Here is a 144,179-nt window from a genome sequence, read left to right as displayed (position 1 = left end):
TTGTTTTCTTTATTGTTGGTAGGTTCGGTAATAAACGGTTGTCCGAGCCTACGTGGAATACAGGGAGCTAGGTAAGGGAGACATGTCAGCAGATAAGGGCTGTTGTTCGAAGCAGACATCACGTGACCATACCGGTGACCATCCCCAGGTAAAGAGGGAAGATGCAATTAAGGACACCCATGAGCCACGAGCCTGGAAGCTGACTGGCTGAGGTCTCACTTTAGGATTTTACTCTCTTTTTTTTATTTCGGTCAATTTAGGATTTTACTTTAACTATTATTTTTTTTATGAAAGTGGATTTTACTTTAATTGTTAACTAATATTTATCTCTATAAAAAAGAATTTTTTTTTTCATTACGCGGATGTAGATCTGTCCACAAGTCATGCCTGATCAAGTCTTGACAAACGTTTAGGCATGTTTAATAGACTTGGACTCAATCCGACTCAAAAAATGGTTTAAAATTTTATTCAAATTAGGCCTGGATAAAAATACTAAAATCTAGGCTCGGCTTGTGAGTATTATTTTTTTATAATAATTTTTAAAAAATATATAATTTATCAACAACACTAAAAATATTAAAATATTTTTTTAATAAATTAAAAATAAATTAAAAATTTGTTATACTTAAATAACATTAATATAGGTACAACTTAACAAGCAACTACCTTTAAAATAGTAGCAAATTTAACAATAAAATAAGAGTTATACAATATCCAAACAATAACAACAAATTAATAACAACATAATAGTGAAATGACAACAAAACAGTGAGAAAATAGCAAGAAAACAATAGATTTTTTTTTTACAAATTCGGCCCAGGCTTGGATAGACCCATGCCAAAAAAGCCTTACGCGAGGCTTGACTCGTTTTCTAAATGAGCATTATTTTTTCCCAAGTCCATTTTTTAAACTTATATTTTTACCCGAACCGCCTAATCCATTAACAATTCTACTTTGATCAATATTCAACCGCAAATAAATCATTTTCGTTAAAAAAATCACTTTTTATCTTTCGAAGTCATCATTTCTTTGATTAATTCTTTTCTCCTCACTTCAATTATGAGAAATTCTAATGAAATTCTTGTTGAAGGGATCAATTCTTTCAAGAGAAATCTTTGAAGTACTATTTTTGTGGACACCGCTTCTTGGTGGGTTATCTATTGTTGGGTGATTGTACATCCACGTACGGTTGAGGTGCCACTTCGCATTTACTGTACATGGCTCTCCACAGAGTGGAGGACAAAATCCTCTTTCGGAAAATAACATATTCTATTGTTGAAGGACTGGATCAACATTCTTGAGAGCAACACTTCAAAAACTTGTATGAGAGAAACCAATCCCTCAACAAATCTTGATTTCTTTTATCAATGATTTATTTATTGAATTTTAGATGAATGTTGTTAAACACTTAAAAGAAATCTAAATCCCCAAATAATCTATATTTTTAACTTAAAACCTCAATAATCATTCACAATAGAATGAGTAGGCTCAAAAATATTATTATATTTTCTTTCATTCAATTGTAATCCAAAAAAAGGAGCTGTGAACTTGTGATACTTCCATTTTTATTGAATAAAAATAATAAACAAAATACAAGTACAGCTTCAGTGTCATGGATGTTAGAAGTAGTGAATATTGCCATTGAAGGAAGATGTAAAAATAGGATGTTAGATTGCAAAAGTTTCAATAAATAAAATACCAAATAGGTCAATTCTTTGACTGGTAGATTTAAATAATAAAAAATAACTGTTATTAGAGACAAAGATAGCTGAAAGGTTTGAACAAGGCAAATAGAAACGTGGACAGCAAGATAAGTGAAAAAAATGTTTTAATCTGACCCGTACATTGAATCTTGATCCAAGGGCGGAAGAACGAGTGCACCTCTTTAGTTTTGGTTAAATTTTGATATTAGTCCTTATATTTTATGTGAGTTATGGATTTAGTCCCTGTACTTTAATTTGGCTAATTTAGGTTCCTATACTTTTTGAATTGATCAATTTTAGTCGTTGTGCTTTTTGAATTGTAGAATTTTAGTCTAACCGAAATAGTAGCAATTAAATTTGTTTAGTTAAAATCTTGTTATTAGTCGTATACAATGTGTAAAGTTGTAGATTTAGTCTATATTCTCCAATTGAAGCTGTTAGAGTTATGTGACTTAAATTATTGTCAAATAAACTAAGAGATTGCTTGCAAGTCAAGTTAAACAAAAATATATTTTCTTTCTAGAAGATTTAGTATTTATTAGCATAATTTATTTGATCTATGAATTTAGCCTATAAATATGCTCTTTTACAACTTTAGAAAAACACTCATCAAAGATTTGAACTCACAACACTTTTGGAGAATTTTGTGTTTGTGTTTTGAGGGTTCTTTGTTTTCAGGTTTCGGGGTTTAGTTTTTATCTTAATCTTTTGTACTCTTCATTCTTTTTCCGTTATAATAAAATTATCTTTGCCCGTGATTTTTTATCCTCTTTGAAGGGGTTTTTTCACGTTAAATTTGTGTGTTCAATTTCTTGATTTCTTTTACTATTTTTACTTGTTTGTTGCTTAATCGTGTCAATCCCCAACAGAGGCATTTTTAGTCATATACTTTTCAAATTTTGAAATTTTAATCTTTAGTGCAATTGACAATCGTTAAATCCATTAAGTAGCTTTTTTGAGTAATATGTGAAAGTAGCAAACTAATATAACATTACATATACGATAATAAATTTGCAATATCTGATTTTGGAAATAATAAAATTTAACTTAATGAATTTACTACCTATCATTTGGTCAGGACTAGAATTTTAAAATGTGAAAAGTTTAAAGATTTAAAATGACCAAATTAAAGTATAAGAACTAAACACATAACTTACATATAATACATGAACTAATGACCTAATTTAACTTTTAGTTTTATATTAGTATAAGTGAATCCCAACCTTATTCTTTAAAGATTTTACGTTTAAAATTAGATTTTGTTTAAAATAATGTTTCAAAAAATAAGGGAAAATGTGAAATAATTTTTTTATAATTTAAAATTTAAGGGTTATAAAACAGTCTAATCATAAAATTTGACTTTATTTATAATAATGTGAACTATTTAAAAATTAAGGTTAAAACATGAAATAACTTTTTTCATAATTTAAAATTACATTCATTAGTGAAATTATATTTTGTAATTGAGTTTAATTAAATTAATAAAAATATTTTGTAATTTAAATTTATTACTAAACTTTTTGATTTATCAAATAACATATTACTTAAAATTTTAATCTAAAAGAATATGTAGAAATAATAATTAATTGATATAGTGGTACTAGGAAATTTTAATTTCATAAGTGAGTTAAAATGGTGACATATATCTATAAGTTGTATTTAAAATAATTATTCAAACATAAATAAATGAAACATGTGCAAATTTTTAGGTCCCTTGTAGAGATATAAATATTGCATGGCTCAAATAAATATTGTCTTTATATGATTTTCAATGAAATTAGGTAATAAAGAGATTGAAATGTATCTGATAAAATTGTTTAAATGAAACGGGTTCTTTCGAAAATGGACTTAGGGAAGGTAGAACAGAAATTAAAATGGTAAACATTTTTTATAAGGTCAAAACAAGATGAGTGAAGAGAGGTGTAAACTTATTTATTTATTCAATTTTGATTATAAGATTTTTTAACTAAAACATCAATCTACGTTTAATAATTTTGAATCAATTGAAGGGGTAAACCTATTTATTTTTGGTTTTAAGAGCAATGGTTAACTCACTTATTTCAAACTGTTTCTCATTATTAATAAAGGGTAACGAAGATAAAATAAGAGCTTGTTTTATAGCAATAGTAATTCATCGTTATTGTTTTAAGATCAATCTATTTACTTGCCTAGATAATAATTTTTCTTATTCTCTAATAAATCGATTAATTAAACTCATGTTTCTATAATTAATTTGATCCCTTAATGGGATCGAATGGCAAACATCTACAAAAAGATTGCTTAGATTTAAAAAAAAAAGAAATTACTTGAATTTATTCATAATTTCTTTATTTCTTATTTTTTTTTAAAAAAAAGTAATGATTGAATAAAATTTTGTTAGAAATTTCTAATTTAGTTCACTCACGTATTAATATAATTGTACATATGTTGCAATCAATTATAAGTGGTTTATTTTATCTTATAAAGTATTCAATTAAATTATATAAACAAATTTAGCTACATTTTGTAATCATTGCAAAACATTGAGAAGTAAAAAAGAAAGAAAAAATTTAACATTCTTGGTCCCCAAGGCACATGGCAAATGACACCGACATTTTCTTGGTCCCAAAGGAATAACACTCGAAATTGGGGGATGCAATAAATTCGAGATCCAAACATTAATATGAAAGTTCAATCTGTAATTTCCTAATAAAGTCCCTTGTCTCAACTGCAATTTGTACTTTTGTTTTCTGTCTGGTTTGGGGTTCTAACTGGATCGCCCATAGAACGGATCACAGCTGCAAAAACACAAATTCTTTCTTGAAACAAGAAACCCCATTGTAAGATTCAGATACATATATATAAACAAAGTATAAGGTGAATTTGGTTCCTAACAGTGTAAATGCCTCTTGGAACAGATACAACTTTGCTGACAATTTATCTGATTAATGCATTCAAAGTTTGATGTTTCCAACAATAATTCAACAATCACAAGGGTGAATTTTTTTTGACAGATTAGAATTGGGGAAATTACATTAATAGTCATCCAATTATTATCAAATTTCTTTTTTGTCATAGTCACTCAATTATTCGATTTTTTATAAAATTAGCATAATAGTAACTTTAACCCTTGATATTTATACATGTGCCAATTTAATTTTGATTCTAAAAAAATTAACTCTCAACATATACATATGATGTAATTTGATTTTTTTTGTCCACTTTAGCTTTTCTTTGTTATATTGAGGGTTAATGTAACACCCCTCGCCGGAACAGGGTTCGAGGTGTTACCCGACTTAAACTCGGTCAATCACACAAAAACCGTGTCAAAAAATTTCAATCAATTTAAATCTTTTCTTTTCACATGCAATCTGTCCCATATATGGGCTTACGAGGCCCAAAACATCACTAGCCAACATAGGCCAATTCACATGGCCAAAAAACTTTATCAATACAAGCCACCACCTTTGGCTAACTTATAGTATCACATATTCAACATTAAAACCCTATACATGCCATAGACTCGAAATACTAGGATTTACTTACACCAATAGCGTGAGCTCGACAGTGTGATAATATCTCCGGCGAACTCCAACCCGAGCAAATAACTGGAGCCAACAATCTACAAAACAGAGGAATGTAACAACGGAGTAAGCTTTCATAAGCTTAGTAAGTTTTAAGCAATGCAAACAAATAAACGCAATTATACTTCGATTATTCAATTTCTCAAAAGGCCATATTCTAGGTATATTGCCATCTGGCCGAATACACACAAACACATAATGCACGTTCAGCATTCTTATCATACTTAATCTGAATTCATATAACATAATTAACTCAAATACTTTCACATACTTTCACACCCTGACCCGATGTATCATGATCATAGATATAGTTATAACATTTATTCACGTATGTATCACATTACACACTAATGATTCACTTCAAATCAAACTCACACATGAGTACATAATGTGTACCTGGCCCACTTAACGTATTGAATGTATTCATTTGTCAATCTAACACGAGGTACCTTAGTCTTAGACTTTTCTCAAATCACCAGCATTTCGCCTGCTAGGATCGAGGCCCGATTATCATTTCATTGGCATTATAGCCTGCTAGGCTCGAAAGCCCGAATAGTATCTCACCGGCATTATAGCCTGCTAGGCCCAAAGGCCCGAATAGTGTCTCACTGGCATAATAGCCTGCTAGGCTCAAAGGCCCGAATATAATACCAGCACTAGGCCTGCGGGATTTAACCCGGATATAATACCAGCACGAAGCCTGCGGGAATTAACCCGGATATATTACCAGCACGAAGCCTGCGGGATTTAACCCGGATATAATTCCAGCATATAGCCTGCGGTCTTTAAGCCGGATACAAATATCATGCATATTTAATCATATATTAACACATTTCAACACTTTTCTTTCATCTCATTTTCACACTTAGCATTTGATAGCTTTTGCATAACATTTTACTCACATTCATTTCAAACTTATCAATCGATTATAAAAGCACATTGCATATTTACCAACATGTTATACTTACCATTAGGCCATATAAGCATGATATAATACACTATCATTTCATCTTAAACATTCGGCTAAATCCCTATCTTACAAAGAACACCGAATTCACATAACATTTCATTTCATCAGCATTATAGCCTGCTAGGCTCAAAGGCTCGAATAATATTTCACCGGCATCATAGCCTACTAAGCTCAAAGCCCGATATCATCTCACCGGCATTATAGCCTGCTAGGCTCGAAGCCCGAATATCACATTTCGATAAACAATTCACCTGTTCTTTCCCACTTTCATAACTTATACTTCAATCATGTATAACTGAAACACATATCTATGAACAAAGATTTTTATCCTTTCAACCACATAGGGTTTAATTTCCACATTGGAACACATATCTTAGTACATCATTTAATAGTATCAAATTCGACTAGATATGCTAGTCACATACGGCTCATAACTTTAATTTAATATTCATTCAACACAAAGAACATATGTATATTTTCACTAAAGCATCATCTCAATACAATACATCTTGCTCACTAATTTTCACACAACCATTCACATTAGCAATTATAAGATGGTTTCGCACATAGCCCATCCTTATCGATAATTTACGATGATTTTATCCTTACTCATATATATGACATAGGCATTTTCACCTATGCTTCTCAATTCACATTCATATTTCAATTCCAATCGATTTAACATGCATAAGTACATATCGCATACCTGACCAACTTAATGTATTGAACGAAATCGATTGTCGATTTAACACAAGGTCTCATAGTTGAACATAAACATAAATGTGATAGCCCGAAATAGGGCCTAATCGGAATAGTAGTTTCGTAACCACAAATCCGAAGTGAAATAGTTTAATTTTATAAATTTTTATTAGTTACTGATTGATTGAAATATTGTGTGAAAATATGGATAGGAAATTTTAATGCTTTAGTGCTTAATTGAATTTTTAGGACTAAATTGAGAAAAATGCAAAGTGTGTCTAATTAGTGATTAAATGACTTAATTGAATTATTGCATGAAATTGGAAGTGTTTATGTGGCAATTAGACCATAAATTAGTGTTATGGACACAAAAGGGTATTTCTAGAAAAATATCTAAGTAATGGGTCAAGGGCATTTTTGTCCAAATTGGGTAAAAGACAAAATAAAGAGAAAATAAGTGTCCATCTTCTTCAAAAAAATCAGAAGCTTGCTGCCGAAAGTTTCAGGTTACCATAGTTAAGGGTTTTGATTTTCCTAAGCTCAATTGTAAGTGATTTCTTGCCCCGTTTTTAATTATTTCCGTATTTTTATGCTTATTGAAGCTTGAATTTCATGTTTCTACCATTTAATTTAAATGAAATTAAAGTTTAAAAATTGACCCATTCATGATATAATTGTAAATTGATTAGTGATGTTAGATAATGAATGTTTGAAGTGTTAATTACAAGTTTTACTAGATGAATTTCAATGAAAAATGTTGAAAAAGGGCTAAATTGTGAAAGATGGTAAAGTGTGCATAAAGTTGTGATTTTGTGAAATTGAGGCCCGTTATGAGCATGAAATATGATTTAGTGAAGTTTGAAATTTAAGAATTTAGAGAATTTTATTTTTACGAGCTTAGGGACAAAAGTGGAATTTTTGAAAAGTTATGGGGAAAAATGTAAATGTGTCAAAATGTTGTGTATGAATTGTATTTGAATGGAATATTGATAAAATGTATTAAATTGTGTTAATATAGATCAAGAAAGAAGAAATAGTGCAAGTGATCGGGGAAAAGAGAAAGTTATCGACTAAATTACAAAAATAGTCGTTTTGCATCCGAGGTAAGTTATATGTAAATAATAGTTATATTTGTATAAATTGTGAATTATATTTGATATGTGAATTAATATTGAATGTGGAAGGAAAGTTGTTCATGAATTATTCAAGTGATAAAGTGTTGAAAATAAAGTGTTAAGTGTAAATTCCCGGTTGAACTTAGGAATAGAATTGGATACAAGTGACATGTCACTAGAGACCAGTGTTACAGTGTTACAGTGAGTCCCGGGTGCTGGGTGATCTAGCATGTGTTGCAGACACCTGACAGCTTGTGTGAGCAGACCCGTGGACATTTCCAGTGTTATTGATCAGTGGTAGCTTCGGCTACATTTCAGTGGTAGCTTTGGCTACATCCAGTGGTAGCTTCGGCTACATATCAGTGGTAGCTTCGGCTACATATCAGTGTGGCACTTATGTGCTAAATCTCTACGTATCCGTGTATATTCCAAGTGTTCAACGGGATTAATAATGAATTAAAGTGAATATGAAATGTTAAGTGTGAAAATGTATATGCAAGTGAATTGGTAAGATTGTGTATGTGTAAGTGATTGAAATTGCTAAGAAATGTTTTGATTAGTTATATGTTAAAAGTGTTAATTATTAATTGAATAATTATTGTTTACATGTAACTTACTAAGCTATTTATAGCTTACACATCTCTTTCTTTCCTTTGTTTTATAGTGATTTGAACTTGATCGAATAGTGGACCGTCGGAGCTCGTATCACACTATCATAACCATCTCGGTATTATGTGCTTTTCAAAATGTTTAAACTATGGCATGTATAGAGTCTTAATCATTTTGAGCATGTCCAAATGATATGGCTAATGTTAGCTATTGAAGTAGTTATTAATGAATATGTTTTGGAGTTATGTATGTTTAAATGGTAACTAATTCAAAGAAGCAGTTTCTTTGACAGCAGCAGTGACGTGAATGTGAAAAATCACCATAAATAGTAGAAATGGAATTAGAGGGTGAATGATATATAGAATTAAAGCTTATCAAGTCTATTTTTACATGAAAGAAACGGTGTAGGCAAAGGAATTTTATATTTTGAGATATTTAAATTTTAGTGAGACAGGGTTAGAATGGTTTTTGAAGTCCCCTGTTCTAACTTTAGAAAATCATTATAAATTGTACAGAAATAATTATAGGTCATAATTTATATTTTTAGATTCCTTAGTGAGTCTATTTTCAAAATAAATTAATGGTAACCTTATATGAATTCTGTACAATTAGATATTTGATTTTTAGCGTCGAGAGGTCAGATCTGTCGAGCTGTGAAACAGGGGATACTTTAATGAATAAACTGTACTAATGTGCTAAGTCAAAAATTCTGAAAATTTTATGGTAAGAAGCAATATGAGTCTAGTTTCACGGAAAATTTACGGATTTAAATTTTGAGTTTCGTAACTCAAGTTATAATTAAATTAGTGACAGTTGCGCAGGTAGACAGTGTTGTTATGAACAGTGAATTTAATTTTAAAAGCAAATTTTTATGCTCCGAATCGGTAAGTTAAATTGGATGACATCTCGTACTCGATTCCGGAGACGGTCTCGGGTAAGGGGTGTTACAATGAAACCATTTCTTATATGTTCGATTCACATCAATCATCAAATTCATTTAATTCACATGTACTTAATTAGGTTGTTCGTACCTGAATAGTTTACTTTACGGAACGAATCCACATATCGTATTAGCCCATAGTCTTATAGCACCACACTTTTAATAGTTTACCGGCAATTTGCCTGCTAGGTAATAACCTGATTTCATCGCCGGCCATAAGCCTGCTAGACCTTTAAGTCCGATGTCATTTCACCGGCATTACGCCTGCTAGGTTTGAAACCCGAATATATATTATAATGCATAACTTATATCATCGATCACTAACAGTTACCTCATCGAAGTTCACATTTAATCACTTTAGTACCAAGCCACATTCGGCTACCACAAAGGACTAATAAAAATAATTTTATACACATCATGGTTTCCTTTAGATATTTAAAAATCACAAATCGTGATATCTCTACCAGCACATTTACGACATAGTTTATTCATTGTAACACTCGTTTAGTGCATCAAATTTCCAAATCCAATTCAACTCTTATAGCCTTAAATCATTACATATTCAGCACATTAACTAAATAAAATTTACATTCTCTCTGCCATATTAATTTAGCTCTTAGGCATATAAGAAGGAATCAAGCTTAAACACTTAAGAACTTACCTTGAACGTTGCCGAACGATTACAACGGCTATTCGATTACTTTCTTTTTTCCCTTATCCGAATTTGCCCCTCTATGCTCTTGAGCTTAAATTCAAAGATTTTAAACTAGTCATTATTCGACTATTCCAGCATCACTTTCAAAATATAATATATATTCGAATTTCACACCTACTGATCATAGTAAGCTTATAAGAAATCAATAAGCAACTCATTAACAAATTTTTGTCAATGTTTACCACATAATCATAATTTCACTGCAAGCTGTCTTCCTGAGCAACAGTCACTAAATCATTTATAACTGGAGCTACAAAACTCCAAATCAAGTACTGTTAATTTTTCCTGAAAATAGACTCATATATATTTTATCCATAAAATTTTCATAATTTTTGGTTTGGCCAATCAATACCAGATTTTTCTTAAAGTTTACCCTGTTTCACTATTTGACTAATCTGACCACTCCTCACTACGAATCAATTTTCTCATTGTACAGAATTCAAAATATGTTCTCATTTATTTCATTTGAAACTATACTCATTAAGGAGTCTAATAATATAAATTTAATCTTATGATCATTTTTGTACAATTTATAATGATTTTATAAAAACAGAACAGAGGATCTAGAAGTCATTCTGACCCTGTCCCACATCACTTCAAATATCTCACTATCGACAATTCTTTTGCTTACACGGTTTCTTTTATAAGAAACTAGACTCATTAATATTTAATTACATAATTTATTCAGCTTCTAACTCATCTCCCACAATTTATGGTGATTTTCCAAAATCATGTTACTACTGCTGTCCCAAGCAGATTTATTACCAATTCACTCTTTCACACATAACTTGCATGCATGTTATTCAAACATGCATATCACAAATCAATCATCACATACCTATGATTTCACTTAAGCATAATCTCCATTTCATCATTTTAAAGCACAAACATTACTCAATGTTATCCAAGTTCACATTCGGCCATAATACACACAACATGTTAGCCGATTTTCCCCCTTAGCATCTAAGGCACATGCATGCTCATTTGTTTGGCTCAACTTCACCTATCTTCCATTATTCATCAAAAGAACATGAAACAACAACCATTTCCTTCATTTCCATTCATGACCGAATGCTCACAACACAACCAAAAACAAAAAATATGCTTCATGAGTTAAGGTAGAATCAAGAAGAACTCATGAAAATCAAGATAGAAGTAAACTACCATGAACTTACCTTGGATTTTCTTCCCCTAGTGACCGAATTTTTCAAGAGCTTTTTCCCCTCTTGCTCTCCTATTTTCGGCTATGAAGAACAAGGATGAACAAAAAACCTTGTCTTTTACTTCCTTTTGTTATTTTATTACTAACATTTTATGACACAAAATAACATATATTATTTGTGCCATACTTATGCCATAATTTCAATAAAAAAATTGCACAAATGCTTATCATGCCCATCATGGCTGGCCACTATGTTTTAAGGTGGGAAATTTGACATGCAAATCCACCTATTTCATACTATAAGTTATTTGGCCACTACAAATTAGCCTATAGCATTTTCAAAAATTTTCACATGAGTCCTATTTCATAATTTCACTCACAAATGGCAAAATCAAAGCATGAAATTTTGACACATGTACTTTCACATGAAATAAACATAGAATATAACATCTAATTATTTTTGTGTGTAACGGCCTAATTTTCAGTGGTGTCGGAAATGGTGATTTGAGATCACTAAATTCGATAAATAAGATTGAACAAGATAGTAATTTAATATTTATGAGTCAAGTAAGAATTTAGAAGAATTTGTGAAATGGTGAAATTAGTGAATTAAAAGAATTTATTAGGTCAAACGGGTCAAAAACGAGGTATCGAGACCTCAAAATTGAAAATCGAGCTATAAATATTTTTATAAATATTTATGGAGTGTCATTGAGTTAGTATTAAAGTTTCGTTAGAAAATTTTAACGTTTGGATGGCTAATTAATTAAAAAGGACTAAATTGAAAATAGTGCAAAATTTGTTAAATTGTGAGTAAATAGCTTAAGTATTTAAAAAGATGGATTTAAAGAGCAATTAGACCCAAAGGTTAATGGCTGGATGGTTTGGGTATGAAATAAGCAAGAAAACAATGTGAACAAGGGGCAAAATTGGAAATAACATAAAAGTTAATAGTTAAATAATGATGTAATTGAAAAATCTAGACATTTCTTCATATTTTCTCAGCCAAAACGCCATAGAAGGTCTGGATAAAGCTGGTTTTTCATATTTTTACATCATGTGAGTTTAATTCTTTCTTTTTCTTGATAATTTTTATGTTTTTATGACTTTTACAATTAGGTCCACTTATAGAATTCATTAGTTTTTGATTTTATGGGTGAAATTGAAAGTTACCCTGGATGGATAAGGGAATTTTATGATGAATTATTATGAAAATTAAGTTCTAATTTCATATTAAGGTGGTTTTATTAAGTGATTTTGATAGGAAATGATATTTAGGACCTAATTGTGAAAAAGTTGTGAATTGAAGGTTGCTGTTGAAATTCAGAATATAAAAGGTTTTGAAATAGTTTATAATGATAAAATAAAGTGTTAATTGAGAAAGATTAGTTCAATTGATGGGTGAATTGAGCAGGGACTAAATTGTTAAAACTGTAATTTTGGGGTAAAAGTGCAATTTCAAAATTTGAACAGCATAAATTGTGAAGTGAAATAGAAATCAAATAAATGCTAATGAGTAGAAATATTTTATATTATAGATCAAGAATCCAAAGAAGAACGAGGAAAAGAAAAAGTTGCGGAATAGTCCCGAAATTTCAATATCTTCTACAAATTAGCCAGGTAAGTTCATATGGTTGAATTTAGATGTTTATTTGTGAATGATTGAAGTATATAATGTGTTATTATATACGAATTTGTTGTGGGATTGTGTAGATTTTGTTAATGAAAGAATAAATGTGGAAATGCAAATTAGGAAAACGCAAGATTGAGTACGTTCGTATCGTGATGTGTGATGAATTGACGGATAAGACCATGGTTGTTCCATGGCAAAGTGTGAAATGTAGGTATGGTATCATCCATACTGAGTTGTGAAATGTAGGTATGGTATTATCCATACTGAGCTGTGAAATGTAGGTATGGTATTATCAAATCCATACTGAGTTAAGAAATGTAGGTATGGCATTTCCCATACCGAGTTGAAAAATGTAGATATGGTATTTCAATGAGGAAAACCATACTGAGTTGTGAATCATGGCATTGAGCAACGACGTACTCAATTTCGTAAGCCGTTTCCTAATTTGATTATAAGAAATAAAAGAGAAGTGATCCAAATGAAAGAGATTGAGTAGTTGTTACTGTTGAGCTCAACTATGTGAATTATTATAACAATGGTTGTGAATCGCAGGAAACTTTAGTAAATGTTTTGGTATTGTTTGGAAATATTATGTTTTGTAAGCATTACTTTTAAACCTATGAACTTACTAAGCTTCAATAAGCTTACTTGTGCGTGTTTAATATTTTTATGTAGATTGACTTGAAGTGAAGTGGGTAGATCGGATCAACACAACAAAGCACACTATCCAGATCAATTCCGGTAGCTTTTGTTTTATGTTTGAAGATTTATATGGCATGTATAGAGTTTAAATGAAATGAAGTAAAGATGTTATAAACTAGTTAACAACATTTTGTACTAAAACAGTTTTTGGTTAATAGCGGTAGTTTGAGTTTGAAAATTTACTATAAATCATGAAAATCTAATTAGAGGTTGAATAAAATATGAAATTAAATCTTATTGAATCTAGTTTCACATAGAAGAAACGGTGTAAGCAAAAGGCTTTCATATCAGGAGATATTTCAATTTTTGTGAGACAAGGTCAGAGTGATTTTGAACTCCCCTGTTCTGATTTGTAAAAAAATTAATTAGGAGTCATACTATATATTTATATATTCCTTATTGAGTCTATTTTTAAGAGAAACAAATGGATTGGTTATTTGAATTCTGTACATGGAGAAATTTGGTTTGTAGTGCACAGGGGTCAGAGCAGCCGAACCCTGAAACAGGGGAGACTTCAACTAATAAACTGTACTAATTGGCCCAACTAAAAATTCTAGAAAAAAATTAGTAAGTAGATATATGAGCCTAGATTCGGGGAAAATTTATGGATTTGGATTTCGAGTTTTGTAACTCGAGATATGATTTTTTTTGCGTCTGTAATGCAGTTGGACAGCTTGTCTGGAAAGTATGATATAAACTGTTTGAATTTGTTTAAGTGCTCAAATAAGTTTAGTAATACCTCGTGCTCGACTCCGGCGACGGTCTCGGGTAAAGGGGGCGTTACATTGTGACTCGGTTTTGTGATTCTGAAACCACTTTCCGACTAGGGCCAAATTAGGGTTGTCACAGTTAATTTTAAAAGAATGAGAAAAGATAAAAATTATTATCTTAAAATTTTGGGTGTTTCTATTTTTGGTATATTTTTTATCAAGCTTAGCTAATTTTTTTTTTCGATTTTTAGGTGAAAATGTCACAAAGAAAAACAGAACAATAAAAAGACTAAATTACACAATATATAAATGTTAAGGGTTGAATTTTTAGAATCAATACTAGATAGACAAAATGTGTAAATGTTTAGTGTTAAAGTTGCTATTATGTCAGTTTTAAAAGCTAACGCATCATCTTCATGTTAGCTATTGGATGTGCACTTTAAAAATTTTTTTGAATAGTTGGGTGATCATTTTGTAACTTTTCATAATTGAGTGACCAAAAAAAAACTCATCAACAATTGAGTGACTATCAATATAATTTACCCTTTAAAATTTGCCTTGGGATTGGGTATGCCCTATGCACTTTTAGTGTGTCTTAAAGTTTATATGATCCGGATCACGTCACTTGTTAAATAAATAAATACAGTGACAAAATAAGAGGATCTGTGGGGGCGAGAGGCCGACGGTCGTATAGAACTATACTTCTACTATTGGACTTTGATTAAAACAAGGTTTTTCAACCCTTAAATAGATGTAGTCGAAACTCCTCTTGTATCATTCGATTTTCAATATTAGTGAATTTTCTCCTCATTTGTCCATAATTTTTCGCGAAAAAAATTTTCACCTAAAATCTACGTGTTTTTAATTTTCTTTCCTTATTGCTTGTGATCATTCTAATGCAATTATCGACTCTAACTATAGCAGTGTGGTATACCATTTAATGAAGCTTTTCTAAAAGCCACCATTTCTCAAACTTTTCATAGTTCAATATATATACTATTGTTCAAAATTGAAGTTTCAATGATTTTGTCGTGGCCAAAATAGGAAACCTACTCTTAATATTATTTTTCTTTAAGATTAATCTTTAAAAATGTTTGCTAACAATAGTAACATAATGAAGATTTAGCCCCATGAGGGGAAAAAAGGGTAAATTCATAAAGGAAAATAAATGTGGTACAACAACAAAGAAGCTAAGAAGCATTTAGTGAAGTTAGTGAGATTTGCAGGCAATAATATTCAAAAATCAATGTCCCCAATATCTTTAAACTCTCATCAACTTGCAGACAATGGTGAAAATGAAAACCAAACACAACTGTCCGACTCCCCCAGCATCAATGTTGGTCCTAAAGACAGGCTTTAATTATAAATGGGGATGTGTGCAAGGAATGCACCCAACCCAACAACCCAAAGTGCAGGTGCATCAATCATCATCATGTGGCCATTCCATTTCTCAGGCAAGCAACCAGCTCTTGCTGTTTGCTTTTGCACGTTTACATAACTATTGTTCTAAATGTCGTCTCTTTCATCTAGCTACCTATATGCCCTTTTCCATTGCATCTCATTTTTAACCCCCTTTTCACCCCCTTTTATTAATGGCTATACATCATTTCCTTCCCTCTTTTTTTTTTTTTTTTTACATAACAACCTCCTCTCATTCTCTTTCTTGTTTTATAAGAAATAGATTAGAAAATGTTAGAAGTTATTTGAAATTTTATGAAGATATTTCATGATTGCAGTAAGTTGTGTAAAAAAAATAGTATTTATTAGGTCAAATTATAGTTTTGGTTCTTCTACAATTCTCAAATTTTGGATTTAGTCCCTCTTGTTAAATTTGACAAAATTTGGTCATGTTACTTTTATAATATCATGTTATTTGCTTAACTATTATGAGTAAAATGTTTACGTAAATTTTTTTTAAAACATCCCTCTAACACAAAAAACTATGTCAACAAGATGAATTGAAGTAGTTGTTTTTTTTTTAATGAAAGGATTAACGGTATTAATTATTTTGAATTAATTATTAATGACATTATATAGATATAGAGGAATTGAATTGTATAAAATTAAAACATAGAGATTAAATTTTAAATTTAAGCATAGTACAGGGACCAAATCTATCATCTGACCTATTAATTATGTTGCAATCGTCTTTGATTGAATAAAGTATAGATTGGTTATTGTATTGAATAACAAAACTGAAAATGCAATCCATATCTCAATTACCTTTGGTTCCATTTGAAAAAGATTCTTAACTTCGATTACACAAACAAACTTGATTGATGGCTGGTTGAGTAGCAGATAAGTGCTTGATTGATTGATAACCAAGTCTTTAATTAATTCATAAAATGGATATTTATAATTTATGGGTCAATCAAATACTCAATCATTTAATAAAGAAAAAAAATCTACTTATATACAATACGATTTTCTTCCCTATATATTGACAAAAACAGTATATAATCCTTTCCTATCTAGCCCAAGGCAATAAATATCCCAAAAACACTTTGGGGCCTACAACGAATTAAATTCTGTCTTGAATCTCAGCATTCATACATGTACCTCTCACCTTATCATTTTCTATAAACATGAATCTCCCTACGGTTTCCTCTAATGTACATAATATGCAAAATCGAACTTGGAAAAGGGGTTGATAATTAGGAAAACCTGGTTTAATCCAGCAATATATATCACATAATTCTGCAGGTAAAAGGCAAACTTAACTCTTTAATAGTGATATCCCATGACAAGGAGAACATGGAATTCTAGTGTAATAACGGACCATCCTGGGCTAGTTGTTTCTGAGTTATGAACTTCAACAACTTGTATTGCCTTTGGGATCTTTAGGTTTCTTTCACAAACTTATCATACCATCTTCCAATCACCTAACGATAGTATAAGAACATACCAAATTACCATCATCATTGACTGCTGCGTCTGCATTCACCTCCCATCGGTTGTCTGAAGAATAAACTGCTTCAGATAGTTTCTTTTATTAGTTTAATCTGTAGGCAATCATTTTAAGAAATATTGTAATAGTGAGGATGATATAATGAACAATGTTCTGTTTAGGGTTAAATAGATATATTAAACCATGTTCATTGGATCCCAATCATTGTGCCAGCCAGACAATATGGAAGGCACGTGTAGGATAAAACACGGAACCAAATCCCACATCGGAAAGGAAAGATAATGTTTAGTGGTATTTAAAATAGAACTAACGGCCATAAGAGTACGACCTTACTTGAACAGGATCTATTTTATAGGCTCGTACCTTTGTATCTTTAAGTTAAAAGGAGACGGTTTTCTTATCTGGTTGATGATGTGTGATCTTAGCGTGATTGCTAGTCTGGTGGAGCCCTTGCAGGTTCACCTCGACCACAGAAGGTCGTTCTCAGTTAGCCTTGTGCCGCTGGAAAGGTCACGCAGTTGTCTGACAGACTTCCTTTTGCTTTTACATTTGAATTTGCCAGTCTTATTACGAGATTGTTAGTTCCTTTGCAGTGTTGTTTGAAGCGGGGTATTTTAGAAGGCAAGCCCTGCAGAGGGAGTTACTGAGAGTTGAATGGCTGGAGCCTTACCAAATATGAGTTTAGAATTTGCAATGCTCTGCCATTCTTAGATGAACACACATTTAATTATATTGAATGGATTCCAATCCTTGCGGCGGCCAGAGATTATGAAAGACACGTGTAGATTATTTTTGTCAGAAGCTGAACATATATCCCCCATTGAAAAAGAAATGTCAAAGCCGGATGGTATTTAAAATAGAACCAAGGCTTGAAAGGTTATGACCTTACTTGAACAGGATCTGTTCTATGGGCTCGTATCTTATGTATCCATAAGTTCAAAGGAGACAGGATTTCAAATCTGGTTGACGAATCGAGACTCTGTGATCAGAGCGTGATTAATGGTGAGGTGATTCCTTGTTGGTCTACCTTAACCGCAGAGGATCGTCATCAGCTGGCCTTGTCTAGCTGGGGATGGTCACACAGTTGTCTGACAGATCCGTCTTATTTTTTCTTTCTTTTTTTGCATGCTTATTACAAAATTTGATATATATAGTTGTCAGTTCCCACTACTGCTTCTGGGATTGAAGATGGCAATCACTAGAATGCTTTGAAAGTTGCAAAAAATATATATAAGTTGATAATTAGCTGGAGCCATAAGTGCCGTAGTGAAACTGATTGCAGAGAGGAAAACGGAATTCGTTTGTCAATACAAACCTGGGATTAATCTTAGCTGTTACATAGTTCTTCAGGCAAAGGCAAAACTGAAGGCATTAATGAAGCGATCCCATGACAAGAACATGGCATTCTAAGCGTTCTAAGAACTTGCGAGAGTAATAAACTTCAACAACTTCTACTGCCTCTGGGATCTCTGGTCTGGACCACCGTTCTTCAGAACTTACGAAACCACCTTCCAATCACCTAATACATAGTGTACAAAAGCAGCAAATTACCACCACCATTGACTGCTGCATCTGCATTCACTTCCCATTAGTTTAATCACATGGATACATAATGATTTAAAAGAACGAATTCAAGTTAGGCTATAAACTGTGAAGAAAGCATTACAGAGGTTAATGATCCATGGGTAATCAAAATTATTATAATAGCTGGGTGATACGGTAAACAAATATTCTATTCAGGCCTTAATAGATATATTTAATTGTGTTTATAACTCTAAAAAAAAATGTCGAATGGATCCCAATCATTGCGGCGACCACAGATTATGGAATCAGAAGCTGATCAGTATCCCTCATCCAAAAGAAAAGATAACGTCAAGTGGTATTTAAAATAGAATGAAGGCTTGAATGGGCACAACCTTACGTGAACAGGATCTTTTCTATAGGCTCGTACCTCTTTGTCCTTAAGCTCGAAGAAGACAGGTTTCCAAGTCTCGTTGATGAACCACGACTGTGTGATCTGAGCGTGATTATTGGTCTTGTGGTTTCCACACTGGTTTCACTTCGACCGCAAAGGATCGTTCCAAGCTTGCCTTGTGCGGCTGGAAAGGTCACACAGTTGTCTGACAGATTTCACCTTTATTTTTTTATGCTTTTTCCATTTGAATATGCAGTCTTGTTCGACAGAGATTGTTAGTTCCTTTGCAGAGTTGTTTGAAGCAAAATTAAAATTACAGTTTGTAAACATTAATTATTATAAATAAATAAATAAAGAATATTTATCATGATGGAAACACAAGATGACTAATATACGCAATTTAAATCAGTGAATGAGTCACAAATACTGCAAATGCAAACCAAAAACTCAATTACGCTTCCCCTGTTTTCCTACTCCTAAAATGTAGGAAAAAGAAAAAGCCCGAAGCATTATCTTAATTGAAGAGTGGCAGATAAAGTGTTTGATTGATTGTCAACTAAGTTTTAGATTAATACATAAAACAGAAATTATCACCAAACCAACACAGCAAATTACCATCATCATCGACTGTATTCACTTCCCATCAGTTGAGTGAAGACCTACACATTGCTAACAACTACATCCTCTGCTGCAGAGTCCTTGAAATTTATTTCTATTTGCTCCGAGTAAATTATTTTATTAGCTTAGTCGATAAACAAGCATTTTCTAAAGAGAAAACTATGAAGAAAGCATGAAACAGGCTAATGAGCCATGAATAGACTCCAGGAACTCAAGTTAATGTAATAGCTGGGATGATATTTATGTAAACTATATTGTATTTAGGGCTGAATAGATATATCCAACTTTGTTGAATGGATGGCGGCGAGAAATTAAGGAAAAGACAAAACAAGGATTGGTTTTGTCAGAAGCTGATCACTATCCCACATAGGAAAGGAAAGACAAAGTCCAGTGGTATTTAAAATAGAATCAAGGCGCCATCGTATACGACCTTACTTGAACAGGATCTGTTCTATAGGCCCGTAACTCTGTGTCCTTAAGTTCAAAAGAGACAGGATTTCAAGTCTGGTTGATGAATCACGACTGTGTGATCTAAGCGTGATTACTGGTCTGGGGTATGCCCTCGCTGGCTTCACTTCTACCGCAGGGGATCGTTCTTAGCTTGCCTTGAGCGGCTGGGAAGGTTACGCAGTTGTCTGACAGGCTCCACTTTTTTTTTAAAATGTTAAGTAAAAGCATTAATCATCCTCGGTCATGCTTTACACACAAATCTATAGTTATTAGCTTTTTTTTTTTTGAATCCTAAGCCTAAAAACCCCAACGAGTCGAACACTAAGCATAACAATTATATCAAATGATCAATTAAATTTTTATTTAACTTTATAGAATTTAGAAATGCTCATTTTTTAATTTTTATGTTCAATCAAAAAATTAAAGAATTTGTCATTTTTTGTTCTATCACAGAATAGAACATAAAGACAAGTAGAGTCTTATTCTTCGTCAATAAATATCCAAATTTTGATTCCTAATACCTCATAGATAGTTCGAACTCTATAAGAACAATACTTAATTTTCGCTCCAATGGTTTGTAGAGGAGCCCTACCTTCTCGGATCCATTCAACACGTGCGATTTCTTTTCCGTCGATACGCCCTGCAATTTGTATTTGAATTCCTTTTGTATCTGCTTGCTCAGTTGATTCAATAGCCTTTTTCATTGCCTTTCGAAATGAAACTCGATTCTTTAATTGTCTGGCTATAAATTCGGCAAGAATATTAGGGTGCCCATAAGGATTTCCAATTCTTGTAATAGCAATGTTGAGTTTTCGGTTCATACAATTAAGTTCTTTTTGCACATTCATCTGTAGTTCTTCGTGTTTTCGTTGCTTATCTTCAATTAATAATTTAGGAAATCTCATATAGATTATCACCTGAATTAGATTTAGTCTTTTTTGAATCTCTATACGTGCAATTCCCTCGACACCAGAAGATAGTCTCATATTTTTTTGTACATAATTCTTGATATAGTCTCTTATTTTTTTATCTTCTTGTAGACCCTTGAAATACTTTTTCGGTTGTGCAAACCAAAGAGAATGATGACTTTGGGTTGTACCAAGTCTGAAACCAAGTGGATTTATTTTTTGTCCCATAATCCTCCACTACTTATATATTAGGATATGTCATATTTGTGTTCTTATTTATCCCTTTTTTAGCCATCCTAGCCATCCGGTGTTTTTTGGTTTTGGGCGCAACATATATCTGTCAAGTGGTTCAAATTCAAGATCTTTCAATGCAATAATTATATGACAAGTGGGTCTTTTTATCAGATAACTCCGTCCTCGAGCTCGAGGTTTTAGTCTTTTCAGAGTAGTTCCCTCATTTACTGCGACTTGACTAATGATTGAACTCGCTTCATTGAAACCCCTATTGTGACGAGCATTATTCAACTAATTTAAGATTGTTATTACAATTTAAAACCACAATGCCTCTTAAGAAATGTGTGTCTGCAACATCAATTGTTGATTCTCCGTTCCATCAAATACCCTTCTATTTATTTGTTTTTATAATTATTGTTTGCTTTATTCTTTAAATTTGATTAAATGAGAATTAATTAAATTTACAACTTCGCATTACTTCCCCTAAATTCCTCTCATTTAAAATTATATTAGATCAATGAATTTTATTATGTTTTGTTAAACATAAATTGCTCTTAATTTAAAATTTTTATATCATTATTTTAATATATTCACTTAAAAGTTACATTTTAAAGATGGAGCAATTTTGCCAAATGAATCTTATATTGGGATTGGGAGTGTTTAGAGATGCTGATGCTAATTGGCTCTGGGGAATCTCAAGGTTGCTGGGTAAGAAAGCAATTTTAAAGATTGAATCGAGAGCTATTTTGGAGGGGCTTCGTTTAGCATGGGAGAAGGGGATTCGTCATTTAGAAGTTGAATGTGATAATACTCTTTTGATAGAGACTATTGTAAAGGGAGGTGCAGCTAATAGTCAGATAATGAAATTACTCGAGATTCATCAAATGGTGTGTTGAGGGCGAAAGGTTTGTTTTCGCCACGTTCCAAGAACTTACAATGCTGTCGCTGATCATATGATAAATGTTATGGCAACAAAACTCATTGAAATCCAAGCTTTTAAGGTCTCACCCCATTCTGTGCAAGACTTACTTCAAGCGGATTATTTTAGATTTACAAGGGCGAATGAGCCTATTCATTAGTTTCACTTCATGCTGTTTTATTTTACCGGAAAAAAAGTTAAATTTTTATCATTATGATTTTTTTTCGAATTACGGCCTCCTCGATATGTCTTAGATGTGGTGGTGAGCCTGAAACATCGATGCATATCATCACAAGGTGTGGCCCTATTAAAAAAGGTATGGGTTTTAGGACTTGTTTAGTAGTGCTGAAAAAAGTATTTTTTGTTCCAAAAGTACTTTTGGAAGAAAACCGAGCTAAACAAGTCGCTTTTTGTTGAAATTTTTGGTTTTTCAAAAGTTAAAAAATATTTCTGGAAAGGAGAAGATAAAATTTTCAGCTTTTCCGGTTCTAAAAGCACATTTGGTGTTTAATTACTTTTTCACCACTCTAATAACATAATACTTTCTATTTTTTTTCTTAGTGCTTAATTACAAATGTGTTAAAATTATTAATTAAAAATAAAAATATTTTTTAAAATAATTTAAATGTGTTAATATCTAATTACAAATATTTAATGGTTATATTTAAATATTTAAAATATAGTTTATATATTCTAGTTAAATTTTATAAAAAAATAATATTTATTGCTTAAAAATATTTAAAATTTATATTTCATATATTAAAATATTAACAAAAAGTTATAATAATTTTTTTTATATTCTTACTAAAATATAATAATATTAATTAATTTAAACATTGTTTAAATGCATATTTATTACTTGATAATAACATGTCTAAAATAGACATTTAATTTTTTAAAATTATTTTTTAATAGTAATACTAAACACTCAAATCTTAAATTAAATATTTTTAAAAATACTTTTTCAGAACACTTTTTAAACAAAAATATTACTAAACTAGCCCTTAAATAATATTGCTTGGCATGCTCGAAACAAGCAGGTCATGGAAGGCAAGCAACAACCAACTTAAGATATCAGTGTCAATGTCACGTTCTTAAGCAAATATGGAATCTAGGCTTTGTTGGCCACAATCTGCTGTGTATATTCTCTTTTTACGACACCTGGCAATATATACACATGCCAGGTTTTACAGCACTTGGTGATATATACACGATGACCCCTGACATGTTTGCATAATTTACTTTACATATTAAATTGCAGAAGAAATTTCGAAATTCCATACACTTAATCATAGTATAATATTTTACCCATAATTTTCATCCCTTAAATTTAATCACTGAATAATATATTTTTATTATAAGTGATAACCAAAATTAGCTGTAATATTAGTTTTCTAATCTTTTAATACAAATAAATTAAAATAAATATTGGTTTTTAGGTCAAGGATGCCATTTCAAATATGCTTCCTCTTTGGCGAATTAATTTTGTCTTATTTCTTAAAATCATGGATTCGGTTGTTTGATCAAGCTAAAAGGTTTATCCGAAAAATAAATTTTGGTAAAATTTATGGCTCACTTTCTATGCAGCCCAGGCTTTGGGCAAGTTTTTGACCCGATTCTAGCCTAGTTCGACCCGAAGATATTATGTTGTAAAAAATAATTATATTAAATCACTAACTTAATAACAGTTAAATTTATTACCCAAAACATAAAAATAAACTTACCAAATTAAATAACCTAACTCAAAATATAAAAATATAAAAATTATATTTAATATAAAAAAATATTTATTATATTTATTACTGTTTTAGAGTTTTTTAATGCATTTTATTTTTGTAATTTTTAATGTATTTAGTATATTTTATTTTTAAAAAAAAATTATCTTTAAATAAAAAGTAATTTAAAAAAAATAAAATACGATGAGATCGAGTTGGGCCAACATTTATCTTTTCTAAATTAAATTGAATTTAAACAAAAAAATAAATTTATTTTTCGAGCCAAACTCAAACTTAAAAAATTAACCTAAATACTTTCGCCCCTTATTTTTGTTATGTCTTTGCTGCAGCTTATCGCGTTCTATTTCTCTAATTAATGTATTTTACTTACATATTTTTAATTATTTCTTAATTATAATGTTTTCAATAAAATAGAATACAACAAGGTGAAAGTTTAATTAAAATACCAGTGAAGGAAATGATAGTTCATATCTACCATCTATCTTTTTTTGAGATTCGTTTTATATTTTTTATGGCTGTTTGCAAAATCAATTAATGTTTTATACTTTCCCAATTGCCAATGAATTCTATATATATATATATATATTTTCATATCAATGAACAGTATTATTAATGGTCACATCAATGTTGTAATGATCAAAGATGAAAGACGTTGATCAAATGACTTAATTGATGTAATTTAAGAGTTTGAAGACTTAATTAGGGGTGTGTGTTTTTTTTTTGAAAAAAATTAATTATCTTTTATTAAAATTTAGGTGCTTATATACACTTTTTAGCCCCCAAAAAACAAAAAGGACATGAAGACATTCTTTCCTTTATTCTTTTAGGTTTCATTTTTTTTTTTTGTAGAAAAGGGATTGTTAGTGTTAGTTACTACGGGAAGCTATGAGAGTTGAGGGAACATGAAAAAATAAATAAGGAGAGTTGAAAGAGCTGAAAGAGAGATTTTTTTTTCAAAGTCTACTATTAAGAAAATTAGTTTTTCAATTGTGTAAGAATAAACTCATTATTAATTGAATAATGATTTTTAATCTAGTGGTGGCTAATATTAAGTTTTGGTGTGTTTTTTTTTTATCTTCTATAATTTTTTTTTATTTTTTGACAAATATCAGACTGGATAAATAATCAAAAACAAAATGTACATAAACAAAATAGAAACCGAAACAAAAAACAGACTAAAAAAGAGCCCCAACCGACAAACAAAAATAAGGCCCAAAAACTAAAATCCTAATCCAGTCCAACACCAGCTAACATCCACACCATTTAATCCTCATCCAAAACCTTATTAGGCGATTCTAGCTTCCAAAAACAGTAGTTACCAGTATCTTTACTTTCTGTCTGTTGTCCGTTCCTTTTCTAGCCCCCCTTCCAGGCAAAAACTCCTTTAATCTGGTTCCCTCTGCCGTTTCCTCTCCAACGCTCGTCGGACGAACTCAGGCAACCCTTCCTCAAGGTAAAATTCCTTCCCCTTCTTTAAATCTTCAGTAGCTATGGTATGAGCACTGTTGTTCGCTGATTTAGAAGTACGTTTAAAAGATCTTCCAAAAATGGCCTTTATATTGTTGGACATCTCTGATTATGGCTTCGATAGTTTATTTATCAAGAGAGTCTAACTTGCATTTGTTTATTATTGTCTTTGAATCCCCTTCAGTCACCACTGAATCGACCCCCAGTTGCAACCCCAACATTACTGCCTGCAGGCACGGGCCTCCACTGCAAACAAGGTAGGAACCCCTTAATGTAAAACCATCTTCAAGGCCAGAATCTCGCCCGAAACGTTTCTGGTCACGACACCTTTTCCAGATCTGATTTGAATCAGATTGAAAGCTGCATCGAAGTTAACCTTCACCTCTGCGTCGAATGGGGGACTCCACATCGCAAAAACATTAGATCTGGAATGTGATTTCTCCTCTATCGTATCAAGTTCATACAAACAGCTTGTAGTCCAATCTGCAATATCTTTACTAGAAAGCTTTTTCCCTTCATACACTGATTGATTCCTGTTAAACCAAATACCCCAAAGACCACAATAGAACACCTTGTACTGCTCGTTAGCACTACTTATGAAAATGCAGGTAATCCAATCCTAGAAACGCTGAACTAAGTCTTGTAAAATCCAAGATAGATTTAAATTCACTCATATCTCTGTTGATGTAGGGCTTACCCGCAAGATATGTTCGATTGACTCCATTGCTCCAAGACATTTGGGACACAAGTAATTTGCAGCTACCCTTTTGTAGTTTAGATTGAGTAAACATAGGAAGGAAATTCCACAAAGCTCTCCAAACTATAATTTTAATTTTTGAAGGGAGCTGTAGATTCCATAGTTTTTTATAGAATTCTTTAAGGCCCTGTTGTGTATAATTTTCATTAGCGGGTAGTATACCCTATTGTAATAGTTTGTAGGCACTCCTTATAGAGAATTCAGCTGATGGCTCACCCCTCTAAACCTGCATATCATCAAAAGCATCCTTAGCCAATGGGATCATCAGTATTCTCTTCGCGACATCCTTTGGAAAGGTAATAAAAGTTATATCCTTTCTCTATTCCCTTGATTGTGGATCAGTTAAATCCGAAACAAAGTTGACCTCAAAATTACTGATGTTGTTTAATAAACTCAAACTGACAGACCCTGGTAGCCAAAGGTCTTCCCTTATCGAAATCTTCTCACCAAAACCAACCCTCAAACGTAGTCCTTTCTGTAAAAGCCCCTTCGCTACCACACGCTTTTCCAAGCATATGAAGTAAATTTCCTAACCTTGTATTAAGAAAATCAAAACTCAGAAAATATTTTTCTTTTAAAACTCAAACTAATAACAAATTCGGATAATAAATAATACACCAACCTTGTTTTGCCAATAAAGCAACATTAAATTTGGGAAGACTCTTAAATCCCAAAACCCTATTTTCCTTAAGTTCGCATAATTGATCCCACCCACACCGATGAATACCATTTTTACCGTACCTTTTTTGCCACCAAAACTTGGCCATGATGCTCTCTAGTTTACCATATAAAAACTTAGGGAGCAAGAAACAAGCCATTGAGTATGTGGGAATGGCCTGTAAAACAACTTTGATAAAAACTTTCTTTCCCCATTGAGATAAGTATCTCACACTCCAATTTTCAATCATTTGCCGAAACCTATCTTTAAGAATCTGAAAAGAGAGCTTCTTATTTCTCCCAACCATATTAGGTAGGCCCGAATATTATTCTGGATCATTTGAGTATCTCACTCTTAAAATACCAGAAATTGTTCTTCTATCTCTTTTTGAAGTATTTGAACTATAGAAAACAATAAATTTATTGTAGTTGACACACTGACCAGAACAACTTTCATACTCCTTTAGAATCGTTCTTAAAGTTTCTACCCCATTAACATTTGCTTCTTCGAAGAGAATGCAATCACAACTAAATAGCAAGTGTGAAATCTGAGGGCCATTTCGACTTGCCTTTACCCCTATCAGCAAACTTTTTTTCACTACTAACCTTATCAGAGCTTAAAGCCCTTCATTGCAAATAAAAAAGAGAAACGGACTCAACGAACCCCCTTAACGAAGTCTCCTAGTGGGTCAAAAGATCTCCATCACTTTTTCGTTTACTATAACTGAATAAGAAGTAGACATGACACATCTCATTATAATCTAAACGCACCCCAAATCGAACCTCATGCTTAATATCATCTCTCGAAGAAAACCTTACTCAACTCTATTGTATGCTTTACTCCTGTCAAGTTTTATTACCATAAACCCTTTCTTCCCCACTCTCTTATGATGGAAAGTATGCAAAATTTCATAGGCTAACAACAGTTATCAGAAATCAATCTTCCCGAAACAAAAGCACTTTGATCACTATCAATACACCTATCCAAAACATCATTGAAATGATTGATTACCATTTTAGCTGCCACTTTATAAAGGACATTGCATAAGCTAATTAACCTGAAATTCCCTAAATTTATTGGGTGGGGAATTTTTGGAATTAACACAATATTTGTAACATTTAATGATCCGAAATTTATACATTCGTTAAGGACATCCAAGCAAAATCTCATGACATCAACCTCAACAATATGCTAGAATTTTTGAAAGAATAATGTTGAAAACTCATATTCTCTAGACGCCTTGGTTGGTCTATCTCTTTTAAGGCTGTCTAGACCTCCTACTCCGTATACTTTTCCATTATCTTCAAATTGTCCTCGACTGAGACGCATTTTTCAATTTCGAAAAAGATATGATCCAAATTGCCAACACCTCCCAAAAAGAATAACTCTTGGAAATAACAACGAGCAATTCCCTCTATTTCTTTCTTATCACTAGTTTCCCTCCCATCCTCATACTTTAAACTTCTAATAGAATTCCTACGTCTACGTTGGGATGCATAATTACGGAAGAAGGCCGTGTTTTTATCCCCTACCTTTAACCAATTCACACGAGCTCTCTACTCCCAATACCTTTCATCCTCTTCGATTTCCAAATTCAATTGAACCTTTGTATCAATAAATTCTGCGAGGTTTTCATCATCTCTCTCTTGACATCAACTTCTCCAGTTTCCTTGTCAACTCCCTCTTAATGCCCCCATTTTTTCGTCTAGTTAAACTAGCCCACGTAGACAAACCATTTTTTAAGGCTTCTAATTTGTTTAACAAATCACCTGTGAAGGACAACCATAACCTCTTGACGTCGTCCTCAAATGCATCATCCATTACCCACCATACCTCAAAATAAAATCTCATTCTATCAACTTTGTCCTTTTCTTATTCGGCATGAAAAAGTAATGGGCAATGATCATAATACAAATGTGGAAGATGTTGAATCGTCGCACTGGAGAACATATTCATCTAACTCTTGTTCGCCACTCCCCTATCTAAGCGCTCCCTAATGTTTGTTTTCGGTAAACTTCCCCTTTCCCATGTAAATCATGTCCCATAATATCCAACATTCATTAACTGAAAATTATTCAAAACTCTTCTAAAAGCTTCCATTCTTCTTTCATTTTGTGGCATCCCCTATTATTTTTCATAGCCATACATAATCTCATTTAAGTTGCCACAAACTAACCAAGGTAAAACCTGAACATGGCCCAGATTATGCAACAAGCTTCATGAGTCATCTCAATTACACTAGTATGGAGTCCCATAAAATCCCGTAAACCACCACTATTTTCTCACATCATCATCCCATACTTCAATATCGATGTGATTTCTCGAAAAACCTAAGGCTAATAGAAACATTTCGCTTCCATGCCAAACAAAGACCACCTTTTATACCATCTACTAGTGTCACGGACTGCAGTTCAAAGCCCGTGACAAGCGCACCAAATGCATCCAATGGAGGTCTGTTGCTCAGATGGGGATCATTTGGCCTACGAGAACTGGCCCGATTCAAAGAGCTGTTGGACAGGCCTGTCACATTGAAGCCTGATGGGCCCAATAATGAAGATAGGACTAAGTAGTCTTAGAAGTTCTAATTGTACACAGCTTCTAATTCTGTAAAGTTAGAGTCCTAATTGAATACAACTTTTAATTGTAGCCATCGATTTTGGGGGAGCTCAACTATAAATAGAGAGCCTCTCCTCATTTGTACTCACTCCTGAATTGTTTCATTATTCTTTGTGAATAAGAATTGAGAGCATTTACTCAAACTTTTCTCTCAATCGTTCTTGCTTTTGTTCATCTTTCAAAGATCATTCTTAATTCGTTCTTCCGCTGTTCTTCATGGAAACTTTAAGAGAATTCTGTTGAATCCTTTATTGTTGCGAGTTGAGCTGACTTAGGCGTTTTTACGGTTGAATCCATTATTGGTGGAAGTTAGGCTGACTTAGGCGTTTTTAAGCCAAGAAACTGCCTAAGGCCGCACGGATGTGTGGGAAAACTCCAAGTCCGTGACACTAGTACGTCAATACCATTTTAAAAATCGCATTTTCTCCTTATATTTTCCATTCGAACACTACTTAGCTTAGTCTCCATAAAGAAGACCACTTAGGGATTATACATCTTTTGCGTATGCTGAAGCCTTTTAATTACTCATGGGCTCCCCAAACTACGGGCATTCCAACTTATAATTTTCATTGCGATCGATCAGCTTGCCCATTGGTAATTGTTGATAAAAAATAATTAATTCTCAACACTCTCCTACCCCAAATTGTCAACGAACCTGACTCCTTCCTAACTTCAGGAGTATCACTGTCCCTTATGGGTTTCTTCTTGCTATCAACCCCATCTATTGCATAATCTTTCAAATCATGTTCCATATTCGACTAACTCTATATTTTTTATGAATCCTTCTGTAGACGATGTCCTAGTGATAAATCCCTTTCTAAATTGATACCCAAGATGGAATCAATACGATTCTCCTCATGGACCCTTTCCTTACCATCCCAACTCCAATCTCCAGATTCAAAACGGCCAAAATTGTTTCCCTTATTAATGTTGCTACCCTCCTCCCTTAGTCACACACTACTTATCACACGAGTTCTCTTGGATTGAGCTTTCAGCGATAGATCTCATCCCAACTCTACAATTTTTACTCCTAATGCCATTTTTTCTTGGTAGAGCGAGTCACTATGTCCTAATCCTCTACGGTAGAAACAAAGAATGTCAAATGTTCATACTTAAAGGAAACATAATAACATGTCCTGGATGAAAACATAACTTATTTCTTCCTTTTGAAAGAATGTCTGATATCTAATTGGACTCTTATACCTAAATAACTCCTCAAACTAGTACCATCAAACGAGGAAAGGCTTACGGTGGATACCTAGGCACCCAGAGACGAGGAAGGGTGTAGTAAGCGACGAAATACTTTGGGGAGTTAAAAATACCAGAGGTTATCTGTATTCCTCGAAAACCCCACCTACATCGCCATTCAAGATTTCTTGGCCCACTATTGACCAAACCACCTAAGGTGCCGAACCTTTCCGTCGATGTGAGCTCTTGGGGAAGATCAGCCTGTTATGATGAAAACATAACTTATTTCTTCCTTTTGAAAGGATGTCTGATATCTAATTGGACTCTTATACCTAAATAACTTCTCAAACCCTTCCCCAAACTAGTACCATCATACTCCAGATATGTTCCAAGGAAATCACCCAATTGCCTTGCCAATGCCTTATTAAAAAAATTGGAGAAACCTCATGGACTTGTATCCAAAAATTCACAAAGACTAATGGAACCTTCAGTGGATTCTCTTCCTTTACCAACCGGTGTATTATTAAAAGATGGTTATTAAAAGTCCAATAAGTCCCATTTACCACCCTTTTTAAATCCATCTTATGAAAGAACCTAAACAGAAATCTCTTCTCACCCAGATCTGAAACCTGTACCCCTCTAACAAGATGCCATAAATTCGCCATCATGCTTCTCGTAGCGAGGAAGTGAATAACACTTGCTGTTAGAAAATAACCCACTAGTCAAAACTCATCTTCCTCTATTTCAGAACCAGGGTTTGTTTATGCCTGCAGAATCTCTTTCTCCCCGTCATCTAGTGATAGATCAACCAACTCCCTTTCCATAACCAAACACCCTCAGCAAAGTAATCAGAAAAATAAAACAAAAGTAGAAAAATCCCCCCACAAAACCAGCGCCACCACATGAACTAAAGAAAGAAAAACAACCGAGAACCTAAAATAAAACCAATAACGTGTAAGAAACAACAAACAGATGCGTGCAAGGAGAGCAAACATCTTTTTCCTTAATTTTAAATTATTTAGTGATATACTTTTTTTTTTAAATTTTTAATAAGCAAAGAAAAAATAAAAAGAGTAGGGGCCAAATTGACAAAAGTTGTAAAGGTTGTTAATAGAGTTAAAAGAAAAAGTTAAAGGAGGGACTAAAAATGAGCAAATCAAAAAGTAGAAAGACTAAATTTGCATATCTCGATAGGTATAAAAATTATCCTTAAAATTTAACCAGATAAAATTGAGATAATTTTAACGCAAATAAAATAAGGCTCTGTAAAATATTTAATTATTAAAATTAATTGGAAATCTAATTTAATTCACGGGCTTGTATTTTGATCAAATTTAAGAGACGACAAACCGATATAATGGGCATGGTTAATGGTAGACCAAAATGGTCCAGATCGACCTAGATAGGTGGCACAATGGGTTGCTTCACCCTAGGGAAACCGTTGGCCTCTCTAGAGTCCTAATAGGACTTAGACTTTTCCTGCTTGATAGTTTTTAATCTCTGAACTAAAATTTTACTCTTGCATAGTGATTGGGCACCTTAGACAAGAATTCATCTTGGGATTATTCTACCAAAATTTTCTGAGTTACTTTCGTAGATTGGTGAGAGATTATAATTACAATTCTTTAGTAATTATAATTCAAGATATAATAGTTTTTGCAAGATGGTGTCGGTTCTAGACAAAGATTATGTCAAACCTTAATTTGTGTTTAAGTTTTCATAAGAGCCTGCTCTCCATTTGCTTACGAGTTCAATAATAGTAGAGAAGATTATTTGGTTGAAAGATTGAAACTATCATACTTTGGTTTGGATTGATTGAAAAAACCGAAGAGATTTTAAAAGATAGTTTGTGATTTCTACCATCTTCCTTGCATTATTGTATTTTATTAGACCAAATTTGTTGTATTAAATTAATTCGATTTTAGAAAAATTTTAAAGATCCATTTTGCTACCTAATCATGTTTTCTCTAAAATGATTTCCAGCAATTGGCATTAAATATGAGGTCCAAATAAAGATGTCAGTTTGGATTGCAAATTTGAATATTTGAGAGTTACAAAATATTTAAAATTTTGCTTCCAATAAGGTTTAGACCCAAACCTTTAACAAATAATATCATGCTTTAACCATTAAAACTAACCTTCAATTTAATTAAAATTTACACAAATTAATAAATATCATATAAATATGAATAAAAATATTTTCTAAAATTAAATATTTTAATTTATAATAAAATTAAATATAATAATTAAAAATAATTATAATAAATTTAAAAATGTTTAAAAAATTATTAGAAATATATCTTATTTAACATCCTGTTCTCTTAAATGTTATGTAACTTCTCTTAAATCTTATTATTTTGCATTCCTAAACCTAATTGAGCAATGAGATGAAATCATCAGAATTTCTAAATTTGTGATTATCACTTTTATTATTTTATCAACTCAATTAGTTAAATTATTTTAAACAAAAAATTAACTAATATTTATATAATTAAAATAAATATTATAATATGAATTTATTATGTAATTGACATAATTATTATCTTTAGTACATATTGTATATAAAAATAGTATACATACACTTTAAATGACATATAATATATCAGTTGTTATATAATTAAGTTGTGAATGTATAATAATTATTTTAACATTATGATATTACAATGTGCACTCTTCTACTAATGATGTACAACTTAAACCTTAAACATGTAATTAATTTTATGGTATACTATAATATATACAATTAGTATTATATAATTAAGGTATATTAGTTATGTATATTATAATAACATAATTGTATATAGGCTTACATATCAAATTTTATTTGGCATGTCGGTTGGAAATAACACGGCCATATGTCAAATTTACTGGATTGGAGAAAAAGTTTTATTGAGGGTCCCCTTTACTAATAAAGAAGATAAGAAAAGGGAAACTAATGAGGAAGAGTGAATTATTTGAAATTAAGATTGATCAGTAAAAAATTCTTTTTTTGTAAGAGTGAGTCTAGTTGATGCAACGGAGGAGCTTAACCTATATACAATTTACATATTTAAGGTTTAGGTTGCATATCGTTAATAGAAGAATACACATTATAATATCATAATGTTATAACAATTATTTTATATTCATAATTTAATTTTTTGTTATTTGACAGATTTCTTAAAAATAATTCATAAAATCTATTTTCAATGAAACAAACATACATGTGAGATTTTTTTCATTGTTTAATTGAGTTTATTTTATATCTATAAATTTATATTTTATATTGTTCTTTATAAAACAAACACAACATAAATATATTTGTTATAAAATATTATAGTTGAATTTTCTTTTAACAATCAGAATTTATTTTATAATAAGAAAATATTTTGTAATAATCAATGTCATACTTAATAATAAATAATGCTTAATTTAAATTGTATATATTACATATATAAGAGTACTAATTGACACATTAGAGTTGCAAGGGATAAATGAATCTAAGCATTATTTAAACAAATACTCATATTTATATAATTAAAATATTCATATTTTTATACTAGGTTAAAATATGTCATAAGTCCTTGTATTCTTCGTAAATTTGAAACTGAGACAATATGCTTTTATTTTTGGGTTAGTCCTACTTTTTTGATATCAAAATTCAGGTTCAGCTTTTAGCATTATTAAAAATATTTTGTTAAATTTATGTTCATTATAATATCATTTTTTAATTACATGAATACAGAGTATGTTTTATTTATAAAAATGACATCAACAAAATTGACAGAAAATTTAACAATGTTAACAATTGAACTTGATTTTCAAAATTGAAAAGTAGAAGGGCTAAATTATTGAGAATAAAAGTTCCGAGACTAAATTCCAAAGTTTTGAAGAGTAAATAGACTTATGGAATATTTTAACCTTTATACTACAAAATATTTATTATTAGTATATTAATAATTGTAATATAGATTTATTATTCAAATATTAATATTGAATATTTTTTATCATAAGATGTCAAATGAAAAATATATTTTTGATGATTTTTTAAAACATATTTAAATTTATTATTAAATATTATATTTATTTTTATTAATGATTATTCTATTTAATTTTTAAATTTTTTATTAATATTTATACACTATTTATTAGTTTGTATAAATTTTAACTAAAGTAAAGGACTATCTTTCATGATTATAATTTTAATGGTCAAAAGTTATGTGCTCAAATCTTATATGAAGTAAAATTTTATATATTTTGTAATGAATGTGGATTTGGATATTTGATAGATAATGATATTTAATTCGAATTCAAATTTGGATATTAAAAGTTGAATAATTTGTGGCTTTGAATTTTTAGGTAGATTCACGGATTCAAATAATCTAAATTTTACAGATATTTAACCCGCTGTTATTTTAAGACCCACATTTAACTTAATACGTGCTTGCCTCACGAGTTTATTTCTTAAGGGTTATCAATTTAAGGAGAGGCCTCATATTATACCAAATTAAATTAGTGATACTTGACAATTAACATATTTATCTTTATTTTCTTTTAAGAAAAATATATTTATCCCTATTTGTATAACAAGATTAATACATAGAATAGATATTAGTGGGACTGTTAAGTATGAATCATTTAATGATGAAAAAGAAGGCTACTTACATAATACAAAATTCATGGCTAAGTAAGACAAAAACAATAATTTGATATTCCTTTCCCTTCTAACCCAAGCCAATAAATGTCCCAATACCTCTTTCGGACATACAACGACTCAACATGTACACACGTCCCTCTCACCTTATCTTTCCCTATGGGTTTTTATTTTTATTTTTTTTCTGTCTAGAAATCAAATTCAACATTCAAAAGCCAAGAACATGGTAAAGGCGAAACCGAAGGCATTAATAATATGATCCGATGACAAGAACATGGCATCCTGAGAGTTATAAGAGCATGTTAGAGTTATAAACTTCAACAACTTGTACTGCCTCCGGGATCTCTGGTCTGGACCACAATTTCTTCAGAACTTATCAAACCACCTTCCAATCACCTAACCATAGTGCAAGAACGCAGCAAATTACCATCACCAATGACTACTGCAGCCGCATTCACTTCCTATCAGTTAATTGAAATATTTTCTTTTATTAGTTTAATCACATGGATACATAATGGTTTAAAAGAATGAATTCAAGTTTAAGGCTATAGACTGAAGAAAGCATTAGACAAGGCCAATGATCCATGAGTAATCAAAATTATTCTATCCAGGCCTAAATAGATATGTTTAATTATGTTGAATGGATCCCAATCCTTGCGGCGGCCAGAGATCATGAAAGACACGTGTAGGACAAACACTGATTTTTTTGTCAGAAGCTGAACAGATATCCCAGCCGGATGGTATTTAAATAGAATCAAGGCTTGAAAGAGTACGACCTTACTTGAACAGGATCTGTGTGATCTGAGCGTGATTACTGGCCTGGTGATACCCTTGTTGGTTTTACTTCGACCGCAGAGGATCGTTCTCAGCTTGCCTTGTGCGGCTGGGAAGGTCACGCAGTTGTCTGACAGACTCCTCAATTTTTTTTTGCTTTTTCCATTTGAATTTGCATTTATTCGACAGAGATTGTTAGTTCCTAGCGTGATTACTGGCCTGGAGATACCGTTGCTGGTTTCACTTCGACCGCAGAGGATCGTTCTCAGCTTGCCTTGTGCGGCTGGGAAGGTCACGCAGTTGTCTGACAGACTCCTCACTTTTTCTTTTTCTTTTTGCTTTTTCCATTTGCAGTCTTATTCGACAGAGATTGTTAGTGTTGGGAAGAAACCGAACAACCGAAACAAAGCGAAAGCACAACCGGTGTTCTTTCTCTCCTTATAACTCCTGTAAAAATTATGGCAAGCACAATAGCACAAGATATGTTCTCTAGCAACCTTAATCAACCACAAATCAACTAATGCAACCACAAAAAAAATAAATAGAGACACCGATATTTTTACGTGGAAAACCCCTTTAAATCAAGGGTAAAAAACCACGGGACTTTAGAGTCCGATAAAGAGCTCTACTATCATCAAATGTTCGACTACAAGATCACAATATCAAGCCTACAACAAGTATTCAACTCCGACAAGGCTAACAACATGTAATCTTTAGCAAAAGAGAGAAAAATGAGAGAACATCACCAAAAAACGTAGCTGCTGAAAAATGGGTATTTCCGACGCTACAAGACTCGGATGAAAAATCCGACCGTACAAAGTCAAGAACACCTTATCACCTAGCTGCTGTCCAAAAATCAGCTCAATCGAACCACGGATGGATCTTCGATCGAAGAGTTGATCACTGCTGCACCAAGCTTGAAAAACTGATTTTTCTATTCTCTTTCTCTCTACTTTTTTTTTTAGCTCTCTGCTAAAATTTTTGCCCAACACCCGTTAAAAAAAAACCCCAAAGTGGCTTTTGACAAAACCAAAGAAGGGACAAAACATTATAGCATAAAATATGGGTTTCCCACATAGTGGGACCCATACCCAACAAATCTCCCCCTCCAACTATGTGGGGAATGCCTCCATACCGGAGGTCAAACAACATGCTTCAAACTTTCCTCTTGGTAAGACCTTCGTCAACATATCAGCACCATTATCATTAGTGTGTATCTTCTCAAGCTCTAACAGCTTAGCTTCAAGAACATCTCGTATCCAATGGTACCTCACATCAATATGCTTAGATCTAGCATGAAAAGTTGAGTTCTTACCAAGATGAATAGCACTCTGGCTATCACAGTACAGGACATACTTCTCCTGAGTAAAACCAAGCTCATGCACAAACTTCTTCATCCAAAGCATCTCCTTACACGCTTCGGTTGCTGCAATGAACTCTGATTCGGTGGTGGACAATGCAACACACTTTTGCAGTCTCGATTGCCATGCCACAGCTCCCCCTGCATAAGTGATTAAGTAACCTGAAGTAGATCTCCTCGAGTCAATGTCTCCGGCCATGTCTGAATCTGTATACCCAACAAGAACAGGTTTCTCATTGCCGAAACAAAGTTTCATGTTGGAAGTGCCACGAAGATATCTCATAATCCACTTCACTGCATTCCAATGCTCTCTGCCTGGATTAGAAAGAAACCGACTAACTGTACCAACGGCATAAGCCAAGTCTGGTCTCGTGCAAACCATTGCATACATCAAACTACCCACGGCTGAAGAGTAAGGAATTTTCTGCATCTCTTCCTTCTCCTTTTCTGTGGAAGGACTATGCTTAACACTCAATCTAAAGTGCATAGCAAAGGGAGTATTCACCGCTTTAGCTTTGTCCATACTAAACCTTTGAAGTACTTTCTCAATGTACCTCTCTTGTGATAACCATAATTTCTTGGCCTTTCTATCACGTGTCAGTCTTATGCCAAGAATTTGCTTTGCTGGCCCCAAATCCTTCATTGCAAAGGATTTACTCAACTCTTGTTTCAACTTCTCAATTCTAGAAGCATTCTGACCAACAATAAGCATATCATCAACATAGAGCAAAAGAATAATAAAATCATCACCAGAGAATCTCTTAACAAACACACAATGATCAGAAGTAGTCTTCTTGTAGCCTTGCTCCCCCATAACAGACTCAAACTTCTTGTACCATTGCCTTGGAGCTTGCTTCAAACCATACAAGCTCTTCTTCAATCTGCACACATAGTCCTCTTTCCCTTGTGCAACAAAACCCTCTGGCTGCTCCATGTAAAGCTCTTCTTCCAAGTCACCATGAAGAAAAGCAGTTTTCACATCCATTTGTTCAACCTCTAGGTCATAACAAGCTACCAAACTCAGTATAGTTCTGATAGAGGACATCTTCACAACCGGAGAAAATATTTCTTCAAAATCAACCCCCTTTTTCTGAGTATAACCCTTGACGACCAATCTAGCTTTGTATTATGGAGATGAAGACTTCTCTTCTTGCTTCAACCTGTAAACCCACCGATTCTTCAAAGCTCTTTTGCCCTTAGGCAGTTTCACCAATTCAAAAGTATGGTTCTGATGCAATGATTGAAGTTCGCCTTTCATCGCTTCAACCCACTGATCTTTGCATTCACTCTCCATAGCCTCTTCATAACATTCAGGTTCTCCCCCGTCAGTCAAAAGAACATATTCATCAGGAGAATACCTGACAGAAGATCGTCGATCTCTGGAAGACCTTCGAAGTGGAACTGCTGGTGGAGCTATAGGTGCTTGTTGTTGATCATTCACAACATCATCCATGGGAGTATCAAAGTCACCTATAGTCTGATGGTCACCACTAACATCACCATGCACATCATCCTGGATAGGATCTGGTGAAGAGTCTAGGGGAACCGGATTCACATCGATCAAGTCACCACTACCTTGTGAATCCACTTTCTCCGTCTTATCAATGTCATCAATGGTCCGATCCTCAATGAAGACAACATCTCTGCTTCTCACGAGTTTCTTCTGAACTGGATCATAGAGTCTATAACCAAACTCACCATCTAGACCATAACCAATAAAAATGCATTGTCGAGCCTTGGCATCCAACTTGGATCTTTCATCCTTTGGAACATGAACAAATGCTTTACAACCGAACACACGTAGGTGATCATATGACACGTCTTTACCAAACCAAACTCTATCTGGCACATCACCTTTCAAAGGAACACTAGGAGACAGATTTATCACATGTGTCACTGTATTCAAAGCTTCAGCCCAAAACGATCTTGGTAACTTTGCATCTGACAACAAACATCTGACTCTCTCAATCAGTGTTCGGTTCATTCTTTCAGCTAACCCATTTAACTGTGGAGTCTTTGGTGGTGTTCTCTGATGTCTGATTCCCTGTCGCAGACAATACTCATGAAACGACCCTGTGTACTCGCCACCATTATCAGTACGAATGCACTTCAACTTCTTCCCAGTTTCCCTTTCAACTGATGCTTGAAACTGTTTAAACACCTCAAAGACTTGATTTTTAGACTTCAAAGTGTAAACCCATAGCTTTCTTGAACAATCATCAATGAAAGTCACAAAGTAAAGTGCACCACCATGTGATCTTACTTTTATCGGACCACAAACATCTGAATGGACCAACTCTAGCAACTCTGATTTCCTATGAGGAGGATGGCTTCTAAATGAAACTCTTTTCTGCTTTCCTGCTAGACAATGAGCACAATTCTTCAGTGTAGCATTCTTTAAACCCGAAAGTTGATTCTTCTTCGCTAAACAGCTAAGCCCCTTCTCACTCATGTGACTGAGTCGTTTATGCCACAACTCAGTTGAGTTGTCATTCAGTGTCACATTCACCGTCTCTCGAGAAGTCAAAGCTTGCATCAAGTACAAATTTGAGCTCTTCTTTCCTCGAGCCACAACCAAGGAGCCTTTAGTCAGCTTCCACTGCCCTTCACTGAAAGTGTTACAGAATCCCTCATCATCAAGTTTTCCTGCAGAAATCAAATTCAAACGGACATCCGGTGCATGTCTGACATCTTTGAGAGTTAACTTTGTTCCATTGTTACTTACCAAGCTAACATCTCCCATACCAATAACCGAAACCAAACCATCATTACCCATCTTCAATACCCCAAAATCACCAGGAGTATAAGATGTGAAGAATTCCTTCCTCGACGTGACATGAAGTGATGCACCAGTATCAATCACCCAACTAGTCTCGTCGCATGCTAGGTTGACCAAATTCTGATCACAAATAACTAACAAATCTTCACGAGTAACAGTAGTAACACGCTCGGATTTTTCATCGTCATTCCGGTCGTGTTTATCACCACCACTTTTGTTCTCTTTCTTCCACTTGAAGCAATATTTCTTGATATGGCCTTTCTTACCACAATGATGACACTCAAGATTCTTGTATCTCGATCTTGACTTGCTTCGGCTTTTATCTCTACCCTTTCCATCTTTGTCTCTGTTTCTCCCCCTGTTCTCGATAACCAACACCTCGGACTGTGATGTAGAACCCTGAGATCTTCTTCTAACCTCTTCATTCAACACACCACTCTTAGCCAAATCCAAAGTAATAATACCCTGTGGGGCAGAATTAATGAGTGAGACTCGAAAGGTCTCCCAAGAGTCTGGTAGAGTAGCAAGCAACCAAAGTCCTAAAATCTCGTCATCAAATTTGACACCCATACCAAGCAACTGATTCATCATACTCTGAAATTCACTAACATGGTCAGCTATAGACATTCCTTCTTTATATTTCAGCGCCATCATTTTCTTCAGCAAAAATAACTTGTTATTGCCCGACCTCGAAGCATACAAGCTTTCAAGCTTCTCCCACAATGTTCGAGCATGTGTCTCCTGATCAATGTGATTGTAAACATTTTCTTCAACAAATTGCCGAATAAAGCCACACACTTGTTGATGCTCAAATTCCCATTCTTCATCACTTTTCGAATCGGGTTTTTGAGTAGTAAAGACCGGAAGATGCAAAGCCTTCACAAACAACAAGTCCTTCATTTTATTCCGCCAAAGTTGATAATTTGTGCCATTCAACATAATCATCTTGCTCGTATTAATTTCCATAATTATCTGACACAATAACCAAGCTCTGGTACCAGTTTGTTGGGAAGAAACCGAACAACCGAAACAAAGCGAAAGCACAACCGGTGTTCTTTCTCTCCTTATAACTCCTGTAAAAATTATGGCAAGCACAATAGCACAAGATATGTTCTCTAGCAACCTTAATCAACCACAAATCAACTAATGCAACCACAACAAAAATAAATAGAGACACCGATATTTTTACGTGGAAAACCCCTTTAAATCAAGGGTAAAAAACCACGGGACTTTAGAGTCCGATAAAGAGCTCTACTATCATCAAATGTTCGACTACAAGATCACAATATCAAGCCTACAACAAGTATTCAACTCCGACAAGGCTAACAACATGTAATCTTTAGCAAAAGAGAGAAAAATGAGAGAACATCACCAAAAAACGTAGCTGCTGAAAAATGGGTATTTCCGACGCTACAAGACTCGGATGAAAAATCCGACCGTACAAAGTCAAGAACACCTTATCACCTAGCTGCTGTCCAAAAATCAGCTCAATCGAACCACGGATGGATCTTCGATCGAAGAGTTGATCACTGCTGCACCAAGCTTGAAAAACTGATTTTTCTATTCTCTTTCTCTCTACTTTTTTTTTTAGCTCTCTGCTAAAATTTTTGCCCAACACCCGTTAAAAAAAAACCCCAAAGTGGCTTTTGACAAAACCAAAGAAGGGACAAAACATTATAGCATAAAATATGGGTTTCCCACATAGTGGGACCCATACCCAACAGTTAGTTCCTAGGCTGACTTGTTTGAAGCAAAATTAAAATTACAGTTTGTAAACATTATTTATTATAAAAAAATAAATAAATAATATTTATAATCAGCGAATGAGTCACAAATACTGCAACTGCAAATCCAAAAACTCAATTACGCTTTCCCTGTTTTCCTACTCCTACAATACAGGTAAAAGAAAAAGCTCGAAGCATTATCTTAATTGAAGAGTGGCAGATAAGGTGTTTGATTGATTGTCAACTAAGTTTTAGACTAATACATAAAACAGAAATTATCACCAAACCAACACAGCAAATTACCATCATCATCGACTGTATTCACTTCCTATCAGTTGAGTAAAGACCTACACATTGCTAACAACTACATCCTCTGCTGCAGAGTCCTTGAAATTTATTTCTATTTGCTCCAAGAAAATTATTTTATTAGCTTAGTCCATAGACAAGCATTTTCTAAAGAGAAAACTATGAAGAAAGCATGAAACAGGCTAATGAGCCATGAATAGACTCCAGTAACTCAAGTTAATGTAATAGCTGGGATGATATTTATGTAAACTATATTGTATTTAGGGCTGAATAGATATATCCAACTTTGTTGAATGGATGGCGTCCAGAAATTAAGGAAAAGACAAAACAAGGATTGGTTTTGTCAGAAGCTGATCACTATCCCACATAGGAAAGGAAAGACAAAGTCCAGTGGTATTTAAAATAGAATCAAGGCGCCATCGTATACGACCTTACTTGAACAGGATCTGTTCTATAGGCTCGTACCTCTGTGTCCTTAAGTTCAAAAGAGGCAGGATTTCAAGTCTGGTTGATGAATCACGACTGTGTGATCCGAGCGTGATTACTGGTCTGGAGTATGCACTCGCTGGTTTCACTTCGACTGCAGAGGATCGTTCTTAGCTTGCCTTGTGCGGCTGGGAAGGTCACGCAGTTGTCTGACAGACTCCTCACTTTTTTTTTGCTTTTTCCATTTGAATTTGCAGGCTTATTGCAATATCCGGTGTTGTTTGAAGCAAAATTTGGGGGATTTTAGAAGGCAAGCCCTGCAGAGATAGTATACGAGTTTAGAATTTGCAATCCTCCCATTCTTAGATGAACTCACTTTCACCAGATTAACAGCAAATAAAACTCCCATATCTATTCTTATATATATAAAACAAAAATGCTAAAAATGTTTTTTCAGGTCATTGGTCATCCTCGGCAATGCTTTACTGCACAAATCTAACCAATACCCCAATCATAAGATTGTTACTATTTAAAACTACAATAATGCCTCGTAAGAAAATTATATCTGCAACATCAACTGCTCATTCTCGCTTTGCAGTTTGTTGTATCAAATAGCCTGATATTTTTCGTTTTCAAATTGTATTTATAAGAAGTTGATGCCTAGAGTCTAAGCCCAATTCAGATCTTGTAAGTTGTTGATAAATGCTAAAAGTAATATGTTTTAACTTCATTCTTAACGCGTTTTTGATAATTATTCGATGTTAACTTTGAATTTTATGCTTCTAATCCTTTTAAATTCTTCTTTTTATGCTTAATAGAGTACTTGAGAGAAAATCGGAGTGTCGAAGAAAGCTACAGGTGTCACATGAGCTAACCAATTTCACATTGCCAGACTACATGGTCGTGTGACCCACACAGGTGTGTGGTAGGATGCGTCAATTTTATGAGATTTCACACCAAACTTCGAAAAATCGCAATTTTTAAGTTGTTCAAGCATTTTAAGACATATATGACAAAAAAAAAGATAGAAGAGAGTCGTTATAGAATATTCAAGAAAACAATTCGGAAAACACCAATGAAGTCGACTTTGAAGCAGATTTTTTTCAAGATTGAAAATTCTCAGTTGATTTCTTAAGAAGTTGTAATGAGTTTCTTTATTTTTTTTGATTATACTGTATCTTAGATGTTTTTATTTTTAAGCGTGAACTAATTTCTAAACACGTAAAGGAGATAAACCCTATGATGGACTTTGTCTTTTAATTTTAATTTTACACAATAAATACTTAGTTTATTATTGTTAATTATGTGTGCTTAATTCTTGGTTTAATATTTTTAGATTATTAATCCATATTTGATGTGCTTAAATCTGTGGTTGAATAGACTCTATTTAAGAGTAGATCTTATGTAATTGAGTGGAGTTGCATGCAGTACTAGATATAGAACGATATAAATATACCATATTAGAGTCAAATTTAATAGGAGAATCCATAGCTCGAGTTGATGCGATAATAGAGGTTTTAATTAGAAAGAAATTTCAATTAATCAACCTATAGTCAGTTGCTTTTATGCTTGAAAGAGATATTAATATAATTTAGAAATTTCTGTGGATCAAGTTGCTAAGTAAAGAAATTGCGTAATTTAGTGTAACATCCTATACTCGGCCCGGTCGCCTAGCCCGAATATTAGGATGCCTTATGTATGCGATGCTTTGGACACGTTCAGATATCTATTTCGCAATAGAAATTGTTAGTCGATATTAGGTAAATCTAGGTCTCAAGCATTGACAAGCTATAAAGCATATATTAAGGTATCTTAAAAGAACTAGGGATTATATGCTTATGTATTCTGGGGAGGACCTTACTCCTGTTGGATACACAAACTTATACTTCCAAACCTATAAAGATTTAAGGAAATCGACGTCGGGAAATGTATTCGTTCTAGGCCATGGAGCCATAGTATGGAGAAGTGTAAAACAAACTTGCACTACTATGGAGGCCGAGTATGTGGCTACTTCTGAGGCAACGAAAGAAGTAATATGGCTTCGAAAGTTCTTAACCAAACTTAAAGTTATTCATCGTATGAAAAAAGCTATAACACTGTATTGTGATAACAGTGTTGCAATAGCAAATACCAAGGAAATGAGAAGTCACAAGAGGACGAAACACATTGATCGAAAGTATCATTTGATACGAGAGGCAGTAGTCAAAGGAATTGTAGATGTAATGAAAGTAGCTTCTGAAAATAACCTTGTGGATTCGTTTATTAAGACACTTGTGACTAGGAGTTTTAACAAACATGTTGACGATATTGGAATGCGAAACATGACACATTTATTTCACTAGGGCAAATAGGAGATTGTTGGGAAATATGCCCATATTGTAGTAAACATGTAACTGTTTTCTATTTATTTGAATGATGAATAAAAAAATAAAGTTAATTTTACATTTCACTATTATGTCTTTTATTTTTATTTATTTTTGTTTTTCATATTTTGCATGCATAGCAAAATTGTGACAAGCAAATATTAGCTCATTGATTGTCCAAATTTCAAACTGAAGAGAATATAAATGAGTCCTTAATCCCGTAAAAGAATCAAAACGAGCATTTAATTTAAATACTAAGAAGGATTATTATGCCGTCTACAATTTCAATTGGGGAGATGACTAGTCTTAACTATCAGAATAGTTGACATCACGAGTAGAGATATAGATGTATTCATTGATAGAATGATATGTTGAGCTAGACCCAAGATGAATTAATTCTGAATCCGTTTATAAATTAATTCACTTGTGACTTCATGGTGTGATTTACCTAAATCTTGAGTTAGTTATTGACCATGCGCATGTAACTCATGTGCTTTGATATAATTGGAAGCTTATGCTCTAAAGATAATCAAGCCCATAGCCCGTATGTTGGGTATATGATTTGTGTATGGCATGGCTTTACTAACAATAGTGGAATTCATAACTCAATTAAAGAGTTAATGATATCCTCTCGTTGGCATTCTGTGGATAGATAAATATGGAACGTGACCACGGGTTGCTTATTCTCGAATGAACAATTTATCGTAGTAATTTATTAACAGTGATCATATTAATCATTAAGAAGATACGGTGACAATGAGATAAAATAGGATTGTATTGATTGAACAGATTTAACTCAAAGGAATCAAGGATATCATATGAGGATAAAACACACTTGACGAGGTCATTGGACAAAGTAGTTGGATGAATTGCTTTTATAAAGAATATACAATAAGGAGTTTTCAATTATGATACTTCTTGTGGACTGACTCCATGATTAAGTAATTGCGAATTATTGGAACGATGCTTCTGAACATAATTGCAATCATTAGAGCCTAATTGTATATATTTGATTGGTCCCTCTGCCAGCTCAGCTAGAGAATTATTCAACTAGAGAATTTGATTAAAGAATTTTCTTGAAAAATTAATTTACAAAATCTAAGTTATTTTTGGAAAAATTAATTTTGATTAAGTAAAATTAAATTAATCAAATTAATTAAAATTAATATGATATTTTTGGAAATTAATTTTCAAGTTAGATAATTGGCTCAATAAGTAATTGAACTTGAAAATTGGACCTGAAATCGTAAATTGGGCACGGGAGCTCAAAACCAAGACTAAGACCCAAAAACTGGTTAAACTAGGCTCGATATGTGAAACCAGGCCTACGGTCCAACCGGTGGCTAAACTAGATTGGTTGGGTCGTCATTGCCCCAAATTGAATTGGTTCGGGTTGCCATAAGGGTGTCGCACCTGCACCACTGGACACGGCGATGTCGGTGGCTGTGACGGCGGTGTATCAGTGGCCAGTGACAGTTGGTTGTCGATGGTTAAGCAGTGGAAGGGTTACACTCCTACTGGGATTTTACCAGAGAAATTAATTTCTTATTAATTATTCCAAAAAATATTATTATTTTAATAGTTTAATATTAAATTCAATTTAATACTTATCTTAATAGTATTTTATTAATATAATATTAAAGTGATTATGTTAATATTAAATTTAATTTAAAGTTTATCTTGTAGATAAATATTCTATTATTTTAATCAGATTTAATGCTAAATTTAATTTAATATTTATATTAATAAATATTATATTAATTCAATATTAAAGTGATTAAGTTTAATTATAATTGAACTTTCTAAACTCTCCCTATATAAAGAGAGCCTTGGGTTATTATTTACACACACTTGAATTCAAGAGAAAGTTGTAGAAAGAAAATTCTCTGAAGAGATTATTCTAGAAAATTTCTAGAGATATTTTCTGATTTACAATTTGACCCAAAAGTTTAAAAAAATTATAAAATTACCCTACTGGTAATTTTTATCTAAATTTTCTAATTCGACGAAAGTCCATACTTGGCAAACGTGAGCTTGAGGATAGCGGAGAAGACTACTAGGTCAAAGCGCTCATCCTAGACTAATCAAAAAGGTACAATTTTGATTAAGTGTTTATTACTTTAGATATCATAATCAAGATCTTATTTTGGAAAAAAGAATTAAAATTAGTTTTTCCCTAAATTTATTCTCCTCTGTGTTTTCCAAACTAGTTTTTCCAACACCTATAACCATCCTGGTCGCTGAGCTTGAATACTAGGACGCTACACCACCGTCTCCCATCATGTTCATATCAAATCGTCATGTTATTACGCATGCATATTTTTTTTCCTTAATTAACATAGAATTCACATGAATTGTAAGTCATACTTTTGCTTTTTATTGATAAAACATGCCAAGCATACAATAAATAAACATAAATAAGTACTAAACTTGCATTAGGACCACTTAGTAAATTTCCTAAAATTGTTACGTAGGTATTGAAGGAAGTATCGATAATTCTCTCAAGTGGCATTGTTACCGCTTGGAAAATCGATACCAAACTAGCTTACTGTTTCTCGTACTAAAAACTCATCAATCAGAAAATATCAATACTACAGAACATGTATCGATAATTTTACCCTGAGTATTAATACTCGTAATAAAATATCAATACCAACTAGCAAAACTGACTTCCTACACTTCGAAAATTTCAAAGATATCATTTTTAAAACTCAAATATCGATATCTCTATTTCAGACCTTAAAAACACAACATATATCAGCATATAAGTCATACCAAAATAGTTCCAAACGACATGCATCAATTACCTCATAAAATAAACACCAAAATGTTCCAAATAGAAGTCCCAATTATCATATTTTAAGTTCACAAATCATCAAGCTTAATAGGCATGCAATCAAATAAAGTTCATATCAAAACTGACATAAAATCTACCACATTGCCTTTTATTCCCAAAAACACAAATAATTAAAAAAACACCTACTAATAGCAACTAAAGTTCTGGCTTCGATCACCCATCGAGATCACACCGCTCGCACCGGCACTACTTATTTGCAATGGTTAAAAAGAGTGGGTAAGCTTAACAAGCTTACTGAATGCTTAGAACAACCGCTACACAAACAAGACACCATGTATAGACTAAGTAAACATGTAACATATTCATAACATATTTAGCTCTAGTATCATATTTCACACATTTATTCATCTTCCATTTATACCATTATGCATTTAGCACTTCTGCCACATGATTATCTAAGCATATATTATGGCACATATAAACCATATTTAATCGCATTCAGTCATATTATAAGATAGTTTGGCTCTTAAGGATATGAAACATAAAGTGGACTCTATCACCACTTATCGGATACACGAATCTACAACACACCAAAATGACTCATAGAATCGATCATGTCCCATAAGTGAAGCATATAGCTAACACTCTTCAACACACCAAACACACATATCTTGGTGAATGAAGCTTAACTCACATTCCCTTGTTTCTCCGAAAACTGTCCCTAGGCCTCAACGCTCCATATATCACAACACAAAGGTGAGTACTCACAATCTTATGACATGCCAACTATATCCAACGGTCTCATAAGATCACAAGGCTAAAATATCCACATTATTATCACATATTTACTTACTGATTTTCTGGACATCTTCACTCATATTCATATTAGTAGCACAATATAATCACTGTCACATGGCATGAATAACATACCTACATATTTACTGTCAAATGGCATGAACAACACACCCTTATATTCACTTTCACATTAGTCATCATAACCTTTTAGCATGTCATAGCATTTCATATATGTTCATAATTTCACAATTTCACAAGCATACATATATCACATTTTATCATAGGTGTAAAAACACTTACTCTCTGAATTTAGAGTAGGGGTTTAGGCTACCTCTAAATTCCTAATTGTATAATGAATCAACTACGAACAGCTATTCCAAAACACTCACCAGAAATACACTTTTGCTAGAAAGCCAAAAGCTTAGACAAGCTTTCCTTTGCCTTTGTCTCTACTTGTTGAAGGTCCTATTGACTCCAACACTTCAATAAGATAAACCAAACAAATACACCATCAACAATCAATCATCGACTCACCTTAGACAATAAAAAAATAACCTAAACTACGTTTACTATTAATCAAAACCTTTGACATAGAAAACTTTAAATTCGAGTGTATTGGCCCACACTTAATATTTTCACACAAAATGAATTCTATTCACCTGCATATTCATCTACGACTATTTCTCAACCTTTAAACTACACAAAACTACACGTTTTAAGGTATCACCATTTTTCGACAAGTTTTGGCCATTGTGATAAAAATCCATTAAAATCAAGAAATTCTTAACAAAACGTCAATGTAACTTTAGAAACCTTGTAATCATGTTAAAAAAATTTGAAAAACACTTTAAAATCACATTTTAATTCGCAATCTCAAAATTCACCATTAACAACCAACTTTTCGGTTTTTATTTAAAACATATTTTAGAGATTAGATATCATTTAAAACCAATATGAGGATGAATGGTTACCATCAATAGAGGAAAAATGAACTTTTATGCAAATCTGGGAAAACCCACTCTTAAAGAAGATGATGAAATTAGTGAGGTTTTTGGGTGTTTTCTTGGTTTTAATGAAGATTTAAAGTTCAAGGGATGTTGGAAATCAAAAGAGATTAGGGTTTGGTTATCAAAAGTGATTGAAAGAGCAAAATGAGATGAAGGGACGACAAGAACACAAGAGTGGAGTTTCTATCGTGAAAACAATTTGAGGAATGGGGGTTTTAAGTTGATTTTAAAATTCTGGGTAAATTACTTCATAAAACTCTCAGATTACCAAACTTATGAAATTCTGAGCATATATAAGATAAATTTCCTAAATTACATTCGAAACTTCTAGGCCCAATTTTGGGGTGTTACATTTAGATTGATGTGACAAATGAAATCTAGGTGAAGTCTTTCCCGAGTATTGTTTCGCTTATTGATTGTTAATCGATTATTTTCTTGACTTGTTCTTTTTCGTATTCATTAATTATCTAAACTAGTTAATTTTAGTTTTTAATTGATCACTCGAACTATTCGGTTAAATAATAGAAAGACGATAATTACTATTACTTTTATTCTTCATGGAAACGATATCTTTGCTCACCGTAACTATACTATTAATGGATGGGTGCACTTGCCTTAGTCAAATTTTTATTTAGTTTCGAGACACATCAAGTTTTTGGCGCCATTGTCGAGGACTAGAATATTAGGAAAAGTTTATTTCTATTAATCTGTTACTTTTTTATTTTAATTTTAATATTTTTGTTTTTAATTTAATTTTTAAATTCTATTTTTTTATTTTATTTAATTCCTATATGTTCCCTTGGTTTATGACTAGAGGTAACCCATTGGAACCATTAAATTTTTACAATCAAATTGAAAAGGCTACTCGCAGAAATCAGAGAGAATTTAGAGAAGCAAGGCAAGGTCAACAGCAGATTTTAGTAGACTATCAAGAGCAAAATGACATTACTATGGAGATGGATAATAATCTTGTCAATTCGCAACTTCCTGTACGTCTTACTCCTCGGGCTATGTATGACTATGCTAAGCCCACTCTGGTTGTGGCTGAATCTAGTATTGTCAGACTGACTATTGCTGCAAACAATTTTGAGATTAAGCCAACAATTTGTTCAGTTTGATGGGTTGCAAAATGAAGATTTGAATGCTCATTTGGATAACTTTTTGGAGATCCGCTATATATTTAAGATTAATGGCATTACTAATGATGTTATACGCTTATGGTTGTTCCTAACAAAATAGTGGTTGAATTCACTTCCATGGGGTTCCATCACAACTTGGGCTCAAATGATTAAAAATTTTCTGTTGAAGCATTTTCCACCAGCCAAAACAACCAAGTTGAGGAATAATATCTCTTCTTTTACCCAAATTGAGCTTAAGACATTATATGATGTATAGGGGAGATTTAAGGATCTTCTAATAAGGTGCCCTCATCATGGGTTACCTTTTTTTGTTACAAGTTCAAACCTTTTACAACAATTTGAATCCCTCGACTAGGCAGATAATTGATGCAATAGCTGGTGGAACATTGAATAATAGACACTTGAGGCAGCCCAATAATTTATTAAGGAGATGACATTGAATAACTATTAGTGGCAAGCCATAATGACAAAATCGACTAAGGCAACCAATATTTTTAATAGAGAGGCAATTGCTATGTTAACGAGTTAGGTAGAAGTTTTCAGTAAGAAAATTGATGGTTTGTGTATGGGTAAGCAGATGAATTCGGTAATGTGATATGATGCAATTGGAGTGGAGATCAATCTGGAATGTTTACCCTTCGATTCTAACATGGAGCATGAGCAGGTCGACTTTATGGGTAACAATTCTAGACTTCAGAATAACCCTATAACAATAATTATAATCTAGGATGGAGGAATCATCCGAATTTCTCTTAGGATGGTCAAGAAAATCAAAGGTCACAACCCCTCTGGGTTTTTAGCAACCTTATCAACAAGAAAAGAAGCCAAATCTGGAAGAGATGTTAACGAAATTCATTTCAGTGTCAGAAACTAGATTCCAAGACACTGAAACGACTTTAAGGAATCAACAGACATCTATTTAGGGCCTCGAGAATAAAATTAACCAGTTCTTTAAGTTGGTTTCAAAGAGTTAACAAAGAGGTTTACCTAGTAACATTGAAGCCAACCCAAAAGAGCAAGTCCACGCAATCACTTTATGAAGTGGAAAAGTGTTAGTCGAGTCTAAAAAGAAGTTGAATCTAGAAGCTATGAGAAAAATGATGGGGTTGAGGAATGCAAGAAATGACACAAGTCAATGGTTAGAGAATACAAACCACCAATTCCATATATGACAATGTTGAAGAAATACCACATCAATGAACAATATGGTAAATTTCTTAAACTTTTGAAAAATTTGCATATAAACTTACCTTTTGTTGAAGTCTATTAGCAGATGGTAAAGAATAAAATTTTTTTAAAAGAGTTGTTAACAAATAAAAGGAAGTTAGACAAACTGTCCATTGTGGAGATCAATGAGGAGTGGTCAACCATTCTCCAAACAAACTACCTACCAAGCTTAAATATTTAGAGAGTTTTACTATTCATTGTTTTATTGGTAGCTTAAATGTAAAAAAAAAAAAATTGGCTGATTTGGGTGCTAGTATAAATCTAATGCCTTATAAAATGTTCAAAAAACTTGGTCTCAAGAAACCAAAATCCACTAGGATGAGTATTCAATTAACTGATAGGTCAAATAAGTATCCTAAGGGTATTACAGAGGATGTATTTGTTAAAATCGATAAATTTATATTCCCTATTGATCTCATTATTAGACATGGATGAGGATATTGAGAGGTCAACCCTTTTTAGCCACTGCTAGAACTGTTATTGATGTGGGTTATAGTGAACTTGTGCTAAGGGTAGGTGATAAAGAGGTTACTCTTCAAGCACCTGATGTTGTGAGAGTTTCTAGTGAGCGAAATGATACTCGTTATTTTGATAAAGTTAGTAATCATGCAACTCAACATTCTTTTTAGGAAACTACTAAAGACGACGTGTTAGAACCGTATCCTGTTCAAGGTGATAGAAGTCAAGGGACAAGTGAAGAAAGAATGGTATAGCTCGATAAATTAAATAAATGACGAATAAAGGACAATAAAAACCCAAGAACTTACAAATGAGTAAGAAAACAAAACCATAATGAGCATTTAAAGAGGAGAAAGTAATTCAAATTTGGAGACAAAGTGCTACTGGACAATTTAGAGCCATGAATGTTCCCTGAAGAGCTAAAGTCAAGATGGTCGAATCCATTTGTGGTACAAAATACCATTGAGGTAACACACCCTGATTACAACACATTCAAGGTAAATGATTATTGACTCAATCTTTATCTTGGTGGTGATATTGATAACAAGAAAGAGGAGCTCCAGCTCCAAAATCTGAATTAACTGTGAGCTTAAAAAGAGAAGTCGAGCTTAGACTCTAAATAAGCACTTTTTGGGAGGAAACCCCGAGTGTTTTTATTTATTTAGTTGTTGTTATTATTTCATTTTTTATGTTGCATGCTAATACTTTTATTTTTATTACTTGAAAAAAGGGAGAGAAAAATATAAAAAAAGGGATCACATGGTCTGGGATAATTCGCACAGCTTGGCGACACATGTAACACTTATAAACCATACCCGTCGTCAGATTAGAGTTACGACATATTACCATATAATTTAGAAAAATCAATAATCGGTAGCATTAAGTTTATCATATTAATTATCATAATTCATAAATAATTAAGATTAGAATAAATCATACATCTATAGGCTTTAAATTGAACCTACGTGGCCTTAAAAATGGTTCTGGAACAATCAGAGACCAATTAGAAACAAAACAGGAGATTTGGGACAAAAATAAAAAAAAATTCAAAACATGGGTCACATGGCCATGTGGCAGAGCCCAGACCATATGGCTCCAGACATGGCCGTATGGATATCCAACATGCCCGTGTGACTACCCCACACGCCCATATGGTCACCCGTGTGTCCACCCATGTAACTCACTAGATAAACACTGTAATATAACTCGATAGTCCGCAACAAATGCAGGACCTTAGTATACTCAGTGAACAAAGGATATACAAAAATAATTGTCACATTTCATACCAGTCTCGTACCACGCGCAAATAACCTATTGGCATGGTAATCATACTCTATCCTACGTCATCTGGCTCAGGACATTTCATCAGTGATCAAACGATAATAACTCATTAATTCTATTTCCACATATAAGCATTAATTCATTAATCAACATTCAATACCTAAGTCCATATAACAAGCATTAAAATTGTTTTTAAAATTAACCCGAATGAACTTACCAGACTAAATTATATCGATGTCAAAAGTATAGAGACTATTTTGCAACTTTCTATTTTCTACAATTATCAACTCGTTCTTAATCTAGAATAATAATTTCATTCAATTAATTAATTCTTGTAACATCTCGTTTTTCAGTGGTGTCAGAAACAATAGTTTCGGAACCACAAATGTAACACCCCATACCCGTATCCTATGTTGGGGCGGAATACGAGGCGTTACCTAACTTGAAATCATACTTACCACCAATTCCAAATTTTCATAACTTGGAAAATTTAAAACTTTCTTAAACTTATCAATATATTCTTAATATGGACTTACGAGGCTCAAAACACACATCGAAAATCATTCAGGACCAATCCGGGTCCTTTTGACGACTATAGAAAAATGTCACTTGACACAGGGGCACACGCCTGTGTGTGAGGGGAAACACTCCCGTGTGACCATTCCAACATGGCCGTGCTAATAGCCTGTATGTGTCACATGGCCTAATCAAAACAGGGACACGCCCGTGTCCTTCACCCGTGTGAAATTAATTCTAAATGCACACCTACAGGAGTTTTCACACGGCCTGTTACACACCCGTGCCCTTAGCCCGTGTCCTTCACACTGCCATGACACGCCCGTGTGTAAAAACCTGGACATTCTATTTCTGACGTCAGCATTTCATAAGGGTCATAGGCCAAGGCACACGTCCGTGTGCTAGACCGTGCCTTTCACACGGCTGAGACACATGGCCGTGTCTCTGCCTATGTGTTTACTATCATGCATACTGACTTCAAAATTTTTACGTGCAGGGGACACACGGCTGGACAACACACCCATGATGCTGTGAAACATGCTCGTGTGTTTACCCGTATGGTCAAAATCAGGCTATTTACCAAGCTTCTTTATCACCCTTACTTACACAAAAGCAACCAAAACCAGTACCAAACTATTTCAGGCAATAAAATCAGCCACAATAGACAACATTTCATTTGTGCATTCTACTCATCCATGAACATAACTTCATTTGCATATATCAAAATGAATATTAGCCATCTACTCCATTTGCATATATCAAAATGAATATTAGCCATTATTCGAGGCTTAATAGAAAATGAGGAATTTATCCCAAGCCAACACATTTGGCCATATTAATAACAACACAAAACTTATGTCTAGTCCCTTATACATGCCATATTCAAAAATATAACTCAAACTATACCGAATGCTTTGATTGATAGTGTGATCGATATCTCTGACTTCCGTTGATCCTTGAGCTAGATAGACAGAACTATAAGAAAAAGGAAAGGAGAAGGAGTAAGCATAAAGCTTAGTAAGTTGCATATAAATAATTATACAACAATACTTTGCCATTCATCAACAAGTATCATAATACACAAGTGGGCATAAGCAAAACTTCCTCATCAATATTCAATACACATTATATAGCATATAATGTGGCTCACATTTTATACATACCCAATAGGTACTTGTATCACTCACAACACGGTTATACTTTCCTCATTAACTGGAAATCAGAACTTTTACCATTGAACCATTCAGAATGCTATCAAATATACCATAGCCTCGAATGTGCGGTAAGATGCCGATGCTATGTCCCAGACACGATCTTACATTGGCTTATATCTCAAGTCAGAGCCAAGTCCCTGACATGGTCGTACACTGACTATCATCTCGTAGCCGACGCATGTCCTAGACATGTCTTACACTGGCTTACGTCTCGAGGCCGATGCATGTCCCAGATATGTCTTACACTAGCTCTCGTCTCAATGCCAATGCCATGTCCCAAACATGGTCTTACACTAGCTCTCACAAATGACCCCATCGTTGTGGCATGAATATCCGATTTATTTCCTTAGAGTTCTAACGGGAATTTTACTATCTCTACTCTCATCACATTTTCTCATTTCCAAAAGTTAAGCAATTTATGCTATAATAATTTTGATACAATTCAAACACATATATTATCAAAGTAGTTGTATTATTTACATACAACTTACCTCGGATTACAAAAAGTAGCGACTAGTCGATTTAGTCGATTTGCTTGGCTTTCCCTCGGTCTAGGTTCGGATTTGATATTTCTTGATCTATTATAGAAAAATACACTTATTTAATCACTAAGTAAAATTAGGCAATCGAAAATTAACTTCTTTGGTAAAATGACCATTTTGCCCCTAAACTTTGACAAAATGGCCATTTACCCTTAGGTTCGAAAATCAATTTTTATCGAATTTATTTATTTCTCAAGACTAACCGAACCTCTTTGTATCTTATAGTAACCCCAAATTCCCACTATTTCACACATTTATTATCTATTTTACAACTTATGCACATTAGTCCCTTTTAGGTGTTTTCATACTAACACCTTTCACAAAAGTTGTTTATAAGACACCCAATACTGAATTTTCTTTCATGAAAACTCAGCAAACATTCACAAATCCTTTCATATAAAAACCCTATACTTTTAATCATTTTTGCAAAATAATACCTTCATTTGAAAGCTCATACTTCAAGGGTCTCAAACGTACAAAAATATTTAAGAAAAGCCATGAGGATCATTTACTTGTGAATGCTTAAAGTTGCTGAAATTTCAAGCTCTTAAAACCCCACTCTTTGTTGAAAATTTTTTTGGTGGAGGAAGAAGATGAAAAGGGATGATATCATCCTTCTTTTATCTATTTCTATTTTAGTCAAAATAAACTACCTAACCCACCAAATTTTAAAATTTTGTCTCCTCTTTGACTCTATGGCTGGCTATGCTCCTTTAAAAGAGTCTAATTGCCATTTAAAATCCCCCAATTTTGATTCTCTAATAAAATAACACATTTAACTATCAAATTAAGACTTTTGCACTTTATGCGATTTAGTCCTTTTTCGCAATTGAACTCACAAACGTTAAAATTAGCTCACCAAATTATTCATGCACTAATATAAACAAGCTATGACCCTATATTAATAATAAAATAATTTCTCTGACTTCAAATTTGTGGTCCCGAGACCAATATTTTGACTAGCCCCAAAATTGGGCTATTACATTTCTTCTCCCTTAGGGATTTTCGTCCTCTAAAATCTTACCGGCGAATAAGTTCGGGTGCTGATCTCCCATAGTTTCCTCAGGTTCCCATGTGGCTTCCTTGACTCCATGTCTATGCCACAAAACTTTCACAAGTGCTATACTCTTATTCGTCAACTGTTTGACTTCACGAGTCAATATCTTGACCGGCTCTTCGTCATAAGTCATGTCTGGATGAATCTCAACCTCTGATGGCGTGATCACATGCGAAAGGTCTGATATATCGATGTAACCTGGACAGATGAAACACATTGTGAATCTTTTCCATTTCTAGTGGTAAGGCCAATCGATAGGCAACCGGTCGTACTCTCTCGATAACCTCATAAGGTCCTATGAAACGAGGACTCAACTTGCCTCTTCTACTAAATCTAAGAAGTTTTCTCCACAGGGATACTTTTAAAAACACTCGATCACCAACTTGAAATTCGATCTCCTTCCATTTCAAATTCATATAGGATTTCTGCCTATCCGAGGCAGCCTTCAAAGTCACGAATCACTTTAGCTTTTTCTTCAGTCTCCTTGACTAAATCGACCCCGTGAATCTGACTCTCTCTGAGTTCAGTCCAATATAAGGGCGTTCGACACCTTCGTCCATATAAAGCCTCATAAAGCACCATCTTCAAACTTGACTGATAGCTATTGTTGTAGGCGAATTCAACCAATGGTATGTACCTTTCCCAACTACCTTAAAATTTAAGAACACAACACTGTAACTTGTTCTCTAAGATCTGAATCACTCTTTCTGATTGACCGTCGGTTTGCGGGTGAAATGCCATGCTAAAACTCAACTTTGTTCCCAGGGCCTTTTTTAACTTTTTCCAAAATCTCAAAGTAAATCTCGGATCCCTATCTAAAACAATCGACAAGGGTACACCGTGTAGTCTCACAATCTCGAAAATATACAAGTCAGCCAATCTCTCAGTGGAGTAGTCAGTACGCACCAGTATGAAATGTTAACTTTGTTAGCCTATCAACAATAACCCAAACAATATCTTTTTTCTTCGGGGTTAATGGCAAATCTGCCACGAAATCCATTGTAATCCGATCCCACTTTCTCTCGGGGATCGTGATAGGCTGAAGTAGACCTGAAGGTACTTGGTGTTCAGCTTTCACTTTCTGACACACAAGGCACTTGGAAACGAATTCTAAAATGTCTCTTTTCATTCCCGACCATCAGTACATTTTCCTCAAGTCATTGCATATTTTCACACTACCCGGGGGACGGACAAACAACCACTATGTGCTTCTCAAAGAATCTTCTGAATAAGCTCATTATCTTTGGGGTACACAAACTCTATCTTTGAACATTAGACATCCATTGGAGCCAATTCAAAAATCTGATTCAATCCCCGACTCACACTGAGTTCTCTTAACCTACAAATCTTTGTCACTGTTCTGAGCTTCACGAATTTCTTGCAAAAACATCAGTCTAGCTCTCAACTATACTAGAACTGGACCATCATCTAACAACGCCAAATTAGCGTTCAATGCTCTCAACACAAAATAATGATTTTCTACTCAATGCATTGGCGACCACGTTCGCCTTTCCCGGGTGGTAGTCGATAATCAACTCATAATCCTTTAATAGCTCTAACCATCATCGTTGCCGTAGGTTCAACTCCTTTTGAGTCATCAAGTACTTAAGATTTTTATTATCGGTAAATACTCGACATTTCTCACCATACATATGGTGTCTCCAAATCTTTAATGTGAACACTATAGTTGCTAGTTCCAAGTCATGGGTCGGGTAATTTCTCTCGTGTGGTTTTAGTTGTCTTGAGGCGTAGGCTATAACATTGCCATGAGCACACACCCCAAACCATTCAAGGAGGTGTCGCTATATATCACAAATTCCTTACCTGACTCCAGTTGTTCTAACATTGGTGCTTCGGTCAACAAAGCCTTTAACTTCTCGAAACTTTGTTGGCACTTTTCTATCCATTCAAACTTGACATCTTTCTGTAATAGCCTCGTCATTGGAGTAGCGATCGTAGAAAACCCTTGAACAAACATTCTATAGTACCCGACCAAGCCCAAGAAGCTTCGAACCTCAGTCATATTCTTTGGAAGTTTCGATTTAGCAATAGCCGAGATCTTGCTTGGGTAAACTCTAATCCCATCACCCGACATAATGTCTCCTAAAAATCCGACCTCCTTAAGCCAAAATTCACTCTTACTGAACTTGGCGTACAATTTCTTGTTTCCCAGGGTTTGTAACACAATTCTCAAATGCTCTGCGTGTTCACCCTCATCACACGAGTAAATCAATATGTCATCAATAAAAATGACTACAAACTTATCCAGGTACAGTCGAAAATACAGTTCATCAAATCAATAAACACCGCCGGGGCATTAGTCAAACCAAAGGGCATGACGAGGAACTCATAATGCCTGTATCTCGTCCAAAAAGCAGTCTTCGGTACATCTGGCTCTTTAACTCTCAACTGATAATAACCAGACCTCAAGTCTATCTTGGGGAATGTCGTGGCTCCCTTTAACTGATCGAATAAATCATCAATCCTTGACAAAGGATACTTATTCTTCATAGTTACCTTATTAAGCTTTCTATAGTCGATACATAACCTCATCGACCCGTCTTTTTTTTCACAAATAGTACTGGTGCGCCCCACGGTTAATAACTAGATCTCACAAAACCTTTATCTGTTAACTCTTGTAGTTGTACTTTCAACTCTTTCAACTCTATTGAGGCCATTCTATAAGGAGCGATCAAGATAGGTGCTGTACCAGGGACCAACTCGATACCGAATTCAACTTCCATAGCTGGAGGTAATCCTGGTAACTCTTTCGGGAACACATCTATAAACTCAAAAACCATTGGTACCGATTCAATCCTCGGCTCAGACACTTGAGAATTCAACACAAAAGCGAGATAAGTCTCATATCTTTTCCTCAAATATTTTTCGACAACCAAGGACGATATCACCACAGGTGGTTTATTTGGTTCAATTGGTCCAACCCAAAGGACATTCCCGTCTTCACATTTCAACTCAATAACTTTTCTCTCACAGTCCACTACAACATTATGAGAAGTCAACCAATCCATCCCAAGAATCACATGTTTATTTAAAGGTTTAGACACTTTTATCACAAATTTTGTGGGCTCTACTAACATCTTCATACGAGGTACCAATTCCATACAAATATAGGAGTGGGTCGACGCCGGGTCAACTAAAGCAACAACAGATATTTCATGGATAGAAAAGGTATCCCTAATCACGTCGGAAGACTCTGTCTCTTCTCGGGCACAAATAGCCTAAGTCCTTATAGGTGCTCTGCCTTCAGACCTCACTGTAGCATCTCTGGGTGCACCTCTGCTAGAAGCCCCGCTTTCATGGTTCCTTTGCGGTCTACTTCTCAATGGAGCACTACTTGCATTCACTTCTTGCTTTTTCTCTCCCTCTCCTATATCGGGACAGTCTCGGATGAAATGGTCCAGTGAACTGCATTTAAAACACCCATTTTCTTTTCCTCGTCACTCACTGAAATAACGTCTATCACATTGCAAACATTCTGGCCTAATTGGCCAAGCATTACCGACGCTCGCAACAGAAGTGGTCTGAGCTCTAGAAGTTGCGTTTTACCAGTTCTTGATTCTATTCGAAAGCCCCACTGAAGCATTCTATTGGGTAGCAAACTCTCTTGATCTTTTAGATGAAGACTGATGTGATTTCCCCATCTGTCTCTTCTTTGAATCCCGTGACTCAATAGCCGTTTTCCTCCTTTCTTTTACTAGCTCCTCTGCCTTGCATGCTCTCTCGATGAGCACTACAAACTCTCTTATCTCTAAAATACCAACAAACACTCGGATATCTTCATTAAGGCCATCCTCGAACCTCTTACACATGGCGGCTTCTGAGGACACGTACTCCCACACGTATTTGCTGAGTTTCACAAATTCCCATTCGTACTCTGTCACTGTCCTACTTTCTTACTTCAACTCTAAGAATTCTTTCCTTTTCTAGTTTATGAACCTCTGGCTAATATGACTCTTCTTGGAAGAATTCCTACGTTATTTTCTCTCTTGGTACCACAGACACGAGTTTGCTCCACCACTAGCAAGCTGAATCGCACAAGTGTGATACGGCACATTTCGCGCATTCCTCAGGCGTACATGACAATTCATCGAATACCCTGATGGTATTCTCTAGCCAAAACTATGCTTTCTCTGAGTTGTTATCGAGATTTGCATGAAATTATTCTGCCCCTTGTTTTCGGATCTTATCTACCGGAGGCTTCTCTCTCCTAATTATGTCCGTACCTTGCAGAGCTACTGAAGCATACTGAGGAATCGGAGGAGGTGGGGGAGGTGAAGTGTTCGGGTTCGCACGAACAAACTCCATGTACCAAGCATCCATCTTTCGGAGGTAGGCTTCTCTAGCCCCTCTGCCTTGGCCTATACTCACGGGCTCACTCTCATCTGGCGCGGTCCCTTCAGTGAGAGCTGGTGCATTACTCTCTACGTCATCCGCCGTGGCTCTATCAGGATCCATTTACTATATAAAAACATAATATATAATCGTCAAAAATCATCACACTATTAGTATACAGTTGTGGCAAGTATAGCTAGACTCGTACTCTCGCTAGGTTAGTCCTAGAACTGACTAAACCATGCTCCGATATCACTAAATGTAACACCCCATACCCGTATCCTATGACGAGACGGAATACGAGGCATTACCTAACTTGAACTCATACTTACCACCAATTCCAAATTTTCATAACTTGGAAAATTTAAAACTTTCTTAAACTTATGAATATATTCTTAATATGGGCTTACGAGGCCCAAAACACACATCAAAAATCATTCGATACCAATCCGAGTCCTTTTGACAACTATAAAAAAATGTCACTTGACATAGGGGCACACGCCTACATGGGAGGGGCAACAGGCCCATGTGACCATTCCAACATGGCCGTGCTAATGGCCCGTATGTCTCACACGGCCTAATCAAAATAGGGACACACCCGTGTCCATCACTCGCATGGAATTAATTCTAAATGCACACCTACAGGGGTTTTCACATGGCCTGTCACACACCCGTGTCCCTGGTCCATGTCCTTCATACAGCCATGACACGTCCGTGTCCTAGCCCGTGTTCAAAAACCTGGACATTCTGTTTCTGACATCAGCATTTCATAAGGGTCACACGGCTAAGACACATGCTTGTGTGCTACACCATGCCCTTCACACGACTGAGACACACGACTAAGGCACATGCTTGTGTGCTAGACCGTGCCCTTTATACGACTGAGACACACGGCCGTGTCTCTGCCCGTGTGTTTACTATCATGCATACTGACTTGGAAATTTTACGTGCAGGGGACACACGGCTGGACAACATGCCCATGATGCTGGCCACGTGTCACACAAGGCCTAGTCATACGTCTGTGTGTCTACCCATGTGAACAAAATCAGGCTATTTACCAAGTCTCTTTGCCACCCTTACTTACACAAATGCAACCAAAACCAGTGCCAAACTATTTCATGCAATAAAATCAGCCACAATAGACAACATTTCATTTGTGCATCCTACTCATCCATGAACATAGCTTTATTTGCATATATCAAATTGAATATTAGCCATCATTCGAGGCTTAATACAAAATAAGGAATTCATCCCAAGCCAACACATGTGGCCAAATTAATAAGAACACAAAACTCAAGTCTAGTCCCCTATACATGCCATATTCAAAAGTATAAATCAAACTATACCAAATTCTTCGATTGATAGTGTGATCGATATCTCTGACTTTCGTTGATCCTTGAGCTAGATAGACGGCACTATAAGGAAAAGGAAAGGAGAAGGAGTAAGCATAAAACTTAGTAAGTTGCATATAAATAATTATACAACAATACTTTGCCATTAATCAACAAGTATCATAATACACAAGTGGGCATAAGCAAAACTTACTCATCAATACTCAATACACATCATATAGCATATAATGTGGCTTACATTTTATACATACCTAATAGGTACCTGTATCACTCACATCACGGTTATACTTTCCTCATTAACTAGAAATCAGAATTTCTACCATTGAACCATTCGGAATGCTATCGGATATACCATAGCCTCAAACGCGGGGTAAGATACCGATATTGTGTCCCAGGCACAGTCTTACACTGGCTTATATCTCAAGTCGAAGCCATGTCCCAGACATGGTCTTACACTGACTATCATCTCGTAGCCGACGCATGTCCAAGACATGTCTTACACTGGCTTCCAATTTATTTCCCTAGGGTTCCAATGGGAATTTTACTATCTCTACTCTCATCACATTTTCTCATTTCTACAAGTCAAGCAATTTATGCTATAATAATTTCAATACAATTCAAACACATATATTATCAAAGTAGTTGTATTATTTACATACAACTTATATCGGATTACAAAATGTGGCGACTAGTTGATTTAGTCGATTTGCTTGGCTATCCCTCGGTCTAGGTTCGGATTCGGTATTTCTTGATCTATAATAGCAAAATACACTTATTTAATTACTAAATAAAATTAGACAATCGAAAATTCACTTCTTTGGTAAAATGACCATTTTGCCCCTAGACCTTAACAAAATGACCTTTTTACCCTTAGGCTCAAAAATCGATTTTTATCGAATTTATTTATTTCTCAAGACTAACTGGACCTATTTTAGTCTTATAGCAACTCTAAATTCCCACTATTTTACACATTTATTATCTATTTTACAACTTATTCACATTAGTCCCTTTTAGGTGTTTTTATACAAGCACCTTTCACAAAAGTTGTTTGAAATACACCCAAGACTCATTTTCTTTCATGAAAAATTAGAAAGCATCACAAATCCTTTCATGGAAAAACCCTATACTATTAATCATTTTGCAAAATAGTACCCTCATTTGAAAGCTCATGCTTTAAGGGTCTCAAAAGTACAAAAATATTTAAGAAAAGCCATTAAGATCACTTACTTGTGAAGACTGAAAGTTGCTAAAATTTCAAGCTCTTAAAACCCCATTCTTTGATGAAAATTTCGGTGGAGGAAGAAGATAAAAAGGGATGATGTCATTCTTCTTTTATCTATTTCTATTTTAGTCAAAATAAGCTACCTAACCCACCAAATTTTAAAATTTTGTCTCCTCTTTGACTCTATGGCCAACTATGCTCATTTAAAAGGGTCTAATTTCCCTTTAAAATCCCCCAATTTTGATTCTCTAATAAAATAACACCTTTAGCTATCAAATTAGGACTTTTGCACTTTATGCGATTTAGTTCTTTTTCGCAATTGAACTCACAAATGTTAAAATTAGCTCACCAAATTATTCATGAACTAATATAAACATGCTATGACCCTATATCAATAATAAAATAATTTTTTTGACTTTGAATTTGTGGTCCTGAGACCACTATTCTGACTAGCCCCAAAATCGGGCTGTTACAAAAAATTCGACGAGTAAGTTCGTATAATTAGTATTTAAATTATACGAGTCAATAATGATTTTTATATTGAATTATGATTTGATGATTTTAAACTATTGAATTAAAAGTTAGTGTAAGTGGTTTTGTTCAAAAGTCAAGAGGTTTTTGAAAATGAGGTATTAGGACCTCATTTTCGTATTTTAAAGTCACAAATATTTTATTAAATATTTATAGAGTTGTATTATAGGTGAATTGAAGTTTGGTCTAGTAATTTTTACGATTGATTGCTTAATTTAGGCAAAAGGACTAAATTGTAAAAGAGGTAAAAGTTGATCGCTATAGATTTAAATTACAAAAGGGACCAAAATGGTAATTAAACCACAGTAAAAAATTCCAAGCGGTGGTGGAGATTAATCTAATGGCTTTTGTCTAGTCCTAATTAGTTTAGGATTAAATTGTAATTAAGTTTATTTAGTTGGAATTTAATTTAATTGAAGGATCAATTGTGAATTAAACCCTCCTTAGATGGTAATTATACCATATTTTCGGTTGATGGACAAATCTGGACTTTTATAGGTATATTATAAAAGTTAAATTTGTAAATTAAGAAAATAAAAGGTTAAAATTAAAATAATGCTAAATTGAAGCTATCATCTTCTTATTTTTTTTCTTTTCAAAATTGTTTTTAGCCATGGGGGAAGAAGGAAGAAACCTTTGCCAACTAGGGGTCTTCAATTTAGGAGGTAAACCTCGTCCGTTTTTAGTATTTTTTATGTTTTTGAGCTTGTATTAGCTTAATCTAGCTAACCTAGGGATTAATTTGTAAAACTGTCAAATGTAATGGATTGTGTCATTGATGAATTTCAGATGTTCTTGAAATTTTATGGTAGAATTTTTAAGCTTGGTTTCTAGATAGGACTATTTTGTAAAGTAATTTTTCGTAATTTTAATGTTTAAGGACTAAAATGTGAAATTAGTAAAAGTATAAGGACTTGATGTGAAATAACAGAAAATATGGGCTTTAATAAGGTTCTAAACAATTTTTCTAAACTTGAAACTGAATAAAAATAGTTAAATTGCATGTTTTGGGTTTAGGGACTAAATTGTTTAAAAGTAAAACGTTAGGGGCAATTTTTTAAAAATTTCAAAAAGACTTAATTGTATAAAATGATTTAGTTTTTCTATTAGAATTACTAAATTGAATGGTATTATTATTTTAGATCTTAAACGAGTGGAAAACTAAGGAAAAAGGAAATTTACCAAATAGCCCCTGTACTTGGTCGTTCTGCAGTTTAGTCTAGTAAGTTCGTTCGACTTGTAATTTAATATCTATATGAATTGTACAATGATATGCTATGGAATAATGGATATTAATTTTTATATTAATGATGTGAAATTACTATGTTTGGCCCGGATGAACGCGGGATAGAGTACAACTAATTACATGGTGTGTTATATAGGGATTGAAGATGAGGAGATGTTACATGAATTATATAAATTTTTTGAGTATACCGAGGTTCAGCATTTGTTGCGAGCCATCGTGTATTACTCCCTGATTCTGGCATGTTATTGGGGTAGGATGTAAAGGCTTCGGGTTGGCACTTAGTGCCGGGGTGTGTTTTGGAGGGATGTTGGCCTACAGGCTAGTCACTTAGTGTCGAGGTGTGTTTTGGAGGGATGTTGGCCTACGGGCTAGGCACTCAGTTTTGAGGTGTATTATTGGTTGGATTAGCTCTTGTGAACATTTGGTGTGTTTCGGTTGGACTACTTATGTACTCGTACTGTTAGTCGTTCATTAGGTCATAATTATTGGATTAATTGCTTATTTAAAGACTTCGAATGGTATGTTTTGTACTTGGTATCTTGAAGTGATTTCCTTGTGGACATTTATGCTTTTCAGAAATTGATATTGAGAATTGAATTGAGCTACTTTGGATTGTTACTGCAAATCAGTCCTGTAAGTTTATTCGGTTTAATTCTAATGCATTTAAATGTATATTGAATTAATTAATTTTTTTTTGGATTGAACATTATAACGATGTTAAGTATATGAGTAATGAAGTAATAGATCGTTATAAAATTGAGCACTAACGAGATATTCTGAGCTGATAAATGTTTGGTTGATGAACTAATGCATGTATATGGAATATGAGATAGTGAATTATTCATATATTGATTTGTGTTGGTTTGTTTGGCTTATACGAACTTCTAGTGTGTTGGATGGTTAACCGTGTACTCGTATCTATTTATCGTTCATTGGGCTATGTTTTAATAATCTCTGAATGTTATTGAAATGTGGAAATTAATTTGTACTAGTGTTTTGAGCATTACTCACCTATTGTGAGTTGTGATTGACAGGGACTCTATTAAGAACCTTATCGCCTAGAACTCTGTTAAGGACTTTGTTGTCAAAAACATTATTTATAAATTTTATTAATTGAATTATTATACGTAATATAGTAAGATTTATTGTTCAATCAACAAACTTACTAAGCTTTAGAAAAGCTTACTTATGTGTTTGTCTTGTTTAATTGTAGATACATTTTGTGGATCGGGTGACCAGATTAGCACTAAGAAATCACACTATCTAGGGAATTATTGGCAACTTTTGAATCTATCTTGGCTTATATAGCATGTAATAGGAAATCTGATTATGTTTTGTAATGTTCATAAGTACATGTATTGTGTTTGATGGTGTATTTTGATGTTGTGATATGATAGTTTAAATGTGGTATGTACGTTTAATTTCATGTTATAGTATAAGTGAACAATCATGGAAGTGTAAGTGTGACTTGAATTAGGTATAATATAAGTGAATTGAAGGTAAGTTGAATATGAGATATTGAGACTAGTGTGATGAAACTAAAGTAGTGAAATGTTGGATAATTGAGATGAAATGTCATTATTGACCCATTGGTTAGGTCTTAAATGGATTGAATTAACATGTTTTGGATGTTCTTGTATGTGTTTGAAGCCTTGTGATCATTTGGTTTAGGTACCTATGCAATTGAGTGAAGTTTGAGCTTGAAGTAGGACATTTTTGGGATCACACGGCCTAGGACACAGGCTGTCACATGGCCGTGTGAAGCACACGGCAGCCCACATGGGTTTGTGTTTGAAGCGTGCTTAAAAAAATAGTATAGGTGTTATTTTCACATGGGCAAACACACAGCCTGTGACATGACCGTGTGAGGGTAATTCTAATGTTACACGGACTGGCACATGGCCTGCGGCACAACTGTGTGATCCAAATTAGAGAGTTACACGGTTCATACACGCGAGCGTGTAAGCTTCTGATAAAATATTTGTTTTAGCTTTGGATTATTTGGAACACACAACCTATTATGGAAATACATCATACCATCAGCATCTACAGTGCATCCCGTAGTCGAGTCATTCTAGATTTTCTCTCGTTTAGCTAATAACTTCAGGTCGTCATCCTGTAACTCTTGAATTCATTGAAGAAATAACGGTCGAGCCCTCAATTTAGCTAAAATAGAACCATCACCCTCTAGTCAAATGCGTATTCAATGCTCTCAAGAAAAATAACGGCTTCTGGCTTAATGCATCTGCAACAACATTAGCTTTCCTGGGATGATAGTCAATCATAATATCATAATCTTTTAATAGCTTTAGCCACCATTGCTGTCTCAAATTCAACACCTTTTGAGTCATCAAGTATTTTAGACTTTTATGATTTGTAAATATGTGACATTTTCATCGTAAAGGTAGTGACACTAAATCTTTAGAGAAAAAAATAATAACAGCTAACTCTAAGTCATGAGTTGGGTAGTTCCTCTCATGTGGCTTTAACTGACAAGAAGCATAAGTTATTACTTTCCCGGCTTGCACTAACACATAACCCAATCCGCTAAGTGGAGCATCACTATATACAATAAATTCTTTCCCAGATTTAGGTTGTGTCAGTACTGGAGCTATTATAAACAAAACAATTTATTGTATACAGTGATGCTTCACTTAGCGGACTGGGTTAAGTATTAATGCAAGCCGAGAAAGTAATAATTTATGCTTCTTATCAGTTAAAGCCACATGAGAGGAACTACCCAAACAAAACTCTACTAGTACTCATCTAACCAAACAAAAAAAAACATTCTTCTATAGCAGCTTAGTCATCAGTGAAGCTATTATGAAAAAGTTTTTAACAAAGCGACGATAATAACTTACTAATCCCAGAAAACTTCGTACCTTTGAAATATTTTTTTGGAGCTTTTCAATTAAGAATGATAGAAATCTTGCTCGGATCAACACGTATCATATCTACAGAAACCACATGTCTAAGAAATCCAACCTTTTGAAGCCAGAGCTCACATTTGCTGAATTTTGCATACAACTGTTTCTTGCGCAGAATCTATAATACAATTCTCAAATGCTGAACATGCTCAGATTCTATTTTAGAGTAAATCAATATATCATCAATAATTACAATCGTAAATTTATCCAACTGAGGCTAAAAAACCCGATTCATCAGATCCATGAAAGTAGCCGGAGCATTAGTTAATCCGAAGGACATTACCAAAAATTCATAGTGGCCATATCAAGTTTGGAAAGCAGTTTTTGGCACATCACAGTCTTTTACTCGTATTTGGTAATATCCTGATCAGAGATCTATCTTAGAAAATACAGTTGTACATTTCAACTGATCAAATAACTCACCAATACAAGGTAAAGGATATTTATTATTTTTTGTCACTTTATTCAGCTACATGTAATCGATGCATGATCTCAACGAACAGTCTTTCTTTTTCACAACAACACTAGTGCACCCCGTGGAGATACATTCGGTCGGATAAAACCTCTGTCTAACAATTCTTGAATTGTGTTTTAGGTTCTTTCAACTTGGTTGGCGTCATTCTATACGGTGGAATGGATATAGGTGTAATCTCAGGTATCAAATCGATAACAAATTCAACTTCAAGTTTGGTGGCAATCCTGATAACTCTTCAGGAAATACATCTGTAAATTCATTAATAATAGGTACCTGATGTAGCTTAGACCCAAAATCTCAAGTATCCAATATATAAGCCAGAAATGCCTCACAACCCTTACAAATAATTTTTTGTGCAGAAATAGTTGAAACAACTCTTTTAACACTGTTTGCTTTGTCAGACTCAACTGTAATCAATTCGCCCTCCGAACATCTCAAATCAACCCGTTTCAGTTTATAGTTTACCACAGTATCATGTAACATTAACCAGTCCATTCCCAGAATTATATCAAATTCATGAAAGGGTAGCAACATTAAATCAGCGAGAAATTCATAGCCCTGAACTCTTAGCAGACACTTACGACATATTAAATTAACTATTACACTTTGACCTAGTGGATTTGTAACTTGAACATCAAATTCAGTTGACTCAACAGGTAAATTTTTATCCGTACCTACAGAAGTGCAAAAATACAAATATTTCGACTCAGGGTCAATCAAAGCATATACCGTAACATCAAAAAGACAAAAAATACCAGTAATGACATCAGGCGTGACAACCTCTTCTCTGGTTCAAATAGCATAAGTTCGTACAGGTACTTTAATTTCAAATCTGGCTATTATATTTCTAGTGCCACTACAATTCACCCTTACATTGCTACTCTAACCAAGACATTTGCTCTTCTGCGGCGTGGTCACAAGTTTCTCATTCCGATCATCAGTCTTTCCCTCCATTTTCATACAATTGGGTACAAAATGATCAGTTGACCTGCACCTAAAACAAGCACCCAATTTGGCCCTACACAGTATATGGTGAGTACCAGTATGTGGTTTACTACAGTGTTTGTACACCGGTCTTGAAGCATTGCAGACACTGACCATACTATCAACAGGTTTATTCTGGAACTTGGAATCATGCTGTCTCATTTTATTTATGCTCACAAAACCCGGATGACACAGTGATGCAATTATCATTTTCTTTTGCTTTCTTCATTAGTGGTGCAGAAAATGACTTAGAAAAGTTTATTTTGCTGAATTCCTGGGCCTTCTTTTCTTTGTACCTCTCATGATTATAAGTTTTTTCCATCTTTTGAGATCAGTCAGATAGAACTACAAAAAGTCGTATCTCAGTCTCATCAATTATCATCTTGATTTCATCATTTAACTCATCTTCAAAACGGATACACATTTCTTCCTCATTCGGCATAATTTCTCGAGCATACTTACTAAGATTCACCAATTCACTCTCGTACTCAGTGATAAACGCCAAATTATACATATTTTTACCCCAAATACTTAGCATATTTATGGATGTTTATTACTAGATTTGTGTATTTTGGTGCCCTTAATCCGATTATTTCATGTTTTGTACTCAGAAGAGCACCAAAAGTCAAAAGGAGCCAAAAACGAGTAAAAAGGGACAAAACGGACCAAATCAAGAAGATGACACGACCTAAGCTTTGCCACACGAGCAGCTCACACGCCCATGTCTTTCAAGGGTGTCGGCCAAGGCTTTCATGATTCACATGGCCCGGCCACTGACCCACACAGTCGTGTGCAATTTAACTGATCAAACACGGCCTGGCAATCACGTCACATGGCCGTGGCACACGGGCGTGTCCCTTTTTCAAGAAACTGTATTTTACACGGAAAAGGATACTTAGGGAGGAAGAAAGCCAATCCAAAGCCTATATAAACACCCTAAGTATGACTTAGAAAGGGGGCCTCCCTCCAGAACTTTTCTGGAGTATAAAACCACACGCCGGGAATTACTTGAAGGCAGCCAGACGATCCATCCCAAAAGCCGGAGCTACTCCAAGACTGAAGATCTCTCTCAGAATTCCTTCAAGGGTTTTAGAGTTTTTTTTATGTTTTGTTATTTTCATACTTTTGAGATGTACTCTTATTTTATTATGAATTAAACCCCTTAGATACTTAAGGGGGTTGAAACCTATGATGGATCTTGTTATTATTATCTGAACTGTATGATAAATACTTGATTTATTCTTAATTATGTGTTCTTAATGCTTGAGTTAATATTCCAGGTATTGATTCATGATTTGATGTGCTTATGCAGAGGAGCAAAAGTCCCTATCTAAGAGTAGATTTGGCATAATTAAGTGGAGTTGATCGAACGCCTAGAAATAGGGTTACGAGATTTTTCCAGATTAGGGTGAAACCTAATATGGGAGTCCATAGATTGATTTACTGCTTCCCTAAGGGTTTTAATTAAGAAAGATATTTCAATTAATTCAACTGAGGGTTAGACGTTATTAGTCTCAAAAGAGATAATAATATAGGTTAGGGAGTCTCACGGATCAAGTCAAATGAATAAATCGTCTGGTTTAGAGTCAGATAACAAGTGAAATCTAGGTGGTTTCCTCCTTGGGTGTCGTCCCTATCAATTACTTTTCTTCAAGTCTTTTTTCCAAATTTTCTCTTTGCTTTAGTTTAATTAGTTAATTAGTTTATTAAACAACCCCTCTTTATTTCTAGGTTAAATAATAAAAAGATAGTTATTACTAGTACTTTTGGTTCCTTTGGGTACGATATTTCGGTCTTGCCATTACTATACTATTGTTCGATAGGTGCTATTACCTTTTCGTCGTGATAATAGTTAGTTTAGGTTTGATCTTCATTATAAATATTTATTACTTGTTACGAATCACGCGATCAAGTTTTTGGCGCCGTTGTCGGGGAACTAAAATATTAGGAACGCTAAATTTTTACTACTTTAGCCATTTATTTTTCTTACAATTTAATTTTTTTTATTATTATTGTTACTAATTAATTTACTTTTTCTTTCTCTTGGCAGTTTTTTATAGTTTATGACTAGAAGAAACCCGTCGGGACCATTACTTTTTGACGAAGAAATCGATCACACAGTTCGTAGAAACCAAAGAGAAATAAGGCACAGCTTAAGATACACAGAAAACGAGCAAGAAGATGATACTCAACCCCCAACTGAAGAGATGGCTGAAAACTAAGGCAATCAGCTAGCTCTTGGAATTACGGCTAATCAAAATCCTGTTCCACATACTATGTATGATTATGCTAAACCTTCTTTAATAGGAACTGAATCTAGTATAGTTAGACCGGCTGTAGCTGCAAATACTTTTGAACTGAAACCTAAGACAATTCAAATGATACAGCAGTTTGTTCAGTTTGATGGTTTGCAGGATGAAGATCCCAACGCTCACTTAGCAAACTTTCTGAAATTTTGCGATACATTTAAAATCAATGGCGTTTATGATGATGCCATTCGTCTTTGGTTATTTCCTTTTTCATTGAGGAACAAAGCTAAACAGTGGTTGAACTCGTTACCACGAGGGTCAATTACTACTTGGGAACAAATGACCGAAATTTTTTTACTAAAATACTTTTCGCCGGCTAAAACGGCTAAATTACGTAATGATATCTCTTCTTTTATGCAGATGGATTTAGAAACACTTTACGATGCATGGGAGAGATACAAGGATTTACTGAGAAGGTGCCCTCACCATGGGTTACCGCTTTGGCTTCAAGTACAAACATTCCACAATGGTCTGAATCCCTCAACTCAGCAAATGGTTGACGCAGCTGCTGACGGAACCATCAACAACAAAACACCTGAAGAGGCTTATGAATTCATTGAAGAAATGTTACTTAATAACTATCAGTGGCAAGTCATGAGGACTATGCCAACAAAAATAGCCGGCATTTATAACGTCGACTCAGTTACTATGCTGTCAAATTAGGTAGAACTTCTTAATAAAAAGATTGATGGTTTACTTGGTTCTACACAAGTACATCCAGTAATGAGGTGTGACTCAAGTGGAGGAGGTGTGCGTACAGAATATCAATCCTTCAATCCCACACAATAACTTTAGATCTCAAAATAACCCATACAGTAATACTTATAATACAGGTTGGAGGAACCACCCAAATTTCTCTTAGGATGGTCAAGGGAATCAAAAGCCACAAAATCCTCAGGGTTTTCAATAGCCACCTTATCAACAAGAGAAGAAACCGAACCTTAAGGAGATGCTCTCAAAATTCATATCAATGTCAGAAACCCGTTTCCAAAATACCGAGACAGCACTTAAAAATCAACAAGCATCGATCCAAGGACTTGAAACTCAGATAGGCCAGCTATCCAAACTAATCTCCGAACAACCACAAGGTAGCTTACCAAGTAATACTGAACCTACCAAAGGGAACACCTCAACGCAATTAGTACTCAAGATAAGGAAGGATTCATTGCGCCTGAGCCAGAATTGATGCAAGAAACTGTGGTGAGCAAAGGTAAAAGTGAGGTAAGTCATAACAAAACGGTGAATAAAAAATATAAACCTCGTGTCCCATATCCTAACGCGACAAGGAAAGACCGCTCAGACGAACAATTTGGTAAATTCCTCAAACTTTTGAAAAAAAGTACATATTAACTTACTATTTATTGAAGCTTTGTCGCAGATGCCAAATGCAATGAAATTTTTAAAAGAGCTTTTAGTAAATAAGCGGAAGTTGGACTAAGCGTCACATGTGGAGCTAAACGCAGTCTGCTCAGCTATTCTACAGAATAAGCTACCCCACAAATTGAAATATCCAGGGAGTTTTACAATCCCTTGCTTAGTCGGTAGTTTAGATATAAGTCATGCATTAGCTGATTTAGGAGCTAGTATTAACATCATGCCTTACAAAATGTTTAAGCAACTAAGTCTTAGGAAACCTAAACAAACTAAGATGAGCATTCAATTGGCAGATAAAACTATAAGATTTCCTAGGGGTATTATTGAAGATGTACTAGTGAAAGTAGATAAGTTCATATTTCTCGTTGATTTCGTTGTTCTAGACATAGAAGAGGATAATAACACCTTTTTGATTTTAGGGAGGCCCTTTTTAGCAGCTGCTAAAACAGTTATTGATGTTGGCACAGGTGAGCTTACACTTCGTGTGGGAGACGAAATGATCACCCTTCAAGCTCATACTTCTGGCATCACATCGAACAGTGAAGGTAATGGTCCGCACCAGTCTACTAAAACTGACAATATGACACAACCTACTTTGCAGAAATTGAGTTTCAAAGAAGTTCACGAGTCATGTTCCAGCAATGATAGTGGAGACACTCATGAAGAACGAAGGCTACGGATAGAGGAGCTAGACGAATGGCGAGCACACAAACTGAGAACACATGATAGACTGAAACTACGCCAAAACAAGGCCGATACCTCTCCAAATCAACTTAAGGTTGGCGATAAAGTCTTACTAGATGCCGTAGATCCTCACATTGTCACTACCACACCGAATGAGGAAATCCCTCTTACAGTACTCAATATTTTTCCATTCGGTACGGTGGAGGTGAGTCACCTCAAGTTCGGCACTTTTAAGGTAAACAACACCCGATTAAAACCCTATTTTGATGAGATTGATAGTAGGAATGAGGAGTATAAACTCCTCGAACCACCCTGACTATTACTAGAAAGGTAAGTCGAGCTTAGATTATAAATAAATGCTTCTTGGGAGGCAACCCGAGCACTAACATATTTTGATTTCTTTATTTTTAATTTCTAACACTTTAAATCATTAACTTTATCTTTGAATCATAGTTTTTCAGCATACATGGCCAGGCATACGAGCGTGCCTAAAGCTGTAGCCAAACAGGGGAAGAGACATGGCCGTGCGATACGATCGTGTGAAAGTAGGGCATGATTTCCCCAAAAAACGGGATGCGATAAATCCTCATGGTCGTGCGACATGGCTGTGGGTGAACTTGATAGGTGAACACAGGTGTGGGAACAGAAAAACACGGCCGTGTTAGGGGAAAGGCTCGATTCTGTTTCTTCGACACGGGCGTGAGACACGCCCGTGCCGTTAAGCCGTGAACAATAATACACGGGCGTGGTACCTTAACACACGAGCGTAGGAGAAGCGAACAAAACTAGGCACGACCGTGCGACATGGCCGTGTACCACACACGCCCAAGACACATGGGCGTGGGATAGTAGCCGGGCACGACCTAAATCGTAAAATTTAAAAAACACGGGCTCACCTTCAGAGTACACGGGTGTGGCCCTAGGCTGTGTGACCCTCCCCTATATAAGAAAACCACTGTTCATCTTCTTCCCCTTTCAAAACCCTAGCCAGAATCTCCCCTTCTCCACTCCCTAATCCTTATTCCGGCCACCATTCCTCAGATTCTTATTTCCCTAACCCCCAACCCATCCTAAAATCCACTCCCCTGCATTAATCCTCACTTTCCCATCTCTTTTCCCTCTATTTTCCCTCCACACGGCCGTACCCCTACGCCACACGCCCGAGGAGCCTTCTACCACGCCACCTAGGGAGCGACCAATTCATGCGGCTACTTCATTGGCACACCTTTCCGACCGACTCGCTCACTTCGAGCAGTATTGCACTACACAGTTCGAGATGATTCACGAGCGAGATCGACGACGTCATAGACAGATGGACGACATGCAGGCCATGATGCAACAGCTATGCCAACACTTTCACATCGCCACTCCAGGCCACCACCTGAGGGCCCCGCTGATGAGGATCATTGAATCCTCCTATCTTTTTATTTTTATTTTTATTCTCATTTCAATTTTATTATTTTCTTTTGAAAGACAAATCTATATTAGTAAATTTTACTTTCTTCATTTTTCTGGTATTTCTAACAAGTAATCCCACTACACTCTCTTCCACACCCACTCTTAATAAGCTCTTCATGATTCTACAGACTTCTAATCAAAGCTGCTAGGAATATTTTACGGAATGAGGAAACAAATAGGGAATAATACCCACGAGTGCCATGTTCAACGACCTAATTTCTTCATCTAGCCAAGAACAGTGGTAGTTACCACTTTCCCCAAACCCTCCAGCTTTAGAATCAAGCTCCGCATCCATATAATAGGAAGTTTCACCTCTTTCCCTCTTATGATTTTCTTTATTTTGAATATTCTATCTTTGTACATTGAGGGCAATGTACATCTTAAGTGTGGGGGGGTGAACATGAACATGATGCCTAAATTTTTGCATTATTCTCAAATCCCTGAATTTTGTCTTGTGCTTAAGTGATTTTCTCATAATATTGATCGAATGAATTTTGATTGATCTATGATTATTGTTGATATGTCATGAATTAGATCATGGGAATTATGTATGATTACTTGATTATAGGACATTAGAGAATCTAGCATGATAAATTGATATTTTGAGAACTAAAATTTTTAGATTATTTTCCTAAATTGAGGTATGATCTTGAAATCTTAAGTATACAGGAATGACATCACAAACCCAAATTTTTGGTCAGATTTTTTAGCCTTTTGAGCATATAGCTTTCTTTCTTGCTCACTTCTTTTGTAGTTTGAGTATGTCAACATTGAATTGTTATTCTAGAACTTGCTTCGATTATACATGTCGAGATCACACGTATGATTTGATATACTGAGATGATAAAGGCACTTAGGATTTAACCCACTTACTCCATAAAAAGCCGTCCCACATAATTAAACCCTTAGTGAACCCCCTTAAACCTACTAACCCTTTTTATTGAGTAACCCTCATCATTAACCCATTATTGTTGAAATCCTCTTACTTAATTTTTTCTATCGAGATTAAATTTAATATTGTTACCTCACTATGTTCACCATTTTTTGTTACTGAATCATGAAGTATAATTTCTATATTGTATTAACTTGATTTGTTCCTAAAAAAAACTCAGTATTATTATTGTAATCCTCAGCAAGCTAAAATTGTCATGAGAAAAAAAAGAGCTCATGTAATATAGTTCTAGATATTTGTTTGTGACTCAGTAATTAAGTTTTTGATAGTGGGGTAATATATTGAAATTATCTTGATTCTAACCTTTTTATTTTCAGCTTGTATCCATACCCGTAACCTAAACCCCATTACAACCATGCAAAGACCTTTTGATTTGTGTATCATATCATTTACAAGTGGTGGAGATTTGATTTTCATGCAAGCCTATGGTAATAACTTCTCATGTTAGACAATCAAGTGCTTAATCTTGAACCTTAAACACGTTGAGTGATTTGAGTAAATCTTTAGTGAGGATGTCAACTCTTGGATATTTAGGACTAAAGTTAATTACTTAGAGGGAGGAGATTACCTATGATTTTATTATCAAAATATTCGACTTAGATTGTTTGCAGCTTTTAATGCCCCTATAGTTGAATTCTCACTGTATGATTTCCCGTGGAATAATTTGTAACATTATCAATAATGATTATGTGATTGAAAGGAATGAATTCTAGCAGTAAATGAGAGTTTTGCTTGAGGACAAGCAAATGCTTAAGTGTGGGGGTATTTGATAAACGCCAAAATTTACATATTTTTACCCCAAATACTTAGCATATTTATGGATGTTTATTACTAGATCTGTGGATTTTGGTGCTCTTAATCCGGTTATTTCATGTTTTGTACTCAGGAGAGCACCAAGAGTCAAAAGGAGCAAAAAAGGGACAAAACGGACCTAATTGAGAAGATGACACGGCCTAAGCCTTGCCACACGGGTAGCTCACATTCCCGTGTCTTTCGAGGGTGTCGACCAAGGCTTTCACGATTCACATGGCCTGGCCACTGACCCACGCAGCCGTGTGCAATTTAACGGATCAAACACGGCCTGGCAATCACGTCACACGGCCATGGCACACGGGCGTGTCCCTTTTTCAAGAAGTGGTATTTTACACGGAAAAGGATACTTAGGGAGGAAGAAAGCCAATCCAAAGCCTATATAAATACCCTAAGTATGACTTAGAAATGGGGCCTCCCTCCAGAACTTTTCTAGAGTATAAAACCACACGCTGGGAATTACTTGAAGGAAGCCAGACGATCCATTCCAAAAGCTAGAGCTACTCCAAGACTGAAGATCTCTCTCAGAATTCCTTCAGGGGTTTTAGAGTTCTCTTTATGTTTTGTTATTTTCATAATTTTGAGATGTACTCTTATTTTATTATGGACTAAACCCCTTAGATACCTAAGGGGGTTGAAACCTATGATGGATCTTGTTATTATTATCTGAACTGTATGTTAAATACTTGATTTGTTCTTAATTATGTGTTCTTAATGCTTGAGTTAATATTCCGGGTATTGATTCATGATTTGATGTGCTTATGCAGAGGAGCAAAAGTCCCTGTCTAAGAGTAGATTTGGCATAATTAAGCGGAGTTGATCGAACGCCTAAAAATAAGGTTACGAGATTTTTCCAGATTAGGGTGAAACCTAATATGGGAGTCCATAGATCGATTTACTGCTTCCCTAGCGGTTTTAATTAAGAAAGATATTTCAATTAATTCAACTGAGGGTTAGACGTTATTAGTCTCGAAAGATATAATAATATAGGTTAGGGAGTCTCACGGATTAAGTCAAGTGAATAAATCGTCTGGTTTAAAGTCAGATAACAAGTGAAATCTAGGTGGATTCCTCCTTGGGTGTCGTCTCTATCAATTACTTTTCTCCAAGTCTTTTTCCAAATTTTCTCTTTGCTTTAGTTTAATTAGTTAATTAGTTTAATAAACAACCCCTCTTTATTTCTAGGTTAAATAATAAAAAGATAGTTATTACTAGTACTTTTGGTTCCCTTGGGTACGATATCTCGGTCTTGCCATTACTATACTATTGTTCGATAGGTGCGCTTGCCTTTTCGTCTTGATAATAGTTTGTCTAGGTTTGATCTTCATTATAAATATTTATTACTTGTTACGAATCACGCAATCACTCAGCTACTGATTTGTTTCCCTGTTTTAATTCCAGGAATTCTTTCTTTTTCCATTCCAGGTATCTTTTGCTGACATATTTCTTTTTAAATTCTATTTTGAAGAATTCCCAACTGATGTTATCTCTCGGTACTACCACTGTTAACATTGACCACCAACTGTAAGTTTTGTCTTTCAACAATGATACAACACATCTGAGATAATATCAAGAGAACAAGCCATCTCACGAAAAACTCGTTGAATATTCTCCAGCTAATACTCAACTTTAGCCGGATCATCTTCAGTCTTATCTCGAAATTCCTTAGCTCCATATTTTCTTACTTTGTCAATTGAGACCCATCGACTATTTCAGCTATCGGAGGGCGTAGAGATATCACAAAAGGTACAACAGAGGGTACTACTGGTGGTGGAGGTTGCTAAGCCATAAGATTATTTCTCATAAATTTAGTGAACCACTAACCTATCAAAATGAAGAACATATTTTAAACCCCGTTTTCAGACATTTGTAGAATCGGTATGCTATGGCTAGCTCCAAAATCAACAGTCAATATGTTACTGTTAACTTTATTATTTTCATCACTATCAAAATCAGATGACATATTTAAAATCTATAAGAAAATAGAGGTTAGATCGGATCAATTATTATCACTCTATCACAGTTTTATATGGAATGTAATTTCTAGACCTCCTTTACGTTACGTATAGCCAAGAACCAACTAAATTGTAACTTTGATACCACTAAATGTAACACCCATAACCCGTGCCCATCGTCAAATTAGGGTTATGACATATTAACGTACAATTTAAAAGAATCAATAATCGGTAGCATCAAGTTTATCTAATTATTTTTCACAATTCATAAATAATTAAGATTAGAATAAATCATACATCTATAGGCCTTAAATCGAGCCTACATTGTAACGCCCCCACGCCCGAGACCGTCACTGGAGTCGAGCTTGAGGTGTTACTGAACATAATTTATCAAATTAAGAACTTCGAATCATTTGTTTCTATATTCACAGCTTTCTAGTTACCTGCGTCACAGTTACAAGAAAAATCATATATCGAGTTAAGAAACTCGAAATCAAGATCGTAAATTTTTCCTAAATCTAGACTCATATATCTATTTAATAATTTTTTTCTAGAATTTTTGGTTGGGCCAATTAGTAAAGTTTTTTAGTTAAAGTTACCCCTGTTTCAGGACTTGGCTGGACTGACCTCTGTTTACTACGAACCATATATCTCTCTGTGAAAATTTATATGACTGTGCCGTTTGTTTATCCTGAAACTAGACTCAATAAGGATTCCAGGAATATAAAATAAAACACCTAATTATTTTTGTACAATTTATGGTGAATTCCTAAAGTTGGAACAGGGGATCCAGAAATCACTCTGGCTCACAAAAATTCAAATATCTTCTAACATATAATTCCTTTACCTGTTTCGTTTGTTTTATGTGAAAATAGATATATTGGGCTTCAATTTCATATTTAATCCATAACCAAATTCGATTTCTATGATTTTTAGTAAATTTTCAAACTCACGTCAGTGTTGCTGCAATGTTCTGTTTATGGCAAATTTCATCTTTTCATGAGTTTTTATGGACTAGATAACCTATTAACTTTCCATGACATCAAACATGGTCTAAATTAGTCATTTCCATGACCTATCATTATCAAGAATTTTCTCAACCAAATCACCACCATATCAGAAAATTATTTACACGAAACAGGTATATTGCTATACATGCCATACTTAAGTTTTACAAGCCATTTACCAAAAAGTGTCCTTCGGATAGTGTGATCGAACCTTCGACCTGCCCCGATTCCCGAGCCGGCTTGTTCAAAACTACAGTGAATAAAAAGGAGGGAGTAAGCATAAATGCTTAGTAAGTTCATATGCAAATAACAAGTAACATAACAATACAATTATACCAAACAACCTTAGCATAGTATCACCAAAACATATATCACATTTCTAAACACCATTCATCATCTCACCACCTTATCGTTGTTGTATCTATTTTCAACACGAGGGTTAAGTACATACCTGTCCAAAGTGTCCATTTCACAACACTTACCAAAACGTCACTTGCATCTTAAGTGTTCTTCCATTTCACTAGAAATTTTACCCATTGAACACATCGGAATATAACTCAGATACATGGATAATTTGCACATAAGTGCCACATATGTAATCAAGAAATCATGTAACCCGCCCCTAAGTGAACTCGGACTCAACTCAACGAGTTTGGATGCCTAGTTACATCTCACGAACTCGGACTCAACTCAACGAGTTCGAACATTCGCATCCGTAAGTGAACTCGGACTCAACTCAACGAGTTCGGATGGTCAACCATCCTAGTGACATGTCACTTGTATCCTAATCTATTCCTAAGGTTCAAACGGGATTTTCATCGAACACATATCCTTGCCATCTTCCGTAAAATACCGAAACTAATACTCGGTAGCACTTTATATTTAACAAATAATACACATAATTTGCATTTTATTCGAAAATAACCACAAAGCATATATTTCATAATAAAAATCAGCATATCATATAATTAACATCAATAACTTATAAATAACAATTATGCTACATTATTCACACATGAACTTACCTTGGTACCAAAATATAATGATTTTGCAATTTAGTCCACAATCTTTTCTTTTCCTCGATTGGGCTCGATTCCACGTCTTTCTTGATCTAAAATAACACATTTAGCTTATTTAATACTCACACTATCAAATTAGTCTTTAATTCAAATTTTAGCAAAATTACAATTTTACCCCTAAACTTTTGCATATTTACACTTTTTCCCCAAATCTCGGGAATTAAACTTAATTCCTTATTCTTATGTTTTATAACATGCTAATCACTTTTCCCTTCTATGGAAACATCAAATTCTCACTCTAACATGTACTTATGACTATTAGGTATTTTTGCTGATTAAGCTCTTTTACTCGTTTTCACTCAAAACCGAGTAGCACAAGTTGTCTAACATAATTTAAAACCTCATATTCTATCATAAAACATCAAAATTCACAAATTTCACCTATGGGTATTTTTCCAAATATGAACTCTAACTCAAAATATTACCATCATAAGCTATACCGAGTTACCGGGATTTCGAAAACGTAAAAATCATTAAAAACGGGGCTTGGAATCACTTACTATGAAACTTGAAAGTTGAAGAAACCCTAGCTATGGAGAGGGGGAGCATTCGGCAGCAACTAAAGAAGATGATAACCAATTTTGTGTTATTTTTCCCTTTTTATTTCATTTAATATCCAAATGACCAAAATGCCCCTCCTTAATAAACTTTAAAAAAATTCCTTCCATGTCCTAATTTTGTCCATGAACTTAAAATTGGTCAAAGTACCATTTAAGGCCTCCTAATTAATATTTCCAAGCAATTTCATACTAAAAACTTCTAGAATGCAAGTTTTGCAACTTATTCGATTTAGTCCCTAACTTTAAATTAAACTCGTTATGCCAAAAATTTCTTCACAAAATTTTCATACAATTATGCAATCATATCATAAACCTCAAAATAATTATAAAATAATTATTTCTATCTCGAATTTGTGGTCACGAAACCACTATTCCGATTAGGCCTTAATTCGGGATATTACATACATGGCCTTAAAATAGTTTTGGAACAATCAAGGACCAATTCGAAACAAAACAAGAGATTTGGGAAAAAAATATAAAAAAATCCAAAATAGGGGTCACATGGCCGTATGAAAAAGCCCAGACTATATGGCTCTAGACATGGTCGTGTGGTTATCCCACACGCCTGTATGACTACCCCACACGCTCGTGTGCCCACCCATGTAACTCACCAGATAAACACTGTAATATAACTCGATAGTGTAACAGCCTAATTTTCAGTGGTGTCGGAACAGTGATTCGAGATCACTAAATCTGAAAAATGAGTAGGAAATATTATTAATTTAGTGAGTATAATTTAAATGTGAAGTTAGAAAAAATTTTGAAGTAGTGAATAGTGTACTAAAAATTAATATTAAAATAATTAGAATCGAAAACAAGGTATCGAGACCTCGATAATTTTAAATCGAGCCATAAATATTTTTATAAATATTTATGGAGTGTTAATAAGTCAGTATTAAAGTTTCGTCAAGAAATTTTAAAGTTCTGATAGTTAATTGAACAAAAAGGACTAGATTGTATTAAATGCAAAATTGTGGGAAATGATTAAATAGCTTAAATGATAAAACAAAGAGGGTTTAAAAGGCAAATAGACCCAAGGTATCTTTGGGCTGGACGGCAATGGCATGAAATCAGCAAGAAAATAAGGAGAATTAAGGGCAAAATTAAAAAATTGCAAAATTTTCTTAATAAAGCTAGGACTAAAGTGGAATTATCTAGATTTCTCTTTATTTTTCTGCATTCTTATCAGAAAAAACACCATGGAAGAGTTCCCTTAAGATTTATTTTTCATATTTTTACTTCAAGTAAGTTCAATTCTTGATTATTTCTTGAATTTTTTGTGTTTTTGTGACTGTTACAACTAGGTCCACTTGTTAAATTCATTAGTTTTTGATTCTATGAAAGAAATTGAAAGTTTCTATGAATATTTGCCGGAAGTATATGATGATTTGGCATGGAATTAGAGCTTTAAGTTGTTTATATGCTTATTTTATTAAAAGAATTGAATAGAAAGTGAATGTTTGGGACGTAATTGTAAAAGAGTTTGAAGTTAGAGTTTTATGTAGAAATTCTGAATTTCAAGAGTTATGAAATAACTTATAATGTCTAGGAAAAGTATTAATTGAGAAAATTATCTTAATTGAGGGGTTAATTGAGTAAGGACTGAATTGTATGAATTGTGAAATTTGGGGCAAAATGGAAATCAACATTTTGCACTAAAACTGTTTTGGACAGCAGCAGTAGTCTAACTTTGAAAAATCACCAAAAATTGTAGAAATGGAATTAGAGGATTAATATAATATGAAATTAAATATTATTGAGTCTAGTTTCTTATAGAAGAAATTATGTAAGCAATAGAATTGTAAATCATGAGATATGATAAATTTTGTGAGACAAGGTCAGAATGATTTCGGGTTCCCCTGTTCTGACTTTGTAAAATCATCAAAAATTTGATAAAAATAATTAGGGGCTTAAATTTATATTTTCAGAATCCTGAATTAGTCTATTTTCAAGAGAAACAAACGGGAACATCATTTGAATCCTTTACGAGGAGATAATTAATTTTTAGTGAAGAAGGGTCGGAACTGTCAGACAGCAGAATAGGGGAGACTTCAATGAATAAACTGTATTAATTGGCCCAACCAAAAATTATAAAATTTTTATGGTAAGAAGATATGTGAGTCTAGTTTCAGGGAAAATTATAGGATCTTAATTTTTAGTTTCGTATCTCCAGATATAAATAATTTAGTGACTACGACACGGGTGGATATTTTGAATATTCACATAAGTAATTAGTGAAAATTATGGATAAGGTTACTTACAAGTGTGTTATTTATACCAAGGATGTGGATGGAGAGGAGGAGGAGAAAAAATATATAAATGACTCGTGTATAAATTAAACACATGCCCGATTATAATCGATAAGTATTGGATTAGAAATGATATAATGTTTTATTTAGAATATTTATTATGAAATTATGATTATTGTTATAATACAAAATTTGAACTTGTGAGTTTATTTGGCTAAATTTTAGTGATTATTTGTTAATTTTATGAATTTCATGATGTGTTATGTCATATGTATTGATGATAAAATCGTGAATAATGTAAAAGCATGAAAATTGAATAAATGATCAAATTGAGCATTTCAGTTCAGTGACAAGTTGAATTGAAGGAAAAGACCATGGTTGGACCATGGCAACAAGTGATAAGTGATAGCTTCGGCTACACTTATCTGATCATGGATAAGTGAAAGTGATAAGTAATAGCTTCGGCTACACTTATCTGATCAAGGAAAAATGACAAGTGAAAAGTGGTAGCTTCGGCTACCTGATCAGTGAAAAGTGGTAGCTTCTGCTACCTGATCAGTGAAAAATGGTAGCTTCGACTACCTGATCAGTGAAAAATGGTAGCTCCGGCTACCTGATCAGTGAATAGTGGTAGCTTCGGCTACAAGTGACAAGTGATTTCTGTATAAGACCATATTTGGGATATGGCATCAGTGTGATATATGCTACTGTATAAGACCATATCTAGGATATGGCATTAGTGAGATATGTGATTCGTGTAAGACCATAGTTGGGCTATGGCATGGATATGTGATATGTGATTACGTGTAAGACCATAGCTGGGCTATGACATCGATATATGAAGATGTGTAAGACCATAGTTGAACTATGGCATCGAGTAAACGAAGTACTCAATTCCGTAAGACGTTCACTAATTTGACAAAGTTTGGTAAGTGTTACATGGAATTATGTGATACAGGAAGTACGAGTTGATAAGATATGAGTATAGAACTTGGTTGATAAATGAATTCATTTGTGATGATATAATTGTTCATCTTGAATGTACTGTCCATATGTATTGATAATTCAAACGTATTAATGAATAAAGTTTCAACATGGAATAAATTGAACACGAGACAAATAATTATGAAATTGAACTCGGAATTCATGAAAATGACGGTTATTGATATATGGAGACATGAGACATTGGTATATGAATATGGAAAAAGTTTGATAAATGTGTTTATTCGTAATTATGGATTTATATACCTCATGTGTACTATTTGCATAAAGATTATATTTCAAATACTTTGGTTATTTAAGCTTAAATATGAAACAGTATGAAATCAAGATAAGTTGTTATAAAAATATATTTTGATTAAAGAGATATGGCTGATATATGTTGTATGATTACATAACGTGAAATTGTGTATATGTATGAGAAATTTATGAGAAATGAGCCCATACACGTTTCTTGTTATTTATATGAAGTGTACGACTGACAAGGTGATGAAGTTATAAACAGAGAGTTACACGGGTTGAAAACACAAGCGTGTGACTCTCCAAAGTGTGAAAATTTTCTAAGTGTTGCAAAAGTTTCATATGTTTACGGTTTGGTCTCGAACCACTCTGAATGTATGTTTTCAGCCCCATAGGCCCATATAAGGGACATTAAACATATGTATAAAAGTTTTTAATTTAGAAGAAATTTTATGGCTGATTTTTACATGATTGATCATATTAAGTTCGGTAATGCCTCGTACCCTATTCTAGGCTCGGAATACGGGTAGGGGTGTTACAGATAGTCCACAAAAAATGTAGGACCTCAGTATATTCAGTGAACAGAGGATATTTAGAAATCATCATCACACCTCATACCAATCTCGTACCGCTCGTAAATAACCTATTGGCATGGTAATCGTACTCTATCCTACATTCATCTAGCTGAGGGCATTTCATCAGTGATCAAGCGATAATAACTCATTAATTCTATTTCCATGTACAAGCATTAATTAATTAATCAACATTCAATAATTAAGTCTATATAACAAGCATTTAAAATGTTTTTACGATTAAATTGAACGAACTTACCATACTAAACTACAACGATGCCAAAAGTACAGTGACTATTCTGCAACTTTATTTTTTCCACGATTATCAACTCGTCCTTGATCTAGAATAATAATTCCATTCAATTAACTAATCCTAACAGAAAAGTTAAATCATTTTATGCAATTAAGTCCTTTTAGGCATTTTCACAAAATTACCCCCAACATTTTGCATTTATGCAATTTAGTCCCTAGGCCCCAAACATGTAATTTTTAACCAATTTTATTTAAAACCCAACCTAGCTGAATCTTATAGGACCTCATTAAAACCTATATTTCTATTTAATTCATACAAGTCCTTGGAATTTTTATCATTTTAACAATTTAATCCTTTACATTAAAATAATAATAAAAACTACTTTACAAAATAGTCCTAACTAATAGCCAAACTCAATTTTCTTCCATAAAGCTTCAAGAATAACTCAAATTCAACAATGACATAATCCAAAACATTTAACAGATTTACAAATTAGTCCTCTAGTTAGCTAAATCAAGCTAATACAAGCTCAAAAACATAAAAATTACTAAAAACGAGCGAGATTTGCTCACCAAATCAAAGGACTAAAGCTCAATCAAAGCTTCCTCCAATGTAACACCCCCTAACCTCGAACCGTCTCCGGAACAAAGTTACAAGGCATTACCAGACGTATCAGACAACTTATGAATAATTCACAAATAAAATAATATTCATAGCATAATTTAATTACTAAATCCCTATATTAAACTATTCAATTTTATTATTATTATTATTATTATTATTATTATTTTATAAATTTCGACAGCATTTCTACTTATTTTTACATAAAACCCCCTGCAATTAAACCATATTCATTTCAAACATAACCAATTCAACCAATTTATTTCACACATTCATTTTCAATTCTAAATGTCTTCTAATCAACTTAATCAATATAATATCAATTTAAAATTATCATTGTACTAATTAAATTGAAATGGATAGACTTTTTCATTATAATTCTTAGACTTGCAATACTAATATTTTAAACCATTTATATTCAAAACATAATAACCTTTATATACATCCTATGTACATGCCACATTACCAAAAGAAAATATACATCACCAAAAGTTTGCTGAAGTCGGGTCTGGCTTTGGATGCTGGTTCAGTACTTGACTTCCACAACCTGCGCACGAAAACAACCTTACGCTGAGTATGCATATACTCAGTGGTATCACTATAATTCAGTTTATAATTAAATACATTAAATCACACACATACTTTTACATTACAATTATCATCACTTAATGAACAATTCAATGTTTTTATATTATCATTCGATTATATGTATATCATTCTTATTTCTTTATTTCAATTCTCAACTTTCACATATACTATATCATTCAAATTTAGTTTTATCATTAGATTTATTTCATTTGTCCCTATTAACTTGACTCGGACTCGGCGGATACACGGATTCCAACCAACACACTAGTACGACACAATGTGTCTTAACGGTACACAATACCTAATCAGTAACGGTAGCAGTAGCAGTAACAGTAACAGTATTCAACACACAAAGTGCTGAATCTGTAACAGTAACGGTAACAGTATTCGACACACAAAGTGTCGAATCAATAACAGTAACGGTAACAGTAACAGTAGTCGGCACATAAGTGCCTGATCAGTAAGCCGGCAAAAACCCGTACTCTTCCATATCCTATGGCATGCCAACTATATCTGACTAGCCCGACTAGTTAATAGGGTATTTAAATCATTTTTTAGTACAATTTCCATTTTGATTCAATATTAATTATAATTTATTATTTTGATCAATTTTCACAGTAATTCAGTAATTCACTTCATTAGAAATTTTACATTTCAATGCAATATACGTAACATTATTTAGTAATTTCACAGTTCAATTCGGTATTCAAAACAATATTCAGTATCCCATAATTCAGTTCAGTATCAATATCAATTTTAATACCCAATCACAAATTTTATCAGTTCATTAAATACTTACCTTAAAAATACTTACCACACATTCATATTAAATTAAACACATATTAATTATAAAGCTTGAGTTATAGTGATACAAACCAGATTTCTCTTCGGATTTAATCCTCAACGATCTTTCCTTTTCCTTTTTGGGCTGATGCTTCAGGCTCGATATTAGCAGTCAAAGTTTGGAGCTTCAAATCTCTAGTTTTTCCTTTTTCTTTTTCTTTCCCTTTTTCTTTCTCTTTTTCTCCCCTGTTTTCGAATGTTTCTGTTTTCTATTCTGTTTGTTTAGTTTCTATTTATTTTATGTTTTATCTTCTTTTTTTTACTTTATTTAATTTATATTATATTTAATTAATAAATATCTATTTAATAGCAATTATATATATAACAATTGTACACACACATGTTTTACATTTGTCCAATATCACCACCCTACATTTGTCATAATTTTATTTAATTATCACATAAAAATTTTATTTTATAATTATTTAATTAATAAATATCTCTTAATTATAATAATAATAAATAATAAATATCTATGAATTTAAATAAAATATTATAATTGTATAAATATTATCATTACATATGTATATTTTTATCACCTTACACTTGTCATAATCATACTTTATTTAACATATAAAAAAAAATCTTATGATATAGTTATTTAATTATCAATAATTTAATTTAATCTAATTATCTATTACTTTAATATTAAGTAAACAAATTATTTTATAACAAGTACACATGTATCTATTTATTACAAATATATCAATATTTTTATTACCATACAATTCTCTACTATTTAATTTATTTAATAATAATACTAATAATAATATAAAACCATAACAATTAATAATTATAATAATCAATTATACAATATTATAATATATATATATAATCTAAATAAAATCTTAGATTTTTTTTATACATTTATGCCGCCTCAACCATTACTTAATGGCATATTTGCCATTTTGACCCTTTTTACTTTCTATTGTTTTAGAATAAAACTTTTACCTCTTATTCAATTTAATCATTTTCGCTAATTACTCTAAATTAAGCTAAATTTACTTAATTAAAACCTAATTAGACACACCACTAGGCTCATAAATATTTTTAATAATTATTTTCGAACTTATTTCACTAAGACGGAGGCCCGATAACACACTTTTCCGGTGCTCACGAATTTTGGATCGTTACATCCAAAGTTTCTAAGGTTTTCGGCTTTTGAAAGAAAAAAATGAAGAGGATGGAGTTGTTTTTCCTATTTGATTTTGTTATAAATTTATTTATTAATTAAATTACTATTATGCCCTTTATTATTTCATTCAAATTTCATTAATTACTGTCCACTATGGAAAGAAATGGTTTAATTACCATCCTAATCCTTTAATTTACTTTTCTATAGCTATTTGATAACTTTAACTAATTTCAAATTACTTTTCTACTTTTTATGATTTAGTCCTTTTTACTTAATTAACTATCCAAACGATAAAATTTCCTAAGCAAATTTTAATACGACACTAATGACCATGTAATATTAAATAATTAATATTTATAAATTGACACGCTGGAGATATGGTCCCGAAACTATTGTTTTCGATATCACTGAAAAATGGTATGTTACTACACAGGTGTGTCGTAGGCCGTGTGAATATTGGAGTCAATCTTTTAAAAAAAAATTGACACATACGGTCTGAGTGAAGTCACGCGGCATGGCGACACGGTCTTGTGACCTACACGACTGTGGGAGAAGTGAACGAAAACAACACAAGGCTATGTGATTATACACGGCTTGGCAACCTGGCCTTGTGTATCACACGGGCGTGTCACAGACTGTGTGAATACTGGAGAAAATTTTCTAATAGGCCACATAGCCTTAGAGAGATACATAGCCTGACCACTCGTCCCTGTAGCACACATGGCTTGGCACATGGTAGTGACCACCCGTCTTTGTAGCTTACACGGCCTGGCACATGGCTGTGCACCCTTTTTTAAAGTTAGAGTTTTTATTTTTGTTCCTTTCTACCCCAAACCCTACTCGTTGTTTCCCCTTTCAATTCATCTACTTTATTTTTTATTTTTTATTTCTTTTATTTTATTTTCCTGATTTATATGTTTTATATTATTTTATTATGCACTTCTATTTGTTCTGTTATCTCCTTGCTTTCTTTATTTTTTTTCTATTTTCTTATTAGTGTGCTTGGAACCATGTACTTAATTTAGGATCTCTTACATTTCCAAATTTCACTATTTTAGCAAAATCATTCAAATTCAAGACAATTTCAGTTCTCTTCCTCTCTTTTGATATTTTGTTTATATTATTTATATATTAAAGGCAATGTACATCTTAAGTATGGGGAGGATTTTATATGTTTAAGCGATATGTTTCCTGAATTGTTGTTTTTGTTTAAGTAACTTTCTCAAACCTAACATTTTTTTTTAATTTGGAGTTTTTATTGATTCTGTTTGGTATTAATTTGTGGATTTTTGTGCATTTTTCTATTTACACTTTAAAACATGAGAGTGTCAAGTATGATAAGTTTTTTTTTCAAAAACTATTATTTTAGACTGTCTCCCTGAACTGAAGCATTATCTTGAAATTTTAAATTCATAAATTTAACATCAAAACCATAATTTTTTGTGAGCTTTTGAGCCTATAGATCATATATTTCTTTCGTGCTCATTTTATTTTTGGTTGCGAGTATGTCACCTTGATTTGTTATTTTAAAACTTACTTCGGTTATACATGTTGAGACCACATTATCGATTATTTTCCTAATTTGTTCTTTGTCGTGTTTGTTAGTTAATTAAATTGCTTAAATTTAGTTTTTTATTGATCACTAGAATTATTCGGTTAAATAATAGAAAGACAATAATTACTAGTACTTTTAGTTTTCGTGGGAACAATATCTTTACTCACTATAACTATACTATTAATTGATAGGTGCACTTGCCTTAGTCGAAGTTTTAGTTAGTTTCGTGACACATTAGTTGCAAGCCTCATAGATGGCCTATACTCAAATATCAGTATTTTTTCATTAGGGGTGAGCAAAATTCGATTCAACTCGAAAAAAATAGAAAAGTTTGAATTTCGAATTATTCGAATCGAAATCAAGTTAATCGAATCAACTTAAATTTTTTTTCGAATTTTGAATTCGAATCGAGTTAAATTTTTGAATTAAAATAACTTAATTAATTTGAATAAACCAAATACCAAACTATTTTACTTCCCTTCCCAATCCCCCATCCCACTCAAACCTTTTTACTTCCCCCAAACCCTCAAATTTATTTTCCTATTATTTTCTCTCCAAAACTTTTACTTCTAAAAAATTTTACTTTCCCCCAAACCCTCCAAACTTTTGTCTTTTTACTTTCTCTCCAAAACTTTTACTTGTCCAAACTCTAAATTTTCTTTTTCGAATTTTTATCTACTATTTATATTATTAAATTGAATTTCATATTTTAAAAAGAGAATAATACATAAAACAAAGACTATAATTCTACCTTCCAATAACCAAACCACAGCAAATTACCATCATCATCGACTGTATTCACTTCCCATCAGTTGAGTGAAGGCCTACACATTGCTAACAACTACATCCTTGAAATTTATTTCTATTTGCTCCAAGTAAATTATTTTATTAGCTTAGTCGATAAACAAGCATTTTCTAAAGAGAAAACTATGAAGAAAGAATGAAACAGGCTAATGAACCATGAATAGACTCCAGTAACTCAAGTTAATGTAATAGCTGGGTAAACTATATTGTATTTAGGGCTGAATAGATATATCCAACTTTGTTGAATGGATAGCCGCGAGAAATTACGGAAGAGACAAAACACGGATTGGTTTTGTCAGAAGCTGATCAGTATCCCACATTGGAAAGGGAAGATAAAGTCCAGTGGTATTTAAAATAGAATCAAGGCTTGACTGGGCACGACCTTACTTGAACAGGATCTGTTCTATAGGCTCGTACCTTTGTGTCCTAAAGTTCGAAGGAGACAGAATTCCAAGTCTGGTTGATGAACTACGACTGTGTGATCTGAGCGTGATTACTGGTCTGGTGACACCCATTCTGGTTCCACTTCGACCGCAGAGGATCGTTCTCGGCATGTCTTGTGAGGCTAGGAAGGTCACGCAGTTGTCAGACTAGCCTTTTTGCTTTCTCCGTTTGGGGGATTATTCCTGCCATTTTTCAAGCTTCAGTAGAAATGTAAGCAAAATCCTCAAATAATGTTACGATTTAAATCTGCATAACTTAACATCAACTGTTCCTTCTCTCTTTTGTCTTTTGTTCTATCAAAGACCTTTTAAAGCTTTTATTTGAAACAATCAAGGATTAGCACTGGAAAAAGCTCTTAACTCCTTCCACATATTCTGAAAAACATTCTATCAATCTAATTTATTCATGTCTTCTATTTCTGTCCACCAAATATTTTCTAAATTTAATTTTTCAGAATTTGAAGTTGGGATTTTAAAAATAGAGTAAATTGATAGATTTATTAGATGTTTATTTAGCAGTGAATTTTGAAATTCTTAAACTATTTTTGAATTTAACAAATTCAATTTTTTTATATTTTTTAAATATATATGATATTAAATTAAAATCAATTTATTCATAATATATGTATTTCACTTTTAGCATATATATTATAGATCAAATCCAAATATATTTTTATTCGTTATCTATGTTTTTATACTAACCTTAAAATTCACACCACATACAAATAAAAATTTATGGGTATAGGCATAGGTGAATGGTAATGGGAGCAATAGGGTGCCAAGATTTTGAAAATCTCTACTTGGGTTATGTAAACCTAATTTATGTTTATATGTTTTTATAAATTAAATTAATTACTTTTTTCCTTTAATTATAAGAAAATTTATTTTAGACTTTTATTTAATTTTTTTAAGTTTTTTTTTTATTTTTCCATTAATGTTAAGGTAATTTGATAAAAAAATAAATTTTATAACTAAAAAAATTTAAAAAAATTAAATAGAAAGTTAAAATAATTTTTTTAATAAAGTTTAAAGGCCGAACATCATTTCATAAATATCATAGTTTTATCTATAACTTAGTTCTATGAATTCTTCCTTAAAAAGAATTTATGAATTGTATTGTGGAGGACAAAATAACACATTGGAAAGGAAATGTTAAAAGAGTAGTATTTAGGCCAAAGCGAAGCACTTCTAGGCCACGATCTTACTTGAACAGGATCTGTTCTATAGGCTCCTACATTTGTGTCCTTAAGTTCAAAGGAGACAGGATTTCAAGTCTGGTTGATGAACCACGAATTTGGTGCGGTTATGCCTTGCTGGTTCACCTACACAGAAGAGGATCGTTCTCAGCTTATCTTGTCTGGTTGGGATGGTCACACAGTTGTCGGACAGACTATTCCTCTTGTTTTTTTTTTCATTCTTTTTAGAATTTTCACGCTTATTATTACAAAATCTGATATTGTTACTTCCCTAATTTGCAGTGTCCTGTGGAGCAAAACTTGGGGGATTATTCCATTACAGCCTCTGAGATTGTAGAAGGGCAATCAGCTAAGCGCCCTGCAACCTAAACTGTTCATTCTCCCTTTGTAGTTTGTTTTATCTTATCTTATTGATTTGTACTAAAAAAAAACTTCTATTTTCAAATAAAAATATTCTATGTATGCATCTACGTGTTCTGTTCATGTCATAATTTCTTTTCTTTTCTTTTTTAAAATTCAGGACACAATATTTCCTTAAAGAAATTGGTCCGTGAGGCTTTGCAGCTTGCAAGATCTGTTTGTTGCTACTGAACACTCTTGTTTTTGTTTCTTGTGATATTTGTTAGTGGCTTCAAACAACTCTTGAAACAAATTGGTTTAATCTGCATTGCATTAAACAGAGTTAGTTGTCAGCGCTACCATGTGCTTATTTCCCTTTTTAATAATATGGGTACGTCTTTATGTGCATCCATGAAACAAAACACAATGCATGTGCAGAGAAACGGCTCAATTTGTCTTATTTTTAGTTCATGTTGTTGTTATTTTAAGAAAGTGCTTGTCGTCAAGCATGGTCCATTGATCTTGGACTTGGAACACAAGAGTTTTGATAGAAGGAAAGAAACCATTTCCCAACTGCTGTAACCCTAAGCTCCATTTATTAATTATGTTGTGTTGTGTCTGATTCTTTGATAATAACGACCCATCTCCACTTTCTGCATATAGCAGGGACTGAAGGGGTAAGAGAATGTCATGAAGCAAGTGCCTTTTCCCTTCAACTTTTTCATCCTCAGTTCCAAGATAACAGCAGCCAATTTGTTGCCTAGATTTGAACCAAGAAAATGTACAAGACATAAGTTTGTTTGTAAAATGATTCTGCTTTTGTTAGAGGATAACAGCTATGTTACCTGTAAATATCTTTATATCTTTCATACATATTTAGTCAAACCAGTGGCGGATGTTGGTGTTAAATTGGGGTTTATTAAAATTTTTAGAACTTTTAGATGGCTTAATAAGAATTTTAAAGAAAATTGAGGGTTTAACTAAAAAATTTCAAACAATTGAGGGGCTTAATAAGAATTTTCCCAGCAAGATTTAAAATAATATTTAGAAATTACTTGATTTTTCATAAAATTAATTGTAACTTTTATAATATATGCAAATAAAATTAATTATAAATTTTATAAATTAAAAAACCTAACATTTAGGATTTTTTTAAATTAAATTTAATAAAACTTAACAAATTTCCATATGAAAGCAACTTGACACAATAAGAAGTATGTGAATAAAGCTACATTTCTTTATTTGCAAGAAAAACAATAATAATTTTTATCATAATATATTAATAAAAATTATTTATTATTAAATATAATAAATTTAAACTTAAAAATATAAATAAAAGATCACTTATTTAGTTAAAGGATTAATAATATAATTTTATACTTATATAACATCATTTTACCCCAACCAGCTTTAATATTCCATCCAGTAAACCAAATTGTGTAATAAGGAATAATTATTCCAACGAAACAACTAGCAAACCACGTGAGCCACAAAGAAACAGAGTTCAAATTGTCTAATGGAGGATACTAAACAGAGTTGTTGCACTGCTTTCATTCATTTTGCATCATCCATTTATGTACCTTCTTCATACGTATAAGAAAGAAAGGTGACGTGGATTTTGCGAGCTTTCATTATAAAAAGGTACTGCCATGAGGGAACTTCCTCATCTTCTTCATCTTGAGGATATTGCTTCAACCTTATTCTCTTCTCCATTTGTATCAAAATCCAGGTATCTAAGTTAGAGAAAGAGACAATGGCCATCGAAGACAATGGCAATGTGCATGGAGATGCAACCATACCTCTGTTGGAAGAAGGGAAGAATATAGGTGATGAAGAAAATGGATACACTGATGAAGAGACAAGCGGCAAACCTAGTCTATGGATGGTTTACCTCAGCACATTTGTTGCGGTCTGCGGTTCCTTTGCCTTTGGATCCTGTGTAAGCCTCCCTCACCGCTCTCGACACCGGAAAACTAGCTTTGCTTGTAATGTTAGTTGTAATAAAATGTTGAAATCATTTTCAGGCAGGCTATTCGTCGCCGACTCAGACTGCCATCACGAAAGATCTTTCACTTAGTCTAGCAGAGGTATATATATGTATTGCAATCGCTAATAGAGGCAACTTAAAAACTGATTCATTTGATCTTTGAATCGGCAGTATTCAGTGTTTGGTTCTATACTGACTTTCGGTGCAATGATTGGTGCAATCACGAGTGGACCGATTGCTGATTTTATCGGTCGGAAAGGGGTAAGTTTTAGAAATTTTTTTGTTCTTTGGCATAGATTTTGTTGATGTGGTATCATGTTCATAGCTAAACATGTGCAGGCAATGAGAACAGCTACTGGCTTCTGTGTTGCAGGGTGGCTTGCTATTTTCTTTGCTAAGGTTGTACTTTCTGAAACTGCTTCACCCCCTGAATTTATCATTTGCTTAAGCTGCGAATTAACCAGTTATGCAGAAATACATTGATTACCTTTTTTCCGATTTCTCCGGTTAAAACAAAAAAGGGGGCTTTGTCTTTGGACATTGGAAGATTGGCAACAGGATATGGAATGGGAGTCTTTTCATATGTTGTGAGTTTCTGAAGCTCATCTACATTTCCCTCCTAAAACATTCTTCATTAAATGACCATGATTACTTTCTTGGCAAGGTCCCCGTGTTTATAGCCGAAATCGCACCAAAGAATCTTCGAGGAGCGCTAACAACTGAAAACCAGGTAACATTATCTTAATACATCTTATCCATTGTCTGAATGTCCAATACAAATGGATGACAAAGTTTGTCTGATTATTTCTTATTTCTATAGCTTATGATCTGCTGTGCCGTGTCGGTTGCATTCATAATAGGGACGGTTCTAACTTGGAGGACGTTAGCACTAACTGGTAAAACTGCTTTATCCATCTATTCGAACTACAGTGATACCAAACATTCTTCGGGAAAACCATGCGTGCGTGTTGGTAATGCTAGAGGACACAAGTCGAACTCATACGTGGTGTTATTTCAGGACTCATTCCTTGTGCAATTCTGCTATTTGGACTATTTTTCATTCCAGAGTCTCCTAGGTGGCTGGTATGATAAGCACTGAAAAGAGGATGAAAATCCCATTTTTACCTTGAATTATAGTGAGTTAGTGACATTAAACGGCAATGCAGGCAAAGATAGGACATGAAAAAGAATTTGAAGCTGCACTACAAGATCTTCGTGGAAAGGGTGCTGATATATCGGAGGAGGCAGCCGAGATTCGGGTTCTTAATCTGAACTCTTATCATCTTAACCAACATTAACGAAGAGTTGGAGCAATTATAGTGAAAATGTTTAAGAAAACAAACTTTATTTTCTCGCTTGACAGGACTACATAGAGACTCTTGAACGGCTCCCGAAAGCCAAGATGCTCGATTTGTTTCAACGAAGATACTTACGATCAGTCATTGTAACAATACCAACTTTAAACATTAGCCATCACAGGTTTTCAAAATTGTGTCTTAATCAATGTGTTATTTCATTGCTGTTTTATCAGATAGGAGTTGGTTTAATGGTGTTTCAACAATTCGGGGGAATCAATGGAATCTGCTTTTATCTGAGCAATATTTTCGAGTCAGCAGGTAATAAAATTATAGCTCTCAGTGCATCAAATAAAACAGTCTTCTATCATCTAACATCGTAATTCAAATGTCTCAGGTGTTTCTCCGAGTATAGCGACGATTACATACGCTATTATTCAGGTTTCATCTCCACCTTTTCCTTGACATACAAATAATTTTTCCAACAAATTGATGTAACAAACAATCATATTTATCCAGGTTCCAATTACAGCACTTAACACAACTGTGATTGATAAAGCTGGTAGAAAGCCTCTATTACTGGTAAGCAAATATTTAGAATATTTCATAGTAACCCAAGTCCTTAAATTGCTGAGCCAAGTCCTTTTTGTTAACATTAATGGGAGACAACATTAATGGCAAACAATACAAAGTGGTGCAAGTTTAGTACCCTAAAGTTGACTTTGAAAAAGTGGCATGGGATAATTTTTTTTGGTCCTTGAGATAATGGGCTATTTATTGTTTGGTCCTTAAACCTCAACTATAAATAGGCCTTCTCATTTCTCATTTCAATTCATCCCAACCAATCTTTCTCTCTTAGTTTTCTCTCTTCTCCCATTTGAGAATTCTTAAGGAATTCTATTTGTTTGTAATACTTTGGAGATAGTAAAGTTATCATCTGGTGTTAGTGCCCGAGGACGTAGGTATAATTTACCGAACCTCGTTAAAACTCTTGTGTTCTTTCTTGTCCTATTTTTCTTTCAATATTTGAGGGTATAATAGTAGTATTTAATTGTGCTATTAAATTACTATAGAAGGGATATTCTGTCTAAGGAAAGACTTGGTATTTAAGAGATCCATGTGATCCACCTCTCTTTCCTGGGAATTGAACTTTGTGTGATTTTTTAGTACAATAATTTACACGCTTCCGACCCTATTGGAACAACAAGTGGTATCAAGAGCCGAAGGTTAATCGTAGTATGCTCTGTGGTTGCAGTTTAAACTGATCTTCCACATCAGAAAAGATTTCCTTAGGTATATTGAAAGATTATGGAGAAAACGGTCGGTGTAGGAGCTTCAACATCGTCCATGTGGACAAGACCGACAATTGCAAATGCAAGATTGGCCGTGGAGATCTTTGATGGCACGGGCCATTTTGGTATGTGGCAAAGTGAGGTTCTAGATGCCCTTTTTCAGCAGGGTCTAGACATTGCCATTGATGAAGAGAAACCAGATGATGTACAGGAGAAAGATTGGAAGGCGATCAATCGGTTGGCATGTGGCACAATTCGATCATGCCTTTCTCGAGAGCAGAGGTATGCTTTTTCAAAGGAGACTTCTGCAAATAAGTTGTGGGTGGCACTTGAAGAAAATTTTTTGAAGAAAAACAGTCAAAATAAGCTCCACTTGAAGAAAAGACTGTTTCGCTTCACATACGTCCCAAGTACCACAATGAATGATCACATCACCAAATTTAATCAGTTAGTCACTGATTTGCTGAATATGGATGAGACATTCAAAGATGAAGATTTGGCTTTGATGCTGTTGGGGTCACTTCCTGAGGAGTTTGAGTTCCTAGAAACTACTCTACTTCATGGCAGGAGTGATATATCTCTGAGCGAAGTCTGTGCGGCCTTATACAGTTATGAACAGAGAAAGAAGGACAAACAGAAAAACTCAATCAGAGATACAGAAGCTTTAGTAGTCCGAGGTCGTTCATACACTCGGAAGAAAACTCAAAAGGGGAGATCAAAGTCAAAGTCCAGACTCGGGAAAGATGAATGTGCCTTTTGTCATGAGAAAGGCCACTGGAAGAAAAATTGTCCAAAGCTGAAGAATAAGGGAAAAGCTGCTGTAGATGCTTGTGTTGCAAAGCATGATACTAGTGACTCTGAACTATCACTGGTTGCATCATCATCGTCGTTCCATTCAGATGAGTGGATATTGGATTCGGGTTGTACCTTTCATATGTCCCTAACCGGGAGTGGTTCTCTGATTTAGTAGAACTAAATGGAGGAGTTGTTTATATGGGCAATGACAATGCCTGTAAAACTGTTGGGATAGGTTCAATCCAATTAAAGAATCAAGATGGATCAACCAGAGTTCTGACTGATGTTCAGTACGTGCCCAGTTTGAAGAAAAATCTCATCTCATTGGGAGCCTTGGAATCCAATGGTTCAGTTGTTACTATGAGAGATGGGATTTTGAAAGTGACATCTGGCGCACTTGTGATATTGAAGGGCATCAGGAAAAATAACTTGTATTACTACCAAGGTAGTACAGTTATTGGAGCAGTCGCTACAGCTTCCGGTAACAAAGAATTGGACTCAATGCAGTTGTGGCATATGAAGTTGGGACATGCCAGCGAAAAATCCTTGCAAATTCTGGCAAAGCAAGGATTGTTGAAAGGTGCAAAGGCTTGCAAATTAAAATTTTGTGAGCACTGTGTTCTGGGAAAGCAAAAGAGAGTGAAATTCGGCACTGCTATCCATAATACAAAAGGTATTTTGGAATATATTCACTCAGATGTGTGGGGGCCTTCCAAAACACCTTCGTTGGGAGGAAAACACTACTTTGTTACTTTTGTTGATGACTTTTCCAGAAGAGTTTGGGTGTATACCATGAAAACTAAAGATGAAGTGCTTGGAGTTTTTCTTAAATGGAAAACTATGATCGAAAACCAGACTGGCAAGAAAATCAGGCGGCTTAGGACGGACAATGGAGGGGAATATAAAAGTGATCCGTTCTTCGATGTGTGCCAAGAGTATGGTATTGTTCGACACTTCACAGTTAGGGATACACCACAACAGAATAGAGTGGCAGAGCGTATGAATCGAACATTGCTGGAGAAAGTTCGATGTATGTTGTCCAATGCTGGGTTGGGCAAGCAATTTTGGGCTGAGGCTGTGACATACGCTGGCCATCTTGTTAATCGTTTGCCATCATCTGCATTAGAAAGAAAAACTCCTATGGAGGTATGGTCTGGAAAACCGGCTACAGATTATGATTCCTTACATGTGTTTGGAACCACTGCATATTACCATGTGAAGGAGTCAAAGTTAGATCCGAGGGCAAAGAAAGCTCTCTTTATGGGAATCACTTCTAGAGTGAAGGGATTTCGTCTTTGGTGCTTAAGCACAAAGAAAATGATCTGTAGCAGAGATGTTACCTTTGATGAATCTGCCACATTGAAAAAGGTAGCAGATAAAGATATTCAGACGAGCAATACTCCACAGCAGGTGGAGTGTACTCCAAAACAGGTGGAGTTTGAGCAGATGGGGATTTGCCCAGTTAATAAGTCTAATTTTCCAGCCACAATGGAGGAATTAGAGGTTGAAGAGGTTCTAACCCAAGAACCACTAAGTACACCAGAACCAGTTGCAGTTGCAAGGCCACGGAGAGAAATTCGTAAACCTGCTCGATTTACTGATATGGTGGCCTACGCCCTTCCCGTTGTTGATGATATTCCTATCACTTATCAAGAAGCAATGCAAAGCTTAGAAAGTGATAAATGGAAAAGCGCCATGGATGAAGAAATGCAGTCTCTCCGGAAGAACAATACTTGGGAGTTGGCGCAATTACCGAAAGGTAAAAGGGCAATCGGATGCAAGTGGGTATTCGCAAAGAAAGATGGATCTCCTAGCAAGAAGGATATTCGCTACAAGGCAAGATTGGTAGCTAAAGGCTACGCTCAGAAGGAGGGAATTGACTACAATGATGTATTTTCCCCTGTTGTGAAGCATTCCTCCATTAGAATTTTGTTGGCCTTGGTAGCACAGTTGAATTTGGAGCTAGCTCAACTTGATGTTAAGACAGCTTTCTTGCATGGTGAGTTAGAAGAGGAGATCTATATGACTCAGCCCGAAGGATACACAGATGCTGGTGGTAGAAATTGGGTTTGTAAGCTGAACAAATCGCTATATGGATTGAAGCAATCCCCGAGGCAGTGGTACAAGCGATTTGATAGCTTTATGAGAAGGCAGAAGTACACAAGAAGCAAATATGACAATTGTGTATATTTGCAGAAGCTGCATGACGGATCTTTCATTTATCTACTCTTGTATGTTGATGATATGTTAATCGCTTCGAAGAGCCAAAATGACATAGATAAGCTGAAGGCTCAGTTGAATCAAGAGTTCGAGATGAAAGATCTAGGTGAGGCCAAGAAGATTCTCGGCATGGAGATAAGTAGAGATAGACCGAGAGGCAAGCTCTGTTTAAATCAGAAGCAATATCTGAAAAAGGTATTACAATGTTTTGGTGTAAATGAAAACACAAAACATGTAAGTACCCCACTTGCTTCTCATTTGAAACTTAGTGCTCAATTATCTCCGAAAACTGAAGAAGAAAGAGAATATATGGCGAAAGTCCCATATGCTAATGCAGTTGGGAGTTTGATGTATGCGATGGTGTGTACGAGGCCTGACATTTCACAAGCTGTTGGAGTTGTGAGCAGGTATATGCATGATCCTGGAAAAGGACATTGGCAAGCTGTGAAATGGATTCTACGGTATCTTCGAAAAACCGTAGATGTTGGTTTAATTTTTGAACAGGATGAAGCACTTGGTCAGTTTGTAGTTGGATATGTTGATTCCGACTTTGCTGGTGATTTAGATAAACGTCGTTCAACTACGGGGTATCTGTTTACTCTTGCGAAAGCCCCAGTGAGTTGGAAGTCTACCTTACAGTCTACAGTAGCTGTGTCTACTACAGAGGCAGAATATATGGCAGTTACAGAAGCTGTTAAGGAGGCTATTTGGCTTAATGGATTGTTGAAAGACTTAAGAGTTGTTCAAAGTCACATAAGTTTATATTGTGACAGTCAGAGCGCTATTCATTTAGCGAAAAATCAAGTCTATCATTCAAGAACCAAGCATATCGACGTAAGATATCACTTTGTGCGGGAAGTCTTTGAAAAAGGAAAAATTCTACTTCAGAAGATTCCGACAGCAGATAATCCCGCAGATATGATGACCAAGGTGGTAACAACAATCAAGTTTAATCATTGTTTGAACTTGATTAACATCCTGAGAATTTGAGCACCTTCAGGTGTATGGCGCTCGAGAGTGCATTTGTAGGCACTACAAAAGATAGCTTTATCGAATTTGGGGAGTTGAAGGAAGTGTGTGAAGATGTGATTATCCTAATCAAATCTTCAAGGTGGAGATTGTTAACATTAATGGGAGACAACATTAATGGCAAACAATACAAAGTGGTGCAAGTTTAGCACCCTAAAGTTGACTTTGAAAAAGTGGCATGGGATAATTTTTTTTGGTCCTTGAGATAATGGGCTATTTATTGTTTGGTCCTTAAACCTCAACTATAAATAGGCCTTCTCATTTCTCATTTCAATTCATCCCAACCAATCTTTCTCTCTTAGTTTTCTCTCTTCTCCCATTTGAGAATTCTTAAGGAATTCTATTTGTTTGTAATACTTTGGAGATAGTAAAGTTATCATCTGGTGTTAGTGCCCGATGACGTAGGTATAATTTACCGAACCTCGTTAAAACTCTTGTGTTCTTTCTTGTCCTATTTTTCTTTCAATATTTGAGGGTATAATAGTAGTATTTAATTGTGCTATTAAATTACTATAGAAGGGATATTCTGTCTAAGGAAAGACTTGGTATTTAAGAGATCCATGTGATCCACCTCTCTTTCCTGGGAATTGAACTTTGTGTGATTTTTTAGTACAATAATTTACACGCTTCCGACCCTATTGGAACAACACTTTTCATGGATCAAAATTCATTACAGGTTTCTTCAACAGGATTGGTCCTTGCCTGTATACTATCTGGGACTTCATTCTATCTTAAGGTTAAAATTTTAACTATCTTCTAAACTATAATTTCCCCTTTGTCCTTGTCAATTTCTAATATAATATATATTTATAATCTTTGCCAACCAGGACCATAATTTGGCACCAAGTTCAGTTCCCATTCTTGCCGTAACAGGCATATTGGTAAATGTCAAAAACTTTTATTGAACCATATATCCATTCAATTTGTTCAATGGCAGCGTATGGCTTACCGTTTTCTTCTTGATCAGATGTACATAGGATCTTTTTCAGCTGGAATGGGTGCAGTTCCTTGGGTTGTAATGTCTGAGGTAATAAAATCTACCCGAGTTAAGTATTTGTATATATTCATGTCCAACACATATCTGGATTGGGTCGCAGATATTTCCGATAAATATTAAAGGAATAGCAGGAAGCTTAGCAACACTTGTGAACTGGTTTGGTGCATGGGCAGTGTCATATACATTCAACTTCCTCATGAGTTGGAGCTCCTATGGTAAATAGAATAAAAAATTATCCCCCCCCCCTTTTTGTCTTTAAATTCCTTATAGTAAATGCAGTAATTGACTCAATCCAGAAAGATAATTGTGAATAATATCTGCAACTGGTGGCTTTTTCAGGCACCTTCATCATTTATGCTGCAATCAATGCAGTGGCTATAGTGTTTGTAATTACAGTGGTTCCTGAAACAAAGGGGAGAACCCTGGAACAAATTCAAGCAGCCATTAATGCATAGAGAAACAAGAAAATGCAGCAGGTATTTCATTCTTCAGTGGAGCACATTTCTGGATTCTTTTTCAAGATCAAGCGAAAATGGATGTTACATTTGAGGCAAATAAAAGTTATAGCAGAATGAAAATGGGATTGAGCTATATTTTCTTTTCCATAAGATGATTTTGCTAATAAGAAATATATATGTTTCAGCAAAATCTAAAGCAACAAAGTCAAACAAATATGAGTCTGCTAACTTATGGAATACTAGAACTGCAGTCCAGCAAAATTAGATTGCTAACATACTAATTATAACTTCTTGCAATTATTATGTAATGTGTTGGGATAAAAAAACCTCAAAAGCAATTTAATCCCTCTCAATTCCAAAAGTAAACATTTAAGGACAATTTCTTACAAATTTTATATAATTTTAATTAGTATAATAATAAATTTAGCCCTTGAAGTTTACACATTTTGTTTATTAAAGCTAAATTTCTTTTATATATTCTTTTTGAATTTTTAGATTTTATAAGATTGTATTCATTTTTTTCAAATAATTTTTCTAGATCAAATTGATAGAATATGTAAACATTGAAAGCTTAATTTGTTATGATATCAATTAAAATTATGTACAATAGATGGAAAACATTAATTGTTGTGATCAATTGTCACTCACCTTCAAAATTGAAAGAGATTAAGATGCTCCAATTTTCTTAGAGAGGGATCAATTTGCAAAATATTGAAATTGAGAGGTACTGGATAGGATTTTTACCAAAAGCTGAGGAATTGCTATTGATATGACGCTATTATGGTATAAGATAGTGTTGCGGGTTAAACAGGAAATGAACTAGGGTCGGTCCGGGTTTGGGTAGACCGAGAGGGAACTGGGTCGTTTAAAAGCTTGAGAATCGAACCGGTTTTAACAGCAAAGATCAGCCTCGTGTTCCTTATCTCTTTCCCTCCCAATCCCATGCTCTCATTTTATTTTTTATTTTTATTTTTGGGTTCCAACTTGAAGAATTTCTGGATTCCAATGAGAATACATTGAGAGGGTTTTGAACATTCAACATGTACTCGTTGATGTCAACGCCTCTCTGCAACTATGGCGTTTCAAAGCTCCCTTTACCACCTTCTTTCAACTTAAAACACAACTACCCCAAGTTTCTCAGTTGCAGAAAAGCCTTGCAAATACATGTTAATGCGACAAATGAAGTCGATGCTCAGACAGGAACAGTTGAGGAAGAACCCAAAGAAGAAAATTTAGAATCTGAACCCAGAAAAGAAAGCAAAAGCATATCCAGTGCTACTTCCACTACACCCCTTGACAAGGACCTCAAAAAGGTTCAATTTTTTTTTCTTTTAGATGCTTTATTGTCTGGTTTTTTGAAGTTTTGGACTGATTTTGAGGATGTTTTTTATTTGTGATATGACAACAGGTGGTTCAGAAAACTGCTGCAACCTTTGCACCAAGGGCTTCTACTGCTACTAAAAACCCTGCTGTGCCTGGAACTACCTTGTATACTGTTTTCGAAGTTCAAGGCTATGTCTCATTGCTGTTAGGTGGAGCTTTGTCTTTCAATCTCTTATTTCCATCTAATGAACCTGATATTTGGAGATTGATGGGGATGTGGTCCATTTGGATGTTCAGTGAGTTAATACCTTATCTGGGTCTTGAACCTTTTATCAAACATTATTGCTGGTTCAAAAGTGTCAAATTGCAGTTATTGCATGTTCTACAAGCAACAGAGTTAACTTACTAATGCCTATTTCTTTGCAGCAATCCCTTCGCTTCGAGCTCGAGACTGTTCGAAGAACGAAAAAGAAGCTCTTAATTATCTTTTCCTCATCGTCCCTTTGCTCAATGTTATAATCCCTTTCTTTTGGAAGTCTTTTGCAGTTGTCTGGTCTGCAGACATCGTAGCCTTCTTTGCCATGTATGCCTGGAAGGTACTTACTTTACCCTTTCATCATCTCCTTTATTTACTGCTATCATTGTTGTTTCTTTCTCTGAGCATTTTGCTTATTGAATATATATTTGTTGCTTCCTTCAGCTTGGATGGCTACAGAAAATAGAGTAGGAACTACGTGCACTGTGACCTTTGGATCAACGGTGCTATTATACTCATGATGGATGTGAGACACTGCAGCAACTCGCAACCAGGATGAAGATTATATACATGATTAATGAGGCAAGACATGGATGAATATCACTTGAGAAATGTAATTACAAACCGACATCAATTAATCGATATTCTTGGAATCTAGTTGTTTCCCAGGATATATATGTGCACACTCAGAAGTCCTTTTGGAGAATCTAACGATTGAAGTTTCTGAATTTCCACACATGTTTTATCTGTCATGTAAATCGATGAATCCCTGACATTATCATGGTGTATTTTTAGCTTGTATTTGAATAAACTTCATAGGAGAACATTATATGTCGTTTTAGGGCAGCTAGTTCTCTACTCAGCATCAAACAAATAGGGAGGACCTTTTACCATGAGCCAAAACTAATAGTCTGCAATGAGTTTCATGGACTCAATTATTAACCGGCCACTGGTTATCCCGAACCTACACCGAGGTATTAATGTTGGACAACTTGTTAAACCCAGTTAATTCATCGAATAAAGAATTACCTTTTACCAAGCATTCCTTGTAAAGGATTCATGAAAAGCATCAGAAGAAAAGGATGAAATGAACATCATTTCTGCTAAAAATGGTTTTAATATAATTTAAGCCAGTAGCTACAACTTGCAAGATGTTTCGTATTTGACTGCTGAAGTTGACCTCTAAAATACAAAAACCTTGATTTCCTTCTGTGGTAAAAATCACAACTCAAAATGAAAATAATTGGGAACATATTGGAGAATTGAAACATCATGCATTAAAACTATGGTGCCTACGTATAGCCTCTACTTATAGGTATCTAGATCTACTAAAAAATCAGATACAAAACTCTGATGCCCGGATGAGCGATGCATTACAGCAGACAGAACATCAGTCTCCAGTAAGGGTATGGCTGAAAAATGATGGTGGATTCTTGTAAGTGGTAGTAATGCACATATAAAGCTAATGATAAACTTAACACTCGGAATAAAAGGAACACATTATAAGAAAGATAGAAGGGGGAGGAGAAAATGCAACTATGGCAGTGATGCACACCATAATACAGCCAACACCTAGAGATATTATTTGCTGCAAAGGATTTAAGAGATTCAACCTTGATGATGAATTGGGGAAAGTCAGCAACAACGTTCTTAGACTAGCAGAATGTACACGAATGTTTATGTGATTAAATAAATGGTATGGAAATTGTCAAATTCTCCTAATACAAATACTGGGACCTACAGAAACCATGACACATGTTATGTATGGCTACGTAAAATATGAGGCAACTTGATTAAGACGGTCTGTGATGTTCATTTAAGAATTGCAAAGATGGTTCATCAATGCGTTTCAACTTAACAGAAAAGTTTACCTTTCTATATTTGGATCGTGCTCCCTACATAAAATCATCTTATCTGAAAAAAGCCAAGCATTTTCTAATGGATTTATGCATACTCGTCGTCACTATCCTCCTCATAGTCAGAATCAGACTCGTCACTCCTCGGTTCCATCAGTGAATTCATGTCAAATGAAGGCATTGTCTCCATTTCCTCCATCTCAATTGTGTCATAGTTCAACCGATCCTTAAACTTCTCATCAGAGCAGTTAAGAAGCCATGAAAGAGAACATTTAAAACCTTTCTTCGCTACAATCTTGTCTCTAGGCTTTATAGTAGATTCAAGACCATAAGTAAAGAATGCTGGGAAAGCAACCAAATCATCAAGAGGCCTCTGCATCTCCATTTGAAAGTAATCAAAGCTAAGTTTCATGATGTCAAGATTCAAAGCAAGGATCTGGGGACATTCCACAACCATGGACCTCACCTGTTGCAAGGAAAATCCACAACCCTTTAGGAAATCTGCATGTTTCACCATAGAAGTGTTGCTAAGGCTCACAATCTGAGGCATTTTCTCCACAACGGTCCCAAAATCCTCAGGTTCCAAATCAATAATTGATTGAATCAAACTCCTTTGACCAAGAAGCTTCGGCTTTAGATCAATTCCTATAATTTCAGGATATTGTGCTACTATAGATGGAAGAGATGCTTTTCTGACATTGAACTCTAGAAGGGATGCAAGATTTGGTTTGACCCTCTCCTCCAATCCAAACCCAAGGATGTGAGGTCGCTTCTCTATCAATCTAGCTATAGCTAACCTAGGAATACCCAAACCTTCAAGATACTCCACAAATGGCTTTATCACACGGCCCACTCGCATCCCAAGAATCTCAGGGTATTTGGTTAAGACCCCTCCAACTTCCCTTCTTGACACTCCAATGCCGACTAAATAAGCCACTGATGTGCTCATTGTCCCCTCAAGCTTGAATCCCAGTACTTCTGGATATTTCTCAAGGACCCGAGGAATATCATTAGGCTTAATATCCAACCCTTGAAGATACTTTACAACTGGGGCAAGGTCAACCACAACACTTGCATGGAGAACTTGTGGATATCTTCTCAAAAACTCAGTGAAAGTGGATTTTCTAACACCCAATTTCCCCAAATAATCAAGCACGGGAATCATGTTCTTTTTCACACTACAACCGAGGACCAGTGGATAATTGTCGATGTCTTCAATAGTAAGCCCCAAATTATGAAGAAAATCAATCCGTTCCTGCATAACCTCAACAGTTACAGGAAGTTCTAACCCATCTAGCTCATCAGGAATAATACCAAGTACCCTCAAAAACTCATAAACCTTAGCGCGATTTGCTATCCTCTCTTTCTTCATGTTCGACAAACTAGGACGACTATACAAGGATGAGGGTTTGACTTGTTTCCGGCTCAAATGAACAGTATTTGACTTCGATGAAGATGAACTCACAGATGTAGAAGCACCAGTTCTACCAGCAACATTGCAATGAAACCTAGTAACCGATCCAGAAGTCCTCTCATAGTTACTTGGGAATCTAAGGGTTGATGTCCATGTTAACTTGGTTTTATGGAAGGTAAGTGCGGGTAACTCAGAATGTACAAGCAGAAGACTTGGTTTTGTAATGCCAACACAGCTTCTGATCTTCATAATCTCACAGTTCTCAGGATATTAAATATTCTACAAAAAAACCGCAGACCAAATGAATTAAAGGTTGTAAGAAGCAATCATTTCCGGAAAAGGTCTTTTAGATGTTTAGAAGAAAATGACCTTATATAATGAGAACTCTATAAAGGAAGCATTTTTACTAGAAAAAAATTAAACAAAATCTGTACTTTCAGAGCTAGAATAAGGTGATGCTCAGAAGCTAAAACGCTAAAATGGCAATTAGGCGCATTTCAGTACCCAGACTCCAATATCAAAGATAAAGGTAAAGTAGACCCAAGGAGAAGAAGTAGAAGCTAAAGAAGATACTTTTCTCGAATTAAGGATTCTGAAAATTAGATAATCACCCAAATTTCACAATTCATTAATTCTCTTACTGCAATATCAATTTGTTTTCCCACTTTCAGTAAAGATCTTACTCCAATATCCGAAGAATTAACAAACAGTGAAACAAAAATTACCAGGAAAGGAAGAGTAACCGACTCAGAGCTTTAGAAGGAGACGAGAGTTGTCGGTTTCCGGTGGCCGAAGAAGGGAGGAACGGTGTGGCTGCAGCCAAAGTAAGGCCCTGGGTTGCGAACTTGGAAGCAAGGCAGGTGCTACTAGTAGATTTTTTCCTCTAACATTTATCTATTTGCCTTTATCTACGTTGTGGGTTTCTTTCTAAAATTTTTGGACTAGGCTTTTATTTCTCTGAAAATCTATTTTGGATTTATTGTAGGCCTTTTTGGTCTGATTACTTCAATCTGCATTGAACTGGGTTTTCATCGTGATTTTTAGGCTTTTTCACGTGAATATTATTAAAAAAAAATTAATACCAAATCAGTATGTCAATATGATTAAATATCAAAATGGTATATTTGGAGCGGTGCCTTTCTTATAGGCAGCACTATCATTTTTTTAATAAAATTTATCTTTTATTTTTTTTAAAATATTATTTTATTAGTATTACCATTTACATAAGCGGCCAACTTGTAGAAAATTTTTGAATTTAGTATGCGCCCGTGTACAAATATAAAATTAGTACAAGGAGATAATGTCTATCTGATAGGCAGCACCAGTGGTCTAATTTTTAGGGCCCTATTTAATGGTCCCAGTAAAGAAGAGAATGAGGATTAAAAATAAAATAGCAGAAGAGAAGGAAGGATAAAGTATTTTTATTTTTATTTTTTAAATAGAATAGATTATGATGAGGATAAATTATTTTGTTAGTATTGTGTAGTTTGTTTATGGTTATTTTTATGTTTTTAATTTATTTTAAAATTATTTTATTAGTTACTATTATAAATTATTTGTTTAGTTTAATGTTTATTGTGATTTGTTAGGTTATGAATGTAAATTTTTATTAATTTTGTTAGTAAGTTTTGTGATTAGGTTAATTGCTTGTTTAGAGTTTATTATGATTTGTTAGGTTATGAATGTAATTTTTATTTTTTTAATTTATTTGAAAGTTATTTTGTTAGTAACTATTATAAATTAATTATTAGTTAGTGATGACACCAAAGGAAAATAGATAAAAACTAAAAATCAAGAAAAAAATTATTTTTTGTCACAGATATTGGTAGAAATGGTAATAAATATGATATTATCTGATGAGATAACAACTTTAGCACAAAGAGAGAAAGTTGATAAGATGATGAGAGAATTGCAAGATTACAGAATGAACCCAAAAGAAGACATCGTTTAACACCTTATTACCGTAAATCAAAAGATGCAAGAAGTGTTACGTAAGGGTCATGAACTGATTAGAAAGAATAAAGTGCAATATTTGACCCTTAGAGAGGCATTAATAGAACGAGAGCATCAAATTATTTTAGACCAACTTTGGAAGACATTGGTACCACGAACCTATTGGAATATAGTTATACACTTCGTGAAGTTTATAATCTTTTATGTAGCAAGGAAAATAGTAAGATAAAATTTAGGTTCGCGAAAATTGACTAGGAAGCAAAATGTTTTTGACATGTCATGGATGGATAAATTAGTTGTTAGGAAATTATCAAGAGAATTTATAAATTCAATACCCGTTATAAAGTTGAAGAGGAAGAAGATCTTGAGGAATTTCCAAATTGGACTGTAGAAGATGAATTTGAAGAGAATTCAGAATTTAATATAAAAGAATTTCCCAGAAGAAGATACAGAATCGAAGATGGAAGAAAACGTAGAAATGAGTTTAAGTGGTTAAATGTTAGAGAGTAGAGAATTTGAAAAAAAAAGAGTAATTATGGTTGTACATGTACGAAATGAGAACTGAAAAAGTCTAAGCTTATGAATGAAAAATTTTGCATATTGTTATAATTTTATTCTTTTTTTATTCATTAAATTTTTTGTAACACCCCTTACCCATATCCGACGCTGGGATAGGGTTCGAGGCGTTACCGGACTTAAACATTCACAAACATACAAAACCGGGCCACAAAATTTCGTCCAAATTAAAACTTTTCAAACACATGCATATCGTCTCTTATACGGGCCTTCGAGGCCTAAAACATACATCGGGGTGGTTCGGGACTAAACTGGGAACCTTCAATAAACTTTGGACAACTTAACAAATTTTCTTGCTTTGGAGAGTCACACGCCTGTGTGGGTTGGACCGTGTCGTCACACACGCCCGCGTGGCTTGGGACACGATCATGTCCTCAGCTCGTGTAACTCTCTGTTTGTAACTTTAACAAATAATTTGAACCATACGGCCAGACCACACGCCCGTGTGCTAGGCCATGTCCTCTACACGGCTGAGACACATGGCCGTGTCTTTGCCCGTATGGCCAACACTTAGGCTATTTTTCCAAGCCTTTTGTTACCATTAATACCTCACATACTTAAATACATTATAGACACATATAATGTAGCATCAAGTAGATAATTAAACATCCTCCATTAAGACTCAATTGTAATATTCATATGTCATCATACATATGTTTTGCTTACTCATTTTATACCATGTCTAAACATACCAATTTACAATCAATTGAACATGTCATTTTGATTATCACTTATACATTTATACTATGCTTGACAATATTTCACATTCACAAACGACATGCTTGCCTAAGTCATTCCACACCAATTTCATTTTCCAGTATTATTGACTTATTGCCATATCACACTTTTATTCTCTGATTATGACCACTTCGTTTGGTCATAAGACATTCATAAAGCATACATACCGTAACACTAACCATTCACATTAAACAAATATAATCACATGACCACATCGCAAGGCATCAATACATAGCTTGGATAAATAGGCTTACAAGCCATCACTTAAATAAGCCACGTCTCATGGCTAAACACAACGAATCAATTTAAGCCAAAATCTTGGCCAAATCAGAAGAATGCATATCATAATAAATAAGTCCTTATACATGCCACTCACTCAAATACACTTAAGGTTTATCAATACCCCAACGGTAATAGCTTGATAGTGTGATGCTACCTCCAACGATTTCCAACCCCGAGCCTACCTGACAACACTAAAGAAATGAAAAGGAGGGAGTAAGTTTTATGCTTAGTAAGTCCATATGAAAATAATAAGAAATATTCCAACATGTTTTTCAAGGTAATAAAACTATAATTACACTTTTACTTATATATTTTTTGGTTATGTTATTTTCTCGAGTCATAGTTACTAATTTATTTATATCTAGAGCTAAGGAACTCCAAATTAAGATCTATTAATTTTCCCTAAAACTAGACTTATATATCTTCTTACCATAAAATTTTTAGAATTTTTAGTCCAGCCAATAAATATATTTTATTCTTTAAAATTACCTATTTTTCGCTGTCTGACAGTTCCGACTCCTCTTCACTAAAAATTAATTATCTCATAATACGAAACTCGGATGATATTCCCGTCTATTTCTTTTGAAATAGACTCATTAAGAATTCTAAGAATATAAATTATAACCCATAAATATTTTTTTTACAACTTTCAATGATTTTCTCAAATCATAACAGGGGAATTCAAAATCATTCTGGCTCTTTCTCACAATAATTTAAATATCTCATAATCTGATATCCATGTTCTTGCATCTGTTTCTTCTATGTGAAACTAGGATCAATATGCTTTAATTTCATATTTTATTCAGCCCTAAATTCAATTTTCACAATTTTTGGTGAATTTTCAAAGTTGTACTACAGCTACTGTCCAAAACAGTTTTAGTACAAAAAATGATGATGATTAAGTTCATCACACCTTCACTTCTTTTAAATTAGAAATCTGTGCATTTATAAACATATATCATAATTCACTAAATTAACAAATCATTTCACAATACTCATGGACTTACCATTCGTGGATTTCATATTCAATTGAGTTTTTGTACATACCTGTACTCATTCGTAACATAACTCAAGTTCGTTCTCACCAATGACATACCTCATTGGGGCCATCATCAAATCATTCCTTGAATTACCTGTTGAACACTAAGAATACTAATGGATACACGGAAACTTGCACATAGTGCCATATACGTAGCTAGAACCAACTTATAGCACATAAAGTATGTAGCTAAAGCTACCACATACTATGTAATGCTCGCATTTGAGCTATTCAAGGGTCTGTACACAAGGTCAGCACCCAGACCCCAAAGCATCAACATGATATGCTCGCTCAGCAAGTTACTCGCAGGTCTGATCATATAGTCAGCACCCGGACCCACATTACATATATCACTTGTCTCATAAACTCAGACACAACTCATGAGTTCAGACCACATTATTTCTCATGACATATCTCGTGTATCCTATACTATTCCTGAAGTTCAAACGAGATTTCTTGTCTAAGTCAATGTTGTCGCACTTGCTCATAGTGTCATTTATTCTTCCATCATACATTTCATACTTTCATGATAGTAATAAGACATTTAAATGTACATATTATCAAAGCATTAAAATTTGCTACAACATCACATTATTTACTTATGTACTTTCTTGTTGAATCTTCATCAAGAATATCCGTATAATCAATCATACAATTTATGTAATAATAACAATAAAGCATTTAATATTCAATTATAACATTACATTATTATTATCACACGAACTTACCTCACATGAAAATTTCGGCCAATTATTCCATTTTAGCCCATAACCTCGTGCTTTCCGATTTAAGCTCGGATCTCAATTTTCTTGATCCATAATGATAAAATCCACTATTTTAATCATCATATTAACCAATACATTTCATAATTTATGCTTTGAAAAAATGACCATTTTGCCCCTATACTTTCACAAATTTACTATTTTACCCATAGGCTCATAAATCAATTTTTATCGAATTTACTCAATACCCAAGCCTAGCTGAATTCTTTTTATAATAAGAGAAGCCCACAATTCTCATTATTACTCATACTTATCACTCATTTTGCCATCTTTACAAAATGGTCCATTTTGGGTGTTTTCATGAAAATCCTTTCACAAAAGTTGTTTATTACAAAACCATAACTCATTTTCTTCCATAAAAATTCAGAAAATAACATAAATATTCACATGAAAAAACCCTAGACTTTCAACCATTTTGCAACATAATCCCCCCATTAGCTAGCTCATGCTAAAAGGGTCCTAAAAACATAAAAATCAACAAAAATGGCCATCAAAATGACTTACTAGTAAGGGTTACAAGTGGCTGAAAATTTCAAGCTTCCATGGAGGTTTCTCCTTCAATATTTCGGCAAACAAAGGAAATGGAGAAGAGAAATGACCACTTGTTTTATTTTATTAGTATTTGCTTTTGTCATCAAATACCAAACCATTACCAACTTTGACTAATTTAAAGGCCTATTTGTACTTTAAAGACCCCCAATTATGGTTCTCTAGCTATTTAACACATTTGGCTAGCAAAACAAAACTTTTGCCCCTTATGCGATTTAGTCCTTTTTTGTAATTAAGCTCACAATCGCTAAAATTAATTAACCAAAATTTTCATGCACTTGTATAATCATGCTATCACACATAAAATAATATTAAAAACAATTTCTTCAGCCTCAGAATAATGGTTCCGAAACCACTATCCCGACTAGGCCCAAAATCGGGTTGTTACATTTTTTATGTAAGTATTTTTTTTGTTCAAAATTGTTTTGAGAATTTTTATTTATTTTTTAATAGATTTAGTATTGAAGATGGATAATCAGTTTTTCGTATGTGTTTATTTCGATGGAGTAATTTTGACAACAACCGTGGAATGTATATTTGAATGTTCACTAACAAATAACAATGAGATTTAATAAAAATGTCTCGTTTGATGATATGAAGGAAATGATTAATGCAAAAATTGTAATACGTTGTGGGAGAAAGATATTTAAATTTTTCTACAAGTTTCCAGTTTCGACAGATCCCATAAAATTCATCGAAATGGAACTTGTAGACAATGAAGACGTGGAGACAATGGTCACTCTTTATTGTGGGAATCGGAGCGATCAAAATGCACCGATTCAGTTATTTACTGAGTTAGCTGGTTTGGTGCCAACTAAAAATCCCACTCTATTAGGTGAAGAACATGGAGCTCAAGAGCCATGTATGGTGGTTCTGATATTGTATGTTGATAGTCAATCGACTGTACGCGGGATCGACATTGATCTTAATGCTGCATCCAAGACTGATGTGGTTGGTGATGATGTATACGATAATAGTGATCCTTCTGATAACGATGTTGATAGTGATAGTGGTCCTAATATGGACAAGGTCCGGGATAATATTGACGACGAAGGCATGAATGACGATGGAAATGTTAAGCGTCTTTAGTTGGAAACCAGATTTGACGTATTGTGATACACAATAATCCTAGGGCACGCATGTCGCTCATAGACCCCAATGCGTCGTATGCAGCCGAGTTTCCAGAGTACCTTAAAATACTAGTTGCTCACTGGCTGGTCATAGATTCTGATCCTAAGGAGCTGTTCGTGGGCCAAAGATTTGAAAGTAAGGAAGAGTGCGTATTTTCCATTAAGCGGTATAGGATAAATATATCAGTGGACTACATATTCACCATGTCTAAACCGACATTATATATTGGGGAGTGTTGGAGGTTGGTGAAGGTTGCAATTGGCGGGTACGAGCCGTATTTATCCAGAAGTCACAAATGTGGGAGATACAAATATTCTTTAGACCTCACACATACACTTCAACACGTATGACAAAAGATCATCAAAAACTTGATTCCAAAACTATCTGTACGTGCATCATGCTAGTGGTGAAGGACATGCCGACCATTAAAGTTTTGGTACTGATTGCTGAAATGCAGACACAATTCCAGTATCGAGTATCATACTGGAACGCATGGATAACTAAACAGATGGCAATAGAGCAATTGTACGGAGATTTTTCGATGGGTCGTATAATGAGCTATATGGATGGATAGCCACTATGTGAGAGTACGTGCTGGGGACTGTCATTGAGTTGCAGACACGACCTTATTACAGTTTAGGTGACCAACTACAACCGGGAAAAAATTTTTTCCAACGGATGTTTTGGACTTTTGATCCATACGTGCGCGCATTTCCCCATTGCAAGCCGTTTGTGCAAGTAGATGAGACCTGGCTATATGGCAAATATACATAGATCCTACTTCTTGCGGTTTCTTAATACGAGAACAAGAACGTGCCCCTGATAGCGTTTGCCATCGTAGATAAGAAAAACATAAAATCATGAGAATTCTTCCTTACGAACCTGCGAAGGTATGTTATTAGTAATAACATTTGCATCATCACCAATAGAGGGAAAGGATTAATTTATGCCATTAGGTGTTCTGGTGTGCCATGGAGATTCATTTATTGCATTCGGCACATCACGGCTAACTTCCACTAAGATTATAAGAATGCAAACTGGTAGAGACAAGTTATAATGAGTATAAATTCATCACATATTCACGAGTGGAAATACATATAATTGATGACTAATTGATGCCAAGAATGACATCTGGTAAAGCACCCAAGACTGCAGCAATATGAGGTATCCACCCATGTCTACTATAGAAGGATTTGTCGTCCGAAAAAGTTCGTGATACAACATAGCTAACACTATAGACCCCAAACTGTATAAACGAATATTATGCAAATCAGATAATAGGGGCAAGTACATCAAGTGGACCTTGTTGCCGTTTGCATCCGGCATGAGTACACCCCCTATAATGTGCATAATGTAAGCTCGGACGGTGTACATCACCTCTTATTCACTGGCAGTACTCTGTAAATGCTCGAAGTTGGCCTTTAGCCATAAAAACCTCAAATCCATAAATTTTCCTTTACTGGGTGAATGTCCAAGTAAGTTATAGCAAAGGACGACCAGCCTAAAGATCGAACTTACGCCCGTGACTGCATTCTCGTCGATGGGGAGCCCGAGCTACAGTGTAACATCCTGTAGAGTGATGGTGCACTCCTTACACAACAAATGAAATATATGGGTCTCTAGACGTCATCACTCAACCAAAGCGAATATTAAGTCGTATCACAGATCAAAGGTCTGGATCAATGCCGCTGATCTGAATCCGGCTAACTCCAAGTATGGCATTAGGCGTTCATCTAGAAGATAACCTACACTATTAACACGACCCCTCAATGCGCCGTACGGGCCCTGACATTATTAAATTAGCAAAATAGTTAATATAATCTAATTTAATTCCGTAAATGACGTGAGTAACAAATAATAATTTTATTACCATATCATTAATAGTACTTGCTATGTGATCATCATTATTAATCAAAGAACTCATTTGCTTGTAAATTTGCAATTATAAAAAAAAAAGAATTTGTTTAGTTTTTTTTTTGCAAAAAGCACAATAAATAATTTGGAATTTGAGAAACAAAAAAACATAGTAAAAATACAATAAATACATGAGTAACAAAAGACATAATAAAAAATATATCATAATTTCCCATATTTTACCTACATAAAAAATTATATTAGTTTACAATAATAATATAATTAAAATAAACATAAACTATTTAAACATAAAAAAAAACATACGGATCAACAAAAAATAAAATAGAGACAACAAAAAATAAAATAGAGACATACCTATTTAGTTTCTTTCAAACAACCTAAAAAAAATTATATAAAAACAAATTTAATCAACATTTCAATAAATCAATAAAAATTGTCAAATAAATAAAAAACAAATGAAATTACATTATAACAAATCACAATACACATTAAACTAAACAAATAATTTACTACAAGAAAATAAGTTTTTAGCGGCGTTTGGATAAAAAACGCCGCTATAGATTGAGCATTAGCGACGTTTTTTAAAAAATGCCGCAAAAAAATTAAGCACAATGTCATCTTTTTATGTTGAGCTTTAGTGGCATTAGCGTCGCTTTTAAAAAAACTCTGATATAGATCGAGCATTAGCTGCACTTTTTAAAAAACGCCGCTATAGGTAGATGATTAGCGACACTTTTCGTGAAACGCCACAAAAAAATTAAGCACAACGTCGTCGTTTTATGTTGAGCTTTAGTGGTATTAGCGACGCTTTTAAAAAACGCCGCTATAAGTCAACCATTAGCGGCGCTTTTTGAAAAACGCCGCTATAAATTGAGCTTTAGTGGCACTTTATCAAAAACGCCGTAAAAAATATTTTATCTTTTTATTTATTATTTAACTGGTTTATTTATGTTAATTAAAATAAAATTTATTTTTAATTGAATATTTAAATTCTTCAAAAAAATAATGACACGTAGAAAAAATTTGAAAGTAAAAACATAGAAAAGTATTTGTTAAAAATGAAAAAATTAAAATACTATTATTTAAAATAATTTTAAAGTTTTTTGGGTATATGACTGATTTTTTTTAATTTATATATTAAATAATTTCTTATATAATCGTAAAAGAGATAGTATTAATTTTAAAATATTGAATTAATTATCATTATAGTTTAGGGTTTAAGCTTTAGGAGTTACTATTATAAGGTTATGGATTATGGGTTTAGAGATTATGGTTTATGGTTTATGGTTTAAGGGTTGGGGTTAGGGGTTAGGGGTTAAGGGTTAAGAGTTTAGGGTTTATGTTTTATGATTTAAGGTTTAAGGGATAGATATTAAGGATTTAGGGTTTAGATTAATTAATATTTTTTAATTTATATATTAAATAATTTCTTATATAATTGTAAAAGAGATAATATTAATTTTAATATATTAAAATTATGATTACCGTTTAAATTATTTAAGAGATAATAGATAAACTTTATATATATTAAATGGTTTAGGATTTAAGGTTTACTGGAGATTTGTTAAATGATGAAATTTTACACAATCAATTAATGCTTTAATATTTAAAAATATTTAATCTAAACCATTTCATATATATGTTAAGAGTGAAAACAATTAATAGGTGATATTCTCAATAAGGTATTCATCACTTCTCCGCATTACGGGGTTGACGCTTCCGTCCATGTCCCTTAATAGGTGATCTTTTCAACTTGTGCAAGGAACGGCTGCTTTGTATGTTTTGGGAAGGTTGCACAGTCAGTTCGTTGGTTTTCTGCGTCAGAGGTCGACAAATCCAAGAGACAAAACGGCGTGGTATTTGCCATTGGGAAGAGGTGATCTAGCAGAAGATAGTCCGACAAAAGCGATTATTGGCTAGAGTCAGGTTCCCTAAAAATCGTAAGTCTAATCCTTGGAGCTGGTGGTCGTAGGTGTCCTCTTCCACTATAACTGGCTTATCCTGCTCGAGAAGGGTTACTTAAGAGCCAATGATTGAACCCAAGGCGAATCGAGACAACCGGAGGCTGGAATCTTGCCACATAAGAAACTTTCTCTTTTCCCAACTCTATTTTTATATTCCTCATTTTAATTTCTGTAATTTATTTAATTTTTCAATTTTAATTCACTTTAAATTCTGTTTTTATTTTTCCAGATTCTTGATTCTATTTTTTATTTTTCAGGAACGCAAGTTTTCTTGGCCAAGAAATTTTCTAGGATTTCAAGAAACGAGCATTCGTACAATCTGGTCCTTGATGATTCAACCCTACTTCCCTTCTACTGTTATTTTTACTATTTTACAAGGAATAGGATATTTTTGGTACTCTCAACGACGCATCAAATTTTGGCACCGTTGCCAGGGATCGGTAACGTACTATTCTTATTTTTTGTTTTTTATAACTAGATCTGCTCCAGGAACTCTTGCGTTTAATTTGGAGATTGAAAAGACTGCAAGAGCTAATCGCAAGGAAACAAAGCTAAAGAAAAAGCAGTCAGTGTAATCCACCACCAGGAATCAGAATCGACGATGAAGCAGAGTCTAGGGTTAACGAAAACCCTACTCAAACTTTTGAAGGCGAAAAATTAGAAGTCGATTTCGCAGAAGAAGTGTTTAACGCTAGGGTTGACGTAAACTCTAATTTAGCACCTCAACCTATGGCTTAGACAATTCGGCAACTGGCCGAAGCACCGACAGAACAACCGCCACTATGCATTACGTATCCTACTATGGATACTGATTTTGAATTAAAGTCAGGCTTGATCCAGCTACTGCCAACTTTTCGGGGGTTACAGAATGAAAATCCTCATAAGCATTTGAAAGAATTCCATATGGTTTGCCTTAGTATGAAACCTCAAGGGGTAACTAAGGATCAAATTAAACTATGCGCTTTCCCTTTTTCCTTAGCAGATTCTGCTAGGGAATGGTTATTTTATTTAACTTCTAGATCTGTAACGACTTGGGCTGATCTGTCTCGTTTATTTCTCAACAGGTTTTTTCCAACGTCGCGTGCAGTCGAGTTAAGAAGAGAAATCGTGGGCATAAGGAAAAAAGATGCAGAGACTGTATGACTATTGGGAGCGATTTAAAAAGTTGTGTGCAAGTTGCCCACAACACGGTATAACAGAACAGTCTTTGCTCCAGTACTTTTATGAAGGCATGAAACCCATGGAGATGAATATGGTAGATACCGCGAGTGGAGGAGCGTTAGTCAACATGACTCCACAACAAACAAGAGATTTAATCTCCACAATAGCTGCAAATTTTCAGTAATTTCGAGCCAATCCTGAACCCTCTAGAAGGGTTCATCAGCTAAGTAATTTAACCTTAGAAGATAAAGTAGATAGAATTGCTAATATTTTGAATTCTCTTGTTGCAGAAAAAGCAAAGACAGCCCGGTTATGCAAAATATGTGCTACTCTTGAACATACAACTGATGCATGTCCCAGCTTGAATCATGATACTATGGCTCATTTAGATGCTATGGGAAATTTTCCTGGGCCACCATAAAGGCGATACAACCCTTACGCAAATACCTACAACCTAGGATGGAGGGATCACCCTAACTTAAGTTATGGGGCCAACCCACGATACAACCAACTATACCAGAATTGAGTTCCACAACAGCCACGAGATTCAGGTAATTCTCTAGAAACTTTGGTCAATAAATTAGCGGCTAACATGCTTGATTTTCAACAGAAAACCGAAGTGTCTATAAGAGAATTGACCACATCAATTGAGAAGATGAGTTCTCAAGGGAAGCTGCTGTCACAAACAAAACCAAACCCGAGGCAAAACGCTAATGCAGTGATGCTGTGAAGTGCAAAGGTACTAAAACCAATTCCTGATAGGAATCTTGGCCAAAAAATCACCCAGAAAATCTCGAAAGCGACGAACAGGTCTGAGCAAAACCCCCACTGTCAAAAATCCAACCTCCATTCCGAGGACAATTAAACCAGTGTCGAAAAAATAAGGAAGACAATGAGATCCTCGAAACATTCAGAAATGTCGAGATCAATTTACCACTATTGGATGCCATCAGACAAATTTCGCGGTATGCCAAGTTCCTTAAAGAACTCTACACCAACAAACGAAAATTAACAGGTAATGAAAAGGTAAGTGTTGGTGAGAATGTATCTATAGTGTTACAATGGAAAATGCTAGCGAAATGTAAAGATAGGGGCTTGTTTGCAATACCTTGCAAAATAGGCCTTTTAGGAATTAAGAAGGCTATATGTGATTTAGAGGCCTCCATAAACGTCATGCCTTTTTCTGTTTATGAATCACTTAATGCGGGTTTTTTGACAAAGATAGGTGTTATCATTCAGTTGGTAGACAGGTCCATTGTGCATCCCGAAGGAGTCCTTAAGGACGTATTAGTCAAAGTCAATGGGCTTATCTTCTCTGCAGATTTTTATGTGATAAAAATAGAGGAGGATAATGCTTCTGGGTCTTCAGACATCTTGTTGGGGCGACCTTTCCTTAGTACTGCAAATACTAAGATTTATGTACGAAGTGGAACCCTCACGATGGAGTTTGACGGGGAGATCGTGAAGTTTAACGTTTATGGCACTATTAGTCACCCAAGTGAAGTTTTGGACGTAAACCGTGTCGACATAATTGACTCATCAGTAGAAAAAACTTTTGAGTCATCTTATGGAGATAAATCTAAAATGATGTTTGATGATTTTGAATCTGTTAATAAATTATTGGCTCCCATGAATACTAAACTTCTACCTTCTGTTGTGCAGGCACCAGATCTGAAATTAAAACCACTTCCCAAACATCTCAAATGCACATTTTTGGAGAAAGATGAGACCATTGCCGACTTAAAAGGGATCAACCCCTTGGAGGAAAAAACGAAACCAAAGAAGGAGGCCTAAGGACGATTAAACCCAAATATGGTAGACGTGTTAAAAAATGAGAATTTCCAAGCTCATAAGAACGAAAGAATTCAGCTGGAACCGCCCCAATACTAGTTGGGGCGTCAAGCTAGCGGCGTTAAACAAGCGCTTATTGGGAGTCAACCCAATTATTTTTATTTTTATTTTATTTTATTTTATTTTATCTTATTATTTTATTATTTCTTATTTTCAGATATTAATAAAATTCTCTTCTTCTAGGTAAACCGAAACGAAGATAGGAAGAAATGAGGAATGATAAATCTACAGCCAAACAGCCCCTACTCGACACTTTTGGCCAGCAACTAGCGAATCTCATTGCCATCATACGCGAACGACAGTAATAACAGGGGGAGTTCCTCTACACCTTTTTCTCCTATTTTATTTATTCCACATCGAGGACTATGTGTTTTAAGTAGGGGGAGGCATTCCTCATTATTTCTGTCATTTTAACTGCCGATTTTATATCTGTCATTTTAACTGTTGATTTGGTTGTTGCTGCTCATATAATTTTTTTAAGCATATTTTGCCTCTTTTCTTGCCCAAGAATTTGACTACGACTTGCCCACTGTTTGACCTACATGCATTATTCTTATCTATTGAGTTAATTATGATTTTGCTTGATAGATTTCATCTCTACTGTTTTATTTCTTTTAGTTTAAGTAATTATGATTAATGGAGTTAACTTTATCTTGATTTTGGTAAATTTGATAAAGTCTAAATACAAAGAGGACACTTAATATAATTGCATGCTTAAATATGTTCATGACTATTAAGGTGGTTACTGAAACTTATTTTTGACACTTGATTGTTTTTCCTAAGTCCTCCAAAATTAAAATTTCGTTTAATAATAATAATGTTTCCATAGTTATGAGTTTAGCTTTAGACGTGACTAGCTGAGTAAGCGGGGTAGGGTGCTTGGGTTGTCATCTTATTTCACGTCAAAAAGTTGTGTGACGTGTTAGGTAAAACTCCACTAACCGGAATTAATTTCTAAGAATGTGTTGGGCTGAGTAACCAAGGTAAGGTGCTTGGCTGTCATCTCTCTTCACGTCAAAAGGTTCAATATTTTTCCCTAAGTAAAAGTAAATAAATAAATTTGAAATTAAAGTAAAAGAAAAAAAAGAAAAAAAGAGAAAATAAATAAATAAATATGCATTAATAAAATTGGGGACTAAAGGGAGAAATAAATTAGGTGTCTTGATAGGTTCGGTAAATTACCTAATTTTCATGAAATAACCCAAGTCGATCTCAATTTTGTGTGTGTTAATTGGAACACTTTTTCAATTTTACTTAAATCAAGCTAAAGGTTCTCTTTATTTTTCGTATGCATTTTGACATATTTTTATAAAACTTTGGAGTAGAATTTCTTTCATGGCAGGATTTAATTTTCACGGTGGACAGGAACTATACTTGAGGGCAAGCATGGGCTAAGTAGGGGGGAATTTGATAATACTCTAGAACGTCATATTTTATGTGCTAATTATATATTTATTTTGAGTATGATGCTACTAATTTGGGCTATTTATGGTCTTTTATCTTTTAGGGACTAAATTGGAGGCAAGAGAAAATTTAAGGGTAAAAAGTGCCAATTTGAAGATATAATGAGCCAACATGTAAAGAAAGAGAAAAGTGGTGCCAAAAATGCAAACATGGAAGACCTAAGGACTACAATGCAAAAGAAGAGATTTTATAGCACAAGACTCTATTTTAATTTCAATTATATTAGGATAATTATTAAGGATTTTTATTTAGATTTAAATTTTATGATTTATTTTCATTTATCTTTATTTATCTTTAATTATCTTTATTTATTTGTATTTATCTTTTAGAATTTCGTTAGGAATAGACTAGGTTTTCTAGTACTATAAATAGGGGATGAAGTGGCACATATTTGATATATCTTTTTCCTGAAACATTCCATCTCCCAAAAACTCTATCTTTTGTTCTCTCCATATTTTCTTCAATAAAAATTTCATTTCCATTATTTTTATTTCTTTCCCAAAAATCATGAGCCACTAAACCAATCTAACCGAAGGTTGTCGAAATTCCCCAAAAAAAGGTTCATGACGCTTAGAACTCACGCTTAGCCTTCTCAACAAGATATTCATCGCTTCTCCGCATTACGGGGCTGACGTTTCCGTCCGTGTCCCTTAATAGGTGATCTTTTCAACCTGTGCAAGGAACGACCGCTTTGTATGTTTTGGGAAAGTTGCACAGTCGGTTCGTTGGCTTTCTACGTCAGAAGTCAGCGAATCCAAGAGACAAAACAATGTGGTATTCGCCGTTGGGAAGAGGTGATCTAGCAGAAGATAGTCCGACAAAAGTGATTATTAGCTAGAGTCAGGTTCCCTAAAAATCATAAGTCTAATCCTTGGAGCTGGTGGTCATAGGTGTCCTCTTCCACTATAACTGGCTTATCTTGTTCAAGAAGGGTTACTTAAAAGCCAAGGATTGAACCCAAGGCGAATCGAGATAACCAGAGGCTGGAATCTTGCCACATAAGAAACTTTCTCTTTTCCCAACTCTATCTATTTTTATATTCCTCATTTTAATTTCTGCAATTTATTTAATTTTACAATTTTAATTCACTTTAAATTCTGTTTTTATTTTTCCAGATTCTTAATTCTATTTTTTTTATTTTTCAGGAACACAAGTTTTCTTGGTCAGGAAATTGTCCAGGATTTCAAGAAATGAGCATTCATACAATTCGGTCCTTGAGGATTCGACCCTACTTCCCCTTTACTGTTATTTTTACTATTTTACAAGGAATAGGATATTTTTGGTGCTCTCAATGACGCATCAGCTTGATTCTTTTTTGTTTCATTTTATTGGTTAATTAGAATGGGAGTGATAAAGGCCAACGACGCCTACGAGGAAGAGTTTCTCGATTACGAAGAAGAAGATGAAAAAGCCCCTGACTCTGCCTCCACTAAGGCTGCTGATTTTGCTAAGAAGTTAGTCATTTTAATTTATACATATTTTTAAGGAAAGCAATCTTCTAATATAATCTGCTAGTTTTAATGTAAAGCAATTTGATTTTAATTTGTTTCATTTCTTTTTTATGTGGTGTAGGGGGTATGTTGGAATTCACAGTTCGGGATTCAGAGACTTTCTGCTGAAAATGGAGCTACTTCGATCTATTGTGGATTCTAGTTTTAAACATCCTTCCGAAGGTAAAGTTTTAAACTCATGTCTGATTTTAACATTCGTGAATTCCATGAATTAAGTCATTTTGTTTTTCTTGCTTTTAGTGACTTATAATGGTGGGCAGTATACAAGTTTGGTGCTTTATTCTTTTGATTTACTATTTTGGATGAAGCATTTGTTGTTACAGGATATGCTTTGTAGTAATCTTTGAAATGCTTTGCCTTGAAATTATATTTTCTCAACTTAATTTATCTAGGCATGAAAGTCTTCAAAATTATCATAACTTTTCTTTTCTGTTGATTCAAACTGTTCATTTAAACTCTTTTATTATATATTAGTAGTAAATATAATAAAATTTAAAGTGCAGAAAATAGTATTTGAGTTAATGAATCCTAAAAATCGAAATAATGGACTGAATATAGAAATTAGATTATCATTTTATTAAATATTTAGTTGACAGAAAAGAAACAAAATCAATATTTAACATCTCTATAAATAGAAACGAAGTGTCGGCTTTTAGTTTCCTCTAATTTTTTCTTCTCTCTTCAAATCGCAGGGCTTTTTTAAGCTCTCCTCTCTCTCTAGAACCCTCATATTCTTTTCTTTTGTTTGTTTATATGGCATCTCAAGCGTTAAAGTTCATCTGTACCTTTAAAGTATGGTAATTAACGGAGGCTCATTCTGTGTATGCATGGTATGCAAACATAAGAAATTGTATGAAAATCTAGCTCTAGCGTTTAATGATTATAGCTTCTTTTTCTTTAAAGTATGAAGGAGGATGCATTTTTGGACTTTGATCAATAGGTGTACTTAATCATTATTTGCAAATCACAGTTGTATGCCTTACTTTTACATGTAACCCTTGCCAATCCTCCCAACAAGAGCAAAATGAAGAGGAGAAAAAAGAAATAGGAAATCATACTTGTTTTGAGTGTATAAAAGTGGTCTTCTACTGTCTCTATGCTAATGCAGTCGCTATATTCTTTTGTTTTGGGTTTCCTGAGTTCCATTTTTAATCTGTCCTGAATTTGCTAAGTGCAATTATCCTATTCTAATTACATATTATTGGGAAATAGATTTTTGTGGATGGTGAGAATCGGAGGTGGAGTCTTCCCTCTAATCAAGGAACCTGATTACCTCATTAATGGTGAATATCAAGTTGATAAAGGCATTGCTCCTAAAATGGTAAGTGGTGTTTAGAAGTTGTTCACTCCCATCACTAATTAGATTCTGAATGTTTTGAATTGTTTTAAGGAGCCCAGGCACCTCCTATTCTTGGATCTACTCAAGCACAACCTCCAAGAATGTTTGGAATGCCACAACCACCTACGAAGATTGATCCTAATCAAATTCCAAGGCCCATTCCAAGTTCCTCACCAATCGTGTATGAAACTCGCCATGGCAACTCAGCAAATCCTCCTCCGGTAAAAGCTTTGATCATTTTAGAAGAAAGAAAAGAAAATTACTTAATTCACTCAGGATTTTGCTAATTTGCTATTCCTTTTGATCTTCATTTAGCTTAGGCCCATTGTTCTGGCTCTCTTTGCTATGTTATCATTGCATGTATACATAATGCAATAACAGCTTTGACATATAACTGAATTTTGAATTTTGTTTCTTCTCCTGATCACTTGTAATCTTTTGAAGCCTGCTACTAGCGATTACATTGTCAGAGACACTGGGAATTGCACTCCTCGTTATATGAGATGCACCACTAATTCAGGTCATAACAAGTTATATAAATTAATTGTGGCTTTTTTTGGTACTCTTTTATATACTTTGATTAAGTTTGCACTGCAGTTTCACCACCAGTAATCTGTTGGGTTCTTAAATGGATTTTGTAATTTGATCTGCTTATCATATTTTGAATATTTCTTACTATAGGTTGTGGATTTTGGGGAAAGTGGTCATGTTCGATGTTCCGGTTGCAAAGGTTACATAAATCATTTCATGAAGTTCATTGATCAGGAAAGGAAGTTTATCTGCAATTTATGTGGTCAGTATTAATCAGCTTTGTGTGCTTATCTCGTATATTTTGCAGTATCTTGTGTATTTTAACTTATTCTTATATTCATACCAGTCTGTTGCAAATATAATGATTAGTGATACCTAAATTATAGATTTTGTAGCTAGAAATTGTAATTTTCTCGTTTCTTTTTGGATAAAAAAAAGGGTGCATCTCCTTCACCATCGTGTGAAGAAGGGGGTTAAAAATGTCGAATTCTATGTTCATCTTCTTTCCTAAAAAGTTGGAACATTATTTGGATTATTAGCAGAAGGGCCCATAGCATTAGTTAAGAAACGTCCTTGTTTTAACGAAGCTTAGGCTGCTCATCCACAAGTTGTCTGTTGGAAAGTAACCCCATGAATAGCAAAAGATGATTACTGATTAATTACCGCTACCTAATTTACAGCCTCCTTCCTTAGACACTTGTACAGAAAAAGGAAAGCAGCTCTCCGTCATTTTTATAGTGTTAATTGTATCGTTGAAGTTTGGGGGGAAAATATAGAAAAGCAAGGGGGTTCTTTTTTAAAATATTAATTTCCTTTTTCTATTCAAATCTTAAAATTGCTTCTTCTTCTTTTTTTTCTTGAAAGAACTTAGATTTGCTTTTTCAAGTATGGGCGAAAGTGATATTTTGAAAAGGAAAATTAAGGAAAAAAATTGAAGCTGCTGTTTAACGGCACTAATGATTGATAACGTTAAGAATTCTTTATGAATAGTGCAACAATTTCATACTTAAGAGAAACTATTGAGTTCTATAATTTATTGCTGATTTTTGTTAATTTACTTCAGATATGGGAGCAGCGGCGAGTTTTGACTTTGATTTTAGGGGTTAGAAGATTAAGGCTTTTAAAAAGTGTTATTTAGAAATTTGATGATTTTAGTATTGTTATTAAAAAATGTTCTGAAAATTTAAAATATTTATTTTATATATGATGGTATAAAGTAAAAGTAAGTTAATTTTATTTTTAAAAAGTAAGATAATTTAAATGATATTCAACATGGTTAATAGTATGATATATGAAATATTAATTTAAATGTAAGTATTAAGTTAAATATAAGTATTTAATTTGATATAAACATATTTGTTGAGAGTTTCAATCAATAATGAAGATGATTGTGGATGCTATCTTTTTTTCTAAATTAATTTTATTAGGGAAAATGGCCTATATGTACAAAGCAAACATATAGTCTGACTCTTAGTTCTAACCTTTTTAGTGATGTCTTGTACAGATTGATTAAGATCCTCCCTCCCAATGTGCTACTATTAATTAATTTGTAAAGAATTTCAGTGCAGACTAGTGTGAGAGGCTTAATTTACATCTGGGACGAATATTAACACTCAAAGGATTAGCCATCTCAAAGGATTATACCTAAATTTTAACTTTAAACATTCATACCAGTCTGTTACATCCTTCTTCTCTGTTTCTGCTCTCTGATTGTGTTGCTGTAATTATTTTAAATATATTAATTAATATATGAGAATTTTTTTCTTATACCAGTTGGAGTTTCTTAATTATTAATTTAATATGATGTCATATTTAAGGCCTCTCGAGTATTTTGTACTGACCTGTTTTTTTGTTCTGAGGACTCAGTGCCGCCAGCATTTAGAACTATTGCTTGAAAACATCCCAACAATGTTTCAGAGTAGTACAATTGCTGAGTCATGTTTTGGTGCTGCAATCAAGGTAAGTCATTACAAGGTTATACCTTTATAATCTGTTTGAGGTGTTGAGTGTATGTAACTTGGTTACTTGAAGAAAATTGAGGTTAAGATATTGATACATCAATCCTTATCTTAAACAATTTGTATGTAGTTTTCATATGTAGTTTATTTGAGTGTTGGGATTTTTGGACTGCTTTCTCAAAATTTGTATTGGCTAGAAGTTTTCTAGGAAAATTTGACATGGTCCTGAAATTCAATTTAATATTTGTTGCTATATAATTTGTTGCTAATATTCTTTTATTTTTAGCTGAATTAATTGACCAGATTCGATTTGTTGGTTAACCATAAAAAATTTAGTTTGGTTAACAGAAGAGATTTTAAGAAAATTTGATATTTGAATGTTATTTTGGTTATTAGATAGGATTAGTCCTATTAAGTTTTTATACCTTCATTTTATTTGTTTTGAACTTTTAGTATGTGTTCATTTTATTTGTTTTGAACTTTTAGTATGTGTTAATTTAACATCTGATGGTGATTAATATCTTCATTGTATTGTGCTTCTAGATTTTGATTTGTTCTGATCTTTTGGTTGGATATGTAGAATTATCCATTGAAAAAATGTTGAAGTTTAATTTTGTTTCGTTAACGAAAACCAACCAGATTAATTGAAATATTAAGCTGTTCTCTCTTTTCCTGCAATTTTGCAGTTAACGGATTTGGGTTTCACGTTACATTATTTCGTATGTTGTAGGAAAATATTATGCACAGCCTTTTCAACGACTTCTGCATTAACAAACTGGAGTAGTGTACAAAAATCCTTTAGACACTTGCAGACTATTCAAATCTATAATATTTTTTCCCCTCTGTTTGTAGGTTCATTGGCATCTTGTCCTGATGAGAGTGTAGTTTATGAAGCTTTAAACTTTGCATTGTCCTCCAAGGTATTAGAATTCTTAGTCCAAAACTTAGCAATTTGTCTTTTATAAAAGACCAAATTTCCAATTTTCAATGTTGTTTAGGTCCGCAAACAAGATGCTATATTTGGACTTGATGTTAGTAAAGGACTTGCTGTATTTTATTTATATCTTTATATTTAATCTAATTTTTATTATTTATTTTAGTTTTGATTCTATATTTTTTTATTTTAATATTTAAGATAATTCGAGTTCTAACTTTTAGATTTTAATTGTGTTATTTATTTTAAATTCTAAATTTAAATTCATCAATTTTTATATTTAGTTTTAAAGTTAAAATTTTTATAAAAAATTTAATTTAAATAGTATTTTTTATTTATCCTTAAAAATATATAGTTTGAAGTTCAAATTTAAAAAATAAAACATAATATAATATTTATCATAGAAATAAATATTTATTTAATTAAAATAATTTTTTTAAAAGGGCATGTTTTTTAGCGGCGTTTGTGGGAAAAGCGTCACTAAAGGTCATGCTTTTAGTGGCATTTGTTGAAAAAGTGCTGCTAAAAGTCATGTTCTTTAGCGGTGTTTGTGGGAAAAGTGCTGCTAAAAGTCATTTTCTTTAGCGGCGTTTGTAGGAAAAGCGTCGCTAAAGATCATGTTCTGTAGCGGTATTTTTCACATAAACTTGCGACGTTATCTATAACAGCATTTTTTGCGGCGCTTATAAAAACGCCGCAAATTGTTTGCCTTATAAGCGCCACTATAGGCTTAAAAAACGCCGTTAAAAGTCTGTTTTGTTGTATCATAAAGTACTAACAAAATAACTTTAAAAAACAAAAAAAAATTTACATTTATAACAAGTCACAATAAACACTAAACTAAACACAAACAATTTATAACCTAATCATAAATTACTAACAAAATAACTTTAAAATAATTTAAAAAACAAAAAAAAATTATATTCATAAAAAATCACAATAAACATTGACCTAAACACAAACAATTTATAACTTAATCATAAATTACTAACAAAATAACTTTCAAATAATTAAAAACAACACAAAAAATTTTACATTCATAAAAATTTTTACTTTCAAATAAATTTAATATTTTTTTTATAAAAATACATACAAAATTATAAAAATATTTATAAAAAAATAATATCCATTTTCTCATTTTCTAAAATGAAATTTATTTATTAAAATAATAATTTTATAAACAGAATAATAATCTTATAAATAAAACAATTTAAGGGGGGAAAATCAAGAAGAAAAGTTTTGCAAATTCAACCTTTTTCCTTTTTTTCAACATTAATTATGATCATGTCCAAGATGGGTAAAACATTACGGTCTAAAGTCGAAAAAGGTGAGGATCAATATTTTTAGGTTGTTGCCTAGAATGAGTTTAAGGTTGTGCTTAAGGGTAAATATTATTGGGGATATATAGGTGAGGTTGAGGTCTTGCATATGTAATAGGTGAAAGGCTATGTCGACAGTTCCACAACCAATTCTCAATTTAATGTTGCAATGATGAAGGATGTGGATGAAGGCAGTGCCTAACACTGACAAACATGACTTTTACCTGACCCGACTTGATATGCCACAATTTTTAATTTTTTATATTTTTTCATCAAAATAGAATAATATTTTTCTAATTTTTTTATTATATCATGCTAGAGCAAATATTATATAAATTTTAGGTTAAAAGATTCTTTGGTCCCTATCAATTTTTGTATTGAGTAAATTGGTCCGTCTAAAAAATTAAAGCAATTTAATCTATGTTAGTTTTGAAAGTGGGCAACTAAAGATAATTAATCACAATGTTAATATTTTTTGTCAATTATACATATTTTTATGGAAAAATGTTTGGTACACTACTAATGAAGTTTTTAGACCCTACAAGCAGAGTCAGGAGTTGACAAATGTCCTATAAGAGTATAGTAAAATATTAAAAATAAATATTTGAGAAAAAGAGACAAATGACAATTTTAAGGCTGCTTATGGGATAAAAAAGTACATTATGTAACACCCCACGCCCGAAACCGTCACCGGAGTTAAGCTTGAGGTGTTACTAAACTTATCTTTCCTTTTAAACAACTCTAAACCACTTATTTTAATTTTCGGAATAAACTATTTTTCTGCGTCATGGTTGCTTAAAAATTCATTTCTCGAGTTTCAAAACTCGAAATTAAGATCCGTAAATTTTTCCTGAAACTAGACTCATATATCTATCTACTAATTGTTTTCTAGAATTTTTTACTTAGTCAATTAGTACAGTTTATTAGTTAAAGTTACTCCTGTTTTAGAATTTGACTGCACTGGCCTCTACTTACTACGAACCACTTTTCTCTCTGTAAAAAATTCATATGACTGTACCATTTGTTTCTATTAAAACTAGATTCAATAAGAATTCTATCCATATAAAGTACACCACCTAATTATTTTTTTAAAATCTATGGTGAATTTCTAAAGTTGGAACAGGGGATCCAGAAATCGCTCTGGCCCTATTTCACTAAAACTCAGATATCTTATAAAATACAAAACCATTACCTGTTTTGCTTATTCCATAAGAAAATAGACATAATAAGCTTTAATTTCATATATTATTCATCTTCAAACTATGTTTCTACAATTTTTAGTGATTTTCAAAGTTACATCATTTCTGTTACTTGAATCTGTTTTTAGGTTACTTTCACATTTTTCATAATTTTCATGTGATAATCACCATTCAATCATACATATTAATAAACATGTATATCATCGGCCATTTTATTAGCTAATCACTAGCAAGTATTTACACATCATTCATTGTTCACATTATATCAAAAGTAGCTAAGTTTCTATACATACCATACCCAAAACAAAACGTCTAATTATACCGAGTTATTTCTTTGATAGTGTGATCGGCCTCCGACGTTTCCTTCAATCCCCGAGTGGCTAGATAAGTACTATAAGAAGAAGAAAATAAAGAGATTAAGCACTAGGCTTAGTAAGCTTACAAGCAAATAAATCACAACATTCAACATAATCGATAATTATGCATAATATCATCTAACATCATAAATTTCTTTACTTCTCAATTTCTATCTTCTTCTTTATTCCCTTACCTTCTTTCTTACCTGACCTTTCCTTTTTCATAAATATAATCTACTTTTCCTTTGCTGTTAATTCACTGTAATTTAACTCGTACCCTGACCCGTTGAACCACTCGGAATACTAAGGATACTAGGGTCGTTCCTGTCTTTCAATATCCTGCCAATGCCATGTCTTTGACATGGACTTACATGAATTATTCCTGTCTCCAATGCCATATATAATATGGACTTACATGGCTCAATCCTGTCTCCAAAGCCATATTTCTAATATGGACTTACATGGCTCATTTCTGTTCTGTCCTGTCAACCCTAATATCCTAACATTCCTAGGGTTCAACCGAGGCTTTCTAACACTTTTCCTCTGTCACTTCACCTTAAATTTGACTTTAAATATTTTCATAACATAAATATATAAATGCTGGAAATTGACAATAATAATGTAAAATAAAAGAATATTGCATTTATTTACTGTAACTTACCTTGATACAAAATGTGACTAAACTTTACAATTTAGTCCTTTACTTTTTCTTTTCCCCGATCTACTCCCGAATTTCGTTCTTCTTGATCTATAATAGCAAATTTAACTTATTTAATATTCACATTTATTAAAACAGTCATTGACCCAAACTTTGGAAAAATTATATTTTTACCCCTAAACTTTCACATATTTGCACTTTTTCCCCAAGGCTCGTAAATTAAACTTCATCCTATTTTCTTATATTTTATGACATGCTGATCATTTTTCCCTTCTATGGCAATATCAAAATCACACTCTAACGTATACTTATGACTATTGGTATTTTTTTTCTAATTTAAGCCCTTTTACTCGTTTTCACTTAAAACCGAGTAGCATAAGTTGTTTAACATAATTTAAAAGCTCATATTCTATCATAAAACACCAAAATACACAAATTTCAGCTATGGGTATTTTTCCAAATATGAACCCTAGGTTGAATTATTACTAGAATAAGCTTAATCAAGTTACCGGGACTCCAAAAACGTAAAGATCATTAAAAACGGGGCTTGGAATCACTTACTATGAAGCTTGAAAGTTGAAGAAACCCCAGCTATGGAGGAGAGCAAAAATCGGCAGAAACTAATTGAGAAGATGACTATTTTTGTGTTATTTTTCCCTTTTTAATTCATTTAATATCCAAATGACCAAATTGCCCCTCCTTACTAAACTTTCAAAAATTCATTTCATGTCTTAATTTTTGTCCATGAACTTAAAATTGGTCAAATTGTTATTTAAACCCTCCTAATTAATATTCCAAAGCAATTTCATACTAAAAACTTCTAGAATGCAAGTTTTACAAATTATTCGATTTAGTCCCTAACCTCAACTTAAGCACTTTATGCATAGAATTTCATCACGAAATTTTCACACAATCATGCAATCATACCATGAACCTCATAATAATAAAATAAATTTTTCTACCTCGAATTTGTGGTTTCACAACCACTATTCCGTTTAGGCCCTATTTCGGGATGTTACACATTACCACTAGTACTAATGTATCAAATTCTAAATTTATTAGCATAATAACAAATTTATCTATCAAAGTTTACGCATTTTATAAATTTGGTCTTTATTTAATAAAGTTAGCTTGTAATGATACATTCTATCAACTTTACACAGAATATATAAAATATTAAGGTTTAAATTTGTTATTATATCAATCACAATTATATATAATTGTCACTTTTGAAATTGAGAGTGATTAAATTACCAATTTTTTAAAAAAATTTACCAATTGAAACCATTTTCCTAAATTTTATTATCAGGTATTTTAAACTAATATTTTATTTATTTATATATATATTTGATAATTTTAGAATTTATACTCACCCGTCCCACCCCAAACCCGATTAAAAAAAACCCGGATCCTACATGATCGAGTTGGGCTCATCAGGTTTGAGTTTTTCAGTCATCCGTATCCCTAGTTTGCTCTATTGTGGACGGGGAAAATACGAGCCTCGAGTGGTTGTTAGCAGCAACTCGACCTTCCCTTACCTCAACTTTAGAGTTCACTGCTTTCACTCCAACCTAGTTCCTGGCAAGATATCGAAATCTTTTGGCCAAGCATTGGACCAACCTTTGAACTATATATGCGAGGCTTTACCTAGCTCTGATATACTACCACCAGATGTTGAACGTGTCTTATACTTTGATTCCGACCTTCTTGTGGTGGATGACATTGTCAAACTTAGGGTTGATTTAGAAGGAAGAGTGTTGGCGCCGCCCGAACACCATCATCTACTTACTACTTTTAATGGAAGAAAGCTATGTTATTTCAACACTGGAGTTATGGTGGTGCATGTTGATAAGTGGAGGCAAGGAGGGTAACCATAGGCAAAAAAACTTGAGAAATGGATGGCAATTCAAAAGCTGAAGAGGAGATTAAACACTTCGGGTTCATCATAGGCTAACATCATGGGCCAAACAGGGGAGTTTGCTTTTTGAAAAGAGCAACAATGGCCAAAAAGGGTAAGAAAATAAGAAAAACTAGCACATTTATCAACAATGCATTTCAATCTGTAGCAAAATAGATGCATTACATGTATATTAAGTTCATAAAGGAACTCTTATTCTAAATTTGTTGACGACAACAAGTACAGAAAATCAACTCCATACCCAGCAGGTTGAACCATGAAACAATAAAACTCATCCTCATGCACTAAGATTCTTCTGGCTCCATCAAGCTGATGTTTCTGCTCAGTCTTTCCTTGGTATTCTGAATAAACGTTTCAGAGATTTCATTAATGTTGAACCCCAGACCTGTAAGCATCGGTTTTCTGGCATCAGATTGTAATGCTTTTGCTGATTTTGTACCTTCACTATCTGTTATAGGAATGATGACCCTTCGGCCTGTTTTCCCATGGACTTGTTGAGGTTCATCAGTATCAAGCGAAACGCCATTTAGCCGTGGAATGTCCTTATTCCTTTTCTCCATTGCTTCATCATCACCGTCATCTTTATCTGCTACATGAACTGATGAGCCAAGCTTGTCAACATGAGTCCAATTCCAATCCTCCAGCTCTTCTTCTTCTGTTTGCTTGAAGTGAATCCGAACTGCAGAACCGGAATCATCTATCCTTGGGTTTTCATCGAGCTTGGCTTGGCTTATGAGTGGTTCTTGAGCTTCATTGGTTGAACCACGGGGCATAGGGTGCCCCAACGTGATGCGTTTCAGGCTAAAACCAACAAGGCTGCTGATGATGAAATTGAAGATTCCCTGGCAAATCCCAACTCTCTGCAAATCCTTTCCCTTTTTCTGCATGGCTTTTTTAAGTAACAAAACAGAGAGAACTCATTAACGGTGGAAAATGAAAAATGGGAAGTGAGACAGAGCTTGTATGCGGAGCCAATTGTTGTTGTCTTGCTCTTTAACCTTGTCTGAATGATTCTATACTTGGGATTGGGGGTAACAAAAAGGAAGAATGTAATTTCCATTGGAATCACATACATATACATATATATATATATTACTCTCTTAATCCCAAAGATAAATTTGTTTTATTAAAGCAAAAACAGCAAGGAAGAATAAAAAACATTACGGGATTCCTGGAAGTGGAATTCTACTTTGCTTGAAGTGAATGAATATGTGAAACAGGGAAAACACCAATAAGAATCAGGCATGGTGAATTGGCATGGATTATACAAACATGTAATTCCTTCTACAGTCCATGTAAGCAGCACTCAACAATGCTTTGGAATAAAGCCGATTGAGACTTGGTTTTTTTCTTTTTGGTTCCTTTCCTTTACCATGGATATTAAGAATCCTTTTCCTGTCCATTCTACTTGAATAAGCTCTTTAATGGGTCTAATCATGGTTTCCCTCCCGTTACTATAAATTTATACTTATTTGAGGGGTGTTGAAAAAGTCATTTGAGATGGAGGGAGCGAAATTTTAATGTGATAATTGAATCTGTGGATATGTTAATAGATGATTCATTAAAGTCATTATCAACAACTTTAGGTCGAAAAATAAAAGAGGAATGAAAGCGTAATTGGACTGTCAAATTTCAACATATCTTCCATGAAGTGAATAAGATGATTTATTGTATAGTTAAATTTTATTTTAGAAACAAATAGGATCCGGAAATTATTGATATTTTTATGTTTGATGTTAGGTAATTTCTTTTAGAAGATAAAATAGGGACTTGAAATATTAAACTTTAAAGTTGTTGTAAAAAATAAATAAATTAAACAAAATTTGAAGAGTTTATCCAATCAATTCAAATTATAATAATGCTTAAAGCCTAAGATAGAGTTTTCCCTATCTATACATATAGGAAATTTTACAAAAACTATACTTGAATTAAATAATTATTTATTAGGGATTCGAGTCCCGTGCCCCATGGCCAGCGTGTGCCCTGCCACCCTAGTTTTATTGGGTTAGATGGGTCGGCACAAGTTCAAGTTAATTATATGCACCTTTCTTAATTTAAAAAAAAAATTCTTAGCTCATATAATTATTTGGAAAATCATGATTTCACCTTATTAAAATTAATAAAATCTAATTACGATAACTATTTTTAATTTACACTTTTGATTATATTATTTAATTTTTTATCTAATTAAATAATAATTCAAAAAACATTAAAGTAATTTTAAGGTTAAATTAGTCATTTATGCAAAAAAAAATAATTGGCCAAATAGGTCAAGTTTTTTAAAATGTAAGGAAATATGTTATTTTTAAAGAGAGTGTATGAAAGCGCGTCTAGTGCCTAGCTGGACGCGTTTTCCCTTTAAGCCATATTTTCTGACTTTTTAAATATAATTAATTTTTAGTTAGATGGTTAAATGTTTGTGAGTTTATCGAGTCTAGGTTTGATTCCTCTTTCACACACATTTATATATATATATATTTTTATTTCATGTTGTTTTAAGTTTTTTATATTTAAGGTTTAATATAAGATTTGGTATTTGAACTTGACATGTTTTCCTAATTCAATACTATTTTTTTTTGTGCAATTTTATACTTAAACTCGTCGATTATTACATAAATTACCCAAAACACTAATGGTGTTAATTTTGCTATGAGGTGACACACATATCTAATGTATGGCTGACACATGGCTTATGAAACCATCACAAATTCAAACGTGGAAAATACATAACAATTTTTAATTTTAATTTCTTAATTAAAAATTAATCTCCTTTTTAGGAAATTCTTTACAAAAAATTTAATAGTGTTTTCTTTCAAAAGTTAAACCCTAAACCATACAACAACTAAATCACTCATCTTCTTCAAATTTCTTTGCAATCAAAGAAAGAAATCAATATCAAGTAATATTTGTATTTTATCTTGAGTGGGTATACTAATTTTTCATTTTGAAAATCTCTTTTTCTTTTTATAAACCCTTTTTCTAATTTTTATTTATGATTTTTGTTGTTAACCATTGAAGGGATAAATTGTGTTTTGCTGTTGAAATATCATGTTTTCAATATTTGAAACTCAAAATATGTTATTTTAAACTGCGTTTGTGTTTGGGTTAGTTTTTTTTTCTTTTTATTTACTTTAAGGAATTTGATAATTGATTAGAGTTCTTTTTGAATTTTCCTTAAAAATTATTTTATGAGTATTCAAAATTGATTTGATAGTTCAAAATAAGTATCTAACTTGAGAAATCAAGTTGAGAGATTTTGAATTTGAGTTTATGCTCTGATAGGTTTTCCTTAATATGATTCCGAGTTATAATATGATTTGGAACTCATTTTTATTTTAAATAATTAATATTTTTTAAATTTATTTGACAACACACTTTTTTTTTGAGAGTGAACTAAGTAAATTGAGATTATTGACTATGATTATAGACAGGTCAAGGAACAATTTTTTTATTTGAAATTTAATATACACATGTACTGCATTTATTATTATCGTTTTATGGAACTCATGTCATTGTTGTCTGCAATTTTTTAGTATTAAGTGTAAGCTTGTAAATGATTGTTATCGTTTTATGGAACTCAATTGTAGACTCTGAGCCTTTATTGCATAGTATAGAAATTGAGATAGGTGATTTAAGCTAAGGGCAAAGGAGCAGTAAAGTGACAAGTTGAGTTGGTGGGTCTAATCATGTTAGTGGTATAAGGGTTAATAAAGATAATATAATTGAGTCCCAAGATTAGAAGAATGATGAAAAGGAGGCCTCCTTTGGTACAAAGGAGTTAGAGGGTGGGCCTGATGATAAGGATGGAGAGATAAAAGGGATTAGGAAAAATATAAAACCTTTAAATAAAAAAAATAAAGAATTGTTATTGTAGACGACCTTCAACCTAAACTAAATTTTGAAGACCTCATTAGTGAAATTAAGAGGAAGAAAAAAAATGGCAGGAAAGTAACGGTACGTTTGATTCACTGTAATGGAATAGTATTATAATTTAATAGAGTTGTAATGGAATAGAGTTGTAATCAGTAATTTAATTGTTTGGTTGAATGGAATGGAATAGAGCTGTAATAGCATTTTTGTATTTGGTTGAATAGAATAGATATTGTAATAGCATAAGGAAAAATGTTTAAATGACCAAAGTACCATTAGCAGAATTTTGTTAGGTAGATGATTATTGTTATTGTTATTGTTAGTAAATTTTAATATGATTATTATTAAATATATTTTAATAAAAATAAAAATAAATAATTTAATCACATTTTAACATAATTATTATTAAATACAATTTAATAAAATAATATATAATTTAATAACATTCTTAATATTGTCGAAACCCTTTTTAAATCGAGTTTTGGAAAATAGGAATCGACTTTAAGAAAAACGAAAACGGGAGTCGCCACCAATCTTTTTAGGTGTGATTGGATAACCTTATAAAATATTTTGTTTTAAAACATTAATTTTGGTCTACGAAAGTCGAGAAAACGGATTCGGGAGTCGGTTACGTACGAGGAAGGGTTAGCACCCTCGTAACGCCCAAAAATTGGTACCTAATTGATTATCAAGTGTCTTCAATGTCGGAAATTTGAAAGTTTTAAGATGCAATCCTCTTTAGAATACTTTAATTTCAAAAATTAGGGTTTTCTTGTATCAAATGAATCAAAATATTACATCCAATAAGTTAGGAAGCGATATTTTTAAGACATTCGAAGCTAAGCTGGCCCTTTTTGAAAATCCTTATCTTAAAACGGTAAAACGCCATATCCAGTAAGTTAGGACACAACGCTTTGAAATTCCAAGACAGTTGCTCGTATTTTGAAAACCTTAGAAACTTAGAAGGGTGCTTGACTATTCGAATTCAACGTGAAAAGTAGCAACCCAGTAAGTTAGGGCACTACCTTTCTCGAAGTTTCCAAATACCAAGCATTGCCTTTTTATTTTTGAAAACTTTTGAAACACGTTTTTAATTAATGCATGAGGAATCATATTAACATTATAAAATATAACATACAAGATAGCATATCACAATAATAAGTGGCTAAAACATGCATTTAAATAGTATGATAGCAATTATATGAAGGTCCTATACTAGATACATACATAAATATAGCGAATCTTAGTTACATAACAACATACATATTAAGATGTACATAACATATATTGAAGATGAATAAACAAAATATTCAAACATACCAAGTAATAATTAATTTAAAAACGATGCATGCTATACAATTAGACATATAAATACATATATAAAAAAATGTAATAATATAAAAAAATAAGAATGTAGTAATATATATAGATATATATATATAACAAACAACACTTAATAACATTATGAAACTAGCATTTAATAAAACACAACAATATATAAAAGATTTAATACGTATTAAGTCATGAAATAAAGTGAGTAATTATTTAAAAATATACATATAATTAAAATACAATATTCAATAATGCATAACAATAATATAGATAATATATATGTAATGAAGAAAACTTAAATAATTATAATGAAATATAATATGAAATATGTATAATGATAATAATAATGTAACAAATGTTTTACACAAAAATACAATAAAATATGTAATATAATAAAAATCCATAACATATAATAAAATTTATATATAATGTTACAAACAATAGAATAATATATTATTATATACATAACTAAAACAATATATATAAAGTGTTTTAAATAAGTTAAATTAAAGGTATATAAGGATTAAAATTAAATTTAATTAGGGAATTTAGGGTTAATTGCAAATAAATAAAGAGAACTGGGCTAAATTGGAACTCGGACTAAAGTCGAGGGACTCCCTGGGTAATTTGCCCTAATCCCTAACGACACCGTTTCCCGAATTACAATTTAAAATCATTTTAAGGATTAAATTGAGACAAAATTAGAACATTAGAGCTAAATTAAAAAATAAATAAAATGGAATTATAAATATTAAAATTATGAGAGGACCAATTGAGTAATTAACCCAATCTTTAAAAACACGCGGATCCTTCCCGGGTAAACGGGTCAACACGTGGATCCTCAGCTCTAGAACGACACTGTTTTGAGCTTATTGGATTAAGCAGAAACGATGTCGTTTCGTCGAAACTATATAAGGCCGATTTCTTTTATTTGAAATTCATTTTAGCCCGTTTCTAAAAAAAAAAAAACGAGAGAAATCTCTCTCAAATCCCTCCGGCTCTCTGAGCTCCGGTCAAGGGAATATCACTGCTCATCCTTGAGCTCCGTCGTATGTGGTCTTTACGCGCCGACGCGTCGTCCTAAGAACCACCGCACACGGTGGCTAGGGTTCGAGAAACCCTCCCCCTTTCCTTGCAAATTCAGGTATCCTTTTTTCTTATTTTCATTGATTACATTTTTTAATCTGTGTATTCATGCTAGAAAACGAACAGGTAAATGAAACAAAAAAAATAACTCAATTACCTTGAGAAAAAAAAACGAGAAACTGCCTTTTATTTCTTCCACTTTGAATAGATACAACTGTTTATAAATATCTGTCTCTTTGTATTCTTTTTCTCTGTATGAGTAAGAAACTCTATTTTGTATGTAAGTGTGTGTGCTTCTTTGCTTTTTTGGATATAAATCTCTGCTTTTTTTTTCTGTGTCTCGTGGGTAACCTCTGCGTAAGTCCTTTACAGATTCTCAGAAAGACTTTATAGCCTTAAACTGACATACTTTAGGAAAGAAATCACAAGGTTTCTTTCCATATCCTATTCTAATATATTTGCTGCGATTTTGCTTTGATTTCTTTCTTTTTCCTGCATGTGACAGTGAGGATCTTGGTGATTCAAGGGCTGCTAGCGTGATGAATGCTGAAGCGTCAATGGTGGCACGATCCAAGGCTAGGACTGCTACGGGGGAAATGATTTCGGCAGCGAAAAGCTCGCTGGAACAGAGTCGATTGGGCCTTGATTCTGGAGCTGGACGGTTGTAAGTGAGACAAGCTTCTGGGCAGCGCATTAATGATGCGTCAACAGTGCATTGATGGCCTTGATTTGGGGAGTTGGACAGATGCTCCCCGAGGCTTCCAGAAGATGCTGCGGCGCTGCAGTCTTCAGGAAACCCTAGGGTTTTCTGTTTCTCTTAAGTCATTTGGGCCTTTTTGGCTGCTTTTAGATTTTGGTTAACCTGATAGATTTTTAAGGGTCTGTTGTGTAACGTGTTTTAGAATTTGGGCCTGATGTGGGGTTTGGGTCAGTCTGCTATGTTTAGACATTGGGCCCCACTATTTGGGCTTTGTAACCTGGACTTTAATGGACTGTTTAATAAATAAATATTTATTTATTTATTTTCTTCTGTTTTATTTAAGCCCGGTCAAATTTGGGCTACTACAGCTGCCCCTCTTTGCTCATTGTTATGTAACAGGAATCGAGCAAAGACTCATAGAAAGACCAAATTTTCCCAGCCTTATCGGATCATGGTCCTCAATCTGCTTCTTGTAAACTTATAACTGTCATGTTGATATCTTCGATCCGCTCTCTGCCGAACACAGAGAAGCTAAATCTACTTCTTCGATTTGTTCTCTGACAATATAGATATGCCAAATCATCTTAGATTTGCTTCAGCGTAAGCACGCGAAAATCAAATCAGCTATGTCTTCAATTTGCTCATTGTAAGCACAAGGATACCAAACCATCTTGGATCTGCTTCAGTCTAATCATCTGAAGGTTAGATTTGCTATGTGTCTGCCCTCCGTCGAATATGGAGACGCCAAACTTCGATTTGTTCTCTGACAATA

General features: G+C 33.7%; 4 protein-coding genes, 2 long non-coding RNA genes, 9 other non-coding genes and 1 pseudogene across 18 annotated transcripts; 13 read left to right on the top strand and 3 right to left on the bottom strand.

The window, feature by feature from the left end:
* Nucleotides 1-17,752: 17,752 nt before the first annotated feature.
* On the top strand, nucleotides 17,753-17,961 carry LOC121205492 (small nucleolar RNA U3). The gene has a single exon (XR_005900569.1). It is a non-coding gene; the product is annotated as a small nucleolar RNA U3 (small nucleolar RNA).
* A 347-nt stretch (nucleotides 17,962-18,308) lies between these two features.
* On the top strand, nucleotides 18,309-18,527 carry LOC121205489 (small nucleolar RNA U3). Its single transcript, XR_005900566.1, has one exon. It is a non-coding gene; the product is annotated as a small nucleolar RNA U3 (small nucleolar RNA).
* An 813-nt stretch (nucleotides 18,528-19,340) lies between these two features.
* Nucleotides 19,341-19,559, top strand: LOC121205491 (small nucleolar RNA U3). Its single transcript, XR_005900568.1, has one exon. It is a non-coding gene; the product is annotated as a small nucleolar RNA U3 (small nucleolar RNA).
* An 828-nt stretch (nucleotides 19,560-20,387) lies between these two features.
* Nucleotides 20,388-20,607, top strand: LOC121205488 (small nucleolar RNA U3). Its single transcript, XR_005900565.1, has one exon. It is a non-coding gene; the product is annotated as a small nucleolar RNA U3 (small nucleolar RNA).
* A 4,887-nt stretch (nucleotides 20,608-25,494) lies between these two features.
* On the top strand, nucleotides 25,495-26,853 carry LOC107909686 (uncharacterized). Of its 2 annotated transcripts, XR_005900173.1 has the most exons (4): nucleotides 25,495-25,662; nucleotides 25,861-26,284; nucleotides 26,367-26,729; nucleotides 26,839-26,853. It is a non-coding gene; the product is annotated as an uncharacterized lncRNA (long non-coding RNA). The 2 variants fall into 2 exon arrangements; XR_001687309.2 differs by lacking the exon at nucleotides 26,839-26,853 and having other exon boundaries at nucleotides 26,367-26,755.
* Nucleotides 26,854-36,310: 9,457 nt separating this feature from the next.
* LOC121205540 (small nucleolar RNA U3) lies at nucleotides 36,311-36,436 on the top strand. The gene has a single exon (XR_005900616.1). It is a non-coding gene; the product is annotated as a small nucleolar RNA U3 (small nucleolar RNA).
* A 6,460-nt stretch (nucleotides 36,437-42,896) lies between these two features.
* On the top strand, nucleotides 42,897-43,116 carry LOC121205487 (small nucleolar RNA U3). Its single transcript, XR_005900564.1, has one exon. It is a non-coding gene; the product is annotated as a small nucleolar RNA U3 (small nucleolar RNA).
* Nucleotides 43,117-51,191: 8,075 nt separating this feature from the next.
* Nucleotides 51,192-51,298, bottom strand: LOC121205145 (small nucleolar RNA R71). Its single transcript, XR_005900230.1, has one exon. It is a non-coding gene; the product is annotated as a small nucleolar RNA R71 (small nucleolar RNA).
* A 21,722-nt stretch (nucleotides 51,299-73,020) lies between these two features.
* On the bottom strand, nucleotides 73,021-73,127 carry LOC121205634 (small nucleolar RNA R71). The gene has a single exon (XR_005900710.1). It is a non-coding gene; the product is annotated as a small nucleolar RNA R71 (small nucleolar RNA).
* Nucleotides 73,128-92,808: 19,681 nt separating this feature from the next.
* On the top strand, nucleotides 92,809-93,023 carry LOC121205490 (small nucleolar RNA U3). The gene has a single exon (XR_005900567.1). It is a non-coding gene; the product is annotated as a small nucleolar RNA U3 (small nucleolar RNA).
* Nucleotides 93,024-94,069: 1,046 nt separating this feature from the next.
* Nucleotides 94,070-94,266, top strand: LOC121205493 (uncharacterized; annotated as a pseudogene).
* Nucleotides 94,267-96,261: 1,995 nt separating this feature from the next.
* Nucleotides 96,262-104,815, top strand: LOC107963229 (sugar transporter ERD6-like 7). Its single transcript, XM_016899823.2, has 18 exons — nucleotides 96,262-96,348; nucleotides 96,434-96,496; nucleotides 96,568-96,657; nucleotides 96,736-96,795; nucleotides 96,918-96,983; nucleotides 97,061-97,126; nucleotides 97,217-97,292; nucleotides 97,415-97,479; nucleotides 97,563-97,655; nucleotides 97,760-97,840; nucleotides 97,928-98,012; nucleotides 98,089-98,132; nucleotides 98,211-98,273; nucleotides 103,704-103,763; nucleotides 103,855-103,908; nucleotides 103,995-104,054; nucleotides 104,125-104,239; nucleotides 104,364-104,815. The coding sequence occupies exons 1-18, from the start codon at nucleotides 96,292-96,294 to the stop codon at nucleotides 104,477-104,479; spliced, it is 1,314 nt and encodes a 437-aa protein (XP_016755312.2). The 5' UTR covers nucleotides 96,262-96,291; the 3' UTR covers nucleotides 104,480-104,815.
* Nucleotides 104,816-105,282: 467 nt separating this feature from the next.
* LOC107949037 (protein RESISTANCE TO PHYTOPHTHORA 1, chloroplastic) lies at nucleotides 105,283-106,890 on the top strand. The gene is made up of 4 exons (XM_016883749.2): nucleotides 105,283-105,795; nucleotides 105,891-106,101; nucleotides 106,232-106,401; nucleotides 106,506-106,890. The coding sequence occupies exons 1-4, from the start codon at nucleotides 105,523-105,525 to the stop codon at nucleotides 106,530-106,532; spliced, it is 681 nt and encodes a 226-aa protein (XP_016739238.1). The 5' UTR covers nucleotides 105,283-105,522; the 3' UTR covers nucleotides 106,533-106,890.
* A 268-nt stretch (nucleotides 106,891-107,158) lies between these two features.
* On the bottom strand, nucleotides 107,159-110,336 carry LOC107949027 (transcription termination factor MTERF4, chloroplastic). 2 transcript variants are annotated; one of them, XR_001697618.2, is made up of 3 exons: nucleotides 110,057-110,263; nucleotides 107,933-109,610; nucleotides 107,159-107,473 (listed from the first exon to the last, which is right to left on the bottom strand). XR_001697618.2 is itself a non-coding variant. In XM_016883731.2 (2 exons), the coding sequence occupies exon 2, from the start codon at nucleotides 109,578-109,580 to the stop codon at nucleotides 108,006-108,008; it is 1,575 nt and encodes a 524-aa protein (XP_016739220.1). In that variant the 5' UTR covers nucleotides 109,581-109,610; nucleotides 110,057-110,336; the 3' UTR covers nucleotides 107,728-108,005. The 2 variants fall into 2 exon arrangements, 1 of the variants encoding a protein (XP_016739220.1); XM_016883731.2 differs by lacking the exon at nucleotides 107,159-107,473 and having other exon boundaries at nucleotides 107,728-109,610; nucleotides 110,057-110,336.
* Nucleotides 110,337-126,867: 16,531 nt separating this feature from the next.
* Nucleotides 126,868-131,133, top strand: LOC107953513 (uncharacterized). Of its 2 annotated transcripts, none has more exons than XR_001699242.2 (7): nucleotides 126,868-127,037; nucleotides 127,420-127,528; nucleotides 127,606-127,767; nucleotides 127,991-128,066; nucleotides 128,228-128,339; nucleotides 129,944-130,036; nucleotides 130,888-131,133. It is a non-coding gene; the product is annotated as an uncharacterized lncRNA (long non-coding RNA). The 2 variants fall into 2 exon arrangements; XR_005900172.1 differs by having other exon boundaries at nucleotides 127,598-127,767.
* A 4,783-nt stretch (nucleotides 131,134-135,916) lies between these two features.
* On the top strand, nucleotides 135,917-136,372 carry LOC107963317 (probable galacturonosyltransferase-like 4). The gene has a single exon (XM_016899893.1). The coding sequence runs from the start codon at nucleotides 135,917-135,919 to the stop codon at nucleotides 136,370-136,372; it is 456 nt and encodes a 151-aa protein (XP_016755382.1).
* Nucleotides 136,373-144,179: the final 7,807 nt, after the last annotated feature.

This window comes from Gossypium hirsutum, chromosome A08 (assembly GCF_007990345.1).
Source record: "Gossypium hirsutum isolate 1008001.06 chromosome A08, Gossypium_hirsutum_v2.1, whole genome shotgun sequence".
Taxonomy (NCBI): Eukaryota; Viridiplantae; Streptophyta; class Magnoliopsida; order Malvales; family Malvaceae; genus Gossypium; species Gossypium hirsutum.
Note: the sequence above shows the minus strand (reverse complement) of the source record. Positions and strands in the feature narration are given on the sequence as shown.

What these genes read in the sequence shown, in the direction of transcription:
- LOC107963317 (XM_016899893.1), top strand. Translation starts at nt 135,917, where the DNA reads ATGATCGAGTTGGGCTCATCAGGTTTGAGTTTTTCAGTCATCCGTATC.
- LOC107963229 (XM_016899823.2), top strand. Translation starts at nt 96,292, where the DNA reads ATGGTTTACCTCAGCACATTTGTTGCGGTCTGCGGTTCCTTTGCCTTT. An exon ending in TGGGAGTCTTTTCATATGTT is followed by an intron (nt 96,984 to 97,060) that starts GTGAGTTTCTGA and finishes TTTCTTGGCAAG; the next exon opens with GTCCCCGTGTTTATAGCCGA. An exon ending in GAGGACGTTAGCACTAACTG is followed by an intron (nt 97,293 to 97,414) that starts GTAAAACTGCTT and finishes GTGTTATTTCAG; the next exon opens with GACTCATTCCTTGTGCAATT.
- LOC107949027 (XM_016883731.2), bottom strand. Translation starts at nt 109,580, where the DNA reads ATGAAGATCAGAAGCTGTGTTGGCATTACAAAACCAAGTCTTCTGCTT.
- LOC107949037 (XM_016883749.2), top strand. Translation starts at nt 105,523, where the DNA reads ATGTACTCGTTGATGTCAACGCCTCTCTGCAACTATGGCGTTTCAAAG. An exon ending in TTGACAAGGACCTCAAAAAG is followed by an intron (nt 105,796 to 105,890) that starts GTTCAATTTTTT and finishes ATATGACAACAG; the next exon opens with GTGGTTCAGAAAACTGCTGC. An exon ending in GTGGTCCATTTGGATGTTCA is followed by an intron (nt 106,102 to 106,231) that starts GTGAGTTAATAC and finishes ATTTCTTTGCAG; the next exon opens with CAATCCCTTCGCTTCGAGCT.